General features: G+C 37.8%; 1 protein-coding gene and 1 pseudogene across 1 annotated transcript; one reads left to right on the forward strand and one right to left on the reverse strand.

Moving 5' to 3' along the window:
• Positions 1-18,212: 18,212 nt before the first annotated feature.
• LOC128031608 (pleckstrin homology domain-containing family H member 1-like) lies at positions 18,213-41,200 on the reverse strand (annotated as a pseudogene).
• A 42,557-nt stretch (positions 41,201-83,757) lies between these two features.
• On the forward strand, positions 83,758-88,827 carry LOC127933273 (mRNA decay activator protein ZFP36L1). The gene is made up of 2 exons (XM_052530122.1): positions 83,758-83,927; positions 85,262-88,827. Exons 1-2 carry the CDS (start codon positions 83,871-83,873, stop codon positions 86,324-86,326), a joined length of 1,122 nt encoding a protein of 373 aa, XP_052386082.1. The 5' UTR covers positions 83,758-83,870; the 3' UTR covers positions 86,327-88,827.
• The last annotated feature ends 39,886 nt before the right edge of the window (positions 88,828-128,713 follow it).

The raw sequence follows: 128,713 nt of genomic DNA on the forward strand, positions 1-128,713 counted from the left end.
GATTTCTTTTATGGAGGTTGGCAACCCTAGTACAATCAAACTGGCATTGCACACAAGGGAATATCAATGTGTAAGAGTGTATTTTTTTTTTTTTTTTTTTTAGATTTGAGAGACCTCTCATATATCAAGAAGTTGTCTTACATTCTTAAACATAATCAGCCTACTGCAGCACTGTTGAAAGGACATTGTTTGTTTAGCTCATGAATAGAGACAATGCTAAACCATTCTGTGCTAGCTAGGGGCTATTTAAGTAATGGTCATCCAGAACAATTCAAGTGTACCTCTCTGAAGTCGAACCCAACAGCATGCTCTGCTCTGTGTCATAAGCCAAGTCATCCCCTCCTCCCTGTCATAATGCTGTTGTTTGCAGATGACATTGCCGTATGATGAATGTACGTGTTTGAGGTTAATAGCAAACACATGTGTTTCTACACAAACATTTGTGGGGGCACTGTAAACAATGCTTTCTCCGTCTTTCTCTGGGCAATCGGGCTTAGAAGGTCAAGGGTGTTGACTGGTGCCAGGTTCTGTCCATTTGCAACATAACTCAGAGCTGACGTGAGGCGGGGGGTGCTGAGTGTGGTCCTCACATGTCTTCGCTTAGCATAATGTTACAGTAAGGCAGAAGTGACCCTATACCACCCTTACACTGAGAGGTACGCCAGTCGGAATGAAGTTCATTAGCATGGCTGTCAGGAGGGCACGTGTGGATGGGGTGGGTGATTGGGGGAATTGGCCCACTGGGTCGTGGTCCACAGGTCTACAGATTTGAAAAAGTCATTTCCTCACCTTCCTGCTTCAGGAAAAAGGGCATACAAAGGAAAATAAATGCAGGGGGAAAGGGGAGAAAACAAATTAAGGTGAACATTGAGAAGGTGCCACTGGCAATGTATGGGTGGAATTAAGGAATAGTACATATGAAGGGATAGGTAGAAGAACAGAGAAAGTCGAAGTGGTACAGATGAAGTGATACAGTGTCTTACATTACATGCCAAAAAAGTGAGAAATTTAAGGCATCATAGAAACACTCCCATCACAAAAAGATATTGCCTTGTCTTCACCTAGTTTTCACCAAGTTCTATGGCAAACTTCAATGTATCCTTTCAAAGAGATTGCAGTCCTAAAAAGCTATGCGACAAGCTCAACGAAAAAGACAAAATGGTGGATGAACCAGAAGAAATAGCCATTAAGAAAAAATATACTTTCTGTATAATTCATTTAATACTAAAAAAAGTTAAAACAACTGAATTTAGATCATTTACATTTATCCATGTGGCATGTAGAGTTCCAAATAGCTTGCCTACTGTAGGTTCCATCTCTGTTAGGATGCTGCCATACAAGTAAGTTGGTTATGCAGGAAGCAGACTTGGTGTCCGTCAGTAAAGATCGAAAAGATAATGCTTCAAAACAAGTCCCTGTGGCATGCTTCATCACTGTCTCTCATGCCCAGCCAGTCTTCCCCCCCCCCCCCCCGGCCCCCCCGGCCCCACCTGTCCTTAGTCCCTTGGACTCCGACTTCCTGTTCCTGACTCTCGCTACAATGATGAATGGCTGCAAGCTCCATTCAATTATGCCTCGACTGCGAAGAGACAGGAACAATGGGAGCTGGCCTGTGCAGTGTGGCGCAGGCCCGATGCATTCTTAGCAACAATTTAGCCTAATTAGCATCAACTCCTGCCCCATCCATCATGCTCCTCAAGAAACATAAACAAACTGTCAGTTCTAGCGTAACAAACAGATCGCCCAGCTACTTAACACAAATTATTCTTACATGAAACACAGCTTCTCAGGCAACCTTCCCCCCTCCAGGCCATCTGGGGGAATGAAGAGCTATTAAAATTGAAGACATATGTTCCAGTCAAGTTCAACTCCCCAGACTGTTGCGGCTGATGCGGTGACAGTTTGCCCAGGGTTATGGGGGAGTTGGGTGAGGATGGAGCAGTTTGTTGCAGGAGGGAAGGTTTAGGATAACAATATGATCAGGTTAAGCACTGGTGTGATGGATGTCAATCATGCTTTATGGAGGCTTGAACTGCCATTTCAAATTGTACATTTCTCTGGTTGACATTTTTGAAAGTGCTGAGGAGGCTGAGAAATAAAGCATTGCTATTTTTTCTCGTAACATTTGGGAGTCATCATTAAATGGATATGGATGCCTACCGACCTATAAAAGTAAGGCATGAAATAAAGGGATCAGTATTTATTTTTTAACATTCTGTTTTATAGGACAGATCTTGTTAATTTTTCAGAAAGAAGCAAAGAACTTTGGATGGAGGCTTTCTAATACAGACAATAATACAATATGAATATACTAGTTCTCACCTAATTTAAAAAAGAGTGCAAATGAATAGACTAATTAACACTTAAAGAATCAGAAACTGTTGTTTAGCCAGAACAACTGAATTTAACATTAAACAAACACAATCTGGTCTGATCTTGTGTAAAAAATAAAATAAATAAATAAATGTGTCTTTCTGTGCAGACTTCATTCCATGGGTTCATTAAACTTCATTTTGACATTTCTATTATTTTTGTCTCAGCTTTCACAGTCAACAGGGGAAGAGCTCATAAACAAAATGAATACTAATTAAGGCTAATGAATTTGAAATAAATATTTTATTTGGAGAAAAAAATGATCTGAAATGTTCTGAGTATTATAACAAACAAACAAACAAACAAACCGAGCAGTGTAGAACCTGTTAAAAAAACAGGTAACAGGACAGCTTGGGAAATGTCAAGCTCGGGCTGACTCTCAAACCCTGCCAAACTCTCCAAATTTGTTACTTTTCCATTTTCTTTTTTGATGTTATGCAGCATGTGAAATGCTTCGCTAATTAACTAGGAAGCTTGGCAGGAGTTCCTTGTTGTTTTTAGGAGAGCGAAAGCTCACTCGTCTGGGCCAAAACGACTGCGCTGACTCAAGAGTGACAAAAACACCATTGCTCCTCCCCTAAACATAAGAAAACTAAACAAAAATGCAAGAGAACCAAACAAAATGACAAGAGTGCTGTTCATTTTTCACACCCTTCTTAAAGTACCTCTATTCCACTTTAAACATACCACTCTAACTAGGAAAAAAAAAATATGCAAAAGTGAGATTCCTTGCCAAGGTGTCAGAGGAGGGTTATTCTAAACAAGTTAATTCTCTGACATCAGAATGATGTCATTTGCTCTTTTGTTCCTGGGTCGGAGCCAAAATTAATTTTCATTCATCTGTGAGGTCAATTATGAGCCTTGTTCTTCCTCTCATTCTTCTCGTCTTTTCAAACTATGCTCAGATTAGTGCAAAGTGAAATAGTGAAGTTAAGGAAAATAATATGGTCCTCTAGCGTGATTAATGAATGGACTGTGTCTTCCATTTAGGCAGCTCAGTGCCTCAGACAGAATGACGTTTGATTTACCCACATGCAAAATGCTCATTAGACTCATTTTTCCCACACCACTCTACTTTTTCCATTTTCAAAGGCAGGTCTTTCAGCTCTGCCCCTTGTGATGATGGATATCACTTATGAGCTGCTCAGCTTCTGGTTTATAAAGCGTAGACATATACAGACTGCTAAAACTGGCCCGTTTTATATCAGGTGTGTGACCTAACAGGGGGTTGGGATACAACAAATTACATTTTTGCCTGCTTTCTGTCTGACCAGTGACATTTTCCAACTCTTGAGAGGGATTCCACCCCGATGAATTATACCTACGGTTTACTGCAAAAACACTCTTTTCATGAGATCTTCAGCATCACTAATTTAATTCATTTATCACACTTTCCACTCTTACATTTACACAGTATCATCATTATAAAGCAATAAACACTTTAGGCTGTGGTTTACAGTGATTTTGCACAAAATTACAAAATTACTGCATTTTATGATCTCAGAAAAGTATATAGTATCGCAATTACTAATAATTAATCAAATTAAATTAATTTATTTCACTATTGTGAGACTATGGGGGTTATGATGGTGGCCTCCCCTGGATGAAAATGTGCTTTTAAAACAAAGCAATTTTCTCAGTATGCATCACATTCACACTGGTGTTTTTAGGAAGCCAAATTAATAAATTATAGTAATAATACTTTATATTATAATTTATACTATTGTCATCATCCCTAAGGAAGCTATTACTATTGTAATACAACTGCACTATAAAATAAATGTGAAAAATGGATATTTCATAAGTATATTCATTATTTAATTAATATACTTATTTAATATTGTCTTAATTTCTTCACTTGCAAAAGAAAACTGCAGTTTCTGTGAAAACAGAAATATTTTAGGTTTGTTGCTAAATATTCTTGTATATAAACATATAGTATTTTGAGAACAGAGGAAGACTGACTCTTTTATGTCGTTTATATTGCTTTGTACAAATAAGGCAGGCACTAAAGAATTATTTTGTCCTAATTAGCTTGTTGCAATTTTCTGATTGGTGGAGATTTTTTTTGCAGAATCATATACAATATATATATAGTAAGTTCAAATAACAATAAAACTTCAACAAAAGCATACACCAACAATTAGCAACCTCAGATCCCACAGTAGGTTTGTCCTTAAAAGTTTAAAAAAGTTATCTTTTAAAATCAATTCACCTCTAGAGAATATGAATAGTTTTTATTAACAGAACCCACCTGTTGCACCAAATGATGCCTTAAATGTGGCTTATTCAGATTTTAGAGCCAGAACTATATGTTTTATAATGTTATTTTATTTTTACCATAGAATAATTTGGGGGATTCAGATTAAAATGATGGTTTTCCCATTATTTATTGTTTTGGTCACATGACGATGCAAGAGAAAAGAAGGAGAGAAGGGCTCTGAATTTCAGGTGCTGCTCATCTGGCAGAGTTCTCAGAGAAAGAAAACAAACCCTGATCCACTTCCCCAAAAACAGCTTCCCCGCAAGCTGGCCGAATTCTGCAGCTCAGCACCAGGATGTTTGGCTAAGAAAATTACTTTGCCGCTCCGCAGCCATTCTACCTAATTGCCCCCAGGGCAATTATTGTAGCCCTCTGTCCAGTAATTTTGGAAAAAAATATGTAAAGTCATAATGTTACTGTGCATTACGTTACATATTTTTTACTCAGTATTGTCAGTATCGTGCGTAATGAACAGGTTTCTTCAAGCACACTTAAAGTACATATCATAAATGTAATTAACTCTGGGTGTGGGTGGGAGTGGGTGGGTTGGAAAAAAAAACAAACAAACAAAACATTTCCCTAAGCAATCAAAACACAAACAGACCCACAAAAACTGCAGCGACCTGCACATAATCATAGTGAGACATTTCCTCTACGCCAGGCATTGCTATTCACTCACTGCCATTTCTAAACATTGGGAGGGACAAACAGGGAAAGCGCAGGCAACGACAGGCCGTATCGGTCTGGATATGAGCTGATAAATTGGTGGCTGTGGAAAAAGTGCCCCTCGGGCTCCATCTATTCAGCCGACTGAGGCGGAAAGGGCCATTTTCAAAAGCACCCCAGAGCCTGGCTATGCATGACAGAGCCTGACACCAGAGCCATACTAGATTCCTTTCTACATGGGCGGCAATGGGCTCCTGGGAAGGAACAAGTGCTTACGGAGGAGATATATCTCCAATCTCATCAGCTCTGCTTCTACCCTCAGACTAACACACACCTGCTGAGCCATCAGATTGTGATTATTACATGGCACAAAACCACAATGAGAGCATAATATGCTGCTCATGCAATTAAGTCGACTGAAGAATAAAATTGCAACTGTACGTTCAAAACTTTGCATCCCATTATACATCAGCCCCATAATGTACTTGGGTACTGTAGTATTGCATACTACACCTTTACTCAAACTTGTCCATTTTTTTAACACCAATGACCAGACACTTATTTTTATCTTTCTATAATAATAATAATAATAATAATAATAATATTTTGTGTGTGTGTGTGTGTGTGTGTGTGTGTGTATTTTTTGCTGTATTCAGTGTGGTATAATATTTTGTGAAATGAATGTCATATTTAAGTGTGATGTGTCCAGACACTTGGACACCACTGTATATACAAATAAATGACCATGAGCATACAGAATAGAACAACAAAAATATAAACAAAATATATTTTTCATAATTGTTTTTTAATATGCATATATGATTCTAATCCGCAACCTTCTGAGTCTCATCTGCAGAGAAAACGAAGAAGATGTTGTGTCATTCCGGAAAATGTTATCTGGAGAAAGCATCTGTCATCTTTCATCAGAGGCTCCTGCCGCCCCAACGCTGCCACAGTCGGCAGACGGATAGCTTAACCTTTCCACCATACTGCACTTCAAAACGAGCAGAGAGCCCCTAGGATCCCTCAGAATGTGTGGTCTTCTCTCTGCACCACTGATTTCTGCATGCACATCTCATTCTGTACGAGACACCGCTTGAGGATAAAGATGCCTTTCCCCTTTGCTTCTGATCTCACTTATTCCTAAACCAAACATCTAGAGATCTAGACGTTGGTACGAACATGTTCTCAGGACTTCAGCGCCTGGAATAGAATGTGCTGGCCAACTATGTCGGACTGCGGTAAGGATGAGCAGTACCACCTGCCATGATGTTGCCCGAGCGTTAGACAGTGATGGGAAAATGACAGATTGGAGTGTTTTTAGAAATGGTAGCAATCCACTGGCTAGTAGCCATTGCTCTTGTGGGAAAAGAAATCAGTGCTATTCGATCGTGTCATATTATGGCTAAAATCCTCAGCAGGAGAACAGGAAGTCGTGTTTCATTTTTGTGAGGTGACGGAAAATTCATAAGAGTGCAAGGAATCAGTGCATTGGATTGGGAAGAAAAAAATAACCTATGTGGATTTTTCCTTCATCATATACAATGCAGACAGCTTCTAGATCAAAAGTTTTACCATCATCTGTTCCATACGATTCTCCTACATAATTATTACTGAATAAATCTTCTCTGTTACTATGCAAAGCTTTCAATTTTCAGCTTCAAACTCCACACTGAACGTCATCGCTTGGTGAAAGATTTATAAAGACTGGATGGAAAGAAAGCGAGTGAAACTTCAAAATAGCTCTCTGCTGCCACCCATCAAAGAGTGTGGCAACTGCAAGCGAAACAGCTGACTGAAACAAACCCATAAAGACAAAACAGGGGAAGTCAACTCAGAAGAGGGAAGTGATTATTATAAAATTATGACAGCTTTAGATTCAGAGGCTGACCGAAACATTTTTGTGGACATTTCATTCGGCTAGGATGCAGCCTTTTTCTCAAAAAAAAAAAAAATAATAATAATAATTTCCACAGTCAAAGTTAGGATATAATCATGGATCAGATCAATCTGAAACAACTCTTGCGGCACAGTTTTTATTTTTATTTTCATGATTCAGTCTTTAAAGGTTTCTCCGGCCAGATCCTCTGCTGAATTAAGAATCTGTCAATCATTAATTTATACACCATTCAGCATCAAATTGTGCATTAATCCCCTCCCACCTTCCTGCCAGCGCCCGTCCTGTGCCACTCGGTAACATCATCAAACCGGAATTCAAGACGTAAATCTAGAGCACTTTTCCATTTTCCAACATCATTTTTTATATCTTTATTCCATTGTATAATTGCCCTTATTTCAAACATAATAATGGAAACTGCTTCATGTCTCCCCCAATCTCTTCTTATTGCCTCCTGATTGTGACATCTGTGTCTGTCTTGATTTTATTGGATGAGGTGCTCCTTTTGAAAGGATAATAAATGTGTAAACAAATTCAAAACAAGCCTTTCTCCTAAGCTCATTATAAAATTGTGCGGCTGCCCTTGCCAATGTCCCCCTTCTAGGCAATGTCATCCTTTTACAACTCAAGATCAACTATAATCAAAAGTGTCTATATATTTGAGCTTCTCTAATTAAGGTCTCCTCACAAAGCGCCCAAGTGGGCGACTGGGCAGGCTCAACAAATCACATTATGATTTCAGCTCTTGCTCATCTTGAGTAGTTTAACCCAGCTGAAGAAGCCGTCTCGCTGCGGCAGACCTGTGCTCTGTCTCTCTAGAAAAGCCTGCAGTTGTTGAGATCTCTAAACATGCTGAGGTAGAAGAAACACATATATGTAAAGTCAATGCTGTGCACAAGCTTTCATGTTTATGATCGGGTCCTCAAAAAATATTTAGACATTTTTGGACACTTACACCACACTGTAATGTAATGTCAATGCATCATGTTAAAAATATTAACCGAAATGGCATCTGCAAACAAACTTTCGAGACTTTTAGTCAGAATTAGCTTTACTTTGCTTAGTAATTTCTGCATTTTATTAATGTTTTTGAAAGAAGTGATTTGAGTTCAACAATGCTGCGTTATTTGATCAAATATATGATAAACACAGTAATACTGTGAAATATATGAACAAGTCACACTTCGACAGTCTCAATCAAGAAATCTCTCCTTACAGCATTTTTGCCTGTTGTTTTGACAGTAGGCCTACTTATTTAACGTATTTTTATTTATTTATAATATACTGAAAAAAAAATGACTAGGTTTGTAATTCTCTACAATTTAGCATCTCAAATTAGATTCAGTTAAAAGATGTGTACATTACTTTTTGACTTCAATTCATCTGTGACGTTAGTATTTGACCAAAAGTCCTCGGAGATGTTTGCTGCTTCCTTCACATGAGAAACCAGGCTGACAGCCGCACCGTAACTCAGGACAGAGATTCACCCAAAGTTTCCAGACAATATAAAACCAAAACGGAGCAAAAAACACAAGTTTTCCACCACAGTTAAGTCATTGCAAATTACAGCATGGTGGATAGAGAATTTAAAGAGCTAAAAGATAGCTCCTTAGAAGGTTATTTTTAGTCAGAGCTTTATGGGAATACGTACGTGTCTTTATGGTCAATGCAATGTTGTGATAACGCCATCAATAGCTCTTCTCCAGCCAAAAGACATATCAGCATTCTGGGCTAATTACAAGGTCAGACAACAGCCAACTGGACAGCAGTCCAAGAAAAAGCAAATACATGCACACACAGTATATCATCTACCGTGCAGTTTCATTTTTCCTAGAGGGTCATTCAAACTATGGCCCTTGACTACTTAGACAAAGTGCTCAATTAAGCATAGCTTGTTAGCTGGTTTCCTTTCCAGATAGATTATTGCTGCCATGTGCTGTATTACAGTACTTTATGCAATACAGCGTTTTCGGCCAGTATCACTGCAGACCCCAGTCCTTTGGAATCTCTAGTGACTATTTTTTTCCTTCACCCAAATGTTGTGTTTTCATGTTATGTCAGACCACTGCTTTATTCTTATATACGGGACTGTGTAAAAGGTCTCAAGAATTTAGCAAAAAAAAAAAAAATTTGACATCCAATTGACAGAGCAAATTCAATTAAAAGTGGGCATTACGTACCAAAACAGAACTGGACACACATGTGCACTGGATTGTAGAGAACCATTCCCTTCCTCAAACACATGAATTTATTTGACCACAGACATGAAGGCTGAAGATCAGGTTCACACTTGAGACTAGATGTGTCCAAATGGAAACACTTATTTTCTTATCATTATTTTCAATTATTGCTGTAAACTTTCTAATACTTACAGACTTAATTGACTAATGGCAAGATTTTAAAAAGGCTGCATTATTTACAACATTAATCTTAAACGATGTCTGAATAGCTTTATTACGGATTAATAAAAGTTCCAACGTGACATCATCGGAAAGAAAGGTTGTTTCAGTCAAAAAGTTGCCTATTTAAATGAAAAACGACAGGCAAAAACCTTTTTCTTCACAAATCAATTAAACTGGGTTGATTTTGATTTCATGACGACTTTAAAGCCAAAGTTTACTCTCACGCCAAGATTTCATCAGAGATTCACTTCAGAACATTTAAAGGCATGCCGAAATGAGCTAATTTGCTTGACACGCATTTTCAACAATGGTATAAACGTCATTCAAACACTGAGAGTATGTTTTATAAAAAATGTATGTGGTTAACATTAGCATCGTTGATTAGATCACCATCGTGATCAGGCGATAGAGCATATTGTATTTATTGTTGCCAGTTTCTTTCAGTCCGCTCCAAAGGCCAAGATTTTTATAATTTCCCCTGAAAAATAAGCGTGAGCACTAGCCCAGACACAGCCTCCCATATCGAACAATCATAATCAAGCTACTCTTACCATAACACCACAATTATATTCATTGCTTACAGCAAAAACAGCATGCGTGATGGATGAGTGTGTGCATGTTTATGTGTGTGTTTGCGTCCCCATCTGTCGCAGCTCCTCCGCTCAGTTCAGCGTGCGACCTCCATAAATCATATCATTAAGATAACGTCAGCGGCCCCTGGCTGGCTCGTACATTACCCAGGCAGACTAAACTCCATCCGGCTCTCAGACAAACAGCTGACACAATGGCGACACTCCACATCCGGCTCAAGCAAACAGTAGTTGGACAGTAGTTCTTGTATGCATATGGGACTCAGCAGTGATGTTTTCCTGCCAGAAGAAAAGAATCCATTTGTGCCGTAAACAATATTGCATATTGCACCCATTTGAGGTGTTTGCTCTTTTAGGAGTTGCTCCCATCTGCTGCAGGTACCTGTGGGAGGTATATGATCTGTTTGGAGAGTCTAAGCTTCTTGCTGCCTATGTTACCATTATACTTCATGCCTGGTTGCAGTCAACTGATTTCTTGTGGCATTATGATCCTGCACATTTCCTCCAGCGGTAATTAGTCGTAGCAGTCAATAAATCTCCTCTGTTTGTTTTTGTAGAGTTTATTATGGTTAAATTTAGATTTTGCCCCACTTTAAGAACGGTTTTCTACACATCGAGGAGGGCACGACAAACTCAAGTTTCCTCATCTGATACTGAATGATAAATTACATAAATCTCATTAGAACTCCGAATACATCATTTGTTCATAGAATCACTATTTCGTCCAGGGACAAAAAGACAGAAGTCTGAAAATGACACAGAAGTGGGTAAGAGAAGAACCTCCAAAAGAACCCTCCAAAGTCAACATGACTTCAAACATGAGCTCATCTAAACATCTGTCCACAACATGTCCAATCATTGCTCTGCTGAGGCATGTACAATTGTTTCTGGAAATAAATATTAGGCCTAATTCGGCCTGATTGTCATGGCCCGGAGAGGAAACGGTCTTTGAGGCAGAAGTCTTATGTACATATTTCTCCCAAGGTCCCTCTTTTAATCGTCTTTATTTATTTGATCTCGTTTCTTCTTCTCAGTTGAGGTTTTGTGAATTTATTTGTCTGATGCTCCCAAACTTCATTTCACACTTGTGCACCAGTTAAAACAGGAGAGGTCTGACTGTGTTTTAAGTGAGGGTCTGCTGTGGAGGGGAGGACTGAGTTCAATTATACTTAGGCTGTCTGTCTTTTCCCGTCACACTCCATTTGCGGTCAGCGGATACGTTTACACAGAAACTAATCATAACTAAAACATTTCTGTGTAAATCTTACCAAATTACTCTCTATAACAGGGGCAGGGAGAGGAAATCAATACCAAAAACACTTAAGGTAACATCTGACCGTTCTTCCGGACCTTCTGGATAAAACTAAGATAAATGAGGAAAAGAAAACAGGTTCCCATTAAGAACAATCTCATGAATGAGAATTTTTTTACATAATTGGGCAAATATGGAGTTCGCAATATCCGGCTGAACTAACACAGGCCTATTTTTCACAATTAATGCTGGATTGCACTGTGCACTGTATATCATCTTATGAATCACCTACAAGTTCCATATAGATGGAATGTTTCCTAAATAAAAAGCATGTCAATAAATATTAGTGAGCTTATAAAGCAGTCATATACTCCCAGAAACTAGGCCTGAATTAGTACAGTACAGACCTGATTAAATAATTACTTAATTTACTCCTGAAAGAGGCCTTGATTGAAGGATAGAGTGAAAAAAATAAAATAAAAAGTGTCACAGGATGATAGTCACATATGTTACATTTCCATAGGCAATGAAAAAGACAACAAATGATGCTCAAAAGTGTGAAAAAAAATATGCTCTGTGACTACCACCACTGCGAAGTACGTGCTTCCCCCTTGTGGTAGTTTTAAAAACTCAACCTCTTTTGATTTACTGGGTTATTATTCAGTAGAGCTTAAACTTTCCCCAGTTTCAGGCTTTAACACATGCCACTTTTCTTTGTATATCCCTAAATGGAAATGCTGTGAAACGATTCATGGTAGGATATATAAAATGCACAGCAGTGACATTAACTCTCGTGTTCTTCAGAGAAAACAGTCCAAACCTGAGAGAAGCCAAGCACAGACCTAATCCAATCCCTGTGACCAGGTCACACACAAATTACCTTTTCACTTTACCCAGCCCAGTTAACAGGCTGCAGGAGGAATGACATGTGCAGGGGGTGCAAGCTAATTGCACTGGGTTATAGAAAGAAAGAAAGAAAGAAAGAAAGAAAGAAAGAAAGAAAGAAAGAAAGAAAGAAAGAAAGAAAGAAAGAAAGAAAGAAAGAAATAAAGAAAGAAAGAAAGAAAGAAAGAAAGAACATAATCCTAAATTATTGCTAAATATGATGCAAAGGCCAAAAGTGGGATGTTAAAATTGAACACCATATGAAAAGGATGCTTTTTTATTTCTTAATGTGAAACCTGGTACCTAAAATCCCAAGTCCTTCAATGTCACTCTTAAAATAGCCTTTTATGAAAGGTAGACAGCCTAAGCATTAGAAACTCAAAAACAAAAGTGATTATGATCAACACAGACTGTCTGTAATGGCACAGCAAATAAAGTAAAGCGCCACTACACTGGTTCCTTCCCGTTAATGAACTCTTCATGAGTTGATTTTCCGATTTCTGGGCCAATATATTTTGACGAGCTCAAAATGCATAATGCAACCTTTTGCAAAGCATTTGGCATCATTGCTTATTACCAATGTGCAGACATCCATTCTGTCTGCTGTATATATTACTTAAAACGCTTAATAAAACAATTGTTGGTCTATGCATATATGACGCATCACATGGGTTTCTGGGATGTTGGTTCGCATCTTGTCGGTGCATCCTGGGAAAATGGCAGACCAACACATTTGTGACCCTGGACCACAAAACCAGTAATAAGTATCACGGGTATATTTATAGCAAGAGCCAAACATACACTGTGTGGGTCAAAATGACCTATTTTTCTTTTATGCCAAAAATCATTAGGGTATTTAATCATCATTTAATCAATCAGGGTAAGTTAATCTTGTTCCATGAAGATATTTTGTAAATTTCCTGCCGTAAATATATAAAAAATGTATTATCATTAGTAATATGCATTAATAAGGACTTCATTTGGACAACTTTAAAGGTGACTTTCTCAACATTTAGACTTTTTCATTTTCTCCAGATTTTCAAATAGTTGTATCTCGGCCAAATATTGTCCTATCCAATCAAACCATAGGCTACATCAATGGAAAGGTTATTTATTCAGCTTTCAGATGAATCTCATTTTCAGAAAATTGGCCCTTATGACTGGTTTTCTGGTCCAGGCTCACATTTAAAGTCTGCGTGAACCGGAAGTTGCAAACAACTTTTCTCCAGTGTTGTGACGTATTTTCCGAGAGAAACGGAATACTAAATGAAGAAAAATAGTGGGCGTGGCTAGAATAGAATAGTGGGTATTTTCCAACTAGCACCTGATTGAATCTATAAAAGTAGGTGTTTAATGACAGATATCTCACAAACCACATTTCGTGTTCTGTCCAATTTTTGTAGCATTCGCGCGTCAAGTGCTTCGAGCAAATCCGTGACCTCTCTGTTATCCCTCCTTCCCTGAAATTAAAAAATTCTGCGATCTGCACCATAACGAGGGAATTTTAGGGAATGTGAAAAGTGTTTTGTGAGTGCCATAACCAAAAATGCACCTCCTTGCCATCTCTCCTTACACGAGCTGCCAATGCTCACAAAACACACACAGCCTGTCTACTGTCAGGAGGAGAAGCTCGCAGACAATCTTTTACTGTTTATGAGGCAATCAGGGGAACGTGGAGACATTAAAAGTCAAGGGAGATAATTAATCAGAATACTTCCCAAAATTTGCTCCTGTTCACGCTCGCCTTCTCTGCAAGATTCGGTGGGTGATTCAGATTTCTCTTGGCACAGCAGTTAGAAGACTTACAGGTTGCTCACGTAACATCTATGTCATCAAGCTCAGTTTGAGTCTGCGCAGTACGCCCAACCCCCAGGAATAGTGTGCTTCTAATTGAATTCACTTGTCTCCGTTGAATCCAATGGGGTCGCTGTGTCCATTTCTTTTACTGTCTATGGTAAGAGGTCGAATGCGAACTAATTAAGTGCTGTAGTAGAAATAATAAGCTAATAATACAGTGTTGCTTAGGAGGGAACGGAGACGCCACATCGGTGACTGACGAATATGGGATATCGCTTTGATAGACCAATCTACTTCGAGTGTAAACTAAACGAGCTAATGCACATTGGCATGCAATTATTGCATCCAGCAGCCGCTGATCACTGCGTGAGTATAAGAGTGCAGCAGGTGCAATGCATTCCAGTTTTTCGCTGAGGAGCCGAGCTGGGGACCCGGCAGCTCAGTGGCGGTACAGCAACCATGGCGACGGGATGTGTCATCTCCGTTCCCTCCTTCAGGGAATGAGGGTTACCATACGTAACCGAGACATTCCCTTTCAGTCGGTCATTCTCGACGCCACGTCAGTGACCGACGAATAAGGGATCCCTATCAAAGCGCCATGGGTGCTGCCCCTTCCAGTGCTCTGTGCGAGCCGTGAATGACTTCCGGTCGTTTCGTTGCCATATAGAAGCTGATTTCAACTGCCAGTGTGAAGGCTGCATAAGGCTATACCGTGGACAATACACATATGAGTCCCGCGTAGGTCTCAATATGGAACCCACCCATCCATGGTTCTCACGGATTCATCATGAAGGTCTGGCGCCAGACGTTTCTGCCGCATCCAGCTGCTTAGGGTGATGGAGGATCTCAACAGGGTCTACAGTAAGGACACACTGGAGCGTTTTAAGCAAGCCGACACTAACCGGGGCCTCTCAGTGCCACTACCCGTTTGAGGTGAGAACACAGGAGGATACCGGCTCTACACGAAGGCTATAGAACCTGGCGAACGTGTTAGGGGTCGCCCAGCCAGCAGCTCTACAAATATCTGTCAGTGAGGCGCCACGAGGCAGCGCCCAGGAGGATGCAACACTTCTAGTTGAGTGAGCTCACAACCTGAACGGGCAGGGCACATCCTGAGCCTGATAAGCCAGGGTTACGTCATCCACAATCCAGTGGGCCATCCTCTGCTTAGAGAATCCCCTTCTGCCGGCCTCGGTAACAAACAAAGAGCTGGTCTGAGGTCCTGAAGCTTTGTGTCCGGTCTAAGTAGCACCTTAATGCTCGGACGGGACAAAGCAAAGCCAGGGCTGGGTCTGCCTCCTATGCTGAGATCGACATCTGGTCGGGGGGAGTCCCACTGGATACTGCTGGTACGCTCCTTGCAGAGGGCCCAGTGCGTTCCGTGGGTTGCTCCACTGGATCGGAGGTGCAAGAGGAGTGGTGGTGCCCAGAGGGTTGGTTCCCTGCGGGGTTTGCCACCACTGTGACCCTGAAACCACCCGCGCTACTGCCGGAAGTGGTTCTCGTCTGTCGGCTGCCAGAACGAGCCCAAGATCGCGGAGGTAGCGGAGCTTGGTTCGCAGCTCTGAGATGGTCATATTCCCGCAGTGAGAACATGACTCATCCACGAAAGCCACCTCAGCGTGCTCGACGCCCAGACACGTGAGGCAGCGATCGTGACCATCACCCGTTGCCAGGTAACGACCGTACCCAGAAACGCACGGGTGAAACGGCATCCTTATAAGGACGATCCGTCATCTTTACAAAGACGCACCCGCGAAGCTCTTTTAGAGAGACTTGCTCTTTAGGAAATGCTCTTTTAGTGCTGAGGCACACAAGGGAATTGGCCGCTTGCAACACGACAGGGGTAGTGCAGCCTGAAGTGTCTATCCACTCGACACAGGAACAACCGCCGCTGAAGCGCCGTCTCGCCAACACACGAAGCTTCCGAGAGCGTGCTGAACTCGTAGTTCACAGCAGACACAGTTGAGCAGAGCGATACTAACGCTCGGCTCCGAAGCGAAAAGCTGGTATGCATTGCACCAGCTGCCCTCTTATACTCACGCAGTGATCAGCGGCAGCTGGATGCAATAATTGCATGCCAATGTGCATTGGCTCATTTAGTTTACACTCGAAGTAGATTGGTCTATCGAAGCGATATCCCATATTCGTCGGTCACCGACGTGGCGTCGAGAGTGACCGACTGAAAGGGAACTTGTTATATTTTTATGTAATGCTATTCATGCATTTTAATTTTTTAACTGCGACTTGTGTCTTTTACTTAAATACTTATTTAAAATAATTTAAAAATACTTAAGTCATTATACATAGTTTTAGGTTGATCTTAGTCTTCAAGCTAAATGTGCCATAATTTCACAAATTAAAGGCAAAATAACTTATAAATGAAAGTATTAATGTAGCTACAGTGACTTGTTGATGTCCAAGTAACTAGATTGGCCTTCTCTTCAATGTTGAATGTTTAAATCCAACATTAAATTCCAGTCCTGTACAGAGAACATTTCAGAGAGCTTTTCAGAGATAGCAAATATTTGGAAGTTTCTCCGTGATGACTCCCTCTGATTGGTCTTTAAAAATGGCCGACATTAATTTAGTGATAAAATTGTAGTTTTGGAAATGTGATAATATTTTGTAATTATCAATTCAATCTGATTAATTTTAAAACTGTTTGTCATAAACTAACATCTCAGGAAAATGTTATGGGGTTTCAAACCAAAATATGACTTCCTGTTATGAAACAGGATATTGATTTCACTGTAGAGGACATCATGAGTAAAACATTGTTTATACATTTTGGGAGATACAACAAATGAATAGGAAAATAAATTATATATCAATATTTTTATGAAATATATATTATTATGAAAATCTGGCCAATTATTACTTCCATTATTTCACTTCTTTTTTCAACATGCTGTCCCAACAGCACATTAATATGCAAATGTATTAATATGCAATACAGTGTTTAACATTGTGTTTAATGGAAAACCAGTTTATAGCATAAAGTAGAATGCAACTAATAACATTCAAGTGAAAGATATAACACCAATATGTCAGAAGAAAAAGAAAAAGAAAAAAACACAATCACTGAGTTGAAATGACTTATAAATTCAATCAGGTGTAGCGAATCACCTTCTCAATGGCACACAATTCCAACTGACTTTCAACTGTGATCTTTATATGTATATATATATATAGAGAGAGAGAGAGAGAGAGAGAGAGAGAGAATATCGAAAATGTTCAAGAATTGACTGTTAGTTCCTAGAAGTAAAGAAAATCAAATGAATGACAAATCTGTATTAACAATTAAATATGTAATTGAGTTTTAAAACAGAACTTGGAGGTTAAAATAATTTACCTAACGTCTCAAACTAAAAGCTGTCATTGAAAATGTGTCTTGGAATCCTTTAAATCCTGTAGTGACCCACAGCGTTTTTTTTTTTTTTTTTTTTTTTCTGTGCAGAAGGCAACAATAAAAAGCAAAGTTTTGCCTAATTCAGTGTTACAACTTGCTGACGATTCTTGGCCGAGTAATAAGCATATTACTGTAAAGCTTAGAACATGCACATTTTTTTCCCTGCTTAATTTTCAAATTGTGAATTTATAGCTGGCTATTGGCAGGGAAATGCCATTAGCACTTTGACCTGCCTGGAGTGAGAGAGCAGACAAAACCCCACCCAGTCTATAAACCTACACGGTGGCCAGCAAATCTGTGAACTTATTCATCTTTTTTTCTGCAATATAAGAACATATCTAAACAAACTGTTCTGTAAATTTATCAAAGACTTTACTATGATTGCTAAGGGCACACAGAAAGCCTAAATGAAAAAGATTTCATGATAATATAATTGAATATTGACAAGTATTTTAATTTAACAATAGTCATACTGTGCATAAAGGTAATATAGCATTGTCAACAAACTGAGCTTATCCTTAAAATGCAAGATTTAAAAATCAAAAAGGAAACACTAGAACAATTCATCTTTTATTTGCAAAAACCTCTCCACGCACATAAAATGTGAACACTTCAAGGTTTCTAGAAAAGAACTAAGTCTGACAATAGAAAACAAGTTGGTAAGACAAAAAAAAACAATGTTTAAAAAAGCATTTTGACAAAATAAATATTCAACATACAGAGAGAGTGGTGTGATTCAATAATTCAAGTCATTATAACAGCTCTTTATCAAAACTCTTACTTTTCAAAATCTGCCATATTAAGGGTACATTGTGTTTTTACCTACTTTGTCAATTATCAGTTTCTGAAACACTCATGATAACTATTACAGTTTATATTGTAACAGTTAACACACACAAAAAATAATAATAATCTGTCGTTGAAAACATGTACTTTATGGTAAATATGTCAAGCCAATTTCTTTTGTAAAATCTAATAAAAAAATATGATAATATCAATATAACTATGACCATTCTCAAGTTACAAACTTCAAGAAAACATATGGTCCTGCACATATTAATGTGATGTTGAGAAATGTATGGCTGTGTTCTTTTCTCTTTATACAAGAGGCAAGGCTATGGCTAGCGAGCAAATATGAAGTTAATGTGTTACATCTACTGTATAACCTAAAACTTAAAATGAAAAATGAACAGTTTGGCTCAGATTAATCATAATGTTTGCCAGTTGAACTTCACATGGTGCTGATGACATTTTCATGTCCTTTCCTGCTTGGACAGATGAGAAGAATTCATCAACCGTTACACTACCACTAGACACATAAGACTGTCCTGTGTATACTGATTAGCTGGTTTCTGCTGAATATGTCGATGTATTAGAGAAGATCTGTGTAATGTTTCTACACATCCTGATATTCACCGTCCAAACTTCAAATGACTGATGGTACCATTAATTAATGTACCGTTAAACAGTGGAAATGTCCTGAACCAATATAAACAAAAACTCGAACAAAGACAGAAATAAAATAAAATCATGTTATGCACAGATGAAAAAGTCAAACTGCGCCTTTAACTGGACCTCCAGTTTAAAAGCTTGAATTCCTTAAAAACGAGCGCCAAACTTTTGCATTCAAGAATAAAATAGTATTGGATCTGCTCTGACTTTGTGGGTGATCTTCACCAGTAAAAAAACACTTTGTGATGTGTTTATTTCTTGTATTTGGACTACGAACAGTTGCAAGTAGTGACCGTTTCACACAATAAATAATTTTTGCAGTTTATGGTTTGAGACTTTAAACATTAAATTGTTTGATTGTAATTTATCCCAAAATAAATGATTTAAATATTTAGAAGAATGTGTTTTTATTTGTTTGCAGACCATGTGATAGGTTGCCGACCCAGACACCTGGAGACTGAGGTTTAAATGAGAGTGAAGTGGAAGTGGTGGCTGTCGATGTCCCAGAGCTTCCTGTCTCCATGAGGCTCACTGCTGAGACTTGATTCTGGCTTCTAGCCCCTGGCAAGCTGGAGGTCCAGTAGTTGATATAACAAGCCATGAGGAGCGTCAGTTCCAGGATCTACAGCAGTGAGAGGGAGAGGCACAGTGAACCAGGAAGTCTTTAGTAGACAAGTATTTCAACATTTAACTTGCTTTTACTGTATCAGGCCAAAAAGACACAACAAACCACAGATTTGCGAGCTCATCAGCACTTCCTACAGCATGCAATACTGTATGAGTGAAACTCTCATTGAAAAACCTGTTTTTATCATCTTTCAGATAGTGGTTTCAGAGGGGGGTGCAGAAGTTGAACTGAAATTCAAGTTTTAAAGTTCTGATTTTCCCTCACACACTTCAGATCAGATTTTTAAGATAGGTAATAAAACTGAATGTTAAAAGCACAATATATATCAGAATTCAGTTTTTACTGACCGCATTGGGAAATGTGTTGTAATGTACTGTACCTTTTGTGAATTAGCATGTCTTACCTTTGGTTTAGTCATTGCATATAAAAGTTTATCCCCAATCTTGCTGCCCAAAGCTTGGTCTTTAATCTGGCTGACCACTAGCATGAAATCTTCCTTGCAACCTCCGAAGGTGATCACTGACTGGTATGGATATGTGACGAATGGGTGCAAAAGAAACACAGAACAGTTTCAGTCATTAAACAATTTTCTTTTTTTGCATACATAAATGTAAACGATTTAATCCTAAGAAATCTAATTTAAAATAACTGCTGACCAAGCTGACCCTCAGTTAGCACGAGAGGAATAAGAATTTAATTGCTTGGGGAATAAAATATAATTTTGACCTGTTTTCAACAATTCAAAAGTATAAGATAATGGATGCCTCTTATCATTCACAATGATGTAAGTCTTATTCAACATTCTTTCTCTCTCTATTCACTGTAACTTTATCCCTAATAATTTACTTGCTGTTGTTACTACCTTCCCCAGTGACCTCCTCTGAGCCTCAGAAGCATTCCCATACCGATAAATCACACAAAATGTCAAAATGCTTTCAATAGAAGCCCTATAAAACATCAAAAGCAGTCTGCTATTGATATTAAAAGAAAGTAATTTCTTTAACAAATACATTCTCTGTTGAAGCTTCTTGCTTACAAAATCCCAAGTTTATTGTCCAGCATTATACCAAGGTATACACTAATTGTTACTAATTGTATTTGCTCACCCATTAATTAATGTAGGATGGGTTACATTTTGCTCTCTCTCTATATAACAATATCCATCCAGCACATACGTTTTCAGTCTCTTACATCTCTACAAAAACAAATATAAACACAACCGTTTCAAAGTTTGTCATTAGATTTTTTACTTTTTTTATGTGATGAATCTTTGCTTTTATTTAGACTGAATTGATCCAGTAAAAGTGACAGTAAATACTATATATATATATATATATATATATATATATATATATATATATATATATATATATATATATATATATATATATATATAAACTACTGGAGAAAAAAACTTATCTTGGTTTCCACAAAAATGTCCTTGGAATCAGCTATGTACTTTACAGTTACATCACATCCCTTGTTAATGTTGCATTCTCAAAACTAGATATAGTTATAGTTTTATATTTGTGGTTCTGCACACTTGACTTGTAGGCTTTTATTAAAAGGCTTTAGTGTAAGCATGTTTTTCATTTGTTTTTACAACCTCAGGGAGTCTAAATTCTTTTATGTGGCAATCAACAGCACTCTTAAGAGCTTAAGTCATAAATGACCCGTAATATTCCTTTAATGCAGTCTTACTTTCTGAAAGTATAACTAGCATCCGCATTCACTCACCATTGTATAGTCCAGAACATTCAGCCCATCCTCATTAACAGCCAGCCACACTCCAGTTTGCTCCAGTGAAGAGGGAGGCAATGGCTGCGCACCAACAGAGTGGGAGTAAAAGGAGATATTCTGCCATGTTTTAACAGCCCTCTTGTGAAAAGGTACATCTGGAAATCTTTTTAAGTGGTCAAGGTTTTGTAGAAAATAGCATTCAATTTTGCCCATGGCTAAGGATACTGATGCCTTATCTACTGTATATCTGAAGTAACCTTGGCACTGAACAGCTTGGCCCCAAACAGAGGCCACTTGCGGGCCACAGTCAGGTAGACTCTTACACACTCGGAGGCTGTGCATCCATGAAGGACAGACCACTTTGTGGCCAAACGCTCAGAGAGTTCCCTGTGGGACAAAGTTGTGATTAAATGAAATAAGTGTTTGTGCAAAGTTCAACATGGTAAACATTTAAGCTTTCATTTATTAAAAAAGAAGAAGAAGAAGAAGAAAATTATTGTATAACTTGGTAAAATTGGGCATTGGTAAATAGTAAATCAGGCATTCTATGAGAAAACATTATTACAAATTAAAGCTAAATAACAGTATATATATATATATATATATATATATATATATATATATATATATATATATATATATATATATATATATATATATATATATATATATATATAAATTATAATTATACTAAGTCTATACAGTAATTAAATGTTAAAAGTTAATTATAAAATAAATGTTACAATTATTATTCTTTTGATATGCCAGCAGGAGGCGCTCTCGCTCAGTCTCCCCCTTAGCCTGAGCTCTGAAACACAGCCTACAAGGAAGATTGACTGCTTTTAAAAACCTGACACATGAAAAACATTGATACTGTGCATATGAGACAGTTTTTCAAACATACCTGCTTTTAAAAGTGAGGCAGACAATCCGTGTTCCTTCATATTTTCCAGGATGAAGTTCTTTCAGTGCCTGTTCCCACTTTGAGATCACATCACAAATCTGCACCAGAAGATTAAAAAACATTCCTTTAATTCTCTTGCATCAAAAAACATACGGACTAAACTGATATTTCATGTTCATATTATAGTTTATTGCTGGGCTGCAGGCAGTGCTCCAGATCCTTTCCAGAGGGGTCATCAGTGAAGAGTGCGAAGCCTGAAATCTGTGGTTTCCTCATGCCTGCCCTCTGGTTGACTGTGTTGAGGAACTCCTCCACTGTGGTGGCACCATCAAAACCTACGACCTGTAGAGATGGAGAAAGTTAAGAGGCAGCAGCGTTCTGAAAGCCTGTCCTGCAAACATTCCATGTCATACATCAAAGACACAGTTTACACCTAGCATCCATTTTTTCTGAGACTGGATCATGAGTGGTCAATGCCCAATACATGTGTAAATGGGGTCTAAAACAAGCTGTGATCAAATCACTGAAACCACATATGGACACATTGAAAAATGATTGTGACAACACTGTATGTGTAGTGTAAACATCCACCCATATCCTGCATGCATCTTAATACCAAGTGTAAACAGGGCAAAAGTAATTATTGAAATGGAGCAGTGAATTGAACCTTAATGTTATTAAAAATTGCATTTTTGTTGACTATCATATTTGATACATCAGGCTTTTATGGTTCATACTGTATAGTATGATATATGAGAATATAAAGCTCATAATCAAGTAGGTCAAAAAAAAAAAAAAAACACGTCGGTCGGTATTATTCAAATTCATTCAGGTTTTTTTTTTTTTTTTTTTTTGGCCAAACAGTTCTTGGTAGCTTTTAATGGGAATCAATGTGGTTTTTATAACAATACAAATACTGCTTCAATAAAATGCATTTAAATATGACTCTATCTCCTAATAATTTCTTAGCAAGGTGATTATAAATGCTTAGATTTATGTTCAAAGATCTGTTGTTTTAATTGTGGGGGGCAAAACATACAATGCAATGCAATACAATGATGATTAAGATATGTGCAAATAATCAAAAGCCTGACCATATTTGATATTCACACTTTTTATTCCAGTTTTTCTAAAAATAATAATAATAATAAAAATGAAAAGATTTATGGATAATCAAGTAAACCTAAGATGCTTCATTCCAGTAAATGTTCATCTTGAAATATTACTAATAAAGTTATGTTTACTTTATAACAAACAGTAAAGATGTGTACCACGACCTGAAGAAGGACTTTTACAATTGCATTAACAGAACCTTTACTTGCTAAAAAGTTTACTTATTAATCAAAAAGTTAACTTATTAATCAGAGGCAGAAGGTCTTTTTATTATTAATAAAAAGTTAACTTATTAATCAGAGGCAGAAGGCATGCAGGAGATAGCTTTCTCAGCTGATGTATTGAATGTAAGAGCCAGATCGATGGGAACAGAAAGTGTGTATGTGTACCTCATAAGTGTTGTTCATGAAGTGAACAGGTATGCTGCAAGGTAGCGAGTGATGGTTAGGGTTTCTCAGCAGAATAGAAAGAATTTCCATTCGTGAAGGCTTCGCCTCTCTCTCTCCATTCTGTGAGGTTCTCTCTACTGAGCGCTGGCAGTACACAGCATACTTCCCCACTTCAGTCCTGTGGGCGTACACACATAAACACAGGCTTTCACATTCAATTACATGAGGCGTCTAGGCAAAAACTCTTATTCATATCTGTATCTAAGCCTAAATGCAGTAAACGTATCAAAACTCTTAATTATTTTTTTTTTCTTAGTTTTGTAGAAGTCTTTTTTTGACTGTGTTTTTAATTTAATTCATTAAGTAAGACTGTACATGATATAATTAAATTATAGAATGGCAAACATGAAATATTTATGTAAAATCTGAATGTATATTTGTAAATCCAAATGTATTCAGTGTTGTCAAACGAATAATCATATCCAAAATAAAAGTGTTTGCATACATAATATGTGTGTGTGAGTGTGTGTATGGTGTAAATGCATTATTTATATATATATATACACACACACACACACACAAACACACTTGTATAATATTCATTCAATAAATTATGCTATTCAAAAAATGCTTTTTAAATTAGAATGATCTGATGTTTATTAGAATGATTCTGAAGAAGGAAGTGTAGTAGGAAAAGAAATAGCACCAACTGTTTGATTACCAGAAATCTTCAAAATATCTTCTTTTATGTTCAACATAAGAAAGCAACTTTTAAAGGTTTAGAGCGACATGAGGGTGAGTAAATGATGACAGAATTTTCATTTTTGGGTGAACTATCCCTTTAACATGTACAACACATTGTACTTCATGGAGTGAGTGTGTGGTCAGTAACCTGGGATCTGCGTTCTGCTGCAGGTACTGTCTCAGGTACCACAGGAAATGGTGCTGAGGCAGGAAGAGAGCTACACACAAGGACAACAGCTGCCAGCACTAAGAAAGAAAGAGAAGAGCAGAGAGATATAGAGATATAACATACTTCATATGATGATACAGTGTAGTTTGGGTGTGTGTATGAACAAATATGACACTGACCTGCGTGAGGGCATAGTTGTGAGGAGTGCGGCAGTTGGTCTGTTTGGTCAGCTGACAGTATACATCTCATTCTGCAGCTCTGGATGTGTTAGGCACACCTGCAGTGCATTCTGGGCCAGCGAGGTGTGGTAGTCGATGGAGGGAGGGAGACTCCACCAGCACATTGATGAACAACTGGCATGACTACCAGGGGCACAAAATAAATATTATGTACAGTATGTGTGTGGTTCAATGACACAACACTCAGTTGTTTGTCCTTTTAATTAATTTATACAAAAATACATAAAAAAAAATGCAATTCATAAAAATACTCCATAACTAAATGAGTTTAGGTTGTAAAATATAATGTGGTGTCATTTAAATAAGTAAACCTTAGATTTCTAATAAATATAATCAAAATTTTTAATTTATTATTTTTTTTATTTTATTGTATTTTACTTTACATACTTTGATTTATTTAAATTTAGATGTGTTCTCTCACATGTATCCACATTTTTACTTGGTAGTTACACCACGGGACAATTTACTAACCATTAAAATTATTTTTTTTCCTTTGAAATTGCTTCTTTATACCATATTAGCAGACAGAAAAGTGTTGGGAGAGAAAGACCAAATAAGATTGAGATATATTGCACTTCTGTCTGTGATGAGAACCGACCAACCAGCAGATGGCGAACCGCTCACAAACATTAACGCACACAGCTGGTTCTGTGGCTGTACAGACAGCATGCAACAACATGCTTTACTGTCTTATTAACATACCGTTTCTGTTCTTACAGGAATTATAATGCAAATTAAATCAAGTCAGGATGTAGCTGTCAACCCCCCATTCATTACTTCAGAGTGGGAGGCCTTTTCATTCAGTATCAAATGACTACCTAAAAAGCCCCTCTGATCTTGAAAGTGCACTGAGGGCTGTGCATGATGCTAGCTCTCGTGGACACGCCATTGAACAGTCAATAGGGCGTAATATCTGTAAACCTCTGGAGAACAGGTTTCTTAGTTCAAAACAGGAGCCTGAGGAGAAACTACGAGCGACTGGAATGAGACCATCACAGCCTTTGATCCTGCTGTGAAGGAGACAAAGTAGCTCTCTCACACACAGGGACAGGACGGCACCATAAGATGGGGAGAGGAAGAGGAAGATGAGGACATCTTAGAAGGGTTTTGAGAGATGGAGTTGAAAGAAGACAGACGAGAGCGTTCACCTTAAAGAGTTTGAAAGCCTCTGTTTGAAGCGCCACAGAGGGCAGCGTGTTGAGAGGGTACCGCAGTCCCGCTTTACTGAAACACAACACTTCACGTTTCCACAGAGCAGAGTCTGCACACATGAACACACAACAGATTGAAAAACAAACAGACAGCTGCCATCAGCCCATAAGAGCTGGTCGTAAACACTGTCTGGGGTCTAGATAGAGTCATTAAATCTGTCTGTCTCAGTTTAAAACCATCCATCGAGTTATTTGAGTAGAAGTGTGCAATTGGTAGATATTTCAAGAGGGTCTGGTTGCAGACTTGCACTCTCAGACTTGAATTCTCAGAATTGCACTCTTAGACACTTGTGCTTCCGCTAGTGACATCACTTGCAGTCTTTATTTTTTATTTTGTTGAATTTTTTGATTACTTTTTTTTTGAATTTCCCAACATTTTATAACAGTAGCCAGGTGGCGAAGACAAGAAAAAAGAAACTAAATGTCAATGTCACTTGCAATCGCTACTTGCACTCTCTGCTACCTATGACACTTGCATTCGACACAAATCGTGCATGTTGCCAATGGAGACAAGACGCTGTGGTGGTGATTAAACGATTAAACCTAATTTAGTACTATAACGTACAGGGTCCTGCAAGAAAAAGACAAGACCGGCAAATCCGTGGCCAGAACACCAGAATATGAACGCTTGCGCAAAGTCTCTAGCTAAGCATTTTCCTCCCCTAGAAAATATATATTTGAATATATATTTTTATTTAAACATTTAAAATACACGTGAACTTAAATGGAAATTTTGCAGAGCTACTGAATCACTCCGAATTGAAAGAATCTGAAGATATCCACCTTGTCGTCCTGGTTCCGTTAGTAGAAGACTTTCCCAATCAAAGCACACCACAAAAGCTTTGAATGACCATGTTTCACCTGTAGTAGAATTAAAGACATCGTCAGAAATATTGAGAGAGAAAGAAAAAGCAAAACAGGTGAAAACAGACTCAATATATTAAAGGGGTGGCCGATCAGCTTTTTTCCAAAGCTTGATTGTGTTTATGGGGTGCAGTGTAATAAGAGTTCATGCTTCATTTCGCAAAACGCATTAGTTCCTGGTTTTGTGAAACCCCTCCATCAGAAATAAACAGTGGGCTCTGATTGATTAGCAGGCTCAGTGTGTTTGTGATCCATTAACAGACTAGTGCACATTGTCCAGAAACCTAACACTCCCTTACCATTATGTGTAGTTGTGTGTTTCAGGGGGGCGGGGTTGATGTAAACATCAGGGTTAGTGATGTCACAAACCCAGGAAGAAGCTCGTAGTCCCTACCAGACGTTTTTTTGTTTTTGTTTGTTTTTTTGTAATCCTTAATCAGCAGAGTGTCATAACTTTGCAGATGTTGTTTATGCTCTAACAGCAACAATACACAGTAGCTAAAGTTCAAAAGGTGAAATCATAATCAACCATCCCTTCAAATATGTGGTTCATATTGATCCCAGTTTATGCGTCAAATTGGAAATGGACAGTCAAATCAAATTAATTCAAATAGGAAAATCATGCCAGTATGAACACACCCACTTGACTAGACACTAGACATATTGGAGGGAAACAATACACAAGCACAGCCACATACAGAAAAAAAAACATTAATTATATCCTGACCTGTCAATCAAAACCCGTCTGATGTGGTGAAGTCACCCCCCCCCCCCCCTCCAAACACACACATACAAAGCCTGTGATCAAGGACTCCCTATTAGATACATTCCAGGCCTGATGACCTCAGCTCTGTCCCAGCGTGAACCAACCATCCAGCAATCTAACCATGCAATCCTTTAGTGTCACCTGCTCATTCCTTCTTTAATCCTCATCATCACTTCATTGTTTTATACGTCAAAACTCTTGCTGTTTTGATATGAAAATCGATGAATTGCCATGCTAGACTAGATGTAAATCCACTGTTCGAGGCCTGCACTGTACTGTAGATTTGACTAGATAAATTATAAAACTTTTTTGTGTTCGTTTGCGGCTAACGTCAGAAGCCAATACCCATTTACTGTAAGAGTAAAACTAAAAACCAAACTGAATATCCCTCGGGCTAAGTGAGGCTGGATCTTTCCTGTGAGCTCTTACTTTAGTTAGCCAGCCTTGCACCGTGGGCTTAGCTTCTTTATCCATGGAAACTGGCCCACTGGCCTGGACCTGGAGAACATTCTGGAGAACTTTGATCCAGTCCTCCAGGATATCTGGGGAGTCTGCAGCCAAGTATAAGGTCTTCTTCTCTGTTATTAACTAGAAACAAAACACAAATGAGAAAAACATGGACAGAGATTTAACCAAAAAAACTGGTTAATCATACTATGACTTGGATGGCAGTTATATAAAAATACACAGATAAATATTTTCATGTTATGGCCGATGGTAAACAATAAATTGTAGATATTAATATCTAAACATTGAGGTTTTTTTTTTTTTTTTTGTCTAAATAAATATATACATATATACATACATGAATGAATAAAGAGGCTCATAACTGCTCATATGCTCTTAAATCTTAATACACCAAAAAAAAAAAAAAAAAATGAATAATAAATAATTTCTACCATAATAGAATGCCAAGTAGAATATATTCCAAGCCAATTAAAAAAAAAAGTAAAACAGATGGCCCATAATAAATTCAACAACACTTTTTATGATCATTATATTAAATAAAATAAATAAATAAATAAATAGGTCTGTCTGTCTGTCTATATCTATGTATTCTAAATATTTGACTACTAAGTGAACAGAAATTTTCACATAATGTATAAAAAATTATAAATCAATTTGGCTATGATGGAACGTATTGCAAAATTTCTTCCAAGTTGTGGACACAGTAAAACACATCCAGTTCTGCAAGACATTTTATGATTATGATATTCAATTCCTCCCGAACTGTGATTGCACTGATTCAAGAATGATCAAATTATACATAATTCCCCATTATTATTATTATTATGCCTTTGAAAACCCAATAATGACAGCACTTAAAAGCTGAACATCCCTTCAATTTGTTAAAGGCTGTTAAGGTGTATCAGTGTGTGTCTCTCACCTGGAATGTCTGAGCTCCTTCTCTGCGGGCTATATGACACAAATAACACTCCATTTGGCCCTGAGGTCTCTGGATCACGTCACACTGAGAACAGAACAAAGGTAGATATCATCAGTGCTGTAACTTTAAACTTCCTAACCTCACACCATCTCTCAGATACCACCACAGAGTTGTGGATACGTCTACCCACCGTCGATTTATAGTACAAGATCTCCCCGTTCCTCAGAATGAACCAGCGCCTCTTCCAAGCTTTCACATGACTGCCCATTTTCAGCAAGTAACACGTTTTCTTAGTTTTCTTATTTCTAATATGCTGGTTTCTTGTTAATATTAATTATAAAGCATTTACAGAAATCTTGCTAAATTTTTAAATGCCTTCACTTTTTATTTTAATTAATTTAATGCATCCTTGTTATAATTAATTTCATTCATTTAAAAAAAAACTAAAGAATCTTACTGACCCTTACTGAATTGCAATCCAAATTCATTTTCAGATATTGTCTTGTTGATAACAATTACTTAAGAATCTTTTAATAAAAATTGCACTAACTAAAGCAATTTTTAGTGCTGAGCATAACTAGAAAAATGTAAAGAATTTTTTTCCAGACCTGAAAATGGCCATTTTAAAATTCCCTGACATTTCCAGTTTTCCCACGACTATAGGAACCCTTATAGCTCTAAATAAGTTAAGAACCAACAAATCTGAACATTTAAATATTCCAGAGCGCAATTCCATATGGCAATATGTACAAATGTGTGTCACTTTTATTCAGAGCACTAAATCAAGTTTTTTATTAGTATACTGGCAAATTGTGACAGCGGTCAGTCTCTGTTCACCATAGTTCCACCTATCAGCCCTTCTGTTTAGGCAAAACCCATGCATTATGGCCCAGAGAGGACATGCAGTTTTAAAAGCAGCAGTTAAAAAAAAATAGTGCCTGTCAATGGTGGTTAGTTAAACATTTCTGGTCTCTAATATTATTTTGCTCAAAAACACCATATGTGGTCAAAGTGACCCAGTTATTACTTTAACACAGGTTCTGCAACCCAACCTTTCAGCCTGTCCAACCACTCAATTTCACTGGCATGAAAGGGTTAAATGTGGCTGCCACTTCCAAACCTCTGCAGTGAGTATGTATCAAATTAAATGCATGATCAGACTTGCATGAAAGGGTTAAATGTGGCTGCCACTTCCAAACCTCTGCAGTGAGTATGTATCAAATTAAATGCATGATCAGACTTGCATGAAAGGGTTAAATGTGGCTGCCACTTCCAAACCTCTGCAGCGAGTATGTATCAAATTAAATGCATGATCAGACTTGCATGAAAGGGTTAAATGTGGCTGCCACTTCCAAACCTCTGCAGCGAGTATGTATCAAATTAAATGCATGATCAGACTTGCATGAAAGGGTTAAATGTGGCTGCCACTTCCAAACCTCTGCAGCGACGTATGTATCAAATTAAATGCATGATCAGACTTGCATGAAAGGGTTAAATGTGGCTGCCACTTCCAAACCTCTGCAGCGAGTATGTATCAAATTAAATGCATGATCAGACTTGCATGAAAGGGTTAAATGTGGCTGCCACTTCCAAACCTCTGCAGCGAGTATGTATCAAATTAAATGCATGATCAGACTTGCATGAAAGGGTTAAATGTGGCTGCCACTTCCAAACCTCTGCAGCGAGTATGTATCAAATTAAATGCATGATCAGACTTGCATGAAAGGGTTAAATGTGGCTGCCACTTCCAAACCTCTGCAGTGAGTATGTATCAAATTAAATGTATGATCAGACTTGTGTTTCACTGCAGCATAGAGCACAGTTTTTTGAGAGAAAGCCTCTAAGGAGCTTGAATGAATGGAGATCACACCTGCACTGACTTCTAATTGACAGATCCAAGAGCATCTGTCTGTATAGCATTATAACAGTAAGTTGCAAGAACCCCCAGCAATACTTAGTCATCCGTGATTGTTACTGATTGGTTGACTGACCTCTTCCAATAGTCTTAGCTCCAAGACAGGCCTCTTAGACTCACATTCCTGACTTAGCTACTGCATGAATCCGGCTCTCCTGAAAAACACACACAGAAACAGGATAACAGTGATGTTGATTTATCATACAAAATTTGCCGGTATAGTGCTAGGGTGTTGTGAGTGGTTGCCAGGGTGTTGCATCGTGGTTGCTAAATATATATTTTGAATGGTTTTCTAAGAGCTATTTTATGTGTTGCTACGCTATCAGGTGGTTGCTTGCTGACCCAAATCAAAAGAGCCTCATAAGCTCACCCAAAACATTCTGGGAAGGGCTGCACTACTGCTGAGTGATTACTTAAAAGGGGGGGTTAAATGCTATTTCATTGATACTGAGTTTTTTACACTGTTAAAGAGTTGGATTCCCATGCTAAACATGGACAAAGTTTCAAAAATTAAGTTGTACGTTTGAAGGAGTATTTCTGTTCCAAAAATACTCCTTCCGGTTTGTCACAAGTTTCGGAAAGTTTTTTTCGAGTATGGCTCTGTGTGACGTTAGATGGAGCAGAATTTCCTTATATGGGTCCTAAGGCACTTCTGCCGGAAGAGCGCGCTCCCTTATAGCAGAGCAGAGAGAGAGCACATGCATTCACTGATCAGAGCGAGAGCGTCGCGAAATGTCACAAAAGAAGTGTGTTTTTGGTTGCCAGGGCAAGACAACCCTGCACAGATTACCAAAAAAACAACAGCATTAAGGGACCAGTGGATGGAGTTTATTTTTACAGAGCATCAACGGAGTTGTGCAAGTGTTTTTGTTTGTTCCCTGCATTTCGAAGATGCTTCTTTTACAAACAAGGCCCAGTTTGACAACGGATTTGCACATTGTTTATTTCTTAAGGATGATGCAATCCCAACATAAAAGGGTCACGATCGTGTGTTGGAACCGCAGGCGGTGAGTAAAACTGCTTCAAATATCTCTGCCTTCTTGTTAGTGCGTCCGCCTCCCATGCCGGAGACCTAGGTTCGAGCCCCGCTCGGAGCGATTTGTTGCTGCTGCTGCTCTCGTTCAGTTTTCAGCCTCTGGATCTGATTCTGGATCATAAATAAACGGCTGAATCTGACTGTTAGCCATGATTTGTTTTGGATGTGTTTTTCTCCTCACAGTAATGTCACAGCTTCCAAACGCTCTCAACGCAAAAGCTTACTGGCACTCGTGATTCTTTAGCTCCGCCCACACGTCACACCTCCAGCCGGTCGTGTTTTTCCCGGAAAATCGGTACAGACTATCTTTCTCTTATGAATATAATAAAACTTAAGACTTTTTGGAGTTATGAAGGATGCTGTACTACTCTATAGGTACTCAAGATTAACAGGATATTGAGTGAAAACGAGCATTTCACCCCCAACCCTTAATGGTATTTGATTTGATCGCATCATTAGTTCATCACTTATAAAGTAATAGTGTATATAAGTAATAAAGTATCTTCTGCTGACCAAGTTGACACTTATTTAATCAAGATACAAGTAATATTGAGTAATACTATATAAGTAATAACTAATTCTGTGAAATATAATTAAATTACTGTTTTCCATTTAAAGGGGTCATATGATGCGATTAAAATTTTTCCTTTCACTTTGGAGTGTTACAAGCTCTTGGTACAAAATGAAGATCTGTAAAGTTGTATAGACTAAAGTCTCAAGTCCAAAGAGATTTTTTTTTATCAAAAGTTAAGACTCTGCCACACCCTCCTAAAAAGGCTTGTTTAAACACGCCCCCACATGTCTACATCACTATGTGTAAATATTTGCGTAATGCTGCCAAATGTTCACACAACAGAACAGCAACGCATTTTATGGACGACCATTTCATGAATCTAGGAGAGGAGGTAATTCTGACTTTGCTACAACAATCTGGTGCTTCTGAATCAGTTACAGTAAGTATGTTGTTAAAGTATTTGCTATTAAATGTTCAAATGCAGAGTTTTGCGCATCGTGTGAGTGTGTGGGCGTGTGTGTGAGAGAGAGAGGGAGATGGTCACTCAGTGGAGTCAGCTGTCTTAACCATCCGTGGCTTGTGTACTACAAACACAAACAAGCTTCATCACCGTGTCTGTCACATGAATCTGTTCCCCTTTCAGGCTTGAACTGATGGTAAAACTAAGGACATTATTAACTGTCTTTACATTTATTTTAAAAGATGAAGCTCAAGATTATGGAGAGAGGTATTACATTTCTGACGAGTGCTTGTGGTGTTCGGCCAATAACAATGCACTGGGTCAGTTGACCAAGAGCAGACTGTGCTTGTTTGAAGGAGAGACTTTGTAGAAAACGACGCATTTGAGAGAGGCAGGGCATAGAGGACCTACAATAATGTACAGTATTTGAAAAATGTGTTTTGGGAACATTAAAGCATGTCAACATATCCCGTTAAACTAAATACACAAAATAATGATCTTTAAAAAAACATCATATAATCCCAGGGATCATTAAGGGGAATACTGATAAATCAGTGTAATACCTCTTAAAGTCACAAGGGGTACTAATGGCCCTTTACTTAGCTGGCCTAAAAAGGGGCAAAAAAAATAAGCCTGGCCTTTGCGTGTGTAACAGTTCAGCTGACCTCATAAATGTCTAAACGTGGCAGAAACACTTTGCTTGTTCAGAGACTTTAGCATGAGAAACACGACCTAAAACTTTTTTCTCACAGTGGATACTTCTGACTGCTGATTTTTTTTTTTTTTTTTTTTTTTTTTCATTATTATACTCTCACCTTTGTGCAGCTTTTTGTGCTTTAGAAAACATAATTTGAAAAAAGCCATACAGAGAGGAAAAAAGGAAAGAACTGTGTAAAGAAGTGTGATATGAAACAACATTATGAGGGCATGCTGTGTGTGTGGCTTTTTGTGACTAATGCTTGACCTGGCTGATGTAACTTTACATCAAGGATAAGACCAAACATACTGTGAAACTACCAAAGAAAGCAGGATTTTCATTTAGAGCGCTTTTGTGTTGTGTATCACTAGAGGTACACCAAGAGGTTCAGTCACTGTAAAGGAAATTTTTCAAGATATGCTGCCCTCTGCTGTTCAATGTAAAAATCCAGTTAATCTAAATCCTAATCAAGTGTGTTTCCAAAAACATCCACAACGTGGAGCTAAAGCTGTCTAGGATCTGTCTGCTATTGTGTTGTGCAGGATTTTTGTCAAATTATGCAAAAAAAGTGTGTTATTGTCACCACACAAGATTATCAAACATAATACATAATTTAACATAGTGTGGAAATGACACTTATAATCCATTTGTGCAGCCATCATAGAGTGGGGGAAATATTATGGCAAGTCACAGAGCTGGTCATAATTTACATTTATTGGTGATTTAAGCATGTTTTCATCCAACGTCACTCCAGATAGACTTCCCAACTAATGTAAATCTCAGTAGTAAATACCACATCATTCCCACATGTCCCAAATTGCCCTGCAAAATCTGTTCTGCATCAGAGCAATAACAAAGTGGTCACCCTAAATTACAGAGGTGTATTTAATTTGACATGAAGCAGAAGTTGTGATCATGCTGTTTCTCGATTGTGACGTATCAGTGTGAAATAGCTTCTCGAACAAGACAAAATGTAGGGTGAAACTTGATTTTGTCCACTGGGAATTGATTGGCTCATTGGATCATCGCTGTTTTTGACAGGTTGTCCTGCTCCTGTGCCAGTATACACATCACCAGAGAATAGAATAAATTTTGTTGCCGAGAGATCAAAACTACATTACTAAAAATTTAATAATGCTTCTTATTATTATTATTATTAAAAATTTTAAGATTATATATATATATATATATATATATATATATATATATATATATATATATATATATATATATATATACACGTATACACACACACACACTTCTGTATTAAAAAAAAAATATATATATATATACAGACACACACATTTCTGTATTTTTTATTTAAAGACTTTAATGGCACATACATTTACAAAATTTGCATATATTCCATTCAAAAAAATCTAAATTGTGTATTTGGATTTCATGGTAACTTTAAGCCCTTGTGTTTTCTGTTGTCTGTTTTTCTTTCTTTCTTTCTTTTTTCTTTTTTCCCCCCGAGTTTAGTTCTCCCATCGCCTGATGTAATATGATGCAGATTAAATAAACATATACATATATAGAGAATAGATCTTTTAAATATTTATTTTGTCAGTATATTAGAAATGTATATTACATATTCATAAATCATTTAACCAGTTGTCACTCACTCACTCATTTATCTTATAATAATCATTTATTATTTTGACTATATTGTTATATGTTTGCATCCTTATGTTCATTAGTTCTACAGTAAACCTAGTTGTCCACGGTCTGAGCCTGTTACAGTAAGTGTGAGACTTTGTCCTTCAGTAGGTTCACTCTTCGTTTTACTATGTTACATGCTCTTGTAAGACTTAAGAGGAAGCCAAGCACAGATTCTTGAGGTCCGCTTCAGCAGAGATCATAAAACGTGTCAAAGCCACATGTCAGGGCAGGGCAGGTTGTCACAAATGGTTCAAAGTATTTTATATAATTTATTAATTAAAATTAAATTCATATTAAAGTTATTTGTGTGTTTAGTACCACCATCAATGGAAAAAAATAAAATAAGCATAATTACATATTTGTGCCAGATTCTACCAACTTCAATTTAAATTGATTTGTTTTCTGAAAAGTTTCTATATTGTTATAGAAACCTGATCATATTTTCATTACCAAATAAATCTGTGTTTAAATATCTTCCTTCCCTCTGCCGTGTATCTTCTATGAATGACTTAGGCCAAACCAGCTGTGCTTCATTCTTTCATTCATCACAAAGTCTGTTATTTACCATATTTACTGTATGGAAAAACATGATAGTTGTATCTATATTTGTGGCTCTGCTTTTTCCCATTTTATGCTCTCAATGTACCATCAAAACTTCTGTTGTTCTCATTTAAATGCGTGTGCTGTTGGTACAGAAATCACTTGTACTTTTTTCCTTCGAAAGGATAACAAAGTTATATTAAATGTATTTACTGAGCACAAACTCAAGTATGTGCCCTGTAGTCTATTTATATAAAGGAGAATGTTTGACATGGAAAGGAAAAGAAGTATGAACAGACTGACATGTTTACTGAGAATCAAAAACAGTCTCTCTGTCCTGTCTCTTGTGTCCTTTCTTTTGTCAGCTGTGGTCAGCCTTAAAAAAAAAGCACTCGCCCTTTTTTATTCTTTCTCTTTTGTAGTGCACAGTATTCACTCTTGAATGCTACTTCCTACTATGACTCAAATTAAATAAAAAGACCCTCCTCATCCCACAGCCCTCCTCCACCCAGCTCTAAACAAGAAAAGAAACAAATTCACTAGTCTTTCTTCCAGGAAAAACAATTCCAGAGAATGGATTCAAACGGCCATTGTTTTATTGATAAAGGAGCTACATGTTGCACAGCGGGGCCGGGGCCATGACCCTAGCATCAACTGGCCCTGTTCAACTGTGTCAAAGAATGGGAAGAGAAAAAGAGCACTCTAGCTTTCTTCAGACATGCTACCCCCTTTCCAGTGTCGCTTCATATTGGGTAACGGACACTTTGATCAAAGACTAATTATGGTTTCCTGCTTCACACTCTATTGTTCATTGATTTGTAGTGTAGAGGACACATATGCATGTTGTCTTTATAACGATGGAGAAACGTACATGTCCGATGCTTGTTTTGGTCTGTTCGTAGTGTTCCTGTGGCTCACTGGTAGTGCTTTGTGTTAGCAGTGCAAAAGGTTGTGGGTTCAATTCCCAGGGAACACACATACTGGTAAAACAAAATGTATAGCCTGAATGGACTGTAAGTAGCTTTGGATAAAAGTTACTGTATAAGTCATTGTCTGTGCTTTCTAAAACAGGCATTGCTATTATTACTACTCATACTTACAGTACTAGTAAAATACTTAATGACATTTTAACTAGCCTTTCCTTGTGAAAACAAATGTGTTTAACTGTGCTGAATGTGCACTTCAAGTGTACTTAAAATATTGTTTATGAAAAAAAACATAATTGCAGGAAATATAATATTATTAAAATAAAAGGCAACTTAAAGCTGCAGTAGGGAACTTTTGACACTAATAAACAGAACTGCTTGCGTCTTGCGGAAGAACATCGTAGCCGGAACTACTTCTCTCTGTTTATGTCTATGAAGAATCACAAAGGTACTGGGTTACTCCGCCGCGGTACCCCCGAAGCAATCTAAAATAGTCCGAATATAAACACTTATTATAGGTGCAACCTAGTGATTCAGGAAAAGCCAAAAACACAGTTTGGAAAATGGATTCATGGTGTACTCGCTTATTATATACATTTTTCTACATTTTGAACACAAACAAAGTTACGGACCGCAGCTCTGATTGGTTGTTTCTTACCGGGAGCGATGGAGTTTCTGCAAATGGCAATAGGACCACTGGGAGGAGCCAGAGGAGCTTTGATTTTTTCACAGATTATCTTTCTCATATTCTACTGTCAGGACATAATGACAGGTTAAACAAATATGTAAAAAATATTTTTTTACAAAAGTTCCCTACAGCACCTTTAAGTGTAATTTAAGAGAGTATGCTTTACTGACTGTGTTTCTTAATGCACTTTTAAAAGTGCACTTTCTAAAAACTTAAAATAAAATATTTTACTGTATGGATGCAATGATTTAAAGAAAATAAAATTGATTGTTTTAAAAATCGCTAGTGCATAGTAAATCGCTTGATTTTAATTTTAACTAGTATGTATAACCATATCATTACAAATGTGTAATTAAAAATATATTTAAATAATGACACAAGTTTCAACATAAATTACATGTTTTTTAGTACTTTTGGCAGTAAACATCCATATCTCAAAGACAATAGATGTAAGCATGAAATTACTTAAGTCCTAATTAAGTTGGTCAAAAAGCACTCTAAAGTGAAAGTTGGTGGAAACAGATGATGAAATGTGTAAAAATCACACATTTCAGTAGAATCTGAGTCATATCTGGGAACTAGCATATCATAGAAGTTAGCGGTGGGCTGTTTTGCCTAAGTAAGAAACCCACAGCAATGTTTTTGGACACACAACCCTAGCAGTGACTTTTGTGTGGGCATGCATTTCTTACTTTTCTTTATCAAATGTGAAAGTCTAATGTGAAACCTGCCCACGAATGCAGCATGCTCAAACTGCATTCACATGCATTAGCGGTTACCCCAGCAGGCGTAAGTAAAGTAGAAGCCTACAGTAGATGGCAGATTCTGGGACCTCATTTCTGCTTCTCATGGAAATCTAACTCTCCAAAATGCCCCATTTATAAACATACATGATGTTGATCACCCCGGCCAAGCCAAAACAACACATAGACTGCTGTCAGCTTCCTTTAGTCCAAGAATCATCCGCAAGTAAAACGAAAACCAGCATGATTGGGGAAACTGAAGGTTTCTGGGTTGATGAAGCACTGTACTGTGGTTTTGGTGGGGGGAATAGATGCCAAACCTGTTCTCATATGCAACCATTTTCACATCTGCCCCACAGCTGTTGCAATGGCCCGGGGTGCGAGAGAGACAAAGAAGAACAGGGAGAAGAAATAGAGTGGAAAATGGGCTGAGCGGGTAACATGGAATATAAATGAGCTCTATACTTCTGAACTACTTAATATGAACATAAAGGTCAACCGTATGTGTGCAGAACATTATTTTTCTTTGTAACAAGTAAGAGCCAACAACTGTGAACATAAACATTAAAAATACATTGATAATGTATTTGCACAGCTTTATAAAACAAAGACCTTTAAATAACAACAGTGACCTGACCCATATACTCAGGTTTCGATGCCAGATCCAATTCAGGGAACATTTAATGGCAAAACATATTATGAACAATGAACAATGCAGTAACTGCAGCTTAGCACTTTGATTCATGTACAGTAGGTGACTTTGTAGATAAGTGTGTGCTGCCTTTTCCTCCCTGTTTCATGTGTCCTCTTTAACCCCGTCAATAAAATGGTGAAAAAAAAGGAGAACGTCATTGTAGAATTTAAGCACGCAGTTGATGTTGTGTCCAGCAGGTGACACCTGAGCTCCATGATTGTTGATTATCCCGCCAACAACCAGCTTGTAATGAGTTTAACTTTCAACACTCTTGTAAATCTAACCACAACTCAAGAACAGACACAGTGAATTGACAGTGATACACAGCCTTCCTATCTAACCAGGGATCTTGTGAATTAAACCCAGGCCCAAGGGAATCCATTTAGAAAGCAAATAACCATTTGCACTCACTACTCCAGTATTAACTGTTCCATTAGCAAAGGGCAAAATTAGCATCTGTAGAGTTTCATGGTTGGTTCAGAGTGAAATATGGACTCAAGTTTACGCCGCACCATACTCACAATGTGGCAGGGTGGTGTGTTTCAGTCTTTGTGATCTATATTAGGCCACACGTCTCACTTGCAGGCCATGTGTTCATGTTCAAGCAGCATTGTGCTGAAAATATGACATTTTTGCCAACAGGGATTTTCAATAACTGTGGAGCACTCTGATACATGATTATTATTATTTTTTTTTAAAGCCCACAAGTAAGGGCTGATATGCTCAAACTCTCTAGGTCTGGTAAGAACAATGCTGCATTTTCAACCGCTTTGTTTAGGATTACATTGGGGAACCCAGCAAACAATTATAATCATTATAATCTTAAAGCTATAAACACATGATTAAGTTATTCACGTCATGTATGCAAAGTGTGTTCTTGTCTTAGTATGCCATGTTTCCTAATGATGTCAACTACAGGGAGCATGCTAAAAGGAAACAGCAAAGGTCTTAAAATGGAGCCTTGTGGCTCTCCATAATTTTACCTCCATCAGACCATACAGATTTACAAAATGTAAATCAGGCAAGTCCCAGCCATCAAAGGCCAACAAGGTCCTCAGGCCAAAGTACTTTAAGATGTATAGTGAAATCTTAAATGAATGTAAGTGTAGTAAAACATAAATAAATAAACTACTATTACAACTGCTATTGTAATAATGATGGGGCTTAAATCCTGAATGAAACATGCAGGTTACACAATTTTTTTCCAGGAAGTCCAACTGGAGAACATTGTTTTATTCAGAAATTTAAATGAAGGGTTTTATATTTTCATTATTATCAATACAGTAGATATAACATTAATAATTATAGATTAAAAATGATAAATATTAATATTAATTATAAATATTAAATTAAAGAGAGAGAGAGAAAAATAGGTTCAGTAATAAATGTGACTGATGTGCCTGAAGTGATAAAATTACTGACACTGGGAGACTCTGAAGGTACAACTGAAGCATTTAAGAAGACTGAAAGCACATTAGCTTGAGTATTTACAGTCTATTGCAACACCCATTATCACAGAAACATCTTCTGTATAGTGTTGTTTTAAACATTTTCAATCGGACTTTGTCTTAAAATGACTTTACCCTTGGGAACCTGGTATTCATTTATTCATCTATTAGAGCTTGATAAAACTGTGTACTGAGCTTTGTTGAAGCCCATGACATGACACAGCAAGACAGAAAAACAAACAGCAAGAAAGGGGGACATGGAGACACAGACTTCATACATAAGGCTCGCTCCCTGACACTAACCACATCGCTCACAGTGATGAAAGAAATTAGCTTTCAAGAAAGACAGAAAAATTAAAAATTAGATTCTGCTGCTCTCCACTGTGTGAGGTGTGTATTTGTGTGTATTATGGTACATGTGTATATCTGAGACTGCTGTCATGTATGTCAACAAGCTAATTCTTGTCCATAAATCTGCATGCCTGTGCATGTGTGTATGCCGTGTGTGTATTTGTGAATGTGTGTCATGAATATGTGTGTGCTCCATTCTGCTAGAGACAAGCAACCCCACCTTCCTCTTTCACTGTTTGAATGAGAGAGTCAAAAGGCTTTTGGTTGTAATTATTGTAATTAATGTTTTTTTTTTCTTTCTTTCCACCAATGAAAAGTCCCCTGACCTCATCCACCTTTCCCAGCTCTGCTGGATGCGGTCTGTTCTGTAAGGAGATCCCCATGTTTATGTTCAAATGGGTGTTACACTACATTTTTCTTGTCAACCACTGGCCCTTTTATGCGCTTCACTTCCCCTGGGTGCATAGGTGTGCTTGAGTGTGTCTGTGTGCAGAATAACGTCAGTGTGTTGTAATTTGAAGTGTGTTTGACTTTTTGTGCTGTACATGAGCATGGCTATATACTGTACATAAGAATTCATAGCGAGCCTCAAGACTTACAATTGACATGTTCAAATCCAAATTTGCATATTGTACTTCACACATAAAACATTTACTTCAAAGGTGAATTTATGCACTTTTCACATATAGTAAGTTGCAGTAAACATTTTGACACAAATAACACCTCGGGTATTTTTTTGTATTAGCATGTTAGCATTTAGCAAAGCCATTACTTTCAAATGCTTTATTATTTTATTTAGGTTAATTCCATTTAGAATAATACATTTAAAATATTCAGCTTTTCAGTTCAAAAAGTTAAAAAGATAACACAAACTATTCTGTTGTGCAAGGTGATAAAAAGCATGCATGGATTTTCACACTCGAGGAAAAACCACTGGAAATAGGCTAGTGAATGTCTGGGCAAATTTGTAAACAATTTTCTTCAAAATAAGGTTTAAAATGCATTAACTCCAATCTTGCACAATGTTTTAAAAAATAACATTATATGCAATATTAGCAAAAAAAAAAAAGCCAATGCTAAAATACTTGCATACTATACTTAGGATGAATAGTATGCTAACTAAAAATGATTGATGCTTATGGTATAATCAGTGAAGATTTCAGTTGCAAGATGTACAACTATTCACTGATATATGCAAGTAATCTAGTTTTGTTTAGATTTTTTATGATACTTGCTTGCACTGTAGGCACCCCATTAAAAGTTATTATCTCTCTCTCTCTCTCTGTCTCTCGCACACACACACACACACACACACACCCTTGCACATGTCCATTTCTATCCAATCAAACCACAGGCCTGCATGGGGGTTGAGGGTCTTTCAATATCATTCAACACCTATAACCCAGAGATAAACACAAGACCTACACACCCTCTGAAACGTGTTCACTCATTACCCCCAACCTAGGCCAGTGACCTCTTTCCTTATGAATACAATACAATGATGAATGATAGCAGAAGATACACATTTACTACTCTGGGGGAACCCAGGTCTGTTTGCAGAGGTGTTTAGTACTGATTACTCAGCAGAGAGAGTGTGAGAGGATGAATTAGGGCCACAGGTAGAGAGAAGTGTCTTTGTGTTGAAGCCATAACCGAAAGACCCCCCCCCCCCCCAATCCCCATCCTCCCTTATTCCTCCTGCCTACCACCCACGAGACTTTGCAGCTTCGCCCTCAAATCACACATACAGAGAAGGAGTCGTGTAAATCTGGCTCCCAGTGGGAAAGAGAAAGTCTGGAGAAAATAAATCTGGCACAGTTCACAGTGAGTTCATCCAAGTCATGGCTCCAAGTTCTCTCATTCATTCTCTCTTTCCAGTCTTTGTTATCTTTCTGTCATCAGTTTACCCCCATACTGGTCAATCTGCTTTCATTAAGTGTTTATCTTAGTTTGACAAACAGCCTTCCCTATCTGTTATATTTAACTTACCTGCAACTTCACAGTACAGTTAAGCCAATTAGATTTAACATTGTCTGAAGAAAATGTGAGTGCTTCCCCATGCTAAACACACTGCCATGGTTCTAGCTCTTACAAAAAAGACATTTATTCAACTATGTAACATCTTCTTTCAAACTAAAACAAGAGTATATACTTTAGTCTACTTTATATGAACTGTACTTATATAATGTACTCTGGAGATATTCTCATAAATTATACATTAGTGTACTGATAAGTGTATTAAAGTATAAAAGTCTATTACTGTTACACACTAAAGCATACTTTTATAAACTAAAAAGTGGCCAATTTCCCAAAAGCTAATGAAATATTTACAAGTATACCAGTACATTGATTTTAATATATTACTTCATAAAGTATACTTGGAAAATATACCTGAAGTTCTTTTTGGCAATGGAGTAACGTGGGTGGTTGCCTTATTCTTTGTCCTTATTCTTGTCCACCAGACAAAAATTGTAAATTTACTGACTTTGAAATGTAACAGTATACTTTGCACTAAAACATGCACACAATTAGAGATATCATTCATTTCTGTATTACAAACAGTGCTGGACAATTTACTGGCCAAAGTCTGTAGTCTATATAAGTATAAGCTTTAGCAACCATAACTAGATGTTTTTTGTGAGTTGATGCAAAGGTATGTAGACCCTCTTTCCCTAACAAACTATTTGCTATCTATATTGACTCATAAAAACTAAATAGTGCAGATATGATGGCTTGCAGCTTACAGTAGCCAGTCAGAGAGTGTATGCTGTTTGTTGGGTGCGAGAGAGATGGACGTTTTAGGAGATTGAGGAGTTCCAGACGGTTAATGAAGACGGATGTGAATACATGGATTGCTAGCACAGAGATATCCAACTCTGACCTCTGACTTCTGATAGAGGGAGAAAGAAATACATAAAACAACTGCTTGAAAAACTCTAAACATCTACAGTTTGAATTTGAGAAGCATTTAACCTTTATTGAGTCCTTACAGGTTTCTGTTTAGATAAGTGCAATATCTTTTACGTTCTTACCACGTGTATAGGTCTTCATATAATGTAGGCGTTCTCATTCAAAAACATGATCTAGTGCAGTAATCGCAGTATTCTGTTTAGGCAGAATGCATGTATGCTCTATTTCAGGTGTATATGATTGGTTTAGTTGGAGCTCAGTGCAGATCTATGGCCTATTGTTGTTATGACCCTCCTTCCTATTAAAACATGAGCCAGACACTTAAGGGAGTGGCCACGGTGTTAAAGTACCAGAAGTCTGTAATTACACACACACACACGACTTCAAACACACATGCACACACTAATTATGTATAGTAGAGGTAAAAAAAAAAGTAAAAGGAGGGGATCAAATATATTTTCACATCGGCCATAATGTCTTGGAGAGAATTCATGAAAAACTTCACAAAAGCATATGAGCGGCCCAATCCACTTGGCCAGTCACCTGACCAGGAAGATCTGTTAATTAGCTCACTAAGAGCACATCAGTGGCCCTGTTGACAGAAGACTAAACCTGAAAACTTATTTAAAAAGGGACCAGGAACAAAACAGCTTCCTTTAATCGCAACGTCCCAACAAATAACCCCGGGGTGAGGGGTTGGAGGTGATGACCCCATTGGAGAGGATCTGGGGGGTTAAGGGTTGAGTCTCTGCAGTGCTCAGGGCTGAACCAGCTGTAATAATAGATGACAAGCCAGTTTGCTGAAACAACGACGGAGTAAAGATCCAGATCTCGGTGAGGGATCGTAGAGAGCTTTCTTCTCTCACATGGATACATATGTCCTCATGGCCTTAGGTCAGGGGAGTGCGCACACTCCTATCTCGTTCCTTTACTGAAACCAGTACGTTCTCTCGATGTAAAAATGACAGAAACATATCTTTTTCTGTTTTTATACTTAGAAAAAGTGGATATAAGTGTTACCATAGGTTAGCATTTAGCAATTTAGCAAGAACATCTCCCTCAAATCATGAGGCTGTTACCCATGAACATGCTCACAAAACTGCATAAACATACAAATGTCAAAATAACAGTTCAAATGTGTATTTTTTTATTATTATTATTCTTTAAACAGGAGGCAAAATAGTAACAAAATGACCTGCAAGATCTGCTGATATTCTAATTAGTTTTTGTTTTGTTTTTTTGCATCGATAGTTACCACTCACATACCTTCAGAAAATTTCAACATTTTGGAAACACTTTAAAATAACTTTCATTTATAAATCATTAACAAACATTATATAATGATTATTAGTTAATATATATTCACATAGCTAGAAATATGAGATAATGTTGTCAATGGACTAACAAAAAATAATCTATTAATTAGTTGTTCATGTTTTTGCAGTACATAATCTAAATGGGAAACTATTCATCATTTGCAAATGTTTAGAAATGTTTACTAATCATTAATACCTTTATGAGCAGTCATCTCAATGTCAAAAAGTGTCCCGAAAGACCTGAATTCACCCCATTCACACATCTTTACTAACGATTTATTAATCATTTGTTCATGATTTTATAGTCTCAAGCATTTACTTTAATACAGCTAAGGATTCTTTTTTGTAATGGTTGTGAGGTCCACGTTTTTGTTGAAGAAATTATAGAGGCTAGCATTTCTATCGCAAAAAAGGTATAGTCAAAAATTTAAGATTTATTTAACTGTGTGTGTGTGTGTGTGTGTGTGTGTGTGTGTGTGTGTGTGTGTGTATATATATATATATATATATATATATATATATATATATATATATATATTACATGCACTTATTTGTATAGTTGTATAGTTATTTGTATAGTTGTGTTTTATATTTAATCTGTATCTCTCTGTATCTTTATGCTCTACTGTTAATGTTATCTGTATGCACCAAGAGTCTGAGATTAACCCAGTTTCAATTCTCTGTATGTATGTGCTGGACATGTGGAAGAATTGACAATAAAGCAGTCTTGTCTTGACTTGACTTGATACCTGAGATGGAATGAAAGAGATGGCAGACAGTGATATCTGATCTAGCAGTAAACAGAAAGAAAACTCAAGCAACCATTTGGTCATCAAATAGAAATGTGCTGTTCCCTCTATCACACTGAGAACTGCTGATCACACATTTCTGCTCCATGCTCTGGTTTAGTGAGTTCCTCTCAACCTTGTGGCCTGATGTTGACTGATTGTTGGCAATCAGCTGACAGGAAACACACACCAGGCCCGTCGAGCACAGCTAATGGAGAACATACACCAAGAGGCCAGCAAGACAGTCGTCACCTATGACCCCTTCACCTGCATACTTGCAGATTTCTTGGAAAAAAAGTTTAATTTGATCATATTCATATTATTGAACACAAGTTTCATAAATCAAGACAGTGACTCACACCTTTTAAAAACAAATTATTCCACAGTTTCATCTGTCATATGTTCATCTATCTGACTGTAATGCTCTAACATCTATTTGACCACCGGCATGGAAAGGATGAGAGAGACAACAACACAACTTCCTGCTCAAGGATGGTGAACAGTCAGACGAGAAAAGAGACAGACTCTGTGAGATGAGCCGTTGTGCTGCTCTTTGTCATCTGTGTCAAATTGAAGTAGTGTAATACTTTGCCATGCACACTATATTCTTACAATGTACATCACATAGGAAAGAAAAAAAATCAGTGAGATTTGAAATGCTTCTCTGAAGCTGATATGCGATAAAATGCAATAAAGTTTTTATAGACCGCTAAATATGCTGAAATATAAATATATATGTATATTCTAAAATATAAATGGCAGCTGTATATGTTAATAAAAAGTATTATATCGAAAGCTATAGCTTTATGTTTCTCTTCAGGTTTATACATCATATATTAAGCATATTTATACATTTTAGCATTAATGCATTTAGCAGACGCTTTTATCCAAAGCAACTTACAGTGCATTCAGGCTAACATTTTTTACCTAACATATTCCCTGGGATTCGAACCCACAATCTTTTGCAATGCAATGCTCTAAAATTGTTTTACATTAATTGATTAATAATAATGTGTTTATTATTATTATCGTTACTGCTACTTTTAATTGCACTTCCTATTAGAATTAAGAAAAGTTTATGAACTAAATTTAAGTTTGTTCCTTTAAAATATGTTTATCCGATACAAAATGTGAATGTTCTGACGTTGTGTGAAATAGCATAAATATCAAATGTATTATGAAATATATCATATAAATCAAATTTATTTATAAAATAAATATTAGTGTTATCAACAACATATATATAACATATATATATATATATATATATATATGTTATTTATATATAACAACATATATATAAATATATATATATATATATATATATATATATATATATATATATATATGTATGTATATATATATATATATATATATATATATATATATATATATATATATATATATATATATATATATATATATATATATATATATATATACAGATCAGTTATCTATTAAGTAATATTCACCTGATGTTAATTTGAGTGCTGTGATACAATGCATATATTTCAGTGACTCAGTTCTTAGTTCTGTGGTCATTAGTTTCAGAACTGTTACACCTATGTGAGCAATCATTTGCATTACTTGTATGACTCAAGAGTTCTCAGGAACACTGCCAATAATAACCAAAATCTGATTTACTGGCATTTCAAACTAAATTTATCACTTTGCATCTCCTTTTATCACTTACAAAAAATGTAAGGAAGAGCACTTGACACAAACTCTATTCTAAGAATTAAACAAGAAAGAAAACTGAGTTTTATTGAGCAACTTTGTTTTAATAGTGTTGTGTAAGGGTTTTTTGTATCTACTTCTTTTTGTCTTTTTTACCTAATATATCTTGTCTGTGACACCTGATAACACCCCTGTTTTTTCCTCAGATGTGAAGTTAGCTGTGGGGGTTTAGGATGGAACGGTTAACCATTTTCAATCCTTTGGAAGACGGCGGTTTGACAGATTTTTCTTTAAGAAGGCCTGGGGTGGCGGGTTGAGCTATTGTACCCCTGAGTGATGAACAAGGATGTGAAGTGGGGGTCGGGGGGAAAAATCCACTTGTTCGCAGTTCATTCAGTAGAATTGCCCTGAGGAGAAATGGCCTGGGTGAACATATTTCATCATGCTTATAAAGGACAGAACAGAGAGGGGAGGGAAAAAAAGACTAAGAGAGGTTCTTAATAGAGAATTGACTTGAATGAGACAAGCATAGACTAGCAGGGCGAATCTGTAGCTCACTGTGTTTTCTCCATTCTTATAGGGAAGCGTATTGTTCATTCAGAATTCTCCCACAGTCGCCCACATCCCTCCTCTCCTGTACTCGATCCATTCATCCATTCACAATACCTGCAGCATCAATAAATATTCACCAGCTCCACACTGCGGGGAAGAAAGGAGAAAGGAGCCAGGCTGAAAAGAAGGGACAAAATAAGGGTGAAAAAAGAGAGGAGCAAGGCCAAAAAGGGGAGAAGAAGAAAGAGAAGAAAAGGTTGGGAGTTGGAACAAGACAAGCTTACCAAAAGCTGGGCAAGGTTTTGGCAAAGAGCCAGGTGGGCGAAACAATGCCCCACTCAACCGGCTCACTGTGCACTCTATAGACGCTCACTGAAGCATTGGGAGACTGGAAGAGAGAGGGGCAGCTGCAGCTCCGAAATCCCGCCAAAGGAAGGGAGGGAGAACAAGAAACACGAGTGAAAGAAGGTACACTTTGGCTGAAGACTCAGAGCTGGCACTCAGTAAGCATCTTGTGTTCAGCATCACTTCGTATGGTCCCTCAGAGATTAACAACCTTCCCATCCACTGCTAATGTAAGATTTATAGGAATTTCCCTGCGCGGGACAAGGAAAAAGAGGGATTTCGTGTAGATTTCAAGTCATTACATCAATTTATTCCAGTACTATCAGATTAAATGAGCAGATTGACACAAATGGCTTTCTCAACACATTGCTGAACGGCTGCTGTTCTAAATCTTCTTGAACAAAGAACTTCATTCTAGTTGATTCAATGTCAGCCCCTTATTTCCTACTGTAAAACACACTAAAATTATGGGATTTTAGTTGTATATTTTACAATAATTACAGTAAATAAAAAAATAAAATAAAAAATAAATTCATGGTTATGGAATTTCAAGAGATTTAAACTTTATTTTCTTTTAAATCCAAACCCATACATTTTACAGTGAAATATAAAACAGTGTAAAGGCATGTAAAAGCACACAAATGTGTGATTACTGTAGACATACAGTAACAAAATACAGCTATAAATTAAAGCGTCAACCTGGTCATTTGCTCTTGGAAAGATTTCATGAGAAATTAAATCTGTGATTTTGATCACACTTTTATATTTTGGCAAAACTGAGCATGGTCTTAAAAAGTTAAATACATGTGAGATTTCTAGGGGCCTTTTCTCAGGAGAAAACAGCAGGAGACCTTCACTTGATTTCCCTGATACCCCAGGGAGAAGCGTCTGAGATAAAGAGATCTCATGTGTGATTTTTCCATTCCTACAGGAATGAGGCAACAGGAAATTTCACAGGTGCATTCTTGCATTCAATGACATCACTACTAACTAAAGTGGCTCTCTTTCCCACTTTTCCGTTTCTTTTTCATTCCTTAACTGCGCTGTTCTTTTGTCCTTCTCATTTATATAGTGTTCTGTGGCTCATTGTGATGGGTGAAGTTCAAGGCGAAAAGATAAGAGAGCTTTTGGGGGGAGGAAGGGTTGATTGTGCGCTTGGCCCCCTTAGGATCAAAGCTCTGCTCCCATTGTACATCAAATCCAATAGGGTCTATTGGACAGAGCAGTGAAAAGAATCGGTCTTGACCCCTGCTGGCTAACTGACAGCTCCGTCTATGTTCACATGTGCAAGGAAACTGCAGGGACCTACATTGAATTAGATTAGTCTTTGCATTACACTATTTGTGTCTTTTCGAAGAAACTTTATGCTTCACAGCGCTGGTTTTGAGCCGTCACATAAGAGGTGCAGTTGTTTTAGGATCCTCAGAGGAATGAAGAAACGCTATTCTCTTATCTCCTCTATCTTCCTCTCACACCCCCCTCTTTCCTCAGGTGTGTTAAAAAACATCACATATGAGTCAGAGTTCTGAGAACAACATTCAATAGCTTCCTTCGTACGCAGGCCTGCGGCTGTAAATACACTCTCACCTGAGCTCCACTGACAGACAGCTGCATAGAGTTTACTCAGAAGAGCTGCTCAGTACCAGGGGAAGTGGGTGTGCTATGACATTTACCATTCTTGCGTGTAAAGCATGAGCTGTACATGTGTGTGCACATGAAAGGGAAAAATAAATGGTAAATGGGTATTGGTTTCTGGTTATTAGCCATGTTTCCTATAGTTAATCATTTTTGCAGTTGTTCATACTCAACATTTGAATCCTGTTTTGTTAGATTTCACAGATGTAGCATAATTCATAATTATATGCATGCATAATTGCATCTGTATAATCTGTATAAAAGGCTTTGTATATATATATATAAGGATCTGTGTGCTTTTTAAATGCTTTTAAAAGAAGTATTGTATGCTTACTAAGGCTGCATGTAAAATTGATTTAAGTAACTGTTTTCTTTTACTGCATTTTAAAATGTAATTTATTCATGTGATGTTAAACCTGAAGTTTTAGCAGCCATCGGGTACTCCAGTCTTCACTGTCACATGATCCTCCAGAAATCATTCTAATATGCTGATTTAGTGCTTAAAAAACATTTATTATCATCAATGTTGAAAACAGTTGTGCTCTTTAATATTTTTGTGGAAACTGTAATAAAGTTTTTCTATTATATATATATATATTAGTGCTGTCAAAATTAGCGCGTTAACGCATTCGATTAATTTGAACTATTTAACGCGTTAAAAAAAAATAACGCAATTAACGCGGTTGCAGTTTTTTTTTATTTCCAGTTGTGGCCTATGTGTGTTCAACGTGCAAAGAAATATGGATAAGACCAAGGAAGGACTTTTAGACGGAAAGTTTCAGTATAAAACTCTGCCGGATTACTCTTCAGTCTGCCACAAGAAACATTACTCTTCATTTAATCTGCCACAAGAAACAGCAACATTAAAATCATGAACTCAAATGTCATTGTTTAAAAAAAAAAAAAAAAAACAATGACTGTAACAGTGCGTAAATCAGACCTTTCTGTAACGCTAACGTTAATAAGCTTAAACGAAATAACGAAATAATTGTGTAGCGGAGTATTTTTTGTACACAGTGCCGCGAACTGTCAATCACTCCTGTACGCGTGCATCACTGTCCTCCTCGCAGCTGCAGCAACTTGCGCTCTCTCTCTTCATCAAGCTTTAAAACAAAAAGGGGACAAAAAGATCATATTGTCTTTGTGCATAGGCTATAGATTAATTAGATAAATGAATATCTAAATTTGTGGCTTGCCGTCTACGGTATTTTTTTAGAACTTAGAAAAACGATGCTGCAGCCAATGAACAGCCAGCGGGGGCTGCAGGACGACTCAACCTCCGCAGACAGTTTTTAATGTTTATCAGACAATAAATACTCAAGATTTTGCTTTAGTATAACTCGCAACGAGTTTCACACACCTTCTCCGGCCACGTTGAGCTGATGATACTTAACAGTGGGAAAAGCGACACACGCGCTATTCACTTGTATAACTTAAGGGTGAATGGGTAATGTAGTTTCTGCTCTGGGTGGGATGAATTAGGAAGCTTGCATTGTGAAGGGCGCTCTGAAAATCGGCAGTGCAGGTAAAAGATTAAAACCTCTATTAAAACAGATGTCCAAATACCGGTACGCTACAAGCACGTTCTGGGCGCACGGAGAGGTGGCGGTACGCTCAAGAGCTATATTTGGAAGTGGCGGTACTGAGTACTGGTGCATACCTGCCCACTTAAAGCACTGGCAATGACTATACTTTGGAATTTTTTTTGCAGTCCACTTAGAATTCAACATGGAAATCATTTTTGTTTTTTATTGGCATTGATTGTTTTGAAATTCAAATGGTACTTACATGCCTGTGTTTTTATTTCTGTAATAAATATGGCTTTCAAGCCAACAGTTAATTTGGAGAATATTGATGGTTTATTGCAGGTATGTTGTTTACATGAGAAAATCTGTGTTACAAGTTAAACAAAAATTCCAATAAACAATCATATTTTGAATTTAAATAGTTTCTTTGTCTTGAGTTTACATTAATTATTTACATTTTACATTTACATATCCAAAAAGTTTCAGTCTTTTAATTGCGATTAATCGCGATTAATCGCGATTAATTTAAAAAAAATTGTGCGATTAATTAGTTAATTTTTTTTAATCGATTGACAGCACTAATATATATATATATATATATATATATATATATATATATATATATATATATATATATATACAGTCAGGTCCATAAATATTGGGACATTGACACAATTCTAATCTTTTTGGCTCTATACACCACAACAATGGATTTGAAATGAAACGAACAAGATGTGCTTTAACTGCAGACATTCAGCTTTAATTTGAGGGTATTTACATCTAAATCAGGTGAACGGTGTAGGAATTACAACAGTTTGTATATGTACATCCCACTTTTTAAGGGACCAAAAGTAATGGGACAGATTAACAATCATAAATCAAACTTTCATTTTTTAATACTTGGTTGCAAATCCTTTGCAGTCAATTACAGCCTGAAGTCTGGAGATCAATTAGACATCAGCGTACGCTGGGTTTCATCCCCGGTGATGCTCTGCCAGGCCTCTACTGCAACTGTCTTCAGTTCCTGCTTGTTCTTGGCGCATTTTCCCTTCAGTTTTGTCTTCAGCAAGTGAAATGCATCCTCAATCGGATTTAGGTCAGGTGATTGACTTGGCCATTGCATAACATTCCACTTCTTTCCCTTAAAAATCTCTTTGGTTGCTTTCCAAACACCAAACTACCCGGAAGACCATGGAAAACAACTGTGGTGGATGGTCGAAGAATTCTTTCCCTGGTGAAGAAACCCTTCACAACAGTTGGCCAGATCAAGAACACTCTCCAAGAGGTAGGTGTATGTGTGTGTCAAAGTCAACAATCAAGAGAAGGCTTCACCATGTGAATACAGAGGGTTCACCACAAGATGTAAACCACTGGTGAGTCTCTAAAACAGGAAGGCCAGATTAGAGTTTGCCAAACAACATCTAAATAAGCCTTCACAGTTCTGGAACAACATCCTATAGACAGATGAGACAAAGATCAACTTGTACCAGAGTGATGGAAAGAGAAGAGCATGGAGAAGGAAAGGAACTGCTCATGATCCAAAGCATACCACCTCATCAGTGAAGCATGGTGGTGGTAGTGTTATGGCGTGGGCATGTATGGCTGCCAATGGAACTGATTATCTTGTATTTATTGATGATGTGGCTGCTGACAAAAGCATTAGGATGAATTCTGAAGTGTTTCGGGCAATATTATCTGCTCATATTCAGCCAAATGCTTCAGAAATCATTGGTCAGCGCTTCACAGTGCAGATGGACAATGACCCGAAGCATACTGCGAAAGCAACCAAAGAGATTTTTAAGGGAAAGAAGTGGAATGTTATGCAATGGCCAAGTCAATCACCTGACCTAAATCCGATTGAGCATGCATTTCACTTGCTGAAGACAAAACTGAAGGGAAAATGCGCCAAGAACAAGCAGGAACTGAAGACAGTTGCAGTAGAGGCCTGGCAGAGCATCACCAGGGATGAAACCCAGCGTACGCTGATGTCTAATTGATCTCCAGACTTCAGGCTGTAATTGACTGCAAAGGATTTGCAACCAAGTATTAAAAAATGAAAGTTTGATTTATGATTGTTAATCTGTCCCATTACTTTTGGTCCCTTAAAAAGTGGGATGTACATATACAAACTGTTGAAATTCCTACACCGTTCACCTGATTTAGATGTAAATACCCTCAAATTAAAGCTGAAAGTCTGCAGTTAAAGCACATCTTGATCGTTTCATTTCAAATCCATTGTGGTGGTGTATAGAGCCAAAAAGATTAGAATTGTGTCGATGTCCCAATATTTATGGACCTGACTGTATATATATATATATATTTGCTTTTGCCATTTTATTCAATCTGACTGCAGAGAAATGGCATGAAACAAAAGCAGTTCTCTTTTCAACCTCTTTCATATCCCTTCCTTCTCTATTCTGTCCTCTTTCTTTATCTCTTCCTTTTTCTCTATTTTCTTACTCAATCTCTTTTTCTCTCTCATAAACTAAGTTTCATGGCTGGTGAGGAAACCATTAGCCACTCTCTCTCTCTCTCTCTCTCTCTCTCTCTCTCTTTTTTTTTGCGTTAATCTGCTGTGACAGCTTCACTGTTTACAAAATCCACACTCAGTGAATCACAGGATGGGAGGCCTAGCACCGCTCGGCTCCATTAACCCCTGACCCTGAGCCCTGTGGCAGCAGAACCAGGCCTGAGGGAGGAAACGACACCTGTCCTGTCCTCATGGGGTCACTCCATTTAAATCAGCAAATTTATGAGCTCTTGAAGTTACTCAGGCTGTCATTTTATCACTATCTTTATCTTTAACAGAAATCATCTTCCTTGACAGGAAGTTGACCCCAACTCTAAAACTACTGCATGAATTATGGTGGAGATCCGAAGGATCAATTAAAACATTAAAAATAGTAAACTAATAAAAATAATGTTATTTTTAGTTCGATAAAGTGGCTTTCACAAATGTTTCACACTCACGAAACCTCGTTTCATTCTGTCAAAATGTATTAAAACACTTAAAAAAAACACACCAAAAGTTAAGGTCCCAGAATTTTCTTCATCCACCATGACCTCTCCAGCTAAATGATCCCGCAGTTCACAGAGAGGCCCTATCTGAACGTCACGCTGTCCGAATCACAGTCAACTCTTTAAACTGTTATCACACATGCTCCATCACCAATCTACACTTGTCTTCAGCTGTCAGCACACACCCTGGAGCACCATCCTGCTCAGTCCTGCCTCAGCGTCTGTTTCTCCCTCCCACGCATACCAAAACACACTTTTTGCGCTGTCATATTGATCTGTGCTGGAATTATGCTAATATGCTAATGCTAGGCTAAAATGTCTGGGGGCAGAGTTCAAGTGTGAGACTGTGTGCGTTTAAATTACTTGTAATTTGCCTTACTTGCTGTTCATTTATGGATTCGCTAGGAAATTTGCAACTTTAACTCCAGCAGTATAATGGTGTAATGCAGGATACTGACAGTAGTTGGCACTGTTAAAGCTTCCTTGCAGGGAAAACAACATACATGCCTAATGCAACTGAATTATTAGTGTACAACAAGTGAGGGAAACAGGTTACATCAAATGAGATGCAAAACAGCATACTGAGAAAAAAAACATACTTAAGAATAAACACACACACACACACACACACACACACACAAAATAGACAAAAAAAACCTGCCAAGGTTCAGGTTGTTTTTCAAAATCACCTCTGTTACACATGTATTTTATTTAGCATTTCTGCACCTCTTTTGTAAGTTATGCCTATTTCTATGCAAATATAATGATTTATTATTATTATTGTTTTATGTTTCTACGCCCATATGTCATCAACTGTTGAGAAGTTGCTCCATCTATGTCTCTTCCATGATTGTTTGTTCATGTGTGGATTGCAGTGATCCCAAACTTCTACGCTGACATTGTTCCATCTGGGACTAGTAAAGTTTATGTGGCCTGATCCTGAGTTGGGACTGTTACCGACTCTCAAATGTGTCTTACAATTAATTTTCATGTGATTTGTTCAAATATGTAGCATCAGAAGTCAGATATTTTAATATAAACTAAAACATTTCATCAAATACATACAAAATCTAATTATTAAAAATAAAATAAAATTATGAAAATAATAATAAATATAGGGCAAAACTTACTGTAATAATATAAAGAAAATGTCCACGTTTATTTTTTATAGTTTTACCTGTGCTTTTAAAGTTGCAGTTCATTGCCTTGTGTTTTCAACTTAACAGATTTTTTTTTTTTTTTTTTTTTTTTTTTTTACAGTGTATAGATCTATGTGCATGTGATCTACAGTTTACACTGCATGTCATCAAAAGTTCACCTTTCGATTATTATTATTATTTTTAATCCTATAGTATTTTAGGAGAAACGTCTGCATTTCTATGAAGCATAAATGAAAACTCTGAGAAATTAATAATCTTTAGGGCTTTTGAATTAATTATTATGTTAACTAAATCATAAATATAGACATAACAATAATATTACATTAGCAAAATATCAAATGTGAAGTATTCAGGCTAGTATGGTTACAAGGCATCTGTATCTTCAGACTGTTGTGTAAAAAAAGAGAGACACAATCAATGAGACTAAACCAATGGACACACACACACACACACACACAAATATAAACAATGGCTGAAAGGCAGCGAGCCAGGTCACAGTGAAGTATGACAGATGAGCTTGTGGCGTCTCTATCAGCACCCTTCCCTCTGAGCAACCACTCCTCAGCGTAACCTTCGACCTCTCTGAGCACACACTGTCATCACCACCTCTACTGCGATGTCTAAACACAGAGGTCAGGAACCAAGTTTCAACACACTCAAGACAGCCACCAAACTCAGTGTGCATCGTACGTGTGTCGGGGGAGTGACAAGTTGCACATGACAACAGCATCAACAGCCTGTCATATGTGGTCACTTCTGCTTTTCATCAGTATTTCACTTCTCTTGGCTGACACAAACAAGGCCTTATGTATACAGTTACATGCACAAATACACACTTCTGCTAAATCTGAGCATATTACGAAACACAATAATAATTGCTCTGCAAGCTGGATGTATTTGTGAAGTGCTGAAAACTTCCCAGTCCACTTCCCTGAAGTGATATTTTAATATACACTTCCTTAAACTATTTCGTAGGCCTTTTGCGGTGCCCTTTGACCTTGAGTTTCTTCAACTTTGGGTACTTGGAAAACTAACTGAATAACTTTTTGTTGAATGAATTCCCTTGTGCTAAATCCAGACTATTTTCCAACTATTTTAAGGTAATTAAGGCTTTATCAAGCCAAAAAAAAAAACTTTCTATCTAATCTAATCTAATACAACACAATACAATGCAATATAATATAATATTATAAAAGTCAGATATTTTCATGTAAACACAAAACTTTGGCCACGTTTATGCCCAACTGGCTGATTTGTTTCTTTTTGTGAATAAGACTTTCCTAAATGATTAAAGTCCATCATGTGCAATATAAATTATTACACAATTTATAAATATTATAATCAAACAAATATAACGCCTTTAAACATACACATTTTAATATGTGTTGTGTTTATTTTATTCAAAGGAAATTAAAACATTCACACAGTTGTGGCATCATTTCCATCATTTCCATGTGATGTGTGAAGAAAACTAAGAAAATTGTAGGTAAATATGAATTGTGAGCAGATTTCTTTTTTTTCAGCCAAGCTGTAATTATGCAAAAGGAGTGAAAATGTTATAATTGAGAGTATTTAGGACATATTAAATGCTAGCTATGAAATTAGCCTTAATGAAAAAAGGAGTTTGCCTTTTTATTTCAAAAACATCATTGCCACCAAAGAACGATGTTTATGTGGAAGTGAAACAATGTAGATTGTCCTGCCCTTTATGTATGTCTGCATTGTTAATGAACAAATTAAACTAGTGAAAGTGTGAAACTTGCTGTGCAAGTGTGTTTTATAATGCCAAAAGTCTAAAAAATAGCCATAACTAAAGAAACACCCATTTACGCCCCATGACAACTGTAACGCACCCAGTGTAATTACTTTTCAGTATGCGAACACAGACATGAATCATGCGATGATTAATGTGATTTAGTAACTGTCATCATAACTCATTTGAAGCTACAGGTAAATAAGAGATGACTGAATAAAGTGTGCTGTCACATAAAAATGAAAATGGGATTTGACCTAGATTTGTAACAAAGCCAAATAAAACTGTCACACCCTCAACAGCTGAAGCCTCTTCATCTGTCATTATGAGGCTCATGGTACCTTCTTGGGCCTTGAACATCCCCATAGATACTTCCATAAATACATTATATCCTCATAGTCCTGAGCGCACATGCACAGACTCACAATGACAGCCCCTTTCTCTCTCTCTCCCCCTGTGCTCTGTCCCCTCTTAAGTCCCTTTCCACAAATCATACACAAATGTTTATGGGTTTTCCACAAATTACACACATAAAAGGAGCCAGAGAGGAGAAGGGAGGAGGGTGCTGAAGAGAGACATTTGGACCTGGTACAAATAAGGGCAGCGGCCCAAGAAGCTTAGCTAAAAGTTTGAATTCAACACTCCCTTGAGTAAAGCAGCTCAGGCAGATGGACGCATTGACTCGAACACTCAGTGAGAAGAGACGAGAACAGGTTTTGCTAACTTTGAACGCTGTTCAGAAACTATGATCAGAGAAGGGTTTGTTTTACCCAAAAATAAAAGTTCTGCCATCATTTACCCGCCCTTATATCATTTCAAACTTCCACGACTTTACTTCTTATGAAGTAAAACACATATTTTAAAAAATGTCTTTCTTTTTGTCCATATAGTGAAAGCTATTCATACAGCGGGGGTTATTTTGTTTTGGACCCCATTGATTCATTATTATGGACAAAAACAGTTCAAACATTCAAAATATCTTTTAAATGCTTATCACCAGACTCAAACAATACATAATGACCACAGATAACATTTACTGCCGATTTCAGCTGGTTTTGAAAGTCTTATGCTAATGATTCATCAGAGCCTCCCCTTCTAAATGACAAGCCACACGTTCAAGCAACTTTCCGCAGCTTCAGCACAAACATCCTTTATAAAACATGGAAGTTGTTCCTTCGGGAGATTCCAACACTTTCTTAATCAGAAGAGGTTTCACAACAGTGTACACATACTCCTCAGCCAAAAATAGGAGGTTAACTTGATAGTCACACATCTGATCTTTTCTGAATCTTCAACGCTTCACGTTTACACTACGTTTCTCAAAGACTGTGAACAGCTTGAGCTCAGGATGAAAGTTTAAACTCTAGTGAAACTCAAACTTAATCCTGAATTTTTCCCAAATCTTTGTCTGATAAATTAGCGCTCATACATATATGTATCATTAGGAACAGTTTGAACCACGAACATGGACTTGATTTACAGAGTGCATACAAAACAGAGGAAAATCGTCTGTCTTTTTTCAAACAGACAAATTATGCATGTGAACGTAACCCTATAGGTAATTTTAAACCAGGGGAAGGATGTTAAGCAGGAGCGAGGAGCCTGGTGAATAATGAAGTGGTGTAAAGTGTACCTTTGTGAGGAAAGATGCTTATTGTTAAGGGAAAGGTGCTGAAATCTGTAATCATGGTATTGTGGTGCTTCAGTTCCTGAATGTGACAGGGAAAGTACGGAACGATTATAAACTATGAAAAAGAAAAAACAGTTCAATTCCACATCATTAAACAGAGTACCAGTGAAAAACATCTTATCATTTGAGCTCCGTTGTCTGATTAACAAGCGAATAAAAACTGGTCATTAAAAGTCCATTGGAACTGAAAAACATTACTGAGCAGATCAAAAGTTTTCACGCTCAGTTCAATTCCACTCAACTCATTCATGATTCCACTCCCTTTTAAAACTTTTTTAAGAGTGCTTGGCTTGATTTGTGAGCATTTGTGTTAGAAAAATCAAACTATAAGAATCAACCCAAGATACAGTATGCGTGCATTTGGTATCCAGGACCATGACACAAAATCAATAAAATATATAGTATTCATATGGCATCAAACATGCTATCTCTACTAAATTATTAATCTTCAGGAAGATCACTGATGCATGCACCATGGCTTGATGTGGAACATCCACAATAAGTGCAATGATATAAACTTGATTTTATGAGATGGAACAGAAGATGACTTTTGCCCTAAAGCATCACCTTTTCATACAGGAGGACTTATGCAGCTATATTGAGAAGATCATGCACAAGGCTCAAACTCATAGAGGAACCCAGTATTGAACCCTGAAGTCAAAGTTTATAATCAGGCTGATCTGTTCTCCTCTTGCTTATGAATTTTGCTTATGGGCAGAGAGCCTGCTTTCACCTGCTCCCAAAGACTTCACGCAGCTGCTTTTCTAGCTGGGATTGAACGCTTGAACTTGTTTTAAGCTCACAAATATAGCAATGCAACACCGTTCTACCTCAATACTAATAGTGAATCTCTGTATTTATTGATAGCAGCTACTCTGCACTGGTGTCAAGAGATAGTGTAGGTCACCAAAAATTTTAATTTTTCCATTATTTACTCACCCTTATGTGAATTCATCCAGACTCATTAGATTTACATTCATTTTCAAAATGCAAATGAAGGTATTTCTAATAATACCTGAGAAGTTTCTGTTGAAAGTACATTAGGTAAAAAAAACAAAAAAACAAAACTTGAGGCTTCAAAATGTTTATAAAGACTTTATAAAAGCAATCAATATGAATCAAGCAGTTACAATCACTTCATTTAATGATATTTGTATCAATGATATTTGTATTTGCTCATCTGCATTATATCTTTAGGACGTTTCCTATCCTTAAGAGACATTTAGAAGATGTCTTTAAGATGTTTGTGATTTAGAATGTATGTAAATCTGACATATTAGAGATGTCTATCAGATGTTTGTACCCAGCCGATGCTTTCCAGATTAAGCAATCTTTCACAGACATCTTGCAGATATGCGTGTTCTATCTGGGTCGTTTGCATAATGTTAGCATGTTGCTAAGCTAATAACATGATACTGTGATATACATGCTACTCTAAGTGTAAAAATACACAACACAACAGAAAACTAGATAAAACAGTTCAGTTGTAGTTACATTTTGCAGTTTTTCACCATATTTATGTATTTAGAATCATTATTGCTCTTGAATTTTTTCGACTAAGCTAATTACAAAGCAATTTATGATGAATAAATGTGATTCTGCCTTAGATTACTGCCAAATATGAGAACATCTTAGAATATTTTGGAACAGGCTTCACATTAGGAATATATAGAAATATATAGAAAACAGAGCTATTTGTTTTGTTATATAACAATGGACCAACTTTTATACTATATAATATTGTTAAATAATATTGTGATATACTATTGTTAAATAACAACAGACCAACTACTAGAATTTATTTATTTATTAATAAAATATGCTCTCTATTAGAGAGAAGAGTTGAACTTACATAGTTTAAAGAACTGAAATTTTTGATATAAATGAATTCACATTATCAGTAGTGCATTTTTCACATGACACAATTTTGACACATTCATAAAATGTCTTTTTAGCTTATCTGTACTCCCATTTGAATAGTACAAACTTGGAATAAATACAGTTTATCTCCAAGTAAACTATGCATAAATTGTTCCCATCCTGTTTTAGTTGTTGGAGGACAAAGTGCGTAACAAATTACATATGTCGACAAGTTTTGGAAAAGCTGTGTTTTCAGTCAAATAAATGTGCTGGATGAGAGAGAGACAGCTATGCAGACAGACAGCTACTGACAAGCAAATGAATGAGCGAGAGAAAACGCTGCCACAAGTTGTTGCTGGCGAGACTCTAAAGGCTGCTTTTCCTTACTTGGTAGTGCAGACTTTGTAAGAGAACACTCTACAGGCCCTCAAAGAGCAAAAGTTTTTTTTTTTTTTTTTTTTTTTTTTTGTGAAAAGTGGGGACATCCCATAGGCATCCCATAGGCTGTACAAACTGTATATTCTATCACCCTACACCTAACCCTAACCCTCACAGGAAACTCAAAAAAAAAAACTCATTCTATAAGGTTTATAAGCGTTTTGAAAAATGGGGACATGGGTTATGTCCTCATAAGTCACCCTCTCCTAGTAATACCTGTGTCATACCCATGTTATTATACAGAGTTGTGTACTGATATGTCACAAAAATATGCACACACACACACACACACAAAGCCTTTATGCATTTGTGCTCTACTGTTGATGTAGACAGGAAGAGTGGACCTTTTTCCATAATTCCCTCTGCAGCAATGCTGTGCTCATTAGCTCACGTGGCTTTGTAGCCAGAGCATACTCGTTGCTACAAGTCTGTCACAGATTACACAGAGAGAGAGAGAGAGAGAGAGTCCAGAAAAGGGGAATAGCAGCAGTCTACCCACTTGGGGGGAGGTAAGGGGCAAAGAAGTGGAGAGACCATGACGCAGGGTATTACGAAAGCCAGATGGCTTTTTTAATGGCAAAAGTTTGTTCTGTATTTATTTGTTTGTGCTCTAGAGCTTACACATTTTGCTATGGTAAATATTATAACTATCCAATACTTACAGATGTGTATATACGACTATGGAAAATATTTCCTCATCAAAGTAGAAAAAAAAACTGATAATTGAGACATCAAGTTGAAAATCAGAAACTAAATCACACTGTAAGATACAAAGTCACACTCCAAAACTTACATTTCTAAGTGTGAGATATTAAGTAACAGAAATGCAAGAAAACTGTGTCTAAACGTGGAGTGATGTTGTGACATGTTACGCAAGTTGCAGTTGGGACATAAAACCGCAATTGTGAAATTTGGGGGCAGATTGTGGCATATTATGTCACAATGAGAGATATAATTACAAAAAATACAAGAAAACCAATAGAAAAATCAAAATGAACATTGTGACATATAATGTCAAATGGAGAGTTATAAAATTGCCATTTTGAGAAACCAACTCACAATTGTGAAATACAAAGTCATATATAGCATATTAAGAAATTAAATTGCAATTGCAAGATCTATAGTCACAATTACAAGTAATGCAAGAAATACATGTGAAGACGTAAAGTAATACTATTACAACACAGTGAGATTAGAAGTTGCAGATGGGGCGATATAAAATGGCAATTACTAGATTTATAGTCATATTGTGGCATATATATATGCAACACTGACAGCTTTAAAGTCACAATTTTTGGAAATATAAAGTCATAATTACAAGAAATGCAAGAAAACGAATGAAAATATGACAATACGTTTTGATATATAATGTCAAATTAAGAAACCAATTCACGATTGTAAAATTAAAAGTCATATTGTAGCATATTGAGATAAAATCACAATTGCAACATATGAAGTACATGAAATGTAAGAAAACCCATACAAAATTTAAAGTAATATTTTAAGTCAGACTGAAAGTTATAAAATCACTATTTTGACAGAACAAAATCACATTGGGATATAAAGTCATAATTGCCACAGTCTTTTTATGGGGTATATGTCGAAAGTCATCTGACCAAACCAGAAACCAGGTCTCATTCAGAAGTAACGCAACCTGTTTTAAAGAATACAGAATTTCTTTCCACATAACCCCTATTCAAGGCGGAAACAGACTTCCATATGCAGCAGATAAAGCACAGATAAAAACTGACCAGACTCTGAGCAAAACTTTTTACTTGTTTTACAAAAAGTTCTTATTAGAGACGGCTTGCAGGATCTTGGTGGTGTCAAGTTCATCAAAATATACTTGACTTAATTTTATAGTTAATTCAAATGAAGATGATGCCCAGAAACTGTCACAAGCTTTTTCCTGTACAGCTGTCTAGATGTGACAATTAATAAAGATTTTATCAAGGGCCACTAACATGGTCTAAGTCCTGAAAGGCCGCACGTATTTAGGAAACAGCTCCAGTTAGAGGAATAGGATCCATCTATGGGGAATAGCCCAAAATAAAATCTGTTCTCTCATATCAATCCAGTCTTGTAAACATCAGCCAATGACTTCTGGCAAGCTCACACTCTCTCTAGAGGCATGCGAGCAAAGAGGGGAGGAGGACAGTCCAGGGCTGGAATTCATAAATAAATCACTCTTTTGACGAGGATTATGTGTCCACAGACCCTTTCTAACACTGCCCCCCATCCCCCACCAAAATAAACAAGGCCAGGCAGAAATAGCTGCTTCCAAGCACCACTACAGGAAATTATTTTAGCTTGTTGGTAATTTGGGCACTTACTTTTCTAGTGTATGAATTACAGTTAACCCTGAAACATTTAACCCCCCCCATCCCCACCAGCTCTCTATATACACACACCTGGCCCAAAGAACAAGACTTCTGGTGTGGAAAACATGAAAAGGTTAGCCTACAGAGCCAGAACAAAAACAAATCTGAAGCATGAGAAATTATTCCACATTTGACATTGTTACCTAATTTAAAGCATTATGATGATGAAAACAAATCAGAGGAGTTGAGTTCCCACTTGTTTTTTGGGTTCTTTAAATCATTAACGAATCCCCAAAGGAAGCACTCCGGCTCTATTTTATCCCACTTATCCAGGCGCTTCCCGTAATCACCCTGTTGAACAAACACAGGGAGCAAGAGATTTTTAGTCTGCCCAACCTTGGCCAGAGAAGGTAATACTTGTGAGGAAGGATGTAAACAAATATTCAATATACTGTAAGGGGTGAATGTAAAGGTTTGAGAATCTGTCATTTAAAAACACACTAACCTGACTAGAAAATCTGATTTAAATCAAATTTAGCTTTCAATTTCCATCTCTGTCCACACTAAGGGGGCGTTTACTTGACACAGAATCTAGCAACACACATATTAACTATTGAAAATGGTCCTGGTCCATCTCAGGAAACTTTTACTTTATTTTTTACACAGTTTTTAAGTGGAATATGGATGCATTTTTCTCAGTCATGTTAACAAAACTCTTAAGCCTTTTAAAAAGCATGTGTATAATTATGTCAGCTAATTCCTTCATTTTCCCCTCAAACAGCTGTTGATTTTAATGAAATTGTCAGCTCCATGGTTAAAATATTTATATTTATCACAATAAATCACTATATATCTATACAAAGAGTATTTTTCGGAAAAAAAAAAACTTTTTTTTTTTCAAAGGCAACTCAAACCTCAAATTTGTCAATAAGATTTACTTTATTCAACAATGGCATAAATTATGGACCAATCTTGAAAAAAAAAATATATATAATAATAAAAAAAAGGATTTACCTTTTTTTAGCAAAAAATAAAATAAAAATGTAATTTAGTAACAGGAATGAAACTGAATAATTCAAACTGTATAAAATTAGCCATTACAAATAATATAGCCGCATGGAGTATATTTTCTCATATTATGAGAATAATCGTCAAATTCTAGTGACTGATCAAATATTTGTATTTTTAAAAATAAAAAAATTAACACACACACACACACACACACACACACACACACACACACATATATATATATATATATATATATATATATATATATATAGTGTGTGTGTGTGTGTGTGTGTGTGGGTGTGTGTGTGTGTGTGTGTGTGTGTGTGTGTGTGTGTGTGTGTGTGTGTGTGTGTGTGAATGATTTTAAACATTATATTTCATGTTAAAATGTAGAATTAGAGACTGGACTTTTTAGTCATGGCTATCAGACTAAACACAGTTCTTTGGAATGGAAATAGCAGGCTTATATTTATACAGTATGTCACAATGTTTCAACTCTTATTGGAACATTAAGAACTCTGCAGCATTGTGCTGGAACCATATTCCAGTAAACAAGACATTAGCTATAATTTAGTAGGAGTTACTTTTGAAGTGAAGTGTAAAGGATTTTCCTGTGTGGGCATGGAAAGGGTTAAATGTGTGCATTACTGTGGGTTGTGTGCATCTGTGCCTATGTATATGCAACAAGACATGAAACACTTATAACTCCTCTTCATGTTCCACAGTCGATAAAATGTGTGTGAGAGCAATGCCGTTTAAAGAGTAACCTCAGAACATCCTGCCCCATTTGTAAGCACACACACAAACTCTTAAATTCATAAATGCACTGATATTTCTAATATATTTGAAATACTCAAACCTTTACTGACTTTTTTGCTTTCAGTCATTTACTTTTGGTACTAAAATGAACTCTGTAGACAACGTTAATTATCCTCAGTCATTTAGAAACTATTCAAATAAGTAACTCATTTATAGAAAAGTGTTTTGACCTACATAACTTAGGAATATTCAGACAGGTTTTTGGATGTTTTTACTTAATACATTTCATTTTTCAGCTGTGAGGAAATAATAAACAGATCAGAAATGCTCCTCAGGGTTTGGGAGGATAACATGCATGCGGTGTAAATCACGACAGATAAAACCCCACTGGATCTGACATTCAAAACTACATTTCAAGAAGAAATTAAATTGTGACTTGCTTTTATTAGAGTGACCAAATGGAAATCCAAGAACTGTCAGTTGCATGTTATGTGTTTAGTTTACCTGAAATGAATATGTGTTCTGGAAGATATAAGAAAATGTGTGTCTAGACTAACTGTGACTTAATGAGTCACTGAGTTTATCTAAAGTTAATACATTTATAAATAAGTCATTATATTTATCTCTCTATATGTTACATAATAATTGAAACTGATTTAAAAAGATATGTTACAGCAAAAAAAGTAGTGTTTAGTTATATTTAAATTATTGACATACAAGTTTCAAAAGTAATAATATGTATGTTTTAGTTTATCATAAATGCTTTTCAGTAAATTCAGCAGTGCACTTTAACCATATTTCAAAGACAACAGAATTATGAAATTACATATAAAGATATACTTAAGTCCTACTTAAGTGGGCCAAAAAAGCAAAAGTTCAACTACAATTCACTTTCATTTTATTGCAAAAAGGATGCAGTTGGAGTTCTATTGGTGTACTAAAGTGTACTTATTGTATGTTTAAACCAACACTATATTTGGTGACTTTTCTTTTTCAGTAAGAGGGAAATTTGTCACCTTAAGTGAGTTCAACCATAATCATGATAAAATAATGTGAAGGAAATTTGGGGGCTTCTTTTCAGGTCACTTTCCGCTTAGTATAGTAGGGCAGGATGTGACCTCACTTCCTCACTTCACAAGTCCCCCATCGAACAAAGAACAAAACAAGATCCACCACATAACCTTTCTTGACTTTAGGTAGCACACCACAAATTTATTTATTCAAAATACAAAAAGTCTTCACATAATAAAGAGACCCCATACACTTTCTAAGAAACAGCCTTTTGCATTTACATTCTGCGCAGCAAAAGCTACATGCTAATGCTGCCGTTCTCTTTAGATGCTAGCATGAATGTGCTGATTACTTTCTGCTACTTTCGACTTTCGTCTATGACTATTTTATCATTGAGACAGCAAGATCAATGACTGTCATGAGTAAATGCATGATATTTTGGAAGTTGGATGTGGGGTAGTGAAACCTCTAAAGGGTGAGAGGGCAGTCTACAGTATGAAACTTAAAGCCGGGTTTACAAAATGACTCACTCCAGCAACTCTCATCTTTAAGAGTTAAGTAAACACAGGGTGTTAATTACCGCACATGCAAGAGTGAAAGTGCCCTGGAAAGTACCAAGAAAGCTCCCTTATTCGAATAGGGAAGTCTTAGAGATGATAAGCCCCATGTGATCAAACCATAATAACCACGGATGAATATCCTGATAGCGTTTTGGAATTAAAGTAGATGAGGCTTTAGCGCTTTAGAGATGAGGTCGATTCTGCACAGGAGTGTTTAACTTGGCTGAGGATACATAATAAAAGTCACTTGAGGAGAGATTTAGCAATGCAGAGATATGTGGGTAAATAATCCCAGAGGGATTAGGTTATTGGATTTGAACTTTGACCTCTGGGGGACAGTGAGATGAGTCGGAGAATGTGACACACACACATACACACACACCGTGATTCACTCCTCCACCTATAATCCCAGTACTTAGACCAGAACCTGTGACAAATTACAAGTCTGACTCTCTAACCATAAGGCCACGACTGCCCCTGTAGCTGAAAATGCCGGTAGTAACAGTAAGTAATATTAGGGCCAAGTATTTAAAAGCTGGTTCCAAAGTTACAACTTACCCCATGTACTGTGACAGCATTTCTAAATTAGTCCCGATGTCCCTTATGTACATATAACAAAGTCTATCTAGTTAAGTACATACTAAGTAGGCCTACTTGTTGTTCAACTTAATATTTACTCATGTGCTTACACAATAACATGAATGCAGTCAAATAAAGAGTGACCAAACTTCCATAAATAACATTCGTTGTTTCCCTCAACTCACATGCATGATAATCAAATATTGTTCTAGCTATCAGTACTCACAGTCATTTTTTATTCCTTATCTTAAGTGACCGAATCAAGATTTATGCTTTAAATTAACCTTAACTGAATTTAAACTTATTTAATTTAAACATCAGTACTATCAGTTTGCAGTAATATGTTCTAATGTTCTAACTTCTTAGTTCTTAAAGAAACAGTTCACCCAAAAATGAAAATCTACTGAAAATTACTCGCCCTCAGGCCATCCAAGATGTAACCGGAGGATCCTCAGCAGTGAATGGGTGCCATTAGAATGAGAGTCCAAACAGCTGATAAAAACATAAAAATGATCCACATCCAGACCCCATGAACCCAGTCCATCCATTAGCATTGTGTGAAGTGGAAAGCTGTGCGTTTGTAACAAAAACTAATTCATCAAGATGTTTTTAACTTCAAAACATTGCTTCATGCTACAATACGAGTCCATAATTCATCACATTGCAGTAAAAAAAAAGTGTCATAATTCATTTCCAGTCCCTGATGAGCAAGTGACATCAAGCTAAATTTCAATGAAGAAACAAACTCATCTGATGGCCTGATGGTGAATACATTTTCAGCAAATTTCATTTGGGGTTAACTATTCCTTCAAGACCTAAATCTAAAACTATACTTATGTTTTTCTTTATGTTCTGTTATTTGTCACTTATGCAACATTTACTGTAAAAGACATACAAAAGACATATGTAATCATAAAACAAATGCAAGTGCGTGTCTGCACAGGTTCAGATACAAAAATGTGCACTGTTTCCATGCAGACATCAAACCAGAAAACACAAAATCCTTTTTAAATTCTCTCTTTGTCACAGTCAGAATAAAAATACAGGCCTAAGACAACCAGGTAAACCATGTTTGAGTTCCAATGGTAAACACATTTTATACCATCAGATAAGAGTATATGCACAGGAAATGAGCAGCTCTTTGACAGATGAGGGGAGTTCTTCAAAACTGAAATAGAACACGCACATGGCATATCGACAGACATTGGTTGCACTTCAGAGGTGGTTATCTGGGGAAAACACCACGAATATCTCTAGCCTTGTGGCAGCACACAACAGCATGACACATTTACATCTGTTTATGGTTGATTTTATGCTATTCGCATGTACTAATCACATATTTGTTTTCCCGCCATGTTTTTAAGACATCAAGTTCAGTTCTCAAATCTGGGAAGTGGAAGTGAGAAACATAGTACTGACAACAAAAGACTTTTCATTTGCCCTATATTCAGCTGCTCTCAAACTTTACCTCATTTAAACCCTGCTTTGAATGTAAAGCACAATGAACTCAAACTCATTGTCCTTATGTTACTCATAATGTGATTTAGTTGGTCACCAGCTGGGCTAATCTATTTCAAAGATGTGAATCGAAAGTTGAAAGTAGGCTACATGTATGTAGACTTTGTCTCTAAATGTCTCCAAATGTGATTCGGTAAATTAATGAGGTCACACTTTAGTTCGGGGACTAATTATTACAATAAACTTACTATGTATGACCCAATAAACTCCTAATTATTGCTTATTAACAGTTAGTAAGGTAGTTGTTAAGTTTAGGTAGTGGGATCTTTAGCTTGTAACAATAGCAGAACACATTTATAATAAGCATGCGAATAACAAACAACTAGTTATTAGTGAGAAATGGTCCCTAAACTAAAGTGTTGCCATTCATAAATATTAAAAGATGTTGGGATATAACTATGCATTAAGAAAAGTAACAGGATTGACCTTTTTAGTTAATTAAGCCATTTTGCAGTTTGAGATTAGCCATTATTAAACTTGTGTTTTAGGTCATGACAATTTAGTTTCGATCAATCCAGTACAGTCACGAAATGCTACTTTTAAAAGATGTAACTGAAGAAAAGAGTAAAAGCCTCTGATCAGTCAGATCTCAGAGATAATGCCGCAAACTCAGCAATATACTGTAATTTCTGAGTATAAAGGAAACCCTGTTGCTGAGGGAGCTTGAGTCATCTGAATAGTTTTTTTTTTTTTTTTTCTTCTTTCATTAGACAATACGTCAGCCTTATTAGACACAAGCATTCCCATGAGGTTTCAGACTGTGCCCACAGCAGACACCCTCTCTGATCACATAAACAGGGACAACTGAAACCAAAAAGGGAGAATCCAATCAAAGGTACCATGGCAAATCAACCTCTACCATACCGGTTCTATAACACTTTAGCAAATGAGATAAACAAGTGAGGCTGTTGCTTATTTCATCTTTGCTGCACACAGTAACCGTTTATCTTGTTGAAAGGGAGCTATTCCTTACTCTGCCATGTTTGCACGTCTTTGCAAGGCAACGCTTCCCTCCCTAAGGTTTCTATTTTGTCTTCATATAAACACGGACCCATCATTAGGACGAGTTGAGAAGACTGTGTCATCACTGGAATTCGACTGTCAAACACACAAGCGCCCGTGTGAGGCTGAAATGCTCTCTGTGTGCAGGGTGAATGAGGTTGTGTACTGTAAAAGTGAACAGTGAAATTAATCAAATGAAATCAGTTAATTTCACTCGAATAATAATGAAAGTTAATTGAAATAAACTCTGTGAACTCAAAATGTTGTTGTAGTGAGCTGAACTTAAAATGATTGAGTTGTCTAGTTTCCAGCATGCTTTGCAGTAGACTACAAGGAAAATAACCGTTGAAATTAAGTGCTATTTTGTGTGTTTTTGCAAAAGGTTAACATGGGGAGACATAAGTTAGTAATGTTGTGTTATTTTAGGATTACAGAGGTTTCTGTTATGTTGGTTTTGTAGTGTTAGCATTGAGGTGAAGAGTAGATTATGTGGTTAGGTTTAAGATGGACAGCTAAACTTTACATATACTGTATGTTGTTTGACTATTTACATGTGTATGTATACTAAGTCTTTTTTATTATTATTTTTATAACAACATTAATGTGATGTTAATGTAAGCAAGCTGTATAGTGAAAGTGACATACAACCAAGCATGGTGACCCATACTCAGAATTTGTACTGCATTTACACACACATGGAGCAGTGGGCAGCCATTTATGCTGCAGCGCCTGGGGAGCAGTTGGGGGTTTGGTGCCTTACTCAAGGGCACCTCAATCATGGTATGCTGGCCCGAGACTTGAACCCACAACCTTAGGGTAAGGAGTCAAATCCTCTAACCACTAGGCCACGACTTCCCTGATGTGATGAGTGTGGTGGGACTGAGAGCCACTGAATTGAGTCTTGGTGGCTCCCACAGCTCTCAGCCCCGCCCCACTTGTCACAAAAATTTTAAGCTCTACAAACTTAAAGGGGTCACATGATGCAATTTCAAGTTTTCCTTTCTCCTTGGAGTGTTACAAGCTGTTCATGCAAAAATCAGAAAAAAGTCTCAAACCCAAAGAGATATTCTTAAAAAAAAAAAAAAGTTAAGACTCGTCCACGTCCACATCCTACTAAAACGCCTCATTTAAACAGGCCCCCACATGTCTATGTCACTGTGTGGGAAGATTTGCATAACACCACCCAAATGTTTATGAGCAACAATAATGCACAATATGTGGAAAATAATGTGTTTTTTTACCCTTAAACCACATAAATACATTGCATTACACCAAATACACAAAATTATTTTCTTTTTTAACAATGTCATATGACAGCTTTATAAATGCACCTCAAATGTTTTGAGTATTCTCAACTTATCAGGTTTTAAATACACATTTCATGACCACTCAAACTAAAGCAACATCCTTAGATCATCTAAATTCTTCTTTGATAAGGACAGAAACTATAATAAAGTATGTGGAAAGCTAATGTGCAGATGCTTTTAACAGTACGGATTGAAGCTTGAACCCTCTCCCTCTCAAAGGTAAAAGTACATTTTTATATCAAATTTATTTATTCAAAAATAAATTCAAATGCTCAATTCTGAGCTGTTCTTAAAAATAGAACAGGAAATGAAACCAGAAGACTCCTGCAGACCCTGATACAAGATCAATAAGAAATTATATAATTTGACATAGCATTTTAATGACAATTTCAAAAAATGTCATACACAGATTTTTTTTATGAAGTGGTAAATGAAATCAAAGATTATTGGAGTATGTTTTATATATGTTTTATATTTTATATTAAACAGATTACATGGCTTTATTATGGATTATATAGTTATTAACAATAAAAAAATAATGATTAAGATGTGTACACTATCGTTATATACAAATGTGTAATGCATTTTGCCATTATATTAAAACTTCTTGCAGTATAAGTTTTTAAAAACCATACAAAACCAACAAGAATACAAAAAGTATTAAAATTTTAAACTACATTTTTAAATGTATTTTTCCTTTTATCACTAGCACAATCTAAAATAAAGCTCAATTATGAGTTTTTTTTTTTTCTTTTCATTTTCGGCTTGAACGAAATGAACAAACTGAAAATATCAAACAGAAATGAATGTGAAACAGACGACTTCCCTGAAAGTCATTGTATGATGCAGCACCTAGCTGGTAAGTACGGCACCGGACCCATAATTTTATGATTAACCGTTCTAAACTGAGGCATACTCTGTGACTGTGAATAAAGCGAGATTTGTTACTATATAAGATATATATATATAGCTGTACATAAGAAGGAGGGTAATGTGTTATATGTGATAGGAGGCCCTTTTGGGGTTAAAAAGAGGTGAGAGCATGTGTATTGTTAAACAGAGACGTGAGAAGACATCACTAAACGTGATCCAGCAGTGCTGCAGCAGCAGCAGTAAGAAAGGTGGGCCCAAGACTTTACACTCTGTTAAAGAAATAAATAAACTCCAATGGAATACATGAGCGCTGTTCACTTCTTCTCTCATCGCTCGCTCCAGCACGGCCAGTCAGCCGCCCCTCACACTGACAGCTGTCTCTGATTAAGACTGTGAAAAATGGGACAGTCACGCCAGCCGCCCCTTCCTCCCCCGCATTCCATGAGCGTGACTGTGCACTTTCTCCCTCAAAGCTTCTCGCTCTGATTTCCTATCTCCCTCTGTTTATCTCTTCTTATTGCTTCTATATGCCTATTTAGACTTGTTATTGCATTCAGTTCTTCTACACCTTTCTTTCTTCAGCCAGAGGGGTTAAAGTGAGCAGTATTTATGAGCGGGTGGCAAGGATTTGTGGGTATGTGGAATACATCAGTGTACAGTGTGGGGGGAGCACGAGTGATGACGCATGAAAATGTGCTTGTCAGATGGAGACGGTTAACTGTGGGGTGCAAAATGAAAGTAAGTGGGAGAAAAAGAGATTTGTGGGGTATAGAAGCACAAGTGACTAAAGGCGTGAGGAGTTTATGGTTGCGCGTGAGAGTGAGTGAAATGGAAAATCATACACAAACACATGTTGTGTATTTGGGTCAATGACGCGATGCTCATATTTTTGTCAGAATCTATTAAGTTTTTTAAAAAATACATTAAAAATTTAATTTGTACAGACGACTACTATAATGAAACAGTTCTATGATAAACCTGTTTTCAGTTTCCAAATTAAAATACATTTTTGATATATTTTTATTGGGCTTAAATTAAAGTATTTAGGTGGTCCAACTGTCCTAATATTGAAATGAATTATACTTTACAAATGGAGTAAACAAAATTATATATATATATATATATATATATATATATATATATATATATATATATATATATATATATATATAGTTATATATAGTTGTATATATATATGGCTATTATTATTATTAAGTCAGTGTGGTGTAACCAACATTAATTTTGAGTTTTCATGTGGTGAGAAAATCTATGGATCTTACAGAGCCCTGCACATGGCGTACAAGAAAAAATAGTAGACTAAATCGTGCGCACGATTTTATTATTTTGTTCCCTTGATTTATAAATTGTGCGCATGATTTACTAATTCGATCCCTTGATTTGCTAAATCGTGCACACAACTTGTAAATTGAGAGAACGAATTAGTAAATTGTGCGCACGATTTAGCAAACTGAGGGAATGAAATAGTAATTGTGTGCACTTTTTAGTACATCGAGGGACCGAGGTACCTTACTTTATGTGAAGCCTGAGGAACAGATCAGCACTGAACAAAGTCTTCGAGGCCTTCTTCACGAACCCTTGAGTAACCACTGAAACAGTAAACATAAGTGCTCTCCGTTACCCATGGAGGAAAACCTAACCTCAAACTTCAATACAGACTAGCATTTTTCACTTTGCAGCACAGCCATGTTTACACCACATTAAAATTACCTCATGATAATTACAAATGTGCTTTGAGTGTCTCATTTTTGCGGCTTTTTGCTTCATGTACTTCTTTGTTTGTCCGGGGACTGCTTGGAGGCCTCGACAGAATCCACACGATTCCCCGTGCATGAGACGGTGTGGAAGGGGACGCTAATCCTCGCCCTGTCATCTGTAGATCCACTTCCAGATGTTTCCTGTAGTGTCACTCATGTCTGCTTATACAAGGGCCAAAAGGCTTTAGCACGAGGTTTACATTGTCTGAAATGTCTTCTCTTTGAATTTCGAAGCTCATCACGCTGGAAAACATCATAATTAGAGTCTTTTCACCCATTAGTAGCATTGGTTTACATTGTACAACAACCCATTACACTCTGTTTGGCTAATAAAAGCCGGCGCTTTCTTGGCTTTGGACTGCGGTCTTGCATCTTCAAGAGATGAGGACGAATGCATACTTTTGTGAGTGACCAAATAGTTCTCGCAATCAGAGGCAGGCATTCAAAAAACAAAGCAATGAAATCTGTTTTCTTTTTAAAAGGCCACTTTCATAAGGAGCTCAAGGCCAAATCCTCTCTTGAAAGCAAGAAAATCTTGATTCCAAATGAGTTTAACAAGCCTTTTCCTGTTTTATCAGAGCTTGTTTCGTTTTAAAGACATGCTATTGTAATCATTCTATTTTTGAGGGTGGTTTGAGGGCCAGGCCAGTACTGGTGGGAGACTCTTAGATACTGTACCATGTGTCAGATTTCATAAACAAGCAGGAACATTTTTATCAATCATTTGATTAAAGAGGGCGAGCGCCACACTCGTATCCAGTTGAAATATTATTTTTGTCGGAAGTTCAGACATTTCCAGGTCGCCATGCTTGATGGTATTTCATCTGTAATGACAAGATTTTTTTTTTACACAAAATGACTCCGAAAATAAATCTCTCCTCCTTTTCTGTGGATGTTTGTCCCCCATTCCAATGCCTTGTCCCGGATGACCAAAAAAGTTATGTGCACATCTATGGTGATAAACTGTACAGCACATAAGAAAATAGCAATATTATTTTATTTCAACATACAGTACCTTTAAGAGCTATATATAGAAGCCTGGCACAACATCTCCTTACAGGAAAGGAGCTAGAGATAAGGGACTTCACATTAGTCAGCTTCATCACTGCATATTATACTAGACAGATCAGTGAGAATTACGAGAAAACAGTCTCAATTAACCATTTTAATCTCCAACTATTTTTTTCTGGGATGATTCATGTGTCTACTGTGATGAAAACTAAATCTGATCCTGGAAGTGATGTCTAGGGTTCAGCTACAGCTTTGCTAGTCACTTATGGGAATCAAACACGTAAGAAACACTCATTGAATGTTCTTCAAATTTTTTTTTTTTTTTCATTCTATATATGATTTTCTTGAGCAAATGTGCCAGTGTGGGAGGTAAATACACCGGCCTGATTGCATCTGCATCCAGCTTGTAGCCATTCAAATCAAAATGAGTCTAAAGGTCGATGTTTAAAAGCTTACACGTGGGAGAAGATTGAATGTGCCTTTCTAGACTGCACGTACAGTATGACACATTTTAAGAATGGAACCCGTGTTACGCAATGGAGATAACAGCAGTGCACTCTTGATGTTGTCTTTCTAATGAAAGGACCAAATTTACTCAGCTACTCACTGCAGTGACCTCCAATAGACTTTGTTACAAGTAGAAAGTGGTTGCATTATGTAGATGTAATAAAAAACTTTGGAAAATTTGGGGGGTATTTTACCACTCTTTAATCCAGCAAAAATACATTTTCATATATGTGCAACAGCTAGCAGTTAGCAAAAATACATTTTAATAGCAGTAGCAAGAACACTTTTTAATATCAGTTAGCAATTAGTGATTACTTTTGATGAAGTTAGCAACTCAACAAAAAGACATTTTAATATGACACTAAGTGAAGGCATTTTAATTTAGCAGTTAACAGTTAGCAGAAAGACTTTCAATATAGCAGGTAGCAGTTAGTGAAAACTTGAAATTACAACACAATAAATAAATACAAAAAAAGAAAAAAGAAAGTCCTAACACAGTCCTAAAGAGTCCCAAAGTGTTGTAAGCAGTTAACTAAACATATTTTGAATATAGCAGTCTGCTGTTAACAAATTTACTTTTGTTCAATAGTTGTATGCAAATCTACAATAAAGTAATACATTTTTTGTCTATGTAATGTCCACTACGGATCTTATTTAAAAGTGCTCAAGTGGTGTAATATTACTGTATGTGATCCTTAGACAAAGGACTTCTCTCTGTGAGCATCTATTAAGCTAGAAACGAAAACACACTTTGACTAACTCATAATCTAACTTTTGTGATTACTGAAACAGTTGAAAAATGTATATATACTTATATGTAAAATGGACTTTTAAGAGTTCCCCACCCTTTTGTTTTGACTTACTTCAGGGGGTTCAAGCCTTAATTACTGGGATCAGACCCCCCAATTCCATCCTAAATTAGCCCCCTGGTTTGCTGAAAATGATTGTTTAGCTGATGAAGCCAGTAGTAAAGAAATCAATGGGCTGAACTTATCCAGATCTTCTCGTTTCAGGATACATCACTGTAGTCCTCACATGTTCACACTCTTTCAAGCCGTTTCATGTCAAGAAGGTGCATTATTGAGATGACATAGTAAATGTATTAGTAGCCTCGTCCCTCTCTAGTGGGAATTGTTTTCATTTGGAAACTCTTTACAGTAGTTAGCTTTTTTCGTTGTTTCCTCAGTACCACATTGGATGGAGGATGATGAAGGCGGGTCGGTGGTCAAACACAGAGCCAGATACATCAGCACGAAGTCAAAAGAGCAGGTCCGCGTTCGCCAGCTCTGGCTTGATTCATCAAGAGGGTCATAGTACTTACAGGGCAGCTGTGCACTGGGAAACTATCTGTACTCAATTTAAGAGTAAAGGGGAAAAACTTGGAGAGGACACTGAGCTGCTCGCAGGAAAAGTTGGAGTGACTCAATATTTTGGTGAATGCATTCTAATTTGAAGAGGATGGGGACAGGGGCTCATAAAGTGCAGATTCTGGGAAAGCCATTCGACTTTACTAGATTTCATATAAGCACTCAAGTCAAACAAACTGCAAACCAACACTGTTTAACACGCACCAAAAGAGTTTCCATACTCCATGTCACACAATAGGATGCAGAATGAGCTGACAAAAGAGTGTGGGCTGCCATGTGGGACTAAACCTTGAGAAAGGCTGAGGTTGAGGGCTTGTATATACACAAGTGTGGATATGCCAGCAATATGCAGGGTGGATACTCTTAGCATTGGCATAATTGGTTCCAGTTTCTTTTTTGACTAAGACTCACTTTTCCTCTTCCCCTTTTTTCACACAAACAGGCTGAAACGAAGAAAAAAAAACACTGACTGATTTACCAAGCAAAACACAAAAGGATAAACAGCAATAAAAGTAGAATGGCAGCTAACAGACAGTATATATAGTCTTTGACATGGGAGGTTCAGTGGAGAGCATGAGTTTTTCCAGATCTTTGATATGGAGAGAGACAAAGACACTGAGTATGAATCTAATACATCTTTCTAATGGGGAAAAAGTGTGGGGTGCAAAGTGGGAGATATTCTTGAATGAGCTTTCTTTCTGTTGACTTAAGCAGATGTCTCAAGAGATGACGAAAGAAAAATATGCCATCTAAAAAAATGAAGCATCTAAAACAGCTCTATGAAGACATTAGCACTTTTAAATCTACTCATCCATAACATGTATGAGTTTATGTGTGTGTTCTGCAGAAGAACCAAAGCCATTAAGGTTTGGAACAACAGGAGGGTGAGAAAATGATGACAGAATATAATTTTTTTTGGTTAATTATCCTTTTAATGTGGTATAAAATACAGACAAATGTTTAGGGGCCTGTTTATAAAGTCTTAGACCTTGAGTCTATTAAGAAAGGTTATATGATTAATGTATAGAAACATAAATAGTATATATCTTCTTGACACTACTTTAGCTGTAAGCTGCAATATTCTTCCATCAAACGATCCTCCCTCCTAAAACTGGAGCCTTTTGCTTTCAGAAAACTGCAAGGACATGTTACTCTTTTATTAAGTTTTCATTACATTAAAACCCTATCTTTCATGGATGGACGGCAGCCAGAGACAAACGTTTCAAGTATATGATGGAAAACATTTGTGTAATCAAAACGAGAGGTCAAGAAAGCATTAATCTTGTATGGGAAGTTGATACACTCCAACTCGGTTTCTGAAAACTCTCCCCTGGAGAACTGCGGAGGACAGGATTTACTGTGCTGTGGTTGCCCAGCCACGGCCCACATACCTTTAATGTTGCTCACAAGAGCTTTCTCTTCCTCTGCTTGACCATTACAACAAGGAACGGTAGAGGAATGCCATTACAGCAGGGCAGAGAGGAAATCACTGTTTTGTCTCCATAATCTTCAAGTTAGACTATGAAGGCAAGTCATGCAGCTTGATACTTTGGAGAATCCTGAAGTTTTATACGAGGAGCAAAATGAGGAGCTGCATGCAACTTTATTGACCACACTCTTTTACCACTGTCTGAAAGCGCCAATTGTCCCTATATGCCCATGAGTGGACTGTGATAAGAGCACAGCCTTAAATATACCCTCTCAACATAATTGATACAAATGTGCAAGTTTGGAGCACAAGTACAGGTTTAGGTGCTGAACTCTTTAGTGGATTGTGGATGACAGTTATTAGAGCAGAAAGCAGTTTTGGGAAGACACGTTCAGGCCGGACGAAGCGGCATTCTGCTGCTCGTACAAGCATAACGTCATACAGTGCATCTCAGCTCCAGTTTAGAGCTCACTTCCCATTTTTGTCCTGATCCTAACGGAGATAAATACCCTTCCCACCCTACCTCTGTGTAAATGCTCTGTTCCCTCTGCACAAAGACAACATGAAATGACATAATCTATAATCGTAATCATAAAACATGTTTTTCCTCAGGGTTATTTCTCCTATGTGAATGAGATTTCAAAGATTTTAATTATCACATAGAAATAGTGAGCCTGATGTTTATGCATATTAAGTTAGGGATAAGGTTTGTGATTCATGTTTTCTAAGTATTAAGCTTTGATGCTAATTTGTGGCATAAACATTAATGACATCTGGAGGAGATGAAAGCTATTACCTTTCTAAACCTTTTTGTCTGTTTGACAATAACAGATGTAAATGAAAAATAATTAATCTTGAGTAATCTTGAGGGGAGTGCTCGATATGATTTTCAAGAGACATTTTCATCTTCATGAAGGAAGTTTTTAAAAAGATAAAAAAAAAACAATATATAAAACAATTTAATTTATCACTGAGTAGTTGTGGTGAAAACAGTCAACATAAAGAAATCAAAAATACTATCAACTTTTTCATATAAGGATAACAATTTACATTTTTATTAGTATAAATACCAGATGTTAAAAACAAACAAACATAAATAAATAAAAAACTTAGCCATATCCAATATCTAGACTCAAAATATCACAGACCATTGGGTTCTGCTATTTTGGCTAGTGAGCAACCAACTAGTAACTAATCAAAACACCCTAGCAACTGTGACGGCTGGTGAAAAGACAGTCCGGAAACAATAGCGAGTTAACAAGATTTAATGAGATGATGAGATATAGTACAAAGACACACAAAGACGATGAGGCGGTAACACTCCAGGGAGACGATGGACGGTGAGAAATCCAGACGGTAGTGGAGTGTAGGTGAGGAGTCCGGGTCTTGACGGCGTGAGGCAGCAGGAGACGCAGAACACACAAAATTCACCACAAAGTGTAAACAACCCGAGATAATCACAGCCTAAAAAATTAATAATCTAGGTTTTTCTTCTGTGCATGATCGTGCATTTCTTATGGTGATTGCAATACACTGGAATAAACATATAAGAAATGTATTTAATTTTATTACACAAAACAGTTTAGACCTCTTGCTGTTTTTTCAGAGAAAGCAGAACATGAAACAATGCATATATAACATGTAAAAAATAATAATTATTATTTCCAGCTTGCTTCCCGTTTGTGTCCAAGATTTTCCTCAAGAATATGCAGAAGCAAAAGCAGTATTTTTTTCTGTGTGGAGCAATTTCTTGTGTGAGACAGGGAAGAGTGGCTTCATTCTTGGCCTTGTTTGTTGTCTGGCCCTGCACTGGACACATGGGCCGTGTAACTCTAGTCCAGTTGTGACCACACAGGAGAGGTTCTGTGCAGAGGGGGTCGGCTCCAGAATGGAGACAGATGGACGGAGGGCAGTTCTCACAGAGAATGGCCTCCACTGTTCCCGTGCTGGCCGCTGCTTACAGATATCATTGATTTTGACCACGCTGAGTGAAGGGCTCGCTAATATCTCATTTCAGCACTGTCCTCAGCATGACCATGACACCTGTTCGGAGGTCAGGTCTACAGAACACCTCGACTGGGTGAATCCAATTACAGCCCGGGCCTTTTTTTCCTGATTATGTAGGAGTCAATGACATTTTTATATTTTCAGAGTTGGCTCTCATTCTTGTGAATGAATATTATACTATCAACAGGTTTTTCTGTTCAATGGAGTTCAGGGTTAGATGTTTTTGTTATACAAGAAAGACAGAAGAAAAATAGCAATGCACTTCATTATTAATAATATTAATAATAATGATAATAAAATCAGATGCCCAAATACAGTCAATAACAACAGTGACTGTGGAAAAGTACATAAAAACAATGCAAGCTGTTATCAAATCCAAAAGTTTTTTGGTTATTATGTGTGAATAAAGACTATTTGGTTGTTTCATTTTGTTATTTGCCTAATAAATAACAATAAAAAGTGTTTGATAGATTCCTAAAATATTTGTGTATTCTTTTTATTATGGAAGGTGGTCTAATAAATTTAAGCAAATACAAATTTATTCTACTTTCTATCGTGCATATGTAAAAAAAAAAAAAATAAAAAAAAATAAAAAGCTTTACTATTCTCTGTTTTTCTTGTAAAACAATACATTTGAAAATGTATTCCCATCATTGTGACTAAAAATAGTCTTCAGTAATCATAAATGTTACTTTCGGGCACAGGGTAAGATAAATCATGATTATTACAGTGATGATGTTTTTCTTACTGACCCTGCTCGGTAAGAATGACTCAGATTGGGGAGTCCACCCTTCCTCGTGATGAACAGGACAGGAAACCTGGTCAGACAGGAAAATGACCCCTGACATTTCACATGCTAAACTCAAGATAGGAAATTCTATTTCAATAATCATATTTTCATCACTTCACTATTTCCAGTCTTCAAACCCGGACACTCTTCCCCAACAAACTCCTCTTCCCAACTACAGTGCATTTATCTTTGTGGCAATATTCTGTTTCCAACTTCTTCAGTTCTTTGCTCCAACTCTGCAAAAAGAGCGGAAAGGAGGAGTAAACAAATCATAAACAATAGCATAACAACTTAAAGCTAATGTCATAATCTTTAAGCCAGTGGACTATTGCTATTCCCATAGTGTAGGGGTCAAAGAGAAACCCATAAACTTCACTTGTTTATATTTTCGAGTTAAAAAGCAGGCATCTTTTCAGCGTCACTTTCAACTCTAATCAACAGTCTTGACCCTTGAGGAAACTCATTGCACAGCTGGAGCCCTGTATAAAAAGGAGAGGGGGCGACAGCTGCTTTGTAGAGGAGTTGCATGAGAACAACATGACTAGAGAGATCTAGTGGTGCACCACTTACAATTCTGTGGCAAAGCTTTTATGGACAATTATTTTTCCCCCATTTCAATTGTGCTTAGCCTTTAAAACACTCGCCTTGAGTGGCCTATAAAAACTAAAAAATAATAACCAAATAAATATATACAACAGGGACACCAGAAACTTAAATTCTGAGCTACAGTAAAAGGCAAGTAAACAGATCTTGAATGGAAGAAAAAATATATTCGTCTGAGGGATAATAAGTCTGTCAGCTGTGGATGTCAAAGTAAAAAACTAAAACTGACTGAGCTCAGTAGGACCAGTAGGGCGGTTCCCACAGCACATAAATAACTCTTGGAATCTCACAAGTTCCCCCTACATACTTAGAGATTAGACTGCAAAATAATCCTGTTAGAGATAATTCATTCTTTACCTCTTATTACCACTTCAAACAAAGGAGCCAAGGAAAGAGATGGAGTCTGTGAAGCACGGATTGAATTGAAGTGCTCCCTCTAGAGGCCACCCTGCGCAAACTCTCTGAACGCACACAGCCATTACAATTCATTTGCATGACATGTGACAAACAAATGATACTGTACGTTTGAATAATCAATTACGACATAATAACTTGAGATAAAATATACTCTTGGCTTTGTATGAGTGAAAATCATTTATTTTATCTTAGGCTATAAGTATTGAGAGTTGAAAGCACTTTGAAATGTAAACTGCTCTGTCAACCTTGGGTTTTGGGTCTCTTACACCCTGGGGGTTGACTGCGCTGTACCACAGAACTTGTTAAACTCCTCCTTGCATGTGTTTGTCATCCTCATAATTCTTAAACTGAATTAATAATCTCAGCATAGAGTATATGTGTGCAAGTTCCTCACATCTCACCTACAATCCTTATGTTAAAAGCACCATTAAAGTGTGGAGAGAGAAAAAAAAAGGTTTTTATAATAACTTCCACCTCTGGCTGAGAGGAGGTGGAGAGGAGGGGGGTGTTATGACCCCGTCCTCTCCTCCGCCCAACACAGCCAAGAGCAATGTAGCGCTGTAGCAAATATACCCAGAAAAACTGCTCCCTCCTGCAACATTTCTGAAAAAACTTTAGTCCAAAGTGGTGCTGTGTTCTTCCTCAGCTGTAACACAAATACAGAATGACTCAGTGTAGAGAGAGAGAGAGAGAGAGAGAGAGAGCAGTTCTTGCCCTGTCATGGATTGTTGAGGTGGGCTGTGGGAGGGGGTCCTGGGTTGTGTGTATTTGAAGTTGTAGGAGCTTTTTATCACCATTTCATTGAATATAAAGACTATAGATTAATACATTTTGAGTAAAAAAAAAGTCTTTGTGTAGAAGTAACATACCACCACCCTCCTGAGGTAACAAGAGTCTGCAAGGATTTGTGGATCAGTAAAATTTACAAGAAAATAAACACCAACACTATCCAATTAGGTTTAAATTAAAACAACAAAAATTTAAATGCTCACAATGAAATAAGGGTGTTGGTAAACACTCAGTACAACACTCTACTTGTCATTCATTTTACATTTAAGTGATAAGTTGTTGATTTCCGAAATAATTCGCAGCAAAAAAAATATAAATAAATAAATAAAAAAAAAGTAAAATAAATAAATAAATAAATAAAAACACTGAGTTACAGAGCGTTTTTGTTGCAAAGCTCTACGCAAACTAAACCTGTCTAACATTAGTCTCAGAGACAACTGAACACAAGCTCGCTGATTTGCCTATGAGCGTGCACGAGAGCTCTGGTAAACTTTTATACTGCTTTGCACTTCTGAGCGAGAGAGAAGCCAAAACTTCAAACCTTGAAGAAAAAAAAAGAAAAAAGAGTAAGAGAGAAACGCCCATGTGAAGCGACGTCTCGTGGCCCCTCCTGCATTTGGGTTAAAAGGAAATGCAGACCGAGGGGGTTTCTTATAGGGCAGCACAAGTTTACACAAGCAGGACCTGACTTGTTATAATTTACAGTATCCGATTCTTCTCGCTGTGTTTGATTTACCCTCGATTGGAAGATGACCACAGCCGTGGTGTCGCCTTTCTTCGACTTTAGCGAAGTGATCAACAACAAGGTGAGGAACAAAGTTTTAGCTTGATCTGTTTGTGTTGTGGAATGTGAACGATTAGACTTCAATTCTAGGTTTGAATGGGCGATTATTTATTTTTTTAGCTGTATTGCAACAATAACTAAATTGCAACTGTTTTTACCTCTCTTGAGTCATCTTTAAAGTTCTAATCCAGCAATAAAGTAGGACTAGACGCTTGCAGCCAGTAAAGTTCCCTGCTTCGCTTGTTCTGGAGAATCCATGGCTGTGATTTCACAACGTGTGTAGGAAGATGATGCATAATGCGTTCATGGACATTTTTAATCAAGATTTTAAGTTAAAAGTTATATGAAGGAAAAGTAGATATCTCGGATTCTACGGCTACTTGCAATTAATTTGAATTTAATCACAATCTTAATCACTCTACAATCCTTCCTTCAAAATAATGTAGTGTGATTCATTAAACGTACATATATATATTTTTTTAATAAGCTAACTTCATTTTAATTAAGAGACCGCATGCTTAACAATTGTCAATATTTTGACATGGTATATCACACCTCAGTGCACATCAGCTTCCCACAATTATTTCATATCAACTACCCATGTATGTATGTATGTGTCACGTAGCTTTCTTTTGAACTTTGAAGGTTGGAGCAACCGGTTTCAGATATAGCAAGCTTAACAAAATCCTTTTTTGGATTGACCTGTCTGGGTGTAAACTTGAATGGTGGATGAATCTGTCAGGGCTGTCCCGTGATTTCATTGAATTAAACTGACAAAGAGGAGTGACTAAGAAAACCAGTAAGTCTAGCTGGTTTTTAGATATGAGTCATTAACCCAAAACTGTTGGCAGAGATCGTTTGTCAGTGGAGTTAATGTTTTTCTGTGGTGTGTAGAATAACATTTCAAATTTGATTATGTATACATCTCCATCCAGCTGTTTAGGAATTAGTTATGTCTGTTTTTAGTTTTATTACTTTATTCTGTTTAGTACTGCGATATATTTCCTTATGAAAAACTTTAAGCAACATGATCTAGTTTGATAATGCTGATTCTGACTTGTTAATGTTGTCAGACGTGGTCATCAATGTCCACAGGTTTGCAGGCAGACATAGTCTCACATCTGATAGAGTACGAGTTGGGATATTACTCGTATCAGCCACGTGCAGCAGTCTTTGCTGTTCTAAAGCAGTCAAGCGTTCCATTGGTGGGCATCAAGCCAAACGAACAGTTGTTTAGGCCTGTATTACTCATGGGCTTAACAGTGCAAAACAGTTAAGACTTGCCAACCACTTTGCGGCTTTCAGCAACTGAATTTAATGCCGTCATTGTTCTTTTTTTGTCTTTTTCTTTTGTAGAACAAAATGCTGAACTACAATAATAACATCCTCAGTACTCCACACCCTGTCTCTGTCCCTTGCACGGGGCCAAGTCTGCCCATCTCCAACCCCACTGGGTGCCTGCTGGACAGGAAGGCTGTGGGGACACCCTCAACTATTGGGGTTTACCAGCGCCGGCACTCTGTCACTTCGGCTAACACCAAACTCAACCAAAACCAGTTCTTGAACTTTGCTAACGCAGATCCATCCTTTCTCTGCTCGGAGACTGGAACGACCGGCAGCAGCAACAAAGAGAACCGACTTCGAGACCGCTCTTTCTCGGAGACGGGGGATCGCCTGCTACAGAAGTGTTCGGGCCCTGGCGGCCCCAACGGCCAGGTCAACTCGAGCCGTTACAAGACAGAGCTATGCAGGCCATTCGAGGAGAATGGCGCCTGCAAGTACGGAGACAAGTGCCAGTTTGCCCATGGCATTCATGAGTTGCGCAGCCTAAGCCGCCATCCTAAGTACAAGACAGAGCTCTGCCGCACATTCCACACCATTGGCTTCTGCCCCTATGGCCCACGCTGCCACTTCATCCACAATGCTGAAGAGCGTCGTGGACCTCCTCCAACCTCATCTCCCCTTTCATCCTCCAATAAAATGGAGAGGCCGCGGCTGCAACACAGCTACAGCTTTGCAGGGTTCCCCAGCTCTGGAGGCTTGAGGGACAGCCCCTGCTCCGTCACCCCTCCACCTATATTTTCCCCAGACGATCTGCCCGAGTGGCCTAGCAGTAATCCCTTTACATATTCCAGCCAGGAGCTGGCAAACCTCTTCAGCCCCAGTCTGGGCAATGCACCTTTATCCTGCTCCGACCCTTCCACCCAGGCCCCATCTTCCCCAACGACCCCTTACTACTTCAGGGCCATGTCCGAGTCTCCCCAACTCTACGAGTCTCCATCCAGTCAGCCAGACTCGCTTTCTGACCAAGAGGGCTACCAGAGCAGCTCAAGCGGAAGTCTGAGCGGCTCCGAATCTCCCACCCTGGACACCACCCGCCGACTGCCCATCTTCAGCAGGCTTTCCATCTCTGATGACTAAAGCACACTGAGCCAGACCCCGTCCCCCTTTCCACTGCATGCAGCAGTCTTGGGCAGAGAGGATGAGACTTTAGCACTCCCTCTACCTCTCACCATTTCTCTGGCACCCTAGAAGCCGTAGACTTCCCTCCTTGTATCACCTCCGCTCTGAAACCGATGCAGTGAATTAAGGGATCTTTCTCTTTTTTGAAGACTCTTTTTAACCAGAACAAGCTAAAACTCTCCCGGCCTCAAGGCTCTTCTGTTTTCTGTGCCTCATCTTGCAGAGCCCCTGCTATGTTTTTGGTGTGACTGTGCCAGACACGCAGAGTAGGAAGTGGATTAGCGAAATGCTAATCGTGAGCGGTATGAGACCGTTGTGCCAGGTGCCACAGCTGCAGTCAAGTGTAGCGGAGCCGGTGGCACGGTTATGGGAGAGATCTGTGCCCACCCCCCTCACAAATTACCACTCTTCTCAAGGACACTCTTTCATAACTAACTAAAGCTCAAAAGTGTCATGCTAAGACCTTTCACAACTGTCTTTGTAGACCGGCTTAAAGCAAAAATGGGAAAAGAATAAGAAAAAAAAAAAGACAAGTGCCTGTGGTTAAGTGTTGGGGTCAAGGGACCACTGTTTCTTTTATCTTTATTGTGTTTTTGTTTGCTCCTCGTGGCCTGATTATGTAGCTCTGGTTTTGAGTGTGTGCTCTCCCTCCCTTGAAACTGCAGATTACACCAGTCTGCAGGAAGAACTTCTCTCATAAGAGTTGAATGAAAATGGAGCTCTGGAATATTTTGGGCACATTCAAATATTCAGTCCGGTGCTGTGTGCTCTGTGTCTCGTCTACAGCCAGCACAAACCCGAGACGGGATGTCTCCACTCGAAACATGAACAATTCCTTAAAAGTTTTGTTGTTGTTGTTGTTGATGTAAGTGCCCCTTTTCCCCATTAGTCGCTGGTTCCTTAAAGTTTGTTGGGAAGGGAATCTTGTTCTTAAACCTTAGAGACAAACTCTTTCTTCTGTCCCACCTCAAAACGCCACCTTCTCTCGGACCAATCAGCAAACAGAGGGAGAATTCCATCATTCCCAAGGTGCTGTGATGCCCTGCAGCTTCACTATAGTTCTTTTTTTCTTTTTCTTTTTTTCTCGTAGATTCTTCTCAGAGGAGCACCTTGTGGTTTCATCATCTTTCCATCTCTTGGTTTTGATTTTTATTATGGTCATTGTTTATTATTATTATTATTATTATTATTATTATTATGGTTATATTATTGTTGTTTGAAAACCTTTCAGAACCGAAGGGTTTGCTTGTCACTGCTTATTTAACTTATCAAAACATATTTATTGGTGATCATATGCATTTTTTTTTTTGGTTAATTTTGTTTGTATTTATCTTGATAATGAAACGATAGAATATATTTTCTTTTATGTTAAATTATGATCTTCTGTATTAATCTTAAGATTGTGAAGACTTGTCAGCTTTCTTTTTTCACAGTTTAATATATTGTACTACAATGACTTTTGTTGGCAACTACACTTAAATGAAACTTAATTTAAAGCAAAAAAAAAAGCAAAAACAAAAAAAAAATCCTCTGCATTTTGATTTATTTATTGTAGATTTATTGTCATTCCCTTTTTTCAAATATTTGACCGCAAAATCAGTGTAACCATACAATAATTCCTCTATAATAAACTCACAGGAGTGTCAGAAGTTATTTTTAAAAATGAAAGGAAAAGAACCCCCACCCCCACCCCTTTTTTTTTTTTTTTTTTTTTTTTTTTTTTTTTGAGGTGAGCTTAGGTTCTACTTGTAGCAAATTATGTGACGGTGAAAAATCTTAATTTTTAAGCATCAAATGGTGAATTTTTGTTGTGAAAAACAAACTTAGAGTACCAATCCAGTTTACTGAATGCCTGAGATAGATTTGATCTATGGAACAAATTATCTTGTTTTAATAAAAAACAAACAAACAAAAAAAGTTGATTAAGATACATAAGTTTAGTGGCCTTAAAATACATGCAACACATTTTAAATACCACCATGAAGTGTTTTTTTTGTTGTTGTTTTTTTTATGTTCGTTACAAAGGTTTAATGATGTTGCAAGTAAAAAACCTCCAGTGTTAAAGTAGTTTATTTGGTTGACGGTGGTGGACATGGAAAGGCAGGCAATAATTGGTTCCTAATGAGTTAAAGTTCTATTGTCTTTGGACATTTAGAGCTTTTGGCCTATATGTAAAGTGCCTCTTTTACACATTCCATGAGCAAGCGTTCTTTGCCTTAAACAAAGCTAGGATGCTTTTTTTTTAAATGACTTACTGCTTGTATCCTGATTGTCCAAGTTGGTTAACAGTATAGACACAAAGAAAGTATCTGAAGAGTTGAATGTATTTTGTTTTCATATAAACAGCTATTGTTGTTCACTACAGTAATTTTTATGAGTTTATATAAGATTGAGCGCTCTTTTTGTAATGACTGATTGCAGTTAAAACCAATAAAAACCCATATTTTTCAGAAAATAAATGATCTGGAGTGTTGTTTTTAAGCAGTGTTCATCTTGTAGTGGATGCAAGGAGAATGAGGACTTAAGCAATTAAAATGCAATTAAAACTGAAAGTTCAGTAACCTTATAGTGTTGGGTGTGTGTGTATACTGTACATTAAGGCAGGGAAGATGGTTTTGGCTGCACATGCTACTTAAATGTCTTGAGAATGGTTTGACTGAATTAAACTCGTGACTGACCACTGAGGACGAGAGAACACAAACCATATTCGGTTAGGACCGCAATTTTCACAGAACCCCAATTCTGGATCATTATGGTTTTACTAATCTCTTTGGATCTGGCATCTGTGATTCTAGGAGGGGAAAAATATTCTGCATACATCAAATATTTTGACCCATGGTCGACTGTTATAAGGTAGTTCCTAGGAATATAGTTCTTGGTAGTCTAGAGAAGGGCTGATGTGGTCTGAAAAAAACCCTACAAACACAAAGAGTTGATGTGACATTAGATCTCACAAGTCTATTGTTTCTTTATCTGAAGTGATCCTAAACTTTTCTTTTTCAGGATTTCTGAGGTGTTTGAGCTTTTGTAAAGTAAACCTGACACCATTTCAATACTTTTCAACAAACTCTGTAAATATCTTAAAATAAAACCTATTTCAACACTGAAGTAGGCAGAAATTAAGTAAAAAAAAATATTAATTCTATTTCATTATAACAAACCACATGGTATTTATTGTAGAAAAGTTCTCAAAGAAAACAAATCCACAAAAGTACCTTTGTGAGGTTTTAAATAATAATAAAAAAATTATGGATATACTGTACAAATCTTTTGGACACAATAGTTCGTACACTATCTGATTGTCAAACCGCATAAAGAACTACATCTGTGGTTATTTTGCTAGGACACCTGTCTACTAAAAATAGCATCATTTGTTTATAAATGCCACAGCATATTGATGCACTTGGTTACATTCTTATCCTGTGCAAGTGTGTCTTATTTGTCCAAATACTCTCTGGGGCCTTGTACAGTGATCTTTCACCAGTGAGGCAGAGCTCAATATATGTTCAACTTGTTGGCACCCAAGTCTACAGAGTAAACAAAACAACTCTCAAATATGTTCCTTTTTGTTATTTCCATTGTGCAGGTGATGGAAAAGCTTGCACCAGTTGCATGGTATTTTCTGTCAGGTGTACCTATATAACCTCCCCATCTTTCCTCTACTGCACTCACAATCTCCACCCTCGTGCGCGAGGCCACATCCTGCAGCACTTGTAAAATCTGCCTGTAAACATATAGGTACTCTATGCGTTCGCATCATAAACAGGAAGCAGGTCTCTCTTTCGCTTGCAGTGCGGCTGGAGAGCGAGAGAAAGAGGGTACGGCTCGGAAAACTTCATGTGTGGCTTCTGTAGAAAATTCTGCAGCTCAACCTGCGTCTGTGTATCTGGGTTGAGAAACACTACCAGGCTTTGTAATGCCTCTATCAGGAAGTCCTGGAATGGATTGCTTAATGTTTGAGCAGTGCAAACAGACAAAAATGTGCCAATTCAGATGAGCATGTGTTTGTGTACGTGCGTGTGCGTGTGTGTGTGTGTGTGTGTGTGTGTGTGTGTGTGTGTGTGTGTGTGTGTGTGTGGAGCAAGTGGAAGGCCAGGGACAGTGATAACTTCAGATTGAAGAGTAACTTGATTTCTGTGAAGTAAGTTTCCTCAAAACAATGAGGAAACATATGCCTACATTTTATCATCAGTAATGTAATTATAAAAAAAAAAATAATAATAAGTTGTTTGTGTCATAGACAAGTTTTCCATAGCCCTGAAGGCATGCAACTGGTTTCAGGTTACAACAAAAACACCTTAAGACCTTAAGTGAATATCATAGCTATGTGATAAAACTACTCAGAGCACCTTCAAGCAAACCTCTAGAATCATAAAAGAGAATGTTTAAACTCACCCCAAAACCCGCTTCCCATTTTTTTTTTAACTGTACACATTTAGTTTATGTATTGTGTTGAGAAGCTTGTCCCATCTCAACCCAGTTATTATGACTGAAAGGTACAGGGAGGCGTTCATCTGCATGTGAATATACGTGAAGTTAGTTAAGAAATTCTCCCATGAACACTTATTCTAGAGTTGTGCAGTTATACAATCCTCTGGTCATGAATATTAACCTTGGCCCCCTGGCTGTTTCCATAGTTCATCACATGGTTGCTTTCTACCTCTGCAGAGCAACCCTTGACCTACACGAAGATCAGAAGAGCATGACAGAAAAAGATGTGCGGTTTGGAAAGGTTTCAGTATGAAGGTGAGCTGGTAGTGGAACCAGGTGCAAAGGAAAGTGTGGTTGTGACTTGCGACTGCACCCAGCCACTGACTTCTATTTGCAGCATTTCTCTGGCTGCTGAAACAGCACAATGAAGCAGGCCCAGTTAGAAAGCTGAAACTGAGCTACTTAACCCTGTCACATTTCTAATCTGTACCATGTTTACTGTTTGGGTTGGACCTTAGAGTAGGGCTTTGGAAGCTTCTGGGTGAGATTAAGGCAAGATAGAAACTGCACTTTCGGCTATGAAAATACTGCAGCTTTCACTGAAGGACTAAAAAGACATCTGATGTGGTGCTAGAGGGCAAACGCTGATTCTGGTAGGTTAAGTTATGACCAAAAAAGGTAGAAGCAGCAATAAGTGGGTTTTTAAGTTTCATTTTAAACTATTTTGCTGTTTTGCATGTGTGCACAAAACTGTATATCTTAACACCTTCAAAAGCATAACTTTAAAGTGAGGGGGAAGCATATCTCAAACTGTTTGATGTTGCTTTTGACATTTTACGGGTGTGAGAGTATTGACGCACAATGTCTCTAAAGCTCCAAACCACCTTTTCTTCACTTCCTTCCTACCTCACAAGTTCTCAAATCCGTTTAGACCTAAATTAACCAATTATTGTCAAGCAAAACCAGGCCTTGATTGTTTCCTGGACTTCTCACTCTTGAGAACCCACACATTCAGTCATTGTCTTTGCTGATATTGAAAACAATGTTCTTGCAACTAGATTAAAACTGGATGGAGATATTAGTTGTAACTGGTCATACATAGTGCCCGAAATTGAAAAACAGTTCGATTTTGACTTCAGTTGGTGTTGGTGATGTTAGAAAACATGAGCGACAAAAACCAATTGGCGATAAGATACAAATGAGTGGTGAAAACTATTGGAGAGTGGACATCACATGATCACACAGCTTTTGTGACCTCCATTAAATCAGAATATACCATAACGTGGGAAAGAAACAGGTCGATGTTGTCCTAAAGGGCAAACTCTAGATGGTGGGTAGTTGGAAACTTGGTCTATTTTGTGTGAAAATGTGTTGGTGAAAGTGTCAATGACTGAGTGAGAACACTGAAACCCTTATGACATTACCAAACTGTTACTGAATATTACTAAAGTGTCACGATCCAACAAGAGTTTCTCAGTCTGGCTCCAACACAGCGTTCCAGCATTACCTGTGTAAATGAAATACAAAAGAATCATTGGTCCCACTTTATATTAGGTGGCCTTAACTACTATGTACTTACATAAAAAAATAAGTACAATGTACTTATTATGTTCATATTGTATTGTAAAACACTCTTGTTGCTATTGAGGTGGGATGGGGTAAGGTTAGGGAGAGGGTTGGAGGTATGGGTAAGTTTAAGGGTGGGTTAAGGTGTAAAGTATGGGTCAACAGTGTAATTATAAATGTAATTACAGAAATTAAATACAGATGTAATTACATATAGTTTTTTTTCAAATATAAGTACAATGTAAAAACATGTATGTACACAATAAGTACATTGTACTAAATTATTAATCAAAATGTAAGTACATAGTAGTTAATGCCACTTAATATAAAGTGGGTCCGAATCATTTAAGGAGTCATTTAAATTTCATACAAGTCAAAGATTCCAGATAATAATTTGGACTTTTATTTTTGTCAAACCATTTAGGAAACATTTCACCAGCATTTATAAGCAAGCTTTGTTTCAGGCTGCCATCTGTCTCTTGAAGGCAATGAAACCATTCAACACCCATTCAGGTTCCAACATGTCAGAAAAGAATACGGGAGACCAATGATCTGATTATCTTCTGGATGAACCTTAAGTCAATGCCTAGAGGGGAATATTGCCTTAGTTCCGTTCGCACACTCAAGCACGCCCCATGATCTTATCCACGACGGGACCTTGAGTAAGCACTAAGAAATGACACATTCCGATAACCTGCTTTCTCAAAATAATCCACGATAACATTGTTGTAACAGACAGACAAACGAAGAACTGATAGCAGCTTTATCTTACGACTGGTTCAAATGAGTCATCCGTCTGCTAAGGGCATTGTAAAAAAATGATGTTTGCAAGAAAATCAAAAAGGAAACAGATTTTGATTAGAGATTTGTGAATGACTGATATGGGATCAGATAATATTGAGATGGTTAGTTTGTGGTTTGCAGGGGTGATTTAAAATTCTAGGATTCTCACGTTCACAACTTCAGCTGACAAGATGCTGGCAGGTTACATGTGAGAAAGCACATCTAGACCCGAAAACAACACATTCACACAGTGTCTGAGGTAAAAAAACAAAACAAAAAAACTAATAAAGTTTGGAACCTACAATTAAAAAAAGATTGCATTAGTAAATCTCCCCACACATTCTCACAGGCAATGTTCCATCAAGATTATGCCTCAACGAAACCAGTCGGGCCTGTTTCCTTCCATACCTCTTTCCTCAGGGCATGCTCACTTGCTCAGACAAAGTGCAAGAACACAAACATTCTCACCTTGACATAAACACATGTACAACCAACCATAAAATCCCTTCAACACAAGGCAATGCAAAGTAATCAACACAGATAGTGTACCCTGTGTGTTAGATGATGGTACTCAGATGTCACACAAGGGACGTGAAAAGGTCACGCTTCAAAAATACAGTCTGGGCAACCACAGAAAATTATTTTTATATGTTTAAACCACTTCATAACTTTCCTTCAGTGCATGCTACGGAAGCAGTTGAGGAACCAGTTGCTAGATTAACACCTTCAGATGATAGGGTTTTAGCACCCACTACTTCTGGTGGAAATTCACATATTCTTGTCTGAGCACACACAAATGAGGCACACTGCTTATTTTTGACCGTAAATGTGATCTGGGATGGACAAAACCAGTGAGTAAGCGGAACGGGATTGAATGTATTCTTTAATCTGTTTACTTAGTTTTCACAGACTAAACAGGAACTTGCTTCTTCTGTGTATTTTTTTACATACAGGATTCAATTTAAAAGCATCACACTAAAGATCACCCTACAACAGTATTGCATCATGGTCATGTTGACCACTGTTTGATATAAAAGTGTGTGTGTTTTGTTAGTGAACAGCCATGTGCTCTCAAAGGAATTTGACTTAAATTGACGCTCACAGCTGTACGGGTACACTAAGATGTACTGTCACTGACATGCTCTATTGTTTTTAGGAGCTCTGGAGAGAGGAGACCAAGGAGGTTAGAGGAAGAGTGACACAATGAAAGTCAGAGGGCTCTGTAAATCACTGCTTAAATGATCCAACACCTGTTTCTCTCTCTCTCTCTCTGTGTGTGTGTGTGTGTGTGTGTGTGTGCGCGCACATCAATTCTCAACACTCACAACATTCTCACAACTTTTACTGTTTTTTTTAAGTTACTGTATATAAATATTAAGAGAAAACATTCTAAAGTAATGTTCGTCATGTTCTTATAACGCTATTATATATTTGATATACATTCTCATAACACTTAGAGAAAACATTCTTGGATCAGCGTTCTCAAAATGTCCTGATGATATTATTTGTACTACTTATAACTTTTTTGTAACCTTTAAATCGCGAGAAGAAACCTGGACCTGGAAACGTTTCAAAACAATGTTCCCACAACATTATTTTTTATCTAATTTTGTTACCTGGCCAGTTTTAAGGCACTCTGCTCTACAGAACTGTAAGTGTTAAGTATACACTTTTAACACCAAACACTAAGATTCCAATCCCAGAATGCACTGTAATGCCAAACTTGCAACCTCCTGAATAAAAAATAAATAAATAAAAACTGGGATGAGTAGGAAAAATGGCTGAATGAACATCAAAAACAATATAAACAATTTATATGAACAGTTTTATAATAAGCATATATATATATTTCAAATGTAAAATATTTTGGTACTGCATTTTTATGCTTATTAATGCACTAATGTTATTAGCTTAGCAACATGCTAATGTCAAACAAATCAAAGTGAGGCAGCTCACTCTCTTCACCTTGTGTGGTACATACACATAGGCCCAAATGGCACCTTTAGCTCTCACAATCTTTCACACTTTTGTGCCAGTGCAGCTTGTTCTGTCGGTTAGACATCTGCTGCAAAGCTTGCCTCAGTGTACACTGAGCATGTAGTGACCTAAATGAGGGTGCTTGTGATTAATGAAAGTTTATAAGACCACAAGCACACTTGTGTACCATTTGGAACAGGGTTACACTAGTACACACTTGCACACTTACAAGACTATGTGTTAGAGCTCTAATAGCACCAAAATATACATAGAATCAATACACTGAATAACCAATAATGTGACATTAACAAAATAATTCAATACAGTGAAATGTGGGCCTTGATGAGAAGAGGGTTCATTACTGAACCATGCACCACAGGGCGACTGAATAAATCAAATAAGTTGATGCACAAGACCAAATGCGATCCAGGTGTTGGGGAACCTTGTCATGTGCACCCATACATATGAAATTATAATATCGACAGGAATAGATGGTCATAATGAATTACAACCCGCTCGTTTTATGGAGTTTTCCAGGAATAGGCATGACTGAAGGTCCTGAATTGGAGGGTGGAGAGAAAGTATAGATTTGTGGAAAGGAGACCTGGTCTCTGCAAGCTTTTCTGGGCCAAGTTAACTTCCTGTGCTCAGATTATCTCCTTAAAGTGTCAAGAGAACCATCAAGGTTAAAATCTTGATAAATCTCTTCTCCCACGTCTTTGACTCATACATCTCCAAAAGAGTGATAAAAAGGGGCAAGACATTCTCTGGAAAGCACAAATCGGTTTTACTTCCTCTAAAGTGTTATTTGCCGGAAAGAAAAATAACTGTCTCAGTGAGATAAGCTATTCCTCTCTTGCCAAGAGAGTAAAACTCAATTGTCTTCAGAAAGGCTTTGGTCATCTCTGTAGGCCAAGAGAGTAAGATTTTTTTTCTTTTCTTTTTTTTTTGCATACCAAACAGCGATGCATATGGATTAACTTACACAGATCCTGAAACTGTTGTCTTGTTACATCATAGCCTCTACATGTTGCTTAACAGGTTTACCCATAGCCAGAGAGCTCAGTGGAACACACAAGCAGTTCCCAGACTGTGCGCCATTTTTTGATAACTTCCCTTCAGCCTTGTATTTAGTTTGTATTAATTTGGACCATTGCCTTGCTCTTCCCGTTTGTTCTGTTAACTTTCATCCATGTACAGTAGTTGCCCAATGTGCATTGTAAGGAACCACGTTTTTCGGATGACCCCTTGTGACCTATAGGTTGTTTGGTACCCAGATAATTTTGGCCATCCCCTACTTTGTAGTCAAGGTGGATTCTCTAAAATGGGTATTCTGTGGAAATATCGGTGTTCCTTTTTTTGAATCTCAATCACAAAAACAATATTTACAGATACCTTAAAAGTCACATGTTGACCTTTTGAGAGTGGTCACTTTTGGTAAAAGCTCACCTCAAGTGGTTTTTCTGCTTACTGAAAAGAGGAAGAAAGGGAAAAAAGTGACCACAAAAAAAGTACAGAATTCAGATCTATCCAGGATTGATATCTACACCAAGGGCATTTTAAATACAGTCTTATAGTCCTGTATTGTTGTCGTTGATTAGTTAATTTATTTATCTGAAAGGTGACTGTTGGGAAATAGACAGAATATGATCATGAAAGCCAACAGATCTGTATTACTAATTCTACATTGGGTGGTAAAGGTGGGCCTCCTTATGGGCGCCAGCCGGCTGGGGAATATCTGAGCAGGGAGAGGATACAGATATCAGATCGGGCAGAAAAAAAAGAGTCTCCAGTGTCCGCTCAAGCTTTGATATAACAGAAAAAAAGCATAGTATAAAAACAGAGAAAGGCTGTCTTGAAATGCACACCTTGGTAAAAGATGCTTGTGTATAATGTAACGAAGGTGGGCCCCTTTTTTGAAATGCTGCCAAGCCTGTTGCCACTACAGGCAGTCACATTAATCCAGTACAGGAATAATGGCAGTAGAGGAGGAGCCAGAGCCGAAACATTACCTGGCAATTACAGGGCAACAGGAGTGGGGGTGGGGTGGATAGCGCAAGAAAATGCAGAACATATGGGCATATGGGAGGCAACTCAAGAGCGTCACCTGCCCTAAAGTGGGTCAAAAATACAACTCACTCCCAGCAGCCCTAACAGAGTACAGGGAACATGTGTTGCTTGCTTGGGTCATGTAATGTTTATGTGTAAAGCAGCTCTAGCCCAGCAACATGTGACCCCATGGAATCATCTGAGTACGATGGCCAAGAACCACAGCCAACTGTATGTGCAGCCAACACACACACACACCACGAATGCTTCAATCAATTTAGAAAGCTATGAAGCGACAATTATTTGTTAACACTCTGCTGACAGGCCATGTGAAGGAATTTGTAATGGACGTTGTTGACAAAGATGAAAAAGAGCAGCGTGAGGACGTGAGGAGGCCAAGATGTATCAGATTTTGTACAAGGAGCTGCACCATCATCCAGTCTCTATGGAAATTTTAAGTCATGATTAAGGGGTCTCTCTATATGGTCTCTATTCTTACGTGCCAATGACGCAAAGGCCTTGCAGCTGACTGCAAGTTTTTATTGTAAACACATCTAATGCCACTGGGCCAGCTGTTAAGCTTCTTATTTCTCTCGTCATTGAAGTAGAGCTCTAATCTTTTAAAGATCCAGTTACTAGCTGGGTTTTCCCACCAGGCTACTGGTTGTTCCACTAACTAAAATGCAAACAGGAAGCATAGCTGGCTGGTTGGAGGACACTTATATAGAGGCCCAAGATTAGTATTCCAATACTAAAGCATTAAATATTGAGGTCAAAGCTTTGGCTCTCTTTGACTGGCATGGTTTATGTAGTTAGTGAACTTGAAGTGTTACACAAGACTGCGTCGCTCATGCCTTGACCTCTTGATCTCAAATCGAGGAAGGAAAAAGAGACGCTTAATGGGAAAGACAGAGACGGAGAAAAAATGCACACAGGAGAGATGCTGATGAAAGCAGAATGGAGGGAATATAAACTGAAGTCCCAGCAGCTGTGTCGAGGGCTATGGGGACGACTCTCCCGGCCAAGTTCCATGTCCGCTCCGATTATGAGCTTGGAACAATGCGGCCCATTGTGGGCTGGCTGCTTCACCATTCTCTCATCATCTCCCACAACCCCCTCACCCCCCATGCCTCTTGCTTGGTCCATCTCACACAAACACTCACTTTATAGCGCACTCTCATAAACCACAAAGGCAAAGAGATACTCCAAATAACCACATCTGTCCAGTGGTTCTGCTTTTGGCAGGTGGGGCTGCTCTGAATTAGAAATGTTGAAACTAAATGGAAATACATCTAGGTGAGTCAGCCTATTTGACACAAGGGCCTCATATAATCCTGAATCAACATGACCTGTTTTAAATAACATTCATGGAAGTAAAGAGACAGCCTATTACCTCATACAACAGAAATACAACACCCCCGAGTTATTAGCCTACATTTCAGCACTCTTTGTTCTGAGACACTGTTTGAGGAGACAAAGTCATAACCTGCTTTTGATGTAATGCTTATGACAAAGCATGCAGTCCACGCTGTCCTACTTTAAAGAGGAAGGTCCTCATTGTCAGCATGCCTTGCTATTGACACATAGTCCTGAGTTAACAAGACTGTCACTGTTTTACTTCTTATGCTCGGCTAAAACTACCAGCATTGCTAATTGACACATTAATGTCTTGTTGCATAATGCAGCCTAATTCTTAACCTGTGGTATAGAGGCTGATGTGCATTAAAGAAACCCATACCGCTTTGAATCAGATTAGATCTAGGAGTCTTTGAGATCTACAGAGCTTCAAGTGACAATTTTGGCACATCTCGTACACTGTTTAACAGGGAGCACTTGATTGGTGTTGCTCTGCAATATGGTTTAAACAACTCTGAGTAACTAATGCTATTTGCAAAGTGTTTAATGGGACAGTTTCCCCCAAAATTAAAAAAAAAAAAAGTTTATGCATTAACTCACTTTCACATTGTTCCAATGTTTCAAATCTGTATGCCTTCCTTTTCTTCGTCACTTTTCTTTTTATTCTGCTTGCATTAAAAGAGCATTGAGTACATTACACAAAATGGGAACATTTTGGAACAACATGGGCCTGAGTAAATGATAACAAATGTTAATTTTGGGTGAACTACCCCTTCATTTTCTGTAATCATGAAATGAAGCTAACCAGCAACTTGTTGATCACAGGAGTTGCGATAACATTCAAGGACAGCGAAATGAGCCTGAACTCAAATAAAAACAGGTCACAGAACTCTGCACCCTAGAGAGCAGTAATCAGACCAAATCTTGCCTGAGGAACAACAGATGCAGAGGTGTTTTAATCACCAATATGTAACACCTGCTGTAAACAGGCCTAGTTAAAATGTTACAGAACCTCTTGAGGAAGAAAGCGCGTGAGTGAGAGGTATGAAACTAATTTTCAGGAATGAGACATCCAGAAAAAGCATGACGATGTTCTGTATTTTCAGGCTGTAGCTGCTTCAGTCTCAAGGTTTTGTGATCTGATTGGATGCAGATGCAGGAGATCACCATGGGATTTCAACAGCAGCCTAAAACCTAGAAAAACAAACTCTGTGTGTGTGTGGGGGGGGGGGTCAACTTTTTAAGGGTCCCAGGCTTTTCATAAAGGTATGTACTGCAGTATCTGTGTACACATTACAAATATAAATTTAAACATTAAAATGGCAATAATTCAGTGATTAAACAATATCCCTTACACTTTATATTATGTGTGAAATGTATGTGCTCAAATCACTTTACGATCACTCCTTGTAAAAAATCATAATGTCAATCTGAATAAATGCATTAATGGTAGGCCGAGCCATAATGATCCAATAGACAGGTTTCAACAAGTCTCTGCACGTCTCTGGTTGTACCGTATGACTGTAGAGTGCGGTGAAATGTAATCATGAAATAATCATTTCACAAAGGCATGTGGAGGTATGCCTGCAGCCAGCGGGCTTATGGAGTCCCGCATCTATGTCAGCAATGGTTGTGCAAAGTCTGGCTGCGTCACAAAGGTGTTGATGGACATAATTTCCCGCCTCGGGCCATCCAATGCCATTCAGTTTACAATCTGCAAGACGAGGCTTGTAGGAGGCTGCCGGAGCAACAGGTTTTCACATGAAGTGATTATTGTTGGAGGAACAAAACATTTGACTGCTTGACCTGAATATAGATACAGAATAAACACATTTAATACCTGTCGATACAAGGTGACATTATAATAAATGCTGGGAAATAAATCTATTGCTTTAATAACGTGATGCTTGAATGATTCACTGATTTCAACTTGAGACTTTGTTTTTTTCAGTTGATCGCATATGGGAATAACACCTGAAGGGTTTTGCTGTGTACGTGGGTGTGTGTGTGTGAGTGAGAGAGAGAGTATTCTTTCATGGGAGAGTGGCAGGACTAAATCTCTCTAAGCCTTGAAAAAGTATGTGAGCAAAACAAGAGCACAATCCCCCCCTCCCCATTCCAGTTTATTAAATGTGCGGTTAACCTAAAATAGCTGCTGAGGAGAAAAAGGGTTTCTTGAAAAAGGTTGTGAATATGCAGGATAATACAGACTTCTTGGCTGGATCTTACCTTCTGGTGAATAAACAACACTGGAGTCTGTGAAAGGCAGTGGGAAAACAGACACAGAAGGAATGAAAGTAAAAACGCACAAACAATCCAAACATTCTATAATAATTTAACCTATTAAAAAACATAAGATATGAGTGTGAGAGAACAGAGGACTTTTAGATAAGGAGAGAGTTGGTGGAGCGGGCAGAAGAGATACACAGGAAGAGAGAAGAGTGAGGCAGGACAACAGAGTGGGAGAGAGAAAGGGAGTGACAGAGCATTGCTTTTCAAGACCAGACTGAACAAAGGAAGCTTTGTGTGGAGTGCTGAGAGAGTGGAGTGGAGCCAAGACTTCGGGAGGGTTGAGCGGTGTGCACTGACTGCATTCCTGCACTGCCGTTACTGGACAGCTCTTATTTAGACCACTCCAGGAAACATGGTTATCTCCAAATAACAAAACAAGTCCCTCCCCTCTATACATTTCTCTTTCTTGATAACTTGACATGTCTTAAAATAGCCACTTCTTTGATAGTTTCGAGCCTACATCTGGCCTGCCCGAAATAGCAGTATCTGTAATCCCCAGAATCTCGGTGTGCTTATGCATAAAATATGCCATACCATTGAGCAGACAAAAGATTATCCAACTAAGACCAACTTCATTTGCATGATTTATGATCCAGTGTGCCTTTTGTGGCTAGTAAATATGGTGAGTACTGATCATGACAACATTTGACAGATTCAAGAAGGGTGTCTGAACTTTATATTCATGTGGTAATTTTGTAGCTGTAATGCCATGAAGAGGCTCATCATACCCTTATAAAGTATTGAATCCCAACTGAAAAGACCAGTATGGGGGACACCAGCATATGTTGTGTTTTAGATGCTTGTTGGTGTTGGTGGTGTGTTGGTGTCCACACTTTCTTACCTTAAGACAGCTTTTTGTGAAATGTTTAATTGCTATTCAACAAAAATCTTGACATCTACTCAAGCTCTGTGAAAAAAAAGCATGCACTGAAGAATTGAATCAGTTTGATATATGAATAAATCAGTCATACTAGTTTATGTACTGTATCAGTGATGCATGCAGGTGGAAAAATAAACTTGAAAGCTCCTCAGTGTTTCAAGGAAGAAATTTATAATGGCTTGGAACAACATGCGGGTATAAATGACTGAATTTTCTGGGGAGATAAACTAATCCGTTAACTAGTTTAACCAGTTGAACCAGCACCAAATTTGGACCAGCATGGAAATTAAAGCTAGACTAAGCAGGCCTTCTCAGCAAGAGTAACATGTTCAATAATGTCACAGGAAGCATTTTGTGTCTTATGTCATTTTGTCCACTATCATTAAAACCAAGACTAAATATCCCATAATAGTGGCTCTGTCTTTCTCATTGCTCAGCTAGCTTTCCTCCCTCCAGAACTCATACACAGCTGCATTGTTCCACAAGCAGAGTGCTTCAAAAAATAAGCGACTACATTCACTATCTAATTTGGCAAATAAAATTTGGACTGTGAGCCACCTGACTTGGCCTGTTTTTCTTGGAAAGTCAAGGAAAGACGTAGATATCAGACCGGAGAGTACACGAACACAAGTACTCTGAATGAAAATGAGAAGACTAATGACTTGTGGTACATTAGTGCTTGGAAGTCAGGGTTGAAGGGTCTCGCCATTATTCGAAGAAAACATCTGATCTGGCATCAGCTTAAATGAATGGTGCCCACATCTTCCATTCTGCCTAGTCTGATCCCCGAGCAGTACGGCAGACTTACGTAACAGTTTGTACCAACTTGCGCATTTCCCCTCAGTTTTTCCGCTGCCTGTAGTGATCCATGAAATGTGGTTTAATCATGCTTTTTATGTCATATTACCAGTGCTGTTACAAGACCTCAGATTTCTCCTGCTATTATTCAACAGATTATGAAGAAAAACCATTCCTGTACACCTTTTCTAGAGCCAACTTTTTAAATCCAGATCTGAGCTCATGATCAACCTAACAATCTGAGCCAGGGCCCCCAGCCTATCTTTCTGATCAGCCTCATTTGAGGTCCTCAGTAGAACACGGTATAAAAGGGGAATAAATAATAATTGTTTGGGGGGAAAAAGCAGATAGGAAAGAGAGAAATGAATGTCAGACACAAAAAAAAGTGCTGAGATGATGAGATTGAAGTCGCGGGACGATCAACCACCCCCTTCCCATCCCCCTGCTGGATTAAGAAGAGGCATTTTCTTCAAGAGAGGAAGAAAAGTAATTACCCCCCCATCCCCCAAACACATACACGTACACACACAAGTTCCACTCTCACTTCTTTCTTTTCATCTCTTTTTAATTCCTCTACTCAGCAATTTCTAAACCTTTTTGTTCCTCCTTACAACCCTACTTCTCTTTAAGATTCCCGGAGCACACTGGCAGAGAGTGAGTGTGGAGTCTGAACCGTGTGTGCGTTGTGAATTTAAAGCAGTGTCTCCTTCAGGGGGTTTTGCATTTGTATGAAAGGCGAGGCAGATGGATTTGGCCGTAATCACGGCTTTTCTCTAACACACAGAGATGAACATTCACAGAGACGAGTCTAATTAATGGCGGAGCCGCAGGGGTGCTTAAATCAAGATCTTATAAAGTTTTGAAGTTAAGTTGTTTTGAACCTCTGTAGTGAACTAAACTTTCTACCTATCCAAAGATAACTAGCATGCTGCTCAACATCTACGTGGACATACATGCACCTACATTAGTTGTTTGTCACTTACCAGATCCTCTTATCCAAAGTAAAAAAATGAATAAAAAATAAAAGTTACTTAAAATAATACTATGGTGCACCATCGTGCTAGTGTCCAAGAATTACCATTGGATTGGTACTGGAAAATGGTGTTTTAAAAATTCTGGTAACCCTTGCTAAAAAGTCTAAGTAAGACAACTACTGGCCATGAATTTCAGGGTGGTTTAATTCCAATGCTAGTTTAATACTAGCCTAGCCTAGCAGTTGCTGTTGACTAGCATGGTGTATTACTGGTTAAGGTATGGTTGTTAAAAGACTCAGTGGCTTTGAAAACACAACATATGATGTTGACCAATGGAAGACCAGTTTCTGCCTCTGATTAAAAATAAAAGTTATTGTAAAAGTTTAAAAGAATATATAAAGTCACAATTACTTTTTCAGGCTTCAGGTTTTCAGCAAAGATAATATAATTTTCATACTAAATTTTACCCAAGTTTATGTCCATTTAGGGGCAGACAGTGTGGAATGGGAGGCAGTGAGAGAAAAGGGGTAGAAGCAAAGAGGAGTAGATACAGAAGATGAAATTTGGCAGGGGAGTGGTATTAACATCGATAAAAATTGGGCCCTATGAAAATCCCCCTCTGCTCACATCAAAGCCCAGCCTGCCAGTTCAATTCAGAGAACCAATCTGCATTCCCATAGGCTCCCCCTGTTTCCTGCCCCTACAAACACCCCCAGCCCATCTCCCGGCTCCCCCTGACCACGCTCCCTTAAAACAGGACCACCATTGTCCCTGCACACTCCCTCCCTCTGCCCAGCGGGTGACCATTCAGACATCCCCCACCTCGCTGAACTCCACGTCCAGGCCAGCAGACATCCTCCCTGCCCCCATGAGAGGACAGAGGACAGAGGCTCGCTTTGGGAAATGACCGTTACACACTGAGCAGATCAAAATGAAAGAAGTCATGTGATTGTGTGTCCGTGCAGAGAGAGACAGGTCCCATGTGGGGTGTGAGACAGGTCTTGACAAAAGTTAGATGTTTGAGGCAATCTTGGGGGAGACTGAGGGACCATGGGGTGTGAGACATGCATAAAGAAGAAAGGTCAGGTGATGGATGGTGCACAAAACAAGCTCTGACTGATTTAAAGAGCCAGTAAGATGGAAATTCTAAGCTTCCTATCACTGTTTATAAGTCCTGTACATCAGGTTTAAATCCATCCAAGGTTAAAAAACATTGTCATTTTGTCAAAATATCATTTTAAAATTACCTCAATTCTCAGAGATCCCCAAACGGTTCACACGAAGCTGTTCAAAAGATTCAGTTTCCTTAAACCCCATCTTTCGGTAGCATACTGTGTTCTGATTGGTCAACTAACATAGTCAGTTTTGATTGGTTGTTCCGCACACAACTTCACGATAAACAATACGTTAGCATCTTGGGGTGAATTATGTCTTATTCCTCTTAATGCGAAGCAAACAGTAAAATAAAAAACTTGAACAGTCTCGCTGCTTTTTCTTCTTTGTGGGTGTATTCAAGCCGCGCGCTTCAGTTTGAATCTGAATAGCGCGTTCAGCGCGGGGGTGTGGTCACATTAGATATAATGAAGGGAGACATGAAAAACAGACATCGCGTTGTTTTCATATGGATTACCTCATCACAGAATATCTGTTTTATGCAGCACTTGTTTAGTTTTAAAGTAGACATGTCAAGCTTTCTATAGATATATCTCTCATGTCTCTTCGTTGAGTATTCACGGAGCTACACTTCATTTTAATGATGTGTTTGTACATGACGATCAGCGCAGACAGGCTGCAGACAGCACACTTACTGATAAGACGCTCGGGAGAAAACAGACACATAACTTCATAATCATACTTCGCGTTGTGATTTGGAGATGCTCGTTGGTCTAAATAAAGTTGGTAATGAACCATCTTTTATGGCCAAACGCTTTGAAAATCCCGCTGTACTCACCGAGATTAGAAAATCAGTCATCAGTGAAATGTTGTGAACACAACAAGGATTTGTTGTACTGCTCTGGTATTGTGGTAAAAAATGTATTTTAGCCATTGGTTCTTCTGATCTTCATTCTTTGGCAGTGAAAATAAAACACACTGTCTCCTCGACATGATGCTTTCACACCAAACAGAGCGTCTGTGTGGGGGGTGGGGCAGGTCAGAGTTCCGTTTCTCTCAAGACGGTAGGCAGAGATTATTATTCAAAGTGCTCCTAGTGACGTACATAGAGATGGGCAAAAGATTTGAAATCTATAACGACTCGGTTCAGCGATTCAGAGTTGACTCCTTACTTTAGAAGCCAATAACTTTATAAATCGTGTACTTTTTGGTTTAATTACTTTGCACATTGTTTAGCTACATCATACACTGTAATACAGGTAATTTTTGATTTCCCATCTGTGTGGCTCTTTAATCAAAACAAAAAAAGGGAAGATATATTAGATGAGACTAAGTGTGACAGAGGGACAGATTTGGAATATTTTGAGAGACTGACTCACTTTCAAATCAAAAAAACATCTTAAAGGGATAGCTCAGCCAAAATATTCTCATCCCCATTTCATTCCAAACCTGCATGGCTTTCCTCCTTCAGTGGAAAACAGAAAAAAAAATTTTTTAAATAATGTTGGGTTCCAAACAAGTTTGGACCCCACTGACTTTCATTGTACATTGTACGTATATTGGAGAAAAGCTGTTGAAAAAAAAAATGTATGCGTCTCCTTTTATTTGGCTTATTTGCCTGTAACTCACACAATTTGCCTCTGAAGGTCTGCAGGTTCAGTCAAGGACACAGTCTTAACAGGGTGTTTTAAATGTCAAACCAAAAGAGCAGAATACCATGGATTCCTAAATTACATTTTAAGGCTATACAGCAGGTTGCCTGGTTGCTCAAGAAAGTTGGAAAGAAATACTTTTGTCCTTAAAATATTGAACCTAACAAGTTCAAACGTCTTCTGAACAAAAGCCCCCAAAATCGAATACAATCCCTTTTAAGTCAGGCTTAGGGTTGTGCTAGCACACACGCTGGGGTGCTCAAACTCATATACACACATTTCCTCTGCTTTTCTGTTTATTGTGACAATAGGGGGATTTGATTTTACGCTCCCTTACTCAAAGAGAGCTTTGCTTTTCTGACCCCTCCGTTTTTATTTCCATCAATCAGCACAGCGTGTGATGTGTGATAAGACCGGCTCAATTTCTTTTTAAATCATTATTAAAAACTTTTATCAAGTCCTTTCTTTGCTTCTGTTTCGGTGATTGGAGCACATGATCTGAACTTCCTTAGCACCCCATGCTAGCATTCTATTAGCTGTTCTTAGGATTACATTGACATGCATTCTCAGAACTTTATCCAAGCTATTTACTTTCACCTTTCTGAAACCAATATTGGTTTATTTGTCTATCTATGTTTATAGTCCAGTTTTTGTTTGATCTAGTAGTACATCTATTCTATTTATATTTAGCAAGTTTATGAGTTGGCTTTTATTTTAGATGCCTTAACCACCAGAATCGCCACCAGATTTTACAGTTACCCCACCTATCCAAAATCTAAATGTAAGTAATGAGATGCTGTCACCATCTAAATAGTTTTCACATATGTCATACTGAAACATTCATCCCGCATGTTAATGTTTTCTTAGGGCAGTGTCCGATGAGATTACCCAATGAAGACATACTCTCTTAAAATAATTCTTCTGAGAACATACATTCAACCTGTCACAAGGTGGACTTGTGTCAACAAATTTGTCAAATAAACATTCGCATTTGATGCGACCTGCCAGTCGTCATCATACAAGAGCTAGAGGAATGAGATTGGTCTGGTTATTCCACAGCTTCAAATCATCCATCAGTGTCTTTTACTGACAGACACCATGTCACTCGGTCTCAGCGGATCAACTACATCACTGACGTAACTCAGTCAATATACAGGCTTAGGTATGGGTGTAATTTAATAATTTATTTACATAAAAACAACAGAAATAATATTCTGCAATGTCACACTTCATTTCAAACCATATAACAATAACATACATTTAATTTATTTGCAAATTTGACTAAAATCATGTTTTTCATGGCAATCACCTGATTTATTTATTTATTTTTCCTGTGGGACATTCTGTAAAGCTAGTTTCGGCAGAGCTTAGTAAGGTTAATATAGGAAGTGTGAGGCTTTGAGAGCTAGACTAATGTCCTTCAGTATCACTTGGGTATGAGATACAGCGAACACCTTCTAATAACCGAGAAGAACTTTGCTGAATGGCAAGGGGGTGATAGTTTACCTCTAATTTACGAGTCAGCAACAAGGAAAGAGTAAACAAAAGACAGCAAATATAAGGTAGCACACAAGCTAAAGTCATCTGGAGTGCTCTGATCTCGGGTCTAACAGATGCTGTTCTTCAAACAACAGCACGTATTCACATCAAACGCAAGAAAAAGTTGCACTTGCAAATTATTTTTTGCAAGGCATCTTGGAATAATCAACTAAAAATGCGGGTTGATTCCGATGTATAATTTCATGTGCCAGGTTGTATATAATATGTCTGGATCTGAGGCAGGATGTTGGATAAATAAACATTCTTCTGGGGCATTGTGAGGTGAAGGACACAAACAGACTGTGACTTCTACAGAGAGTAACAGGAGAAAGAGGAAAAACGTTCTCATAGGTCCTGGAGAATTAAATGTCTTCCTCTTAGCCCAAATTAAGAAACAAGGTCTCTTTCTCTCCGAGCGAACACTAGATTAATTAACTGGTTTCATTAGTGATACTCGCTGAGGTAAACATCACTCATACTCTGAATTTGGATTTGATCAAACCTCTAAACTTTAGCACATTACAATATTGCAAAAAGGCAAAGAAACACTTTCACGAATGAGTTTACAGGCAGCCACACTGTTTAGGTAGTTTTGTTAGCATGTTTATGTGTGGCTACCTCATGGTTTAAAGCTAATGCTAACATTGCTATTTATATTCCTGATGTTAGCATGTTGATATTTGTTAAGACGTTCTGTGTTGGCCCAAGTTTTGTCAGTCTACATAGATATGTCAAGAATTTTGTCTGTCTTTTTTTCATCCGCCAGGTGTGCTATTACATTTTTAAGTGACACATTTTTTGAAGTTTTTGAAGTTTACGTGTTCACTTATGGGCAATAGACAAAACAAAGCAATGTTATAAAAAGTACTGGCAGCCTTCTTGACTAAAGAGTGGGAGCGTGAGTTTAACAGACTATATTAGAGGGTTTACAGGAGAAGGAAGCACACTGCTCCTGACAGAATCAGTGTGTCCTTCCAGGAAGCATTGTGCTTTGACCCTATGATCCCAGCTACACATCACTCACGGTTCAGCAGCACAAAACAGGCGATTTAACGGCTAACTTGCGATCATAGAACAGAGAATCTCCCAGAATAACAAACTTTTTTTTTACGTCAACCCTCCTGCTGAGTTGCAGTGTGGTCTCAGAGCTGCTGACTCTCATTACTATGTCTATGTCATTGGTTTCCTAGAAGGAAACTCTGTTCTTGTTTATTAGAGTTGCAGTATCAAAAAAAAGGAGTTTCGATAGCAACCCTAGTATATTGACTTCCAGAGAACACGATGTATAACTTCACTGTGGATAAAAACCTCTGCCAAATGCATAAATATGGACACAAATATGACACATCTGGCCCCTCCATTGTGCACAGCAAGCAAACTCTATTTAAATCATTTTAGAAAGATTATAAGAACATATCAAATTCTCATAAAAGATAGAAAGAAAAACACAGAAACTCTTTAGAGAATGTAAAGCATGATGAGAGAGCTGAGTGAGCTGTTTCGGTCTAATTGCATTCTACACTGAAAGAAACAAAGTGTGACAGACTACAATGACACAAGTCAACAAGTGCAGTCTTACAAGCCATGTGCACATATCAAAAGGAAAAAGCCGACACATTCACATCATGGATAAGAACATACCCACACATATGGACAAGGATGTAAAGCTTAGAAAGTATCAGTGAAAAAGTGAAATCCTGAACATGTGTTTATATATATATATATATATATATATATATATATATATATATATATATATATATATATATATATGGAGAGTACAGATGCAAAGGCCTCTAAGTGCCATCTGAAATTTTCATCTAAAGTTAGGATTTTTATCAAGCTCCTATGCTTAGGTTGAGTCATTTTACTTTAAACACTGCAGGCAAAAACACAAAAAAAAAAGCACCTGTCAATTTTGAGATTTTGGGCTTTTTGGTTTTTCATAAAGTGCTTTTTCAAATTAGTGGAAGAAAAACATCCAAAAGACACTATTAAGTGTTTCTTTTATAGCACTTTATCTGTTTGTGTCAATAGATTTCAATTACAATGCATATTTTTAAAGGCCATTTTCTCAAAATGAGTTTTTTCTTCAACACTGAGCCATAAATCTCCACTTCAGTAGCACTTACACACACCAAACTTGACATTTTTATTCTTGTCTATATTCTGAAGGTTTTTACAGAGGGATTTGTTCATATATATTTTCCTTGATTAAATACAACATTTTATTCCCCCCAAAATTGTGAAAATATATTGTTTTCTGGCTGTTCAAAGTATCTTCTGAATTATTGAGTGACAAAAAGAATTCCCTCTGTAAAAACATTTGACTCTAATATGCCAAAAAAAAATAAAAAATTGAAATGGACTTCATCTAGTGTTCAGATTTTTCTACTAGACATTTATGCAAATTAGCTCATATTTCATTAAATAATGCCTCATTTGCATATTTAAACATAACATTTTTGAAAACTTGTAATACAAAAAATGTTTGCAATAATCAATGTAATCAATCAACTGGGTAAGTAAGGTGATAACTATTAGTTATTTTTTTTGCCCACTGCACCTGCAGTGTCTCGCCTTAATTGCAATGTGCAGGTCCTTTCCCAGGCTATTAAAGTGAAATAACTGAACATAAATATAGTAGCCTGATAAAAATCCTAATTTTAGATGAAACTTTCAGATGGCACTTTGCATCTGAACTCTCCATATATATATATATATATATATATATATATATATATATATATATATATATATATATATATATATATATATATATATATATATATTATAAAACTAGATCTAGATTTTAAAGAAGAAAATGTGACATTATGCTAAGGTGTATATTGTATATCTTTATATTATATATATCATGTAGTTTGTTAATACATATGGGGAAAAATATATACACGTAAGATTTTAAGGTTTTTTTTTTTTTTTTTTTTTTTTTTTTTTTGTCTCTTATGCTATTTATTTGGTCAAATACACAGGACAATCCTTAATATTGTGAAATATTACCATTTTAAATAAATGTTTAGCAACGCTGATTTTTAAATCAGTAAGTACTTTTTCAATCCATTTATTTATTTATATATCTATGTATGCATGGTTGGTTTATTTACAGCATTTATTGGAAATGAAATGAAATTGGCTCCAAACTTTTGAACAGTAGTATACATCATTTGTTTTTTGCTTATCTGTGCTGCCTGGGAGCCTGTGGTGTGGGAGGCTGTATAGGATTCTACTTGCCTGATCAATAACACTATTAAAGCCTAATTCATTCAATGGGAGGCAAACTCAATTTAATACAGCGGCCCTGTTAGGAAGCAGGAAGCAGCACATCAAAGAAGGGCTTTGTGAAGAGAATCAGCAAATAGGTCCACTGACGCAGAGAGGGATAAACACACACACACACACACACACACATCCTCAATGGCCTTTCCCCATCTCAGTTCTCTCATTTAGGAAGGCATTTCACACTAATATCTCCTCTCTCTAACCGTGCACATAACTATACAAGACCACCATGACAAGCTCTAGATTAACGCCACAGGAGGGGAAAACACAGGGTCTCTGAGGGCGTCATTTATCATAATTACAGTACATTATAGAAGACCTGTGTTCTTCATTTCTAAATGTGATTAAGATGACTTACAAGTATCTTTAAGGAAATAATGCCAAAGACAGCACAAAGACGGCAGCAATGCTTTATGATGGAACATCATAAAGCATTGCTGGAAGTCGTGGGAAGTCGTGGCCTAATGGTTAGAGGGTTGGACTCCCAATCGAAGGGTTGTGGGTTCTAGTCTCGGGCCGGACGGAATTGTGGGTGGGGGGAGTGCATGTACAGTTCTCTCTCCACCTTCAATACCATGACTTAGGTGCCCTTGAGCAAGGCACTGAACCCCCCACTGCTCCCCGGGCGCCGCAGCATTAATGGCTGCCCACTGCTCCGGGTGTGTGCTCACAGTGTGTGTGTTTGTGTTCACTGCTCTGTGTGTGTGCATTTCGGATGGGTTAAATGCAGAGCACAAATTCTGAGTATGGGTCACCATACTTGGCTGAATGTCACTTCACTTCACTTCACTTCACTTCACATTCCTCTGATCTGATTTTCTCTCCAATCTTATTCTGTGCATTGCCTTAAAGCTGCTGTATGTGTTTTTATATATGGAAAGCAGTATAATGTTTGTCCTATGTCATGTTAGCACTTCATTTAATAATAAAAAGCAATAATTTGAAATATAAATTTTCATGAATGCAAAATACACAAAAAACAAATCGATGCAGTTTTCAGTTTTGACTACTACTTCAACATGCACATATTTAAATGTGATGCTTTTTGTCCTATGGGATGCCACCATTTCTACAAACCAAACCTCCTGTCCCCACAGTCTCTCTCACACTCATTTACATACACTCCTGTAACTTTACGATGCTCTGTTCACTAATAAACTTTTGCGGTGTTTGGAATCCATTAGAAGCAATATCCCGGTATACAAAACATCCTGGCACACCAGTGGGAGAGAAGAACGACTCTGAACACAACACTGAAGTGATTCCCATACACCCATGACTTCAGAATGGATCTTTTATGGCTTTTAGTCAATATCTGTTAGATTTGAGCCTATGTATGTGTTAGTTTACTCTTGGACGTTGACAAAAGCAGTTTTAAGGCAACATCACAACAAGCCGACACAAAAGAACTAACACTGATGAAAGCTGACTGTAGTATCGCCTCTCCTTGCCTGCGCCTGGGCTAAAAAAGTCAGGCTAGAACCCACCGCAAAGATGACAGCCAACAGCCAACTAGCACATACGTTCTGCACGTGTGAGAGAGGAAAGTACATCAGTAGTATGTATTCGCCATTCAAAAAGGGAAACTGTAATTAGGACTGCAAACATACAAACTATTTCTTATCATTTTGAATGTGAATCATGTTGGAATGCTCCGATAAGATGAGTATGTTAAATCAGAAGAGCCAGTGTAGTGTGCCCTCTTGACTTCATTGTTTGTTTGCTTTCATCACTTTCATCACACTCGCATTTTTCTTCTCATTCGCTGGTTTGCAAAGCCAAAGACTCTGACAATGATTCAACCTGCTAAACTGGCCTAAAAAACACAACAGTGGTCTGGCCGGTGCAGACAATGCAGAAAACACCATAAAAACTAAGCCAACAGATGCTCAATGACATTTATATATATTGATGACTCATCCTGCACTCAAGGGCGTGTACACACTTTTCGTCCAATCAAATTCTCTCTATAATGAGAATGTCACTCCTTCTAATACCTGTCCTTGATTATCAGTAGAATTTAGAAAATGGCTATAATGTAATATAAAGTCTATTATCTATTAAAATATGTATTTCACCCTGTCTTGCTGTTTCTACAATAAATACTTAAAAGAAACAAAGTATTTATCACACCATTTTGTTAGGTCTTTAAAGGGCTTATCTAATGTTAAAGAAACATGTTTGTGTTTAAAATGGCATTAAAATGAGACACCCCACAACTTTTGAACACTTTTCACTCTGTTGTCACTTTTTATAGTGACTTTATCAAATTTATCACTAGGCCTAAACAGAACAGTGGGCCACAGGAAGCACACGATTTTGTAAACAGTGTTTTGTAGGACGTGCAGGACGTGAGTACTGTCCCTAAGCAGCAGAGTCACGTCTGTCTTGTGGTGTTGCGTAGGACTCAGAAGCACCTGATTGTTCTTGTCATGTGATATATGGACCTTATCTATAGAACCACTAGAGCTTAAAGACAGAAAGCTAGAAGGCAGCCAATACAATGTGATTTAGTGGTGAGCTGGAGTACAACTGCTTAAGGAAGAAAACAACAGAGTACTTTCAACAATGTCACTTCCCGCCAAAGAATACCAACAAAGCCTCTTCCTTTCTGCATGCCCCTTGCATGCGCCCTCACTTCCTGTTTCAGAGCAGAGCCGGTGCTCAGACATGTGCCTGACGCACTTAAACAACTCTCACCCACTCACAACACATGCATTTACAAACATGCATTAGTACAAATATTTCATGAACAACTTAAAAAAAATAAAAATTACCATTATGAATCAGGCTAAAGTAAGGAGATGGTTTGAATACTGGCTGGTTATTGCTCAAAAAATTATTTTGGATGATTTTTTAAATTCTGCCATCACTGCAGACAAGGTTTTTTTCTTTCTTTCATACTAAATTTTAGCAGTGACTATAAAGTGAAGGGGTGTTTTTTTTTTCTTTTTTTTACTTAAATACTTTACTTAAAATAAAGAAATCTGCTGTTTAATATATATATATATATATATATATATATATATATATATATATATATATATATATATATATATATATATATATATATATATATATAAACCGCAAAAACAAATCAAGTTTTTTAAAAGTCAAGTGTAAAGTAAAACCAAAATGACAAAAGTTCAAATGATGAAAAAAAATGTATTCAATTCAAATGACAATTCTGCTTTCTTAAATTTCTCAAATTTAAATTATATATATATATATATATATATATATATATATACAATGCTCTATAAAAAATGCTTCTTTTTCCATTAAAATGTGATATTTTTTACATTCTACATAAGAGCAGGTAACATGCTACTGGATTGCAGGTTTTTAGTGAAGATGTTTTTTTTTTGTGCTGACACGTACCACATTGAAAACTGGCACAGCTATTTAGTAAGTCCGCTGCCACAACTTTCACAGTAAAATGTGACAACTCAGTCAACACTGTTCAAAGACAAAATGTGTAGCATTGTTATTTTTAGAGTTGAACAGTATTCTGAGTTCAGCGTGATGCATCAAAACAACAAGCATGTTCCACCGAGGCTAAGTCATCTGCAAGTGTACTATTGTTCCTCAAAGCCTTCCTCTAAGGATCCCTCCCATCTCTGGGACTTTGATGAGGGAAGGGTTTCTGCAGCTAATATAAAAGAAAAGAGAAAAGGAGAGCACCAGGCTTTGTGGGTAATTATGGCACAGGCGAGAGCGTTGGAGGGCCAGATGTGTGAGGAATGTTCTGGCTGGATCCGTCGACGGGGGAGGGGGTTAAGAATAGTTGACTCACCGTCTGCAGATCGTTACAGAGCTGTCGAGCCTCCAGCGCTCTACTGTGTTGTATAACGTTTAGCTGAATGTCACCACCACAGCCATAATAAAGAGGCAGAACAACCGTGAGTTATTGCAACGGCCACGTTTAAAATGAATCGCAGAGATTCATTTACACAATCCGGCAGGGTCGGCGAAGGCGGAAGACGTCACAATGATTGAATGCACTTATATACGTTGTATGTTTTCAAAGGTGCATTTTAGCATGAGAATAACAAATCGACAGCTAACAAAAATAAGCCACTGGCTAATTGTTTTATCTCATCTGAAAAAGCAACATTTTAAAATGGAGTAAAGCAAATTATTTTTCAAGTTTTATCTTATCTGTAAACAGTGCCTTGGACACGAACCCCCACCTCTCATTCACTCAGTGAGCCCATTAGTTATGTGCTGCTATGGTTGAGCAGTGCTCCAGAACAGCCTCTGTTTGTTCAGCTGTGTCAGGCCGGCCGCAGAAACCCTGGGAGGCTGAAGAGAATTCACAACCCCAACTCATCAAATGAAAGACGAGATGGTGGAGGGAGAGAGGAAGAATGAGAGAGATGAAGAGGAAGGATGAGTGCAGTGGAGCTCAAAGATAAGATGATGATGATGATCCAGACCCAGAGTAGATACTTGCCTATGATCTGAAGGGGGGAAAAAATGCTTTTGAGAAACATAAGCCATCCCCTATGGAGCAGATTCTGGCATGTGTTGGATATATAGCAGGGAGAACTGCAAATTTATAATTTATACTTCAACCCCAAGGCACTTTTAACATATTAGTGCTGGCTTCCACAAAATATGAGTAAGCCAGTTCCTCTAATTTGTTTGCAGTACTGCATGACAATTTAAATGTAATGGAAATTGAATGAATGTGTCCACTGGGTTTCAGCAAGTCCTCTTTGTAGTTGCAAACAGCCTAATGGTTTATACATGTTACAGAAGCTTTTGCTGCTAACTTCAAACACAAACATAAAGGGTTAAAAATAAAAAGGATTGTTCTCTTAAAAGTGCAAGTTGAATGTTGTCAATTTGTTACAAACATGTTTCTTTCTTCTGTTGAACATAAAAGATGATATTTTGAAGAATGTGACTATTAGACTATTATGTAACCCATAAGCACACCTCTCTTTTACACATCTTTTAGCCTGATTTTTATTTTATTTTTTGCATGGACTTCAACATTCTGTCTGCTTATGAAAATGTGCATGTCTTTTGTACATCTGTTTCATAGGTTTGACATCAAGACCATAGTAAAAGAAGTTGTCTTTTGTCATACAGTATATGTACTTATTAATTACTTGCCTGATACAGTCAAAGCCAGTCTTAAGAGCTCTCTGTTGGACTGATGAGTTTGAGTTTTGCACACTATTTCTGGTTGTGCTGACAGATACATATGTTTTTGTAAGTGCTAAATTGGCAATCTAGGCCCTTAGTATGCTGCAAAGAATGAGTCAGTGTGTCCAGTTGGTGTTGGCATTTATATGTGTTTCTCAAAGCGCTGAACATTTCCCCAGTCATCACCAAGGCCAGTGCGTAGCCTTTACTCCATCCTGTTGTGTTCCGTCCTAAAGCGAGTGTGGCCTTACTTAAATGTCATGTCAGCAGCCCATACTTCCCTAAAACATTTCCTTGTACAAACATACTGGAACGACTGACCCCAGATCAGGGGAAAACACCTGAAGTTTGATGATATGCCAATCCACATATGCTGGGCTTTATATATCGGCCCCCTCTAAAATGATATAATATGCTGTTTTAAGTTGAATATTTGTAGGTTTTTCCTAGGTTGCATAAAGGCAGCATTGTGGTTATCCTTGCGTAATGGATTGATTGAAAAAAGAGAAAAGAACAAGAAAATGGCGGGAAACTCACACTACACAGTTGTTTTGAGCCAAAATCATTTATTGCCCTCGATTTGAAACGGGTTGAAATTTCAGCCTCGCTAAGCGGGGAAACTCGAACCGACGGTCCAGCTGTCCGCAGGCTGCCGTCCCACAGCGGCTACCGCCACACACAGTTTCCTCCCCTCCCTTATTCCATTCATTCTCTCTGTCCCACAGAAGCAGGTGATCGATTGGAAGAACAGACCCAAACAAAACATGGTCCTGAGAGTTGAGCAGTTGCCCAGAACTGTTTTCCCCCTTTTTAGAAAAGCCCAGTTGAGAAAAGTTACCCCCGCTAAACAAATCTGTCATCGTGCAAAACGGCCATGTTTGATTCTGCTTGTTGGCTTCTTATCCACCTTTTCTCATCTTCTGGGTGGTTGCTAATAATGCATTTCGAACTGAATTGAGAATGACTTTTAAATTCCAATTTTCTTCCAAGTTTTAACTGAAGTAGCAAACAAGTCAATGAATTGCAAAGAACAGTGAATTTGATTGTAAGGATTTTTTTTTAAACATTTAAAATAAAAATAAAAAATGCCCAGATTACTTAAAGTAATAGTCAGTCTCTCTAACAAGTCAACATGATTTGATTAATGATTTGCTCTTGCCTTAGTAAACTCCACTTATAATTCTGTATCAGTATCAAATACAGATAATTAAAGTGAAAGAATAATGAACAACCTTTGGCCATGATCACTATGCTTTCATGCCTCATGGAAACCTGGTTAATTCTTTGCTCAGGACTTATGACTTAAGTGCTTACCACTGTGGAACAAGCTGACGTTGACCTGCGACGTGATCCATGATGGCGCTACAGTTCACTACAAAAAAAAAAAAAAAAGGTACAGAGGTCAAGTTAAACCTGTCGGCAGATTTGTCGGTTGCAAAATATTTGTACAGAATTTGAGTCAAAGATTCTTCTTTGGACTGACACACATCTGAAGTCACCGGTCTCACTGGTGTTATTACACCATCAGAGCATGCCAGCTCAGATGACAATCAATGCATTATAGCATAATGGATTTCTCAACAAATGAACTCGGCTACAAACCAAGAAATCCAACCGAGTGTGAAAACAGTCTTAGAATGAGAGAAGAACAAATTTAGCAACACACAAGTGACTGTTAGTCATCTGCTGGAGCTGTCATGGCAAGTTTTGTATGCACATCTGTGCTTCAGCATCCGTTTCCTCTCTTGTGCAGAGCTGTGTATATGTCCTGCGGTAAGTATGCTATCAGACAATTGCTCCAGTATGGTTACCATACAACTGATATCAATCTCAATTATTAAAGCTCTGCTATACAGCACTCATTTTGCATTATCTCTTTCTATTCTTTTGCCGTTGCAACGGATATTACATAAAACAGAGGTTTTCCTTCATTTCTCTGTCATACATTCAGGTCTTTCTCTTTCCATTTTTTTTAATAGTCGCCTCTTTTACTCACAAAGGACTTGAGGTAGGGTATTGCAGACAGTAGCTGCATTATCAGGCAGATAACTGGACGGCAACAGCACCCTTCCCTCTGTCACACACAGTGAATTAGGGACCTCGGGTGGGACAATGAGGGATTGTATGCTTTAAGTTTATAATCATTCGTGTCTCCATTGGAAGGCAGAAAGGCCAAAACAGAAGGACACCAGGAATGGTCAGAGAGGCAGAGAAATCTTACCTTGGTAATCTGACTTAATGAAACTTATTTCATTAATCATTGCATGGACAAAAATAGAGTTAACATTTTTCAAAACCTCATCTTTTGCGTTCCATAGAAGAAAGCCATATGCCCAAAGTACTTTTAGTCATTAACTAGGGCATGCATTCTATGTGTGTGCCATAAATTTGGTCATGAGATTCGAGTACACGCATACTATGTGCACTCAGCAGCCCGAATGCCTTTAATTATTAGTTTCATTAGTAATCACCACTGGTCTGGAACATTGTCAAGGATGAGATGGAAAAACAACACATCACTAGAGACGGCAACAACAACAGATGCCGACGTTGACTAGCACTTCTGTGAGGGGATTACACATAACCAATGGCAACTGTAGTTTAAAAGAGCATTTGTGTCAGACTATACTGGTTTGGAATGACATGAAGTTGAGTAAATGATGACAGAATTATAATTATTGGGACAACTATGCCTATAAATCTGGGTGAAGTAAGCTAGTCACCACTTTAGATGGTCTAGGCTGTTACTCATTAAGGTACACTGGTGGAAGACGCTACTTGTTAAAAACTGTACTTCATTCTGCAGCAAAACCTACTCATTGTGAGTGTGGGAACGTAACTGTCCCATACTGGCCGGGCTGCTGGGAGGACTGGCTGGCGTGGGTTCTAATTGTACATGGCGCAGGGCAGGAACTGAAGAATAGGAGAGGAAATTGGGAGAGGAGGATGGGGGCCAGCAGATGTTTCAGCTTTGGGTTTTGGCTGGAAAGGGCAATTATGAGGCACTCTTAATGACGCTGGCAGCCGCCCCATAAACCTGGTTCAGTGGAAGAGCTGCTCATTAGGGTGACCCACCAAAAAACACTGCAACCTGTCCACAATCTCCCATGTCCCACCAAACACGCCAACATCAAGGCTATGGTAAGTGCAGCTGCAAAAGCTGGGAACTGTACAGGTCGCATGGACCGAAAAGATACGCAGAAGACAGTGTTTGAGCCTGTGGATCGAAGGTAGCAGTAAAGCACTCTAGATGGGGCGCGAGCGCAGTAATGACGCGGGTTTTCCATTATGCAGGTTTGTGCATAAGGGTGTTGGAAGCTGCTGAACCAGACTACAGTTAAAATGATAAACGGAGAAAAGGGAGAGGTGGCTTTGGGGGGTGTTGGGAACTAGTCACATTAAAAACTGCATTAAGAGCCCAATATAAGACATCCTGTAATGTACACTTCTGATTTTCCCACTAGTTCATACATATTAACTTCACCGGTGCCATAAATCTGTTTAACGACCACAAGGCTCAGCACTGACATGGCTACCTCTACAAGGGGCTACGGTCTCAGCGATGGCAGGGAGACTGCGACATGTACCCTGGCTCAGGGGTTTATGAGAGACCTCCCCCATTCTCATGCACCATGGCATGGCTAGACCTCAGACCTGTCTTTCTAGGCGAAACCACTGGCACACAAGAGCGCTTGGCACAGGCCCCGCTATTGAGTTTTCATGAAAGTAGGTCACTGCTAAGCACCCGCTGAAGCTTCGGAGCACGAGGAAAGGAAAATAAATGAGGAGATGACGGAGGATAGAAAGAAGATACCAGCCACTTCTTGTCCAGCAGAATGGGAGGACGCAGAGGAACAGGAAGTTACGTGACATGCTGATAATGGCCTCGTCTTCTACAATCCTGAGATGTCTTTGAAATCGAAATGATGGTAAGTGAGTAACAAACATGTTTGCTAGCCATATGTTCCCATTATTGTGGTTTGGTATGAAAACAAGCTGTGTTAGGCAGTTTTATTGTACCTATGATTGATTTACCACATAAAGCCCAATTTAAAATGTTAAGGCCCAAGTACATGAGGTTTGTGTTAAGGCTCATCATGCACTGATTTTGGCCAGTCTGGACATGGAAAGGTCAAACCTGTTGAGAAGGTAAGAATGATTCAGCCGCAGCTGATACATGTGTCTCACACATGTTCAAAAGAATTGAAATAAAAATAACAGAACGGTGCTATAGATCTATGAAACCGTTTTCATCCTAATTCATTTAAGCACATGCGTCTCTCTACTGCTGGACTTACCAGACACTTCATTTTCCATGTGTTTGATCTCACACCCTGTAGATCTGACAAATCTGTTAGGTTATGGAACTTTTAGGGATCATTCGCTCCGTCTGAATGAAGCAGATTATTAAAAACGTCTCGTCTCTTTCTGTCCGTCACACATGTGGTCATCCTCCAAATTCCCACAATTCCCTTGTGTTGTCTCAGGTACCACATGGAGTAGATGGATGACACTTTAACCAGCCAAACTGGATAGGCTGGAAGAGCATTTTCTTGGGGGAAAACTGCAGAATGGATTTTAAAATGGTAAAATGAAATATAAAAATATGAACATTTGGGCCAAATGCAAAAAATAACTATTAAATATTGTCTAAAAAAAAGAAAATCACTACAGCCAAGGCTGCAAGTGAATTTAGGCATTACAACATTATAATCTACAGATTGAAAATAGATATTAGTTTTAGATATTAGTTTTATAGTTTAAGATTAACTTTAAGTGAACGTTAAATTATGACAAAGGTGATAAGAATGTAAAAATAGGGGAAACAAGCACACAATTAAATATACAATATCAAAACATAGCAATAAGTAAGAGATCTGTAATAATCAATATGGTACAAATATGGATATATTTTGCACAAAGCACAATCAAATGAGTCAAATTGTAAAATAATCCAACACGCATGAAAACTTTTCAAATGACGGTTGTTCTGATTGGCAGCTTTCTGTAGAGTTCTGGGGCTTCTCTGCAGATTCCATATGGGTCTTCTAATAAAGCATAAATTAATCAAATAATCGAATTAGTAAAATGAGAGTACTGGATCGGATACAGGATATCGGGACATTGCGCCCCATGTTTCTTTCCCATTATGCGAAGCCAGATGGGAAAAGAGAAAAACATTGTTTTTACATGACAGATCCAAAGTCTTGGATTTCAAAGAACACACACACGAACAGGTGTGTTAGATCACATTGTGGAGAGATTCAATTATACGCTGCGTGCATATGCACACACAGACACGTGCAAACATTCACCATGCTGGACGTTCTGGCAATAGTTTTTCACATATTTGCATGCATTTTCATCAAGGAACACTTTTTGGCAATCAGAATGAAATAAAAACACTTTCATCTTAGTTTCAGTTCAGCTGAAATGTAAAACAAACAAAAGCAAATTCACGCTTGGCTGTACGTGAAACTACTCATATCTGTATTCAGACATAAAACAGAATCACTTCCTCTGCAACACCCACACATATCAAAACACAGCCTGGCCACTGTCAAATGCGTACAGTAGGACGACACATCACTTAATATAGAACTCATATCAAAATCCCCTAACGGTCACGTGAATTAGGTGCGAGTTCCGAATTACTTTTTACAGTTCATCTCATCTGAAACCAACTTTTAGACGTGTGGAAGAGAAAAATTAAACCAACTCTTTTAACCATGCTTTGACTAATAAGCTACATTTTATGTAAGCATTATAAAAAATCACCCTCACAGCATTCAAAACACATATTCATAACTATAGAAGAGTATTAAAAGAAGAAGGGAAAGAAGAAGTGGATAGAGGGCAGTGCAGTTGATAAAAGGAAGTGAGAGTGTTTTAATGCAACATCTGCTCTTCCTGTGGCCCATCTCTCGGCGAGTCGCTCTGTTTGTCTACGGGTCACAAGCGGCCAAAAAATACAAACACCAACAAAGGCACTCATAGTCATGTGGATGCAAAGCCGAGTCAGTAAGTAAACAGGCAATGCTCCATATCTGATTTGGCATGGACAGAGCCGTTTTCATTGAGACTAACAAATGGGAATGACAAAAATCTGTGTTATCTTTTCATTTGCAAGGGAGAAGGCAAAAAGCAATGAGGGCCCACGTCAAGTAAGGAAGCGAGGGAGCGAAAGCCCACATACATCTCCCCTGCTTAGCTCGCCCTCCCTTTCTCTTGGCAACTCAAAAGCCTACACAAAGAATTCCAGCATTCAGCCAAAAGGTAAAAAAAAAAACACGGTGAAGCTCCGCCTCCCAGTCTGACTGACATTTGTCCCTGGAAAAATGAGCCTGATAGATTCAACCTGTGCTGTGGCTGGGATTTGTTACAGAAAATACATAAACAGTGTATTGATGCTAAACTCAGATGATTAGTATGAATTAGCACAGTTGCTGGTGACATCGTTTAGAAACATCACATGTGATTTAGCATTTAGCGACTAGAGGCTTTTTTGCCATGTGGGTGTCCTTATTAGTAGTCCAAAGATGCTCTCTGCCTCCTTCACCGCTTTGTTGTTCCAGATATGCACTCTGTTTTAGCTCTGTTCCAAAACCTAGCGAGCTGTGCCTTGCTGTCTACTGCCTGCAGCTGCCTTCTGAAGCAGCAAATTCAATGGAAACAATGTTAGCATGTTGCTAAGCTAACAAACACCACTCTAAAAAGGCACCTTTTCACCGTTTGCAACAATCAAAAAGTCATTAATAATTTCTAACAGAGAGTCACACTAAGGCCAAATTTGATTTGAACTAAGTTTAAAAAGTTTTCTGCTTGTCAGACTAAACAATATTCCTCCAGAAGTACTGGCGACTTCATGAACAAACTTAATTTACAAAGTGTCGCAGTAAACGGATGGCCTAATAAGAATAAAAATACATAAAGATTAAAAAAATGTATGTAAATGTAATACAAGAGTGTGAGCAGAGGTTAACTTAAGCTGATCCATCTGTTTGGACTGCATCAAGAGAACAGACATGCAAACAGGGCCCAAAACACCTACGTCACATGACACACACAAGACACACACAAGACACACACAAAGTGAAGCGCTAGAACTGGACTTCTCACTTATCACCCGCTTTCATCTTGGCATTGGCAGAACTGTTCATTTTCAAGAGACCAAATTTGTGTCTGGTCTGGCCAATTCAGAACGACTAATGTATACTCTTTAACTCTCTCTCCCCACTGCGGCTGCGCTGGGCCAAAGCCACAGGCGTGCAGGAGAACCTGATAGTCGTGGAACCCGCGCTGCTCTCGCTCCAGGCTGGAATGCATTTCTGCAGAACTGCACTTTTCACCATATCAGGGGAATGATTGGAGGTCCCCACCAGAGCGATCGACTTCCATGTTCAGCCAGACAACCAAACCACCCACTAACCACACACACAAACACTCCCTCTGACACTGGACAAACCTCAGCAGACTGAATGTGTGCTCACAACATATGATTCACATGCTGAAAATGACAGTTTTTTTGGAGTTCGGGTTTCACTTCCTCAGATTCTGGTGTTGTAACATTTCAAGAAATCGGTAACCGTTTAGCTATAGGAGACTCTCGTGTGATTTCATGAGAAAAATACACTTTTTTGAGATCTTTTCAATGCTCTTGTTTGCTGATCTAGTTCACAAAAGCAGTCTGATTGATTCATACAGGGATCATAATGCTCTGGTTCTTATTGATTTGTTCACAAATCATATCAGCCTTGATGACAAACTGACTCGGTGATCTGGTTGCAGTGGAAAACAAATCACTGGCAGTGGGCGGTTTAATTTTATTTCTTTCTTTTTTTTCATAAAATTCAAAAACATTGAAGTTGTATGGATCACATTTAAGATAAAATGAGGACCAAAGTTTTCCAAATGTTTTTACAAATTAAAAAAGAACACCATTACTGTAATTACACGGGAAAGAGCAACTAGAACATTATTCAAAATACCTTCTTTTGTGTTCCACCAAAGAAAAAAGTCCAAAGCACTTGGAACGATATGAGGTTCAGTAAATTATTTTTTAAAACTATTCCTTTAAGACAGCAACCTGATTTTGCAAACACGCTCATTTTGTTATATCGGCCTCTGATCTGAGATTGTAAACTGTGATTTACTGATATAGAGGAAAAGAATGTGAACAAAGCAAATGCACAGCCCAGATTGTGATTGTGTGAAGAACTACACTGGAAAACTATATCATGATGCTGAATATGTAAGAAGCATGTGGTCTATTATAGGAGTCAAGATGTTTATATTTTGAGTGAAATTTACATTTAGAAACTGTGCATGTGGAAAGTGAGTTTGGCATATAAGACATAACATATACAAAAATTGAGATCATGCACATGAAAATGTCAGACTTGTCATTTATATGGAAACCCAAAAGCTCAATATACTGTACCTCACTTGATGGTTTACAAAAAGATTGTAAATCTCCTCTGGGAACTGTTACGTTGCCCCCTGCTGGATCAACTGCTACCAGCTTTGTTTACGAGCTTTTTTTTCTACAACTAAACCCTTTCAGTCTCTTAGACATCATTCATTTAAAACACTTTGATATCATTCACACTACATCACATGATTCAGTAAACGGTCTCAATTTGAACACTGCCCATGACAATAATTTGTCACTTATGATACAAAGTTCTCTCAAAGATATGATGAATGCCTTTTTCCACATTTTACAGCTCTTCACACAGGTCATGAAATATCTCAGTGAGAACATTAGATGAGAAATGGATTGATTGTGTTTGCATGGTTTTGTCATTTGCACTGCTTTTCTCAGTATCTAACCATCTCTCTTTTTCTCTGAAGGTGAATGGCGGAATCTAAGCAAACCTGACACTACAAATGTGAACCACACCCTGTTTAACTCCACATATCCTCATTTAGTTTTCCAGAGAATAAAGGGCAATAATCTCTATATCAGAACTGTTGTAAAGATATGGGCGAGGGTAATACAGTGCTGTCTGTATTTTGCCCTGATTTGGCATGAATGCAAAACTTGGAGTTTCCCCTGAGCTGTAAAGCTTCAAGCCTATATATAACTGCACTCTGAAATTTAAGAGTGTAAAATATGGTAAAATATTGAAATCACATGCTAACATACAAATTTTAAAAAAAAACACACTTAAATCCTTATGCATTGATGCTTCTCAAATCAATGAATATTATTTCAAGGATTAAGGAACAAGGAGTTTCTGAAATTTTAACTGGAAAAGACAACAAAAATATTTGTGAAGAGCAGGATTCTCTGCAGTGTATCTCCAAACTTCCACTTCAGCGGTTTAAAAACAGAAGGCATACGGGAATATCTGGCCAATTTGTTTTTCAAGGGCATGTGGACTTTACGTTTTGGCATTTATTTCATTGACTTTACGAGTTGTCTGATAGCAGGCATTCCCCGGCACTGCAATGTCATGAAATCACTATGGGAGCTGCATACCAATGTGAATATGTATAAACCTATGTATTTAGTGCGATACTGCCTTGAGTATCAGATGCTGTATTTAAGAACAGTATACAGTATGGTAGGCAGTATGGACTGAATCCAGGCCCTGGATCTCGTTTCAGCTCATAAATTTCTACAGCCAGTTCTGTGCAGCCGCTGAAGGTAATCTTATTGTAAAATATTTTAAAGACCCAAATTACGTTCAATTAAAGTCAGATCTCACACCAAGTTTTACATGCACTTCATGTTGAGTAAAGACCTTGGAACATATAAAGATTCCAAATCTTTTTCTTGCTTTTATAAATAAACATATCACTGGCAAGCATGGTGGAAAAAAAGCCTTTGTTACAAGTAAACATTCTGGATTGTTCACTTGTCAATCAGAGTCGCTCTGACGAAATAACGGATGAGTCGTAAAGAACTGACTGGAGATTCCCCAGTGGTTTGAAGAAGGCTTGTGCTTACTGGTGTGATGGCCTGATTGCCAAGAGAAAAACCTGATAAGGAAGTGAGAGGCACTGCTGTGATTTGTTTTTCCCAGCGTGCTCGGGGTACGTCCCATTCAGGTACGGTGACTCATCAAGTGCTCAGAACTGAGAGGCAAACAGCCACAACAAAACACACAGGGCTGGCGAAAGAAAGCGACGGGGACAAACAGTGTGCATCTTCAAACAAATGATCCAGCATGTACACCAGCTGACTTACGGTCTGAAACTTTCGAGTCACTAAACCACAAATCCTACTTAACCAATGAAGATCTGACATCACATTTCACTACTATGTAATCACAAGACCTACGCAAAAGCGGGTTACACTTCGGTCATGTTGAAAGGGGCGCACAGATGAGATAATGGCCGAAGTCTTATCTGCCCAAACACGGGAATGGTTATACCACCCTCATTACAACTCCTCTAATCTCACACCTGCTCCAGACATCCATAAATTCTTTCATATACAGCTCAGCTATTCCACTTTGTGTAAAAGGAAGCAGCGTCCCAACGCTATCTCACGGCCAATTCATACGTATTTTACGAGGTGGCTTATTCGTACGAATTTGTACGACCTCACTTGTACGATTTTATACGATTTGTCTATACCCCTGTGACGGTTAGGTTTAGGGGCGGGGTTAGGTGTAAGTCATTCGTACAAATTCATACGAATTGTGCAACTTGTAAAATACGTACGATTTGGCAAGAGTTGTATGAATTTGTACAAGTGTGGTCGTACGAATTCATATGAATAAGCCACCTTGTAAAAATTTACGAATTGCTGTGAGATCGGGTTGAGCATCCTTATAAATGCTGAGAAAAAAAACAAAGGTCTCCTGGAATCTCCTGGACACTGTTGATCTAAATACAGAAAATGTAGGAGTCATGTTATGTGTACATGTATCTTTTAAGACTGTACTAGATCGTTGGTCCACAATACAAGGAAATAAACTCTGGCTTGAGCCAAAGAAAACATACGAAAACATCTCAAGCACCAAAACTGTTGACTTTGTTTGGATTTGCTTGTTACAAAATGATGTGCGGATCTTCATCTTTTTCAGTTGCTTTTGCTACCCTGACCACAGAACCAAACATCTCAACTCTGACCCTAAAAACCCCAAACAGAACTGCACAGTTCTTGATACCTTTTGATAGAGGCGACAGACCCTCGTTGTCTAGACCATAGATACTAGATAGGACAGATTCAATGTCTAGTGTTAGTCTGGTCATGTATACTTTGAACACGACGCAGACTGTGCGAGCGGGCAGGTTACCGTGAATCCAGATGGGCCTGAGGGTTCGGGGCGAGGGGTCGAGGGAAAGACACGGTAGAGATACGCAGACCTGAGCGATCTGAAAACCGGGTGGTCTGTAATGTGGCTGAGGAATGTGAAGATCGCAGGGAGAACAGACGCTAAGGAAAACTGAGGAGCCCAGATCAAACGTGATGACCAGGCGGGCCGCATGTAGAGGTGACCCGATGCAGCATGTGTGTGTCTGTCTGTATACCCGAAAATATGTCGGTCGCACACTACTCAAGCTGCTGTGAGTTGGATCACAGCAGCCATTCTCAGATCTGTTACAGGGTCCCACGGGAAGAAAGAGCCACCCACCCACCGTGCCACTGTCAAGAGCATCAACCTGCTTTCTTCTTAAGTGCAAACACATGACGTGCAATAAGGTTTCTCTAAATGTCTGTACTATCAGATAGGTGTCCATAAAATAAATAAATTGTTCAGCAAGACTCTTTGAAAGGTTGCTCTGCAATGATAGTTGACATAAAAAAACCTTGTTGTTACACAGAGACAATGATGTGAAATCAAGTTTAAGCAGCTACAGGCGTTCCTGTTCACATACCAGCGTAGAGTCAGGCCTAATTCTTAGAGCTAGCTGCTTTAGCGTGTAGCTACATTTGTCTTAAATATTTTTGTTGTTGTCTCATTGATCTCTTTCTAACTCTTTTCAGATGTACTCTTCCCTGTCTTCTGTGTTCTCACTAAGAACAAGGTCACGCAGCATTAAGACCAGTAAAAATATTTTTCTTTATCAGCATCTTGTCTGTTTTCAGTCTTAAATAAAGATAAATGTAATGTGTAAGACACAACTTTTTTTGGAAAACTTTTCTTTTTTTTTACCCCATTAATTTTATTTATTTTTTCAATTGTTTAGGGAAAAAAATTAAAATGAAAAATTATGTAAAAAATCTTTTAGTTATCTTGTTTTATGGATGTTCAGTACGGAGAGCATGACAGAATTCTGATTAAGAAAATGATTTTTAATGTACAGTGTATAGCCCTTGGCCTTGACTGTCAACTCCTTTCATTCTCATCAGGGTGAGAAAAGATGATTGACATCTCAGAAAAGCAAGAACAAACATGAATGAGGTGGTGTAGCAAGCTTAATAATAAGCTGTCAGTTGGTGTGTGTGTGTGTGTGTGTGTGTGTGTGTGTGTGTGTGTGTGTTTACAAGTCAATTCATCAATGACAAAATAAAAGCCCA

Source organism: Carassius gibelio, chromosome A17 (assembly GCF_023724105.1).
Source record: "Carassius gibelio isolate Cgi1373 ecotype wild population from Czech Republic chromosome A17, carGib1.2-hapl.c, whole genome shotgun sequence".
NCBI classification, from domain to species: domain Eukaryota; kingdom Metazoa; phylum Chordata; class Actinopteri; order Cypriniformes; family Cyprinidae; genus Carassius; species Carassius gibelio.

Coding starts and splice junctions, on each gene's coding strand:
- LOC127933273 (XM_052530122.1), top strand. CDS start 83,871: ATGACCACAGCCGTGGTGTCGCCTTTCTTCGACTTTAGCGAAGTGATC. Junction 83,928..85,261: donor GCGAAGTGATCAACAACAAG/GTGAGGAACAAA, acceptor TTTCTTTTGTAG/AACAAAATGCTGAACTACAA.